The following is a 139,771-nucleotide window of genomic DNA, read 5'->3' on the forward strand; positions in this document are numbered from 1 at the left end:
CAATTATTTTTCAATATAAAATTTTTAATTTTTTTTCAAAGAATTTGTATGCAATTTCATTGGACAAAAATATCACGTGACCTAATTAAACCCAAAATAAAAATTACCTCAAACTTTTGTTTTACTGAAAATTTTCGCGAAATGTTTTATCTTGAATGTTAGTTAGGCCAATGCGCGTGTACTAAAATACAACATTTTAGGTTTTGAGATTTCATTAGTTTTTAATAAAAGTTTCATAACTTTTATGAATATTAATATTTTCGAAAAATATTTTGTAAACACGGTAATTGGACCTGTGCGGTTCTAACACAACAATTATTTTTCGATTTAAAATTTTTAATTTTTTTTCAAAAAATTTGTATGCAATATTATTGGCCAAAAATATCACGTGACCTAATTAAACTCAAAATAAAAATTACTTCAAACTTTTGTTTTACTGAAAATTTTCGCGAAATGTTTTATCTTGAATGCTAGTTAGGCCAATGTGCGTCTAATAAAATACAAAATTTTAGGTTTTGAGATTTCATAAATTTTTAATAAAAGTTTCATAACTTTTATGAATATTAATATTTTCGAAAAATATTTTGTAAACACGGTAATTGGACCTGTGCGGTTCTAACACAACAATTATTTTTCAATTTAAAATTTTTAATTTTTTTTCAAAAAATTTGTATGCAATATCATTGGACAAAAATATCACGTGACCTAATTAAACCCAAAATAAAAATTACCTCAAACTTTTGTTTTACTGAAAATTTTCGCGAAATATTTTATCTTGAATGTTAGTTAGGCCAATGCGCGTCTAATAAAATACAAAATTTTAGGTTAGAGGTTCATAAATTTTTAATAAAAGTTTCATAACTTTTATGAATATTAATATTTTCGAAAAATATTCTGTAAACACGGTAATTGGACCTGTGCAGTTCTAACACAACAATTATTTTTTGATTTAAAATTTTTTATTTTTTTTAAAAAAATTTGTATGCAATATCATTGACCAAAAATATCACGTGACCTAATTAAACCCAAAATAAAAATAACCTCAAACTTTTGTTTTACTAAAAATTTTTGCGAAATGTTTTATCTTGAATGTTAGTTAGGCCAATGCGCGTCTAATAAAATACAAAATTTTAGGTTTTGAGATTTCATAAATTTTTAATAAAAGTGTCATAACTTTTATGAATATTAATATTTTTAAAAAATATTATGTAAACACGGTAATTGGACCTGTGCGGTTCTAACACAACAATTATTTTTCGATTTAAAATTTTTTTTAAAAAAATTTGTATGCAATATCATTGGCCAAAAATATCACGTGACCTAATTAAACCCAAAATAAAAATTACCTCAAACTTTTGTTTTACTGAAAATTTTCGCGAAATATTTTATCTTGAATGTTAGTTAGGCCAATGCGCGTCTAATAAAATACAAAATTTTAGGTTAGAGGTTCATAAATTTTTAATAAAAGTTTCATAACTTTATGAATATTAATATTTTCGAAAAATATTCTGTAAACACGGTAATTGGACCTGTGCGGTTCTAACACAACAATTATTTTTCGATTTAAAATATTTTATTTTTTTTTAAAAAATTTGTATGCAATATCATTGACCAAAAATATCACGTGACCTAATTAAACCCAAAATAAAAATTACCTCAAACTTTTGTTTTACTAAAAATTTTTGCGAAATGTTTTATCTTGAATGTTAGTTAGGCCAATGCGCGTCTAATAAAATACAAAATTTTAGGTTTTGAGATTTCATAAATTTTTAATAAAAGTTTCATAACTTTTATGAATATTAATATTTTCGAAAAATAATTTGTAAACACGGTAATTGGACCTGTGCGGTTTAAACAAAACAATTATTTTTCGATTTAAAATTTTTAATTTTTTTTCAAAAACATTGTATGCAATATCATTGGCCAAAAATATCACGTGACCTAATTAAAACCAAAATAAAAATTACCTCAAACTTTTGTTTTACTGAAAATTTTCGCGAAATGCTTTATCTTGAATGTTAGTTAGGCCAATGCGCGTCTAATAAAATACAACATTTTAGGTTTTGAGATTTCATAAGTTTTTAATAAAAGTTTCATAACTTTTATGAATATTAATATTTTCGAAAAATATTTTGTAAACACGGTAATTGGACCTGTGCGGTTCTAACACAACAATTATTTTTCGATTTAAAATTTTTAATTTTTTTTCAAAAAATTTGTATGCAATATTATTGGCCAAAAATATCACGTGACCTAATTAAACTCAAAATAAAAATTACCTCAAACTTTTGTTTTACTGAAAATTTTCGCGAAATGTTTTATCTTGAATGTTAGTTAGGCCAATGTGCGTCTAATAAAATACAAAATTTTAGGTTTTGAGATTTCATAAATTTTTAATAAAAGTTTCATAACTTTTATGAATATTAATATTTTTGAAAAATATTTTGTAAACACGGTAATTGGACCTGTGCGGTTCTAACACAAAAATTATTTTTCGATTTAAAATTTTTAATTTTTTTTCAAAAAATTTGTATGCAATATTATTGGCCAAAAATATCATGTGACCTAATTAAACCCAAAATAAAAATTACCTCAAACTTTTGTTTTACTCAAAATATTCGCGAAATGTTTTATCTTGAATATTAGTTAGGCCAATGTGCGTCTAATAAAATACAAAATTTTAGGTTTTGAGATTCCATAAATTTTTAATAAAAGTTTCATAACTTTTATGAATATTAATATTTTTGAAAAATATTTTGTAAACACGGTAATTGGACCTGTGCCGTGCTAACACAACAATCATTTTGAGATTTAAAATTTTTTATTTTTTTTCAAAAAATTCGTATGCAAAATAGCATTGGCCAAAAATATCACGTGACCTAATGAAAACCAAAATAAAAATTACCTCAAACTTTTGTTTTACTGAAAATTTTCGCGAAATGTTTTATCTTGAATGTTAGTTAGGCCAATGCGCGTCTAATAAAATACAAAATTTTAGGTTAGAGGTTCATAAATTTTTAATAAAAGTTTCATAACTTTTATGAATATTAATATTTTCGAAAAATATTTTGTAAACACGGTAATTGGACCTGTGCGGTTCTAACACAACAATTATTTTTCGATTTAAAATTTTTTATTTTTTTAAAAAAAATTTGTATGCAATATCATTGACCAAAAATATCACGTGACCTAATTAAACCCAAAATAAAAATTACCTCAAACTTTTGTTTTACTAAAAATTTTTGCAAAATGTTTTATCTTGAATGTTAGTTAGGCCAATGCGCGTCTAATAAAATACAAAATTTTAGGTTTTGAGATTTCATAAATTTTTAATAAAAGTGTCATAACTTTTATGAATATTAATATTTTTGAAAAATATTATGTAAACACGGTAATTGGACCTGTGCGGTTCAAACACAACAATTATTTTTCGATTTAAAATTTTTAATTTTTTTTCAAAAACATTTTATGCAATATCATGGGCCAAAAATATCACGTGACCTAATTAAAACCAAAATAAAAATTACCTCAAACTTTTGTTTTACTGAAAATTTTCGCGAAATGCTTTCTCTTGAATGTTAGTTAGGCCAATGCGCGTCTAATAAAATACAAAATTTTAGGTTTTGAGATTTCATAAATTTTTAATAAAAGTTTCATAACTTTTATGAATATTAATATTTTCGAAAAATATTTTGTAAAAACGGTAATTGGACCTGTGCGGTTTTAACACAACAATTATTTTTCGATTTAAAATTTATTATTTTTTAAAAAAAAAACTTGTATGCAATATCATCGGCCAAAAATATCACGTGACCTAATTAAACCCAAAATTAAAATTACCTCAAACTTTTGTTTTCCTCAAAATTTTCGCGAAATGTTTTATCTTGATCGTTAGTTACTCCAATGCGCGTCTAATAAAATACAAAATTTTAGGTTTTGAGATTTCATAAATTTTTAATAAAAGTTTCATAACTTTTATGAATACTAATATTTTCGAAAAATATTTTGTAAACACGGTAATTGGACCTGTGCGGTTCTAACACAACAATTATTTTTCAATATAAAATTTTTAATTTTTTTTCAAAGAATTTGTATGCAATTTTATTGGACAAAAATATCACGTGACCTAATTAAACCCAAAATAAAAATTACCTCAAACTTTTGTTTTACTCAAAATTTTCGCGAAATGTTTTATCTTGAATGCTAGTTAGGCCAATGTGCGTCTAATAAAATACAAAATTTTAGGTTTTGAGATTTCATAAATTTTTAATAAAAGTGTCATAACTTTTATGAATATTAATATTTTTGAAAAATATTATGTAAACACGGTAATTGGACCTGTGCGGTTCAAACACAACAATTATTTTTCGATTTAAAATTTTTAATTTTTTTTCAAAAACATTTTATGCAATATCATTGGCCAAAAATATCACGTGACCTAATTAAAACCAAAATAAAAATTACCTCAAACTTTTGTTTTACTGAAAATTTTCGCGAAATGCTTTCTCTTGAATGTTAGTTAGGCCAATGCGCGTCTAATAAAATACAAAATTTTAGGTTTTGAGATTTCATAAATTTTTAATAAAAGTTTCATAACTTTTATGAATATTAATATTTTCGAAAAATATTTTGTAAAAACGGTAATTGGACCTGTGCGGTTTTAACACAACAATTATTTTTCGATTTAAAATTTATTATTTTTTAAAAAAAAAACTTGTATGCAATATCATCGGCCAAAAATATCACGTGACCTAATTAAACCCAAAATTAAAATTACCTCAAACTTTTGTTTTCCTCAAAATTTTCGCGAAATGTTTTATCTTGATCGTTAGTTACTCCAATGCGCGTCTAATAAAATACAAAATTTTAGGTTTTGAGATTTCATAAATTTTTAATAAAAGTTTCATAACTTTTATGAATACTAATATTTTCGAAAAATATTTTGTAAACACGGTAATTGGACCTGTGCGGTTCTAACACAACAATTATTTTTCAATATAAAATTTTTAATTTTTTTTCAAAGAATTTGTATGCAATTTTATTGGACAAAAATATCACGTGACCTAATTAAACCCAAAATAAAAATTACCTCAAACTTTTGTTTTACTGAAAATTTTCGCGAAATGTTTTATCTTGAATGTTAGTTAGGCCAATGCGCGTGTACTAAAATACAACATTTTAGGTTTTGAGATTTCATTAGTTTTTAATAAAAGTTTCATAACTTTTATGAATATTAATATTTTCGAAAAATATTTTGTAAACACGGTAATTGGACCTGTGCGGTTCTAACACAACAATTATTTTTCGATTTAAAATTTTTAATTTTTTTTCAAAAAATTTGTATGCAATATCATTGGACAAAAATATCACGTGACCTAATTAAACCCAAAATAAAAATTACCTCAAACTTTTGTTTTACTGAAAATTTTCGCGAAATATTTTATCTTGAATGTTAGTTAGGCCAATGCGCGTCTAATAAAATACAAAATTTTAGGTTAGAGGTTCATAAATTTTTAATAAAAGTTTCATAACTTTTATGAATATTAATATTTTCGAAAAATATTCTGTAAACACGGTAATTGGACCTGTGCGGTTCTAACACAACAATTATTTTTTGATTTAAAATTTTTTATTTTTTTTAAAAAAATTTGTATGCAATATCATTGACCAAAAATATCACGTGACCTAATTAAACCCAAAATAAAAATAACCTCAAACTTTTGTTTTACTGAAAATTTTTGCGAAATGTTTTATCTTGAATGTTAGTTAGGCCAATGCGCGTCTAATAAAATACAAAATTTTAGGTTTTGAGATTTCATAAATTTTTAATAAAAGTGTCATAACTTTTATGAATATTAATATTTTTAAAAAATATTATGTAAACACGGTAATTGGACCTGTGCGGTTCTAACACAACAATTATTTTTCGATTTAAAATTTTTTTTAAAAAAATTTGTATGCAATATCATTGGCCAAAAATATCACGTGACCTAATTAAACCCAAAATAAAAATTACCTCAAACTTTTGTTTTACTGAAAATTTTCGCGAAATATTTTATCTTGAATGTTAGTTAGGCCAATGCGCGTCTAATAAAATACAAAATTTTAGGTTAGAGGTTCATAAATTTTTAATAAAAGTTTCATAACTTTATGAATATTAATATTTTCGAAAAATATTCTGTAAACACGGTAATTGGACCTGTGCGGTTCTAACACAACAATTATTTATCTATTTAAAATTTTTTATTTTTTTTTAAAAAATTTGTATGCAATATCATTGACCAAAAATATCACGTGACCTAATTAAACCCAAAATAAAAATTACCTCAAACTTTTGTTTTACTAAAAATTTTTGCGAAATGTTTTATCTTGAATGTTAGTTAGGCCAATGCGCGTCTAATAAAATACAAAATTTTAGGTTTTGAAATTTCATAAATTTTTAATAAAAGTTTCATAACTTTTATGAATATTAATATTTTCGAAAAATAATTTGTAAACACGGTAATTGGACCTGTGCGGTTCAAACAAAACAATTATTTTTCGATTTAAAATTTTTAATTTTTTTTCAAAAACATTGTATGCAATATCATTGGCCAAAAATATCACGTGACCTAATTAAAACCAAAATAAAAATTACCTCAAACTTTTGTTTTACTGAAAATTTTCGCGAAATGCTTTATCTTGAATGTTAGTTAGGCCAATGCGCGTCTAATAAAATACAAAATTTTAGGTTTTGAGATTTCATAAATTTTTAATAAAAGTTTCATAACTTTTATGAATATTAATATTTTCAAAAAATATTTTGTAAACACGGTAATTGGACCTGTGCGGTTCTAACACAACAATTATTTTTCAATTTAAAATTTTTAATTTTTTTTCAAAGAATTTGTATGCAATATCATTGGACAAAAATATCACGTGACCTAATTAAACCCAAAATAATAATTACCTCAAACTTTTGTTTTACTGAAAATTTTCGCGAAATGTTTTATCTTGAATGTTAGTTAGGCCAATGCGCGTCTAATAAAATACAAAATTTTAGGTTTTGAAATTTCATAAAATTTTAATAAAAGTTTCATAACTTTTATGAATATTAATATTTTCGAAAAATAATTTGTAAACACGGTAATTGGACCTGTGCGGTTCAAACAAAACAATTATTTTTCGATTTAAAATTTTTAATTTTTTTTCAAAAACATTGTATGCAATATCATTGGCCAAAAATATCACGTGACCTAATTAAAACCAAAATAAAAATTACCTCAAACTTTTGTTTTACTGAAAATTTTCGCGAAATGCTTTATCTTGAATGTTAGTTAGGCCAATGCGCGTCTAATAAAATACAAAATTTTAGGTTTTGAGATTTCATAAATTTTTAATAAAAGTTTCATAACTTTTATGAATATTAATATTTTCAAAAAATATTTTGTAAACACGGTAATTGGACCTGTGCGGTTCTAACACAACAATTATTTTTCAATTTAAAATTTTTAATTTTTTTTCAAAGAATTTGTATGCAATATCATTGGACAAAAATATCACGTGACCTAATTAAACCCAAAATAATAATTACCTCAAACTTTTGTTTTACTGAAAATTTTCGCGAAATGTTTTATCTTGAATGTTAGTTAGGCCAATGCGCGTGTAATAAAATACAACATTTTAGGTTTTGAGATTTCATAAATTTTTAATAAAAGTTTCATAACTTTTATGAATATTAATATTTTCGAAAAATATTCTGTAAACACGGTAATTGGACCTGTGCGGTTCTAACACAACAATTATTTTTCGATTTAAAATTTTTTATTTTTTTTTAAAAAATTTGTATGCAATATCATTGACCAAAAATATCACGTGACCTAATTAAACCCAAAATAAAAATTACCTCAAACTTTTGTTTTACTAAAAATTTTTGCGAAATGTTTTATCTTGAATGTTAGTTAGGCCAATGCGCGTCTAATAAAATACAAAATTTTAGGTTTTGAGATTTCATAAATTTTTAATAAAAGTTTCATAACTTTTATGAATATTAATATTTTCGAAAAATAATTTGTAAACACGGTAATTGGACCTGTGCGGTTCAAACAAAACAATTATTATTCGATTTAAAATTTTTAATTTTTTTTCAAAAACATTGTATGCAATATCATTGGCCAAAAATATCACGTGACCTAATTAAAACCAAAATAAAAATTACCTCAAACTTTTGTTTTACTGAAAATTTTCGCGAAATGCTTTATCTTGAATGTTAGTTAGGCCAATGCGCGTCTAATAAAATACAAAATTTTAGGTTTTGAGATTTCATAAATTTTTAATAAAAGTTTCATAACTTTTATGAATATTAATATTTTCAAAAAATATTTTGTAAACACGGTAATTGGACCTGTGCGGTTCTAACACAACAATTATTTTTCAATTTAAAATTTTTAATTTTTTTTCAAAGAATTTGTATGCAATATCATTGGACAAAAATATCACGTGACCTAATTAAACCCAAAATAATAATTACCTCAAACTTTTGTTTTACTGAAAATTTTCGCGAAATGTTTTATCTTGAATGTTAGTTAGGCCAATGCGCGTGTAATAAAATACAACATTTTAGGTTTTGAGATTTCATAAATTTTTAATAAAAGTTTCATAACTTTTATGAATATTAATATTTTCGAAAAATATTTTGTAAACACGGTAATTGGACCTGTGCGGTTCTAACACAACAATTATTTTTCAATTTGAAATTTTTAATTTTTTTTCAAAAAATTTGTATGCAATATCATTGGACAAAAATATCACGTGACCTAATTAAACCCAAAATAAAAATTACCTCAAACTTTTGTTTTACTGAAAATTTTTGCGAAATGTTTTATCTTGAATGATAGTTAGGCCAATGCGCGTGTAATAAAATACAACATTTTAGGTTTTGAGATTTCATAAGTTTTTAATAAAAGTTTCATAACTTTTATAAATATTAATATTTTCGAAAAATATTTTGTAAACACGGTAATTGGACCTGTGCGGTTCTAACACAACAATTATTTTTCGATTTAAAATTTTTAATTATTTTTCAAAAAATTTGTATGCAATATTATTGGCCAAAAATATCATGTGACCTAATTAAACTCAAAATAAAAATTACCTCAAACTTTTGTTTTACTGAAAATTTTCGCGAAATGTTTTATCTTGAATGTTAGTTAGGCCAATGTGCGTCTAATAAAATACAAAATTTTAGGTTTTGAGATTTCATAAATTTTTAATAAAAGTTTCATAACTTTTATGAATATTAATATTTTTAAAAAATATTTTGTAAACACGGTAATTGGACCTGTGCGGTTCTAACACAACAATTATTTTTCGATTTAAAATTTTTAATTTTTTTTCAAAAAATTCGTATGCAAAATATCATTGGCCAAAAATATCACGTGACCTAATGAAAACCAAAATAAAAATTACCTCAAACTTTTGTTTTACTGAAATTTTTCGCGAAATGTTTTATCTTGAATGTTAGTTAGGCCAATGCGCGTCTAATAAAATACAACATTTTAGGTTTTGAGATTTCATAAGTTTTTAATAAAAGTTTCATAACTTTATGAATATTAATATTTTTGAAAAATATTTTGTAAACACGGTAATTGAACCTGTGCGGTTCTAACACAACAATTATTTTTCGATTTAAAATTTTTAATTATTTTTCAAAAAATTTGTATGCAATATTATTGGCAAAAAATATCACGTGACCTAATTAAACTCAAAATAAAAATTACCTCAAACTTTTGTTTTACTGAAAATTTTCGCGAAATGTTTTATCTTGAATGTTAGTTAGGCCAATACACGTCTAATAAAATACAAAATTTTAGGTTTTGAGATTTCATAAATTTTTAATAAAAGTTTCATAACTTTTATGAATATTAATATTTTCGAAAAATATTTTGTAAACACGGTAATTGGACCTGTGCGGTTCTAACACAACAATTATTTTTCGATTTAAAATTTTTAATTTTTTTTCAAAAAATTCGTATGCAAAATATCATTGGCCAAAAATATCACGTGACCTAATGAAAACCAAAATAAAAATTACCTCAAACTTTTGTTTTACTGAAATTTTTCGCAAAATGTTTTATCTTGAATGTTAGTTAGGCCAATGCGCGCCTAATTAAATATAAAATTTCAGATTTTGAGATTTCATAAATTTTTAATAAAAGTTTCATAACTTTTATGAATATTAATATTTTCGAAAAATATTTTGTAAACACGGTAATTGGACCTGTGCGGTTCTAACACAACAATTATTTTTCGATTTAAAATTTATTATTTTTAAAAAAAAAAATTTGTATGCAATATCATCGGCCAAAAATATCATGTGACCTAATTAAACCCAAAATAAAAATTACCTCAAACTTTTGTTTTACTCAAAATTTTCGCGAAATGTTTTATCTTGATCGTTAGTTAGTCCAATGCGCGTCTAAAAAAATACAAAATTTTAAGTTTAGAGATTTCATAAATTTTTAATAAAAGTTTCATAACTTTTATAAATATTAATATTTTCGAAAAATATTTTGTAAACACGGTAATTGGACCTGTGCGGTTCTAACACAACAATTATTTTTCGATTTAAAATTTTTAATTATTTTTCAAAAAATTTGTATGCAATATTATTGGCCAAAAATATCACGTGACCTAATTAAACTCAAAATAAAAATTACCTCAAACTTTTGTTTTACTGAAAATTTTCGCGAAATGTTTTATCTTGAATGTTAGTTAGGCCAATGTGCGTCTAATAAAATACAAAATTTTAGGTTTTGAGATTTCATAAATTTTTAATAAAAGTTTCATAACTTTTATGAATATTAATATTTTTGAAAAATATTTTGTAAACACGGTAATTGAACCTGTGCGGTTCTAACACAACAATTATTTTTCGATTTAAAGTTTTTAATTTTTTTTCAAAAAATTTGTATGCAATATTATTGGCCAAAAATATCATGTGACCTAATTAAACCCAAAATAAAAATTACCTTAAACTTTTGTTTTACTCAAAATTTTCGCGAAATGTTTTATCTTGAATGTTAGTTAGGCCAATGTGCGTCTAATAAAATACAAAATTTTAGGTTTTGAGATTTCATAAATTTTTAATAAAAGTTTCATAACTTTTATGAATATTAATATTTTTGAAAAATATTTTGTAAACACGGTAATTGAACCTGTGCGGTTCTAACACAACAATTATTTTTCGATTTAAAGTTTTTAATTTTTTTTCAAAAAATTTGTATGCAATATTATTGGCCAAAAATATCATGTGACCTAATTAAACCCAAAATAAAAATTACCTTAAACTTTTGTTTTACTCAAAATTTTCGCGAAATGTTTTATCTTGATCGTTAGTTAGTCCAATGCGCGTCTAAAAAAATACAAAATTTTAAGTTTTGAGATTTCATAAATTTTTAATAAAAGTTTCATAACTTTTATGAATATTAATATTTTCGAAAAATATTTTGTAAACACGGTAATTGGACCTGTGCGGTTCTAACACAACAATTATTTTTCGATTTAAAATTTTTAATTATTTTTCAAAAAATTTGTATGCAATATTATTGGCAAAAAATATCACGTGACCTAATTAAACTCAAAATAAAAATTACCTCAAACTTTTGTTTTACTGAAAATTTTCGCGAAATGTTTTATCTTGAATGTTAGTTAGGCCAATACACGTCTAATAAAATACAAAATTTTAGGTTTTGAGATTTCATAAATTTTTAATAAAAGTTTCATAACTTTTATGAATATTAATATTTTCGAAAAATATTTTGTAAACACGGTAATTGGACCTGTGCGGTTCTAACACAACAATTATTTTTCGATTTAAAATTTATTATTTTTAAAAAAAAAAATTTGTATGCAATATCATCGGCCAAAAATATCATGTGACCTAATTAAACCCAAAATAAAAATTACCTCAAACTTTTGTTTTACTCAAAATTTTCGCGAAATGTTTTATCTTGATCGTTAGTTAGTCCAATGCGCGTCTAAAAAAATACAAAATTTTAAGTTTTGAGATTTCATAAATTTTTAATAAAAGTTTCATAACTTTTATAAATATTAATATTTTCGAAAAATATTTTGTAAACTCGGTAATTGGACCTGTGCGGTTCTAACACAAAATTATTTTTTGATTTAAAATTTTTTATTTTTTTTCAAAAAATTTGTATGCAATATCATTGGCCAAAAATATCACGTGACCTAATTAAACCCAAAATAAAAATTACCTCAAACTTTTGTTTTACTGAAAATTTTCGCAAAATGTTTTATCTTGAATGTTAGTTAGGCCAATGCGCGCCTAATTAAATATAAAATTTCAGATTTTGAGATTTCATAAATTTTTAATAAAAGTTTCATAACTTTTATGAATATTAATATTTTCGAAAAATATTTTGTAAACACGGTAATTGGACCTGTGCGGTTCTAACACAACAATTATTTTTCGATTTAAAATTTATTATTTTTAAAAAAAAAAATTTGTATGCAATATCATCGGCCAAAAATATCATGTGACCTAATTAAACCCAAAATAAAAATTACCTCAAACTTTTGTTTTACTCAAAATTTTTGCGAAATGTTTTATCTTGATCGTTAGTTAGTCCAATGCGCGTCTAAAAAAATACAAAATTTTAAGTTTTGAGATTTCATAAATTTTTAATAAAAGTTTCATAACTTTTATAAATATTAATATTTTCGAAAAATATTTTGTAAACACGGTAATTGGACCTGTGCGGTTCTAACACAACAATTATTTTTCGATTTAAAATTTTTAATTATTTTTCAAAAAATTTGTATGCAATATTATTGGCCAAAAATATCACGTGACCTAATTAAACTCAAAATAAAAATTACCTCAAACTTTTGTTTTACTGAAAATTTTCGCGAAATGTTTTATCTTGAATGTTAGTTAGGCCAATGTGCGTCTAATAAAATACAAAATTTTAGGTTTTGAGATTTCATAAATTTTTAATAAAAGTTTCATAACTTTTATGAATATTAATATTTTTGAAAAATATTTTGTAAACACGGTAATTGAACCTGTGCGGTTCTAACACAACAATTATTTTTCGATTTAAAGTTTTTAATTTTTTTTCAAAAAATTTGTATGCAATATTATTGGCCAAAAATATCATGTGACCTAATTAAACCCAAAATAAAAATTACCTTAAACTTTTGTTTTACTCAAAATTTTCGCGAAATGTTTTATCTTGATCGTTAGTTAGTCCAATGCGCGTCTAAAAAAATACAAAATTTTAAGTTTTGAGATTTCATAAATTTTTAATAAAAGTTTCATAACTTTTATGAATATTAATATTTTCGAAAAATATTTTGTAAACACGGTAATTGGACCTGTGCGGTTCTAACACAACAATTATTTTTCGATTTAAAATTTTTAATTATTTTTCAAAAAATTTGTATGCAATATTATTGGCCAAAAATATCACGTGACCTAATTAAACTCAAAATAAAAATTACCTCAAACTTTTGTTTTACTGAAAATTTTCGCGAAATGTTTTATCTTGAATGTTAGTTAGGCCAATGTGCGTCTAATAAAATACAAAATTTTAGGTTTTGAGATTTCATAAATTTTTAATAAAAGTTTCATAACTTTTATGAATATTAATATTTTTGAAAAATATTTTGTAAACACGGTAATTGAACCTGTGCGGTTCTAACACAACAATTATTTTTCGATTTAAAGTTTTTAATTTTTTTTCAAAAAATTTGTATGCAATATTATTGGCCAAAAATATCATGTGACCTAATTAAACTCAAAATAAAAATTACCTCAAACTTTTGTTTTACTGAAAATTTTCGCGAAATGTTTTATCTTGAATGTTAGTTAGGCCAATGTGCGTCTAATAAAATACAAAATTTTAGGTTTTGAGATTTCATAAATTTTTAATAAAAGTTTCATAACTTTTATGAATATTAATATTTTTAAAAAATATTTTGTAAACACGGTAATTGGACCTGTGCGGTTCTAACACAACAATTATTTTTCGATTTAAAATTTTTAATTTTTTTTCAAAAAATTTGTATGCAATATTATTGGCTAAAAATATCACGTGACCTAATTAAACCCAAAATAAAAATTACCTCAAACTTTTGTTTTACTCAAAATATTCGCGAAATGTTTTATCTTGAATATTAGTTAGGCCAATGTGCGTCTAATAAAATACAAAATTTTAGGTTTTGAGATTCCATAAATTTTTAATAAAAGTTTCATAACTTTTATGAATATTAATATTTTTGAAAAATATTTTGTAAACACGGTAATTGGACCTGTGCCGTTCTAACACAACAATTATTTTTCGATTTAAAATTTTTTATTTTTTTTCAAAAAATTCGTATGCAAAATATCATTGGCCAAAAATATCACGTGACCTAATGAAAACCAAAATAAAAATTACCTCAAACTTTTGTTTTACTGAAATTTTTCGCGAAATGTTTTATCTTGAATGTTAGTTAGGCCAATGCGCGTCTAATAAAATACAACATTTTAGGTTTTGAGATTTCATAAGTTTTTAATAAAAGTTTCATAACTTTTATGAATATTAATATTTTTGAAAAATATTTTGTAAACACGGTAATTGAACCTGTGCGGTTCTAACACAACAATTATTTTTCGATTTAAAATTTTTTATTTTTTTTTAAAAAATTTGTATGCAATATTATTGGACAAAAATATCACGTGACCTAATGAAAACCAAAATATAAATTACCTCAAACTTTTTTTTTACTGAAAATTTTCGCGAAATGCTTTATCTTGAATGTTAGTTAGGCCAATACACGTCTAATAAAATACAAAATTTTAGGTTTTGAGATTTCATAAATTTTTAATAAAAGTTTCATAACTTTTATGAATATTAATATTTTCGAAAAATATTTTGTAAACACGGTAATTGGACCTGTGCGGTTCTAACACAAAATTATTTTTCGATTTAAAATTTTTTATTTTTTTTCAAAAAATTTGTATGCAATATCATTGGCCAAAAATATTACGTGACCTAATTAAACCCAAAATAAAAATTACCTCAAACTTTTGTTTTACTGAAAATTTTCGCAAAATGTTTTATCTTGAATGTTAGTTAGGCCAATGCGCGCCTAATTAAATATAAAATTTCAGATTTTGAGATTTCATAAATTTTTAATAAAAGTTTCATAACTTTTATGAATATTAATATTTTCGAAAAATATTTTGTAAACACGGTAATTGGACCTGTGCGGTTCTAACACAACAATTATTTTTCGATTTAAAATTTATTATTTTTAAAAAAAAAAATTTGTATGCAATATCATCGGCCAAAAATATCATGTGACCTAATTAAACCCAAAATAAAAATTACCTCAAACTTTTGTTTTACTCAAAATTTTCGCGAAATGTTTTATCTTGATCGTTAGTTAGTCCAATGCGCGTCTAAAAAAATACAAAATTTTAAGTTTTGAGATTTTATAAATTTTTAATAAAAGTTTCATAACTTTTATGAATATTAATATTTTTGAAAAATATTTTGTAAACACGGTAATTGGACCTGTGCGGTTCTAACACAACAATTATTTTTCGATTTAAAATTTTTAATTTTTTTTCAAAAAATTTGTATGCAATATCCTTGGCCAAAAATATCACGTGACCTAATTAAACCCAGAATAAAAATTAGCTCTAACTTTTGTTTTACTGAAAATTTTTGCAAAAGCTTTTATATTGAATGTAAGTTACCCATGCACGTCTAATAAAATATAGAATTATAAGTTTTAAGATTTCATAAGTTTTTAGTAAAAGTACAGAATTATTTAGACTAGTGCAGTTCTAACAAAACAATTATTTTTTGATCTAGAATTTTTAATTTTTAAAAAATTTTTTTTAAGTTTTGCCAAAATTAATAAGTCCAGTGTGGTTTTAAAAACAAAATTTATTTTAAATTTTGAAAAAAAAAAAAATGAAAAAAAAAAAAATATTTTGCGAGAATTTTTGTATACCATTCATAATAGGGTGATAGGTCAATAGGTCAAGCGATAGGCGAGATATAAAAAAACTGTAACTTTTGTTTCAGTAAATTTTGAAAAAAATCTTGAATGTTAGTTACGACTGTTTTTCAGCTGTAGTTTATTTTAAATAAATTATATTTCGTTATAATTCACTTTAGATGCTGTTTACAAACACAGCTGCTGACCCTTGTAACATTGAGTTATAAACGTTAAAACTGTTTAAAAACAAAGCATAATGACGCGTGATATACTGATTAGTTATTGCCAAAAGCAACAACAGCGCAACCAGTTCAGTCTTTGAGCTTCGGGTTCGAGTATCACTAAAGGCAATTTTTTGTAAATTTATTTTTTATTCATTTTAAAAGATTTGTTTTTTAAAAAATTAATAACACTAACTACGTTACAATATTGTGAATTTAAAACTATATTCAATCGCATTTATTGTAATGTTATTGATAGACGTCATTTTAATATAATGGTATTTTTATAAAAAAAGGAAAACCTAAAGTGTATATATGTTTAAATCTTTTATCATATATATATACCCAAATTCAAAAAAGTTCAAAACTTGTCGAGTACATGTTACGTCATCCAAAAGGACACGTGACGTCATCAATTGTCATGTTGGTGCGACAATGCCACGTCAAAAAATTAAAAGTTTGTTAAAAATGACTACTAAAAAAATTCAGTTGTTGCGCTTATTTCTGTTTAACGCATAGAAATCAATACGATTACAAAAAGTATTGTTGATAATTGGTCTTATTTGCAACCAGTGTATTAGGTAAGGTTTTAAAAAGGATAATCCTGTATTTAGTTCCTACAAAGGCGTATGCGAATTTTTTTTGATCCCGCTTTCATTAGTTTTATGTTGTTATTCAAGGTCTGGTTTTTATCAAATGAAGCATAGTTAAGCACTGAAAGGTCTGTTAAAAATGCCGAAGATTCCAGTCATTTGGTATTTTAGATTTAAATATAAAGTTGAGGATTAAAAATAGAATCAAAATTAGAAAATTACTTAATTAATTTAGCTTAAGAACAATTTAAAAATAGCAGTATAAAATATAGTTTTAATAGATTTTACACTACATTTTATTTTTTACTATGTGTTTATTTTAAATTCTTAAAAAAGAGAAAAGCGGTATAAAATTAAATTTTTGAGTTTAATGGTTGTCAAGTTATTTAAAACACCAATTAAGATGGAGAAAATTGGTAAGTTTGACAATTGTTAGAGTGTTAATTAATACTATAATTAGCATGCATTAGCAAACAATTAAAACAATTACCCAAACTTATTAGTGTTACGTTTCTGTACGTTTTTGGGCGTTTAAGTACCTAAAAATATAAATTAAAAAAAAGGTTTAATGTACGTATTTGGGATTAAAATTGAATAAAACTGTTCATCTCAAGAGCAACGTTTTGTCCCTGTCCTTAGACCTCTTATATAGCTAAGATTACCTATAATTTTAAACCGCATGTTGGCGTTAGTGAGCTAAGACTGAAAAAAATGGATCGCTGCCATAGGTGGGAACAACTAACCAACAAAGTAACTTCATTACACAATACATTAATTTCGTTAACATTCTTTCGCATTAAATTGCAGTTTATTTAAACTTTTGAAATGAGAATAAATACTTTACAAAATAGTTTTCTAGCGCCAACTTGCAGTTCTAAAAATTTGACAATAAGAATGTGGCACACAGGAATTGTGGCCCCCCCCCCCCTGCCACCCAGCCTTACTCACTTTTTTGGCTAGCCCATCCTGTAACCCAACCCAGCCTACCTTTCCATTATAACCCAACCGACCTACCCCTCCCATTTTACCCCAATCCACCCAACCTTCCCTCTTACCCCACCCCGCCTACCTTTACCTCTTACCCCAACCAGTCTACCCTTTCCACCCCATAACCCTCCTTACCTTGACCCCAATTCCTCCATCCCGTAAGTGAAAAGAGACATCCAACCACAGAAGGAGCTCTTTCCACTTGTCCAGCAAAAACAGCTTTCATCTAGAAACACAAAAAAGGCATTCATACCGGTTCCATTTGTTAGATGGGGCTGTTAATGAAAACAGGAAAGTTAAAAGATACAAATGATTGGAACGAGCCCGCACATATGATCTCAAATTAAGGAAGTGCCATTAAATGTTATATGCATAAAAAAATAATCTTGTTTGTGGTGCTTAGTTCAAATTTATTCTACAAAATTATTACGCACCACAAATAGTAAGATATTTATTTATAAGATGTAAAAGCAAATGTGCAATTATCTGTGGGGTCCCCCCAACAACTAAGACCAATGTCTTATGACTTTGCTTTGAAATAGACGGTCATATTACATTTGATAATGTGGTAAGGTAATAATTTTTAAAATTTTCTTAAAAGTTAAATTTTTAAAATTATTTTCTTTAAAATTATTACGCACCACAAATAGTAAGATATTTATTTATAAGATGTAAGAGCAAATGTGCAATTATTTGTGGGGTCCCCCAAACAACTTATACTAATGTCTTATGACATTGCTTTGAAATAGACGGTCATAATTCATTTGATAATGTGATACGGAAAAAAGGCGGTTATTCTTTTTTACATTATATTTAAAATAGAGATAACGAACTCATACAAACGGGAACACAATTTAACGAAATTAACAGGTCCGATAATAATTTTTAAAGTTAAATTTTTACGTAAAAGTTTACTTCGTTAATCAACAATTAGCGAGTTTGCGATTTGGTGCCAACCTTTGGTCGCTGCTATACATCCTGAATTTTACATTTATGTTTATACTATATATTATCTTAGTAAGCCCTGTCTCACTACGTTGACCACTTTACAGGATGTTTGCACTTAACAAAAAAATGTATAAATACTTGGATTTAAAACTAAAAATAATAAATGTTTTATCCAAAAAAAAAATATATATATAGATTTATATAACAAAAGTTCTTTTTAAAATAATTTAAAAAAAAACTAACATTACAAAATTTTTTTTATTAAATAAACTAAAATGCGTAAATTCTAAATATAGTTAACTACTTATGGAGTTTTTTTTGTAATAAAGAAAAGCAAAGTCATAGTTTAAAATTAAACAAAATGGATGGGATTTACATACAGTACGGAGCAGCTGTTTAAAAATACAAAAAATGAATCATACCAAAATACACAAAATGTCTTTGCATCACTAAAACCTTTTTGGCGAAACCTTAGAATTTATAAATAATTCATAAATGTTAAATAATACTTAACGTAAATCAATACAAAACTTTTTAAGAAATGCCTGGAATTCGAAATGCCATTTTTAAATATTATTTTAGTAGATCTAGTTAATGTTTTTTTTACAGTTTTTGCTTATGATTTTAAATATATTATTTTTTATCTGCTTTTTACCTTTTTACGAATTGATAAATTTTTAAGACATATTTATTTTTAATTTTTTTAAAATTATAAATTTTGACCGTTTGTAGTTCTAATTTTCGTGATTTTTATTTCGTCCGCCGCGTCACAAACAACGCCACCAAGTGATACACAAACTACATCGAGTGGTGACGTCACAACATCAACGTATACAGGTGTTTTTTAAAAAACTTTTACTTTAAAAAAGAAAAAAAATTTAGAAAATTGTATGTTAAAAGCTTGGGTTAGTGACGTTATTTTTAAATCATGACGTCATTAATACGAATTTCTTTTAGATCAAGCCAGAAATTTTCAAGAAACAACAACAACAAAACTGGTAAGCCTTTGCTTGTTTATTTCTGTTAAAAAAATTGTTAACCTTTTTTTAAATTTAAGAAAAATGTCGTTTGTCGGAAAACTATTTTCCAAAATAGGACAAAAAAATAAGCTATGTTTTTTACATTAAAATTTCTGCTAAGCACTCTGGTCCATTATAAATATTTAAATAAATCAATAAGAATCGAATAAAATGCGATTTAATTAATATTGAGCCAAATACTAAGACATTTCATAATCTAATTATGTAGCCACTGCCGGTACATAACTATTATTGGAAAGAAAAATGTATAAAATTTAATTTTGGGGCATTTAAAATAATGCTAAACATTTTTTAATAAATAATTTGGGTTTAAAAATAAGTTTTTTACGAAACAAAATAAAATGTGAGAGAACGTGAGAAAAAGAAGGGCTGGTTTACAGTTTATAATATAAATACAATGTGAGAGATTTCATGTTAATGTAAATGAAGGCAGTTTGTAGATAGCATCGTTGCATTAAACAGTAATAACAATATTACATAATTTTTGGGTCAGATGATATAAAGATTATAAAGTTATTTATATCACAAAACGTTTATTGTATTTTGCTTTAAAGCAATTTTGCATTTAGTAAATTCAAAGTAACATACTATTTCGATACGACATTTTTTATATTAAAATATATCGTGTATTTACGGCTTTGTCACTGTTTTAATTAAAGTGTAAAAAGAATTCGGTTTTGCGATATTTCGAACGGAAATGACATCACGAAAATCGCATTTAATTTTGCCAGCGCAAAATTGACATACCACGCGTTCATAATTTCTGCAAATTTTGTTATCAGATTTATCACCATTGCCTATGACGTCATGTTTTAAATCTCGTGATCTGCATAATCACGTGACGCAATTCAGTTTATATTTTTTGTTGAGTCATTAAAAATTTATTTTATTGTTGCGTTTTTATTGAAAATTGTACAGCGTAAACAGAAGGAAATGAAACTAAAATATAAAGCCAAATAACAACGTCGTAAAATCAGCAACAAAAATATTTCTTTCAAGCGAATTTAAGGGGAAGGAAGAAGTCCGTAAATTGAAGAAAAAAATTATTTTAAAATTGGGGCCAAAATAGGTTTAAATTGGATTTTAACAAGTCCTCGTATTTACACAAAGTCGTTTGGCCTGTCCGGTCAGTGCCTTTAAATGGGCTTTCCAGCCGTAAAACTATTTGTTCTATTTATAAGCATTGCGTACGTTCCGAAAGCATTTTCGTTTGATGTCAATACTTCATTAAACAAAGAAATCTATTCGGTTGACAAGCTTTTAATATGACTGTTGTTTAGATAGATGACATTAAAACAGATAGCTGTGAAAAATACTTCACAACATACGTTAAACCCCTTAAATTTATTTAGATAGTTACATATGTTCTATACATTTTGAAATTGTAACATCTCAGATAGCGAAATTTTGTGGTACAGAAAATATCCCCCTCCTCACACCCCAATAGGCGAAAATTTTAAATTAATTTAAAAAGAATTTATTGTTTAAGCTATTTTTAAAATGTTTTATCAAGAACACCGTATGTCTTATACGGACCATCTGTACAGCGAACTAGTAAAATAAACAACGCGTTCCGTCTGTTCTTTACGTCATTACGCCAATCAATAATATTCATACGCCCAAATTAGTATCCTAAGGTTTTTTGTACCCTAAGGTAAACATAATATACATAAAAAGCTGGATTTTGTATGCCTTTTTAAGGGGGCAATACGGGGTTTTTATTTCTAAAAAAGGGTGGTTTTAAAAGGGAAGAAAAGGGGGATTTTTGAAAGGGGGTAAATTTTAAAGAGGTTTGTTATTTAAAGGGATCGTTTTGTTATATTCAGCTGATTTAGTGAATTTTATGCGAATTAAGCAATTTTAGTCTTGAGTAATTATGCTATATTAAGCTTTATTTAAAAACCAGTTTGTCACTAATTATCGAATACGAAACTAGCGTCAAAACCGCTTTTTCTATCGGCTATTCTTATTTCGACGCAGCTACTTTTTAGGTTTCATTTTTAATAAAAATAAAACAGCTTATTTGGCAGTAAATAAATCTAAATTTCATGTTATGACGTCAGTTTTACTTTAGGATACGCAAATATCGTATCAATGTAATATTTAACGCCTTTACTTTCAGTTCCTTGAGTCAAGGAAATCTTTTTAGAATGCTTTTTAGAATGATTTATCTTATGGGTTGGGTTTTTACTTCATTTATCTATAAGATTTTAGTAAATAATTTTAATCAAAATGGTATTTCTTTTAAATTATAAAATTGGTAACAACGCCCTTTAGTTTATGGCATTTCTTTTTTAACCATACCCCCATTTTATTTTAATAAGTAATATATAAATACAACAAATAATCTATAAATTTACCCTGTTACTTAATGTAAAAGTAAAGTCGGGACACCGAACCAGTTTCGCTATTCGTGTGTTGAGTGATATTTATATATGGGTTAAAACATATGAATTGGTGACAGTTGCGCTTTAAGCTGAAATCCGCGGGGATTTAAATTAATTAAACTTCATTTAAATATAAATTACTAAAAGTGTCGTAATCTTTCCTAGAAAAAAAAGTTCCTTTTGATGTTTGTTGAGCTAATATTAGAACCTGTTGATAGCGTATACTAAACATAAAACAGTAACGATTATCACTTTATATGGCGTTTTTTACGTTAATGTATTACAATATTATAGTGAAAGTTTGTTTAAATTATGATTAGATACGTAGTACTAGTTAGACATTAACTATTTGTTAAATTTAAGTTTCTAGATAACCAGAACTCCACTAATGATTACTAGGTACCCTATAATGACGATTAGTATCCTGACGTATTTTGTTATTTTAATTAATGATCCAAAAACAAAGTGAAAGAGAACATAATGTGTAGGTCTATATATAGGTGTATAGCTGGAGTGGTAAAATATATAGATATACCCAGTTGTGGCATAAGAGGTTTGTGATCAATATATTTTAACGGTAATACAGTATTTAGCAGGGCACGTCATAGGTCTGACTGACTTTTATACTTCCTATCATAAATGACTTCCTTGACGGATAAGTCAATCAATTTGGTTGGTTTAACGTAAGCTTTTTTATTATATTAATGCAGTATGCTGGCCTGTTAAACAGTAGCATTCTAGGTCTGTGTAGGTCATATCAAAATCTATTTTTAATTTGATAATGTAGGAAGGTCATTATATCTTTCGTTGGGTACATTGATTTTGGTTGGCTAGAACAAGAAGTTCTTTATGTAAAATTAACACAAGTCGACAAATGTTATGTCGATAACTAGGCGCTAAATATTACTAAATAAATAAAAAATATTTGTAATTTGAACAAGTTTTAGTGTACATTTGAATAAATCCTTCAGCATACTTCGTTTATTTTTCTACTTGAATTAACGTCAGAAATTTCAATTCAAAATTTAGCAAGTATTTTAGCCTGCTGTGATTTTATTTAAACTCCTCCGCGTGAATTTTAATAAGGTCTGAAATTTGGCAATTTAGGTTCTAGCTTGGCAGATTAAAGAAGGGTGTAACCGAGTATTTTGATTGTAGATAAGTCCGTGTGAAAGGAGGGGTTTTAGATTTTTGTACTACTAGCCGAAAGCCAGGTTTACATAGGCAGATAGGGTAGCAGGCCTATAGTTTAACTAAACCCGTGCCATACAAATTATTCGCATGTCATATATGATAAAACACATTTCCGCTAACACAGGCAACAAAATTTACATCAAGTTAATAAAATGTACGCGCCCGAAACCTGTCGACAACACTTATTATAAAATTTGTTTGCGTTTTCACAACGTTGCAACATAACATTCCTAAATTATTACGTCATTATATTTCGCCATCGTCTTTAAATAAGGGGGTAAATTCCATTTGCGCTTAATGAGCAATATACTGTAATCAGTCTCTTCCGTTTTTTGAGGTTTCTGTATTTTTTTGCTGCAAAAAGTAGTTTTGATTTATTTTTTTATCCTCAGTTGACACCGATAAAAATTCCGACATTAGGCCCTTGCTGTTTTAATAATGTGTAAGGTCCGCATTGGCGTTAACTAAAGTAATTAATCACTTTAATTTAGTTGCAAGAAAAGAAATGAATTTTTATTTTACAAACAGACATAAAAATACTTTGTTAAACAATGTTTCAAGGCTGCTAGCAGACTGACTGACTGACAGACCTAATTTGTGTACAGAAATTAAAGGGTGCTTTGTTTAGTACAATGCTTTAAAAAAAACTGTGCAATTTGCTAAAACGTTTAGTTTAGTGATAGGACAGAGAATTTAACGTTTTTAACTTTAAACAACTTGCCTATTTAATTAAAATAAACAAGAAATATGTTAAATGGTGTTCCGTTTAACGTGTACGGACAAGGCTTGAATTCAAATAACTTGACTTATTTGCACCTGCTGTGTATTAAGGGCTATCCACTGAAGTGTTGTGTAGTGCTTGATATCAACGCTATTAAATATTTGTTCGTCGAGATTATATCAAACCAGTTTAAAATTCAGGTTCTATTGTTTTTGTTCAGATGACATTCTTGTAAAAACTTGCCCACCAAAAGTAGGCTACACGACTGGCAACCTGGTTAACTATCAACTAAAAGCAGGGAGCCCTCATTATTTTTGTTATTTTAATACTGAGACTTAAAAGTTATGTAGCCTAGTAGACAAGAAGGACTATTAACATTTTAATAGGCTATTTTTAGAATGCCACTTATCAAGTTTTTGTGTATTTTTTCTGTTCTCAGCGAAGCGGCAGTTACAATATGTCATCAAGTTAGTAAACACACGTTTGAAAATATCAGGACAAAATGAATAGTTTCAGACAGCGGTCAGACAGTCCGATAAAAATTTCAGAGCTTGAACAGTTTTAAAGGCAGTTTAACATAAAAACAAAAGTAAAGGCATGTCAATTAAATATCTTTAATTAAACAAATCAATCTTGGTAGAAAGAAAACTTTGGAAAATGATTGTCAGTTTTTTAGCTGTGACTTAACGTTTTAGTCCAGCGCGCGATTTTTGGCACCATGACGATCCACTTCTGTCCGAGTGCTGCGCCACACGTCATCACTGGTGACGTCACGTAGCACCGCAGCGGATTGACATGGTGTCAGAGATCCACGTGGATATTATCATCAGTCACGTGATAAATGGAATATATAACAATTTAAAAATTCGATTTTAATTGAATAGGAATTTTTTTTGTATGTAAATTAAATTAAATAAAGCGACTTTTGGCTTTAACATGCACTTACCGCGGTTAAGCGTAACGATGCCCTATTGTTCGTGCATTTTTTGCAATAAAATCCCATACAAAACCGAACGGGAAATTTTTTGTTACGAAGCGAAACACAATGGCAAATTATTTTCATTGCACTCCCATTCCCATATTGCAATAATAGATTTGGTTTAAAGCTACTGTATGTTGCTGCGGCGTTTTCAATCGGTTTATAATACCTTATTGTCTGTTAATCTTATACGTTTGCCTATTACAATTTGCAGTGTTGTAATTTACATGTAATTAACCATAATGAAGGTATAAAATATACATAATTTACGGTATGGGAATTTTTAATCGTGGAATATTCTTATTTAGTTAAGTCGTATTCTTTGTAGCCTGCAGCGCACAAATTACGCCATTATGATATCATATCTCGATCCTAAGGCTAAAGTGCGATGTCATATTAATAAGGATCGAATATTCCAAGGTCCTTAAAAAACGTAAAATCAACAAAATTTGGACATGTTTATATTAACTTGAACAAGATGTTTCAAGTGCATATGGTGTAAGGCCTAACTAAATAAACATATTACATCATTAATGGATTTTCCCTGCTTTTATTTCAGGATACTGTGCCGTCAACAGCCACCGAAATATGTGAAAAGAATTTTAAATGTCAAGCCACAACTGATGTCCCAGTAAGTTATTGTGATTCTTTTGGTATTTTAAGCAACTACTGTTTGATGGTTGCAAAGCATGGCTTTATGACACTTGGCATATATAAATATATAGAACAATCGGAGGTTTTAAGTAAAAATTTTGACTTGACTTGTGCCTAAAATGCAACTTAAACTAACAATTTTAACAATAAAACTATTTTAAAATCAGTTATTTTTTATGAAATTTTCATAAAAGCCACGAACTCTGGAACAGTCGGTTTGTTTAGTTAAAAGGTTATGTCAATTAAAGTCATTCAATCGGAACAAGATGGGTTTTTAAAACCTAATGGCTTCACAATTCACAGATTGGCGAACAAATACTAGAAATGATAAAATTTAATATCTGGAAAAAATTAATATAGTCTGTAGGTGTTAAATGGCGTTAAAAATTTTTGCGACCAAGCTTATTTTAGTATTTTTTTATATTCATTTTTATCCCACTTCAAGGCTATTGATTCAAAATTATCTCCCATCATTTTAAATAAAAGCGAAGGAGATAATTTTATTATCTTTTTTGATATCGGTGGATATAATTTCGTTTTTACTATTTTCCCACACATTTCATTTTTAACCATGTCTATTTAAGCTCCCTTTTTATCAATGAACTTTATTGGTTCGCATATTTTTAAAAGTTTTTGCATAAACTAAAACATTATAGTGACAAAAAAAAAAGTAGTGACAAAAATCGGGACAAAAAATACATTTTACCTGAATTGCAAACATTAATTCACATACATACATCAAAAAAAATATATTTACTTTCTTTAGGTTGGGGATTGGAAGGCAAAATACCGGACAAACTTTACTGTTGATGTAAAAAACACCTTGGCACGGTATAATGTTACTTTTATACAGGATAATAACGAAAACGAAATTCAATTGGTTTTCTGTCTGCCAACCAGCGCGAGTAAGTGGCTATTTTTTAAATTAAGTTTAAAATGTTAATTATATCTGGAAAACAAAAAGTAAAAATAATGTAATAATAATATTTTGTAAATATTTAGTACCAAAAATTTTTTCCCAAAAAGTTATTATTTATAAATTATATAAATTGAATAAATAGGTTTTCCTTTACATAAATTAATTTATACCGTTTTGCTTTTTATTTTCTTACGCAATTTCCTAATGGAATTCTTTAATGCAATTTATTTTTCTAATCTAATTAACATTTGCAAACGATCAATAAAATATAAGGCTTTTTGAAAATGCAATTCTTTCTAAATAGATAAACAGCTAATGCCTTAGTGTAATTTAAATGTAAAAAAACTTTAAAAATAAAAAAGGATTCCTGAATTGGCCAAAATCCTGTTTTTGTATTCTAAAATAACGCTGTAAAAATGGGGGAAAACAGAATTTCAGTTTCAAAATTTGTTTTTTTAAGTATATAATATTTTTACGTTAAGGTTTTGGACAAGACACTTGCATAGAAATAAAAGAGAACATTACAAGCAGCTTTAAAAATCTGTCACCAGTACATGTAAGAACACGTGTTTTATTACTTAAAAGATCATATTACTTTAAATCCTTTACTTATTATGTAAGACATATAGAATATCATTCAAATATTAATAAGGCAATATTTTTATCAATAGATTACTTAAAAGATATAGTTTTGCTGCGAATTTTAAATTTTTTTTTTATATTTTAACAGGGACTTAACTTTACAAAATGTGACGTCACAGATTCTAGTTGTGACGTAAGAAAAACCAGGAAAGTGACGTCAGGCTGGGCAGCTTTAATTGCAATTTTAATAGCCACGATACTCGGGTTTTTTTTCTTTTTGTTTCGAGCGTTATCCGCGAAGTGTTGGGACAGCAAAAAGGTTTTCGTTTTCATGAAATATTTATGAGATTTCATTCGTGGGTCTCATTTTTAATTCTGGCGTATAAAGTTTAATAAATAAACAAAGTCATTTCTTAATGATCCCTTAAAGTGGCTAAAGCTATTGAAAAACGCAATACCTAAAAATCCAGAATATTCTAAGCAATTGGATTTATTTAGTAGACAAAAAATTTGCTGTTTTAAATATTGAAGTACTTTAGATGTGTTTACAATTGTCTTAACGTCTTGTTATTTAATTTTTAATTTATTCACAGGCTTCAAATCCGGAATTAACCGGCACCGACAACCCCGCCTTGGAGTACAGTGAGTCGACAAAAGTTAGTTCGTTTGCGCCCACTAGCGAACACAATGAAATTGCGTTGGAAGACGACGAAAAATTTAACAACGGAATTGAGCCTTATATTAACGAAGAGACGGAAGATACAAACTTGTAGAATACTGAATGAACTTTATTGCCATTAGTTGGCACATGTTTGCCTATAATATAACAAAGGAGAACTTTTATGCGCATGATAATCTAACAAAATCATGTTTTTTTATTAAAAAGACAAAAAAATTAATTAACGACTATACTTAGTTAATACATGGTATCCGAAGCTCAACTTTTATTTGATTATACAGTTTTTAAATACTGATTATACAATTTTAAACTCTATTAATTTTCAATACAAATGCATTATATCATACAACAATATTTATTGTACATATGCATGATAAAAGTTGATATACATCTTACAATCATAGTCCTATATGTGCCAACAACAATAAAAACTCACTTTTTAGGTATTTTGTTTATAATCAAAAGTTTTAATCATAAGAGTAAAAGTAAGAACTTAGATGGCCTAAAATTTGTTACGACTTTTTTGTGATTCGATAACTTTATTCAAAATTTAGCCTGTTGAACAAAAATTTGACACTAATTTTAAAACCCAGATAGATATGGACAAACCAAACAAAATGTCAAACAAATAGTTTTTAATGAAATTAATAAGATATTGCCCAGCTGACGACAATCACATTACAAAAAATGTAGCACCAATTTTGCTTAAAGACAAAACCAAACAACGTTACAAAATTCCCAGTTTAAAATTACTTTCACAAATCCGTCAACTAACCCAACATAATTATATACCCTGGGTAACATTCTATGTTGATTTTTTAAAGTCTAATAAACTTTAAGTACCCTATTCCTTCAAGTCTTTACCGGTATGTAGGAGCAAGACACTTTCCTTTCAGTTGAATTAACTGACCGGCAACAAATCAATTCAACAACTTCTGTGATACTAAAATAACTTATTTAAAAATAAAACAAATTCCCTTTTTCTTTTCGTTTTCTATTTATTCATTTTTTTAATCATCAACACATTTATTTGAAAAGAAAAAAATGTAAAAAATAAAACGGAGTGTTAGAAACAGTTACGCGATAATAAACTTACAAGCGATATCAAGTTAGCGATAAAAAAGGAAAAAGGTTAATTTCATTTTACAAAAACGAGAGAAGACTTCAGATAACAAATCTATATGAATAAAACCACTTGATAAAGGCTTCTTTTAAAAAATTGGCACAAAAACGAAATTACAAGCTGTGGTTGTTACATTTAGGGAAGACAATTATATTTCAAAGTAGAAAAATTAGTTCATTATTATAACTTGACAAGGCAGTTGAAAGAAACTTACTTTATATGAGTTGTTAACAATTGCAAAGATTTACATACACATGTACGTTATTTACTGTTGAATAAAGCAAAAAAAATTAATAAGAAAAAGAATATAATTCGTAACACCTTCTAAGTTTGTGTTTTTTTTTAAGGATCTAATTCAAATTTGATTTAAAGTACCACAACAATATATTTTAACTTAACTAAATGAAATAATGAAATAAAATTTAAAAAAACAGGCAATTTTTATCGAAATTTTTCTCTATTAAATTAGAATAATTTTGGAAATGTAAATTCACAAAAAAAAACATTTTTCAATCGAAAAAAAAAATTGATTTAAATATGTAGTTTATCCGAGTTATTTATAGAGGCCGACACCTCTTCCAGTTTGTCAAGTAATCGCTGTCTTCTAGCTTCCTTATCGGAGTCCAAAACAAGCAAAATATCGTCGCTGTAGGTTTCAACATATTTGTAAAGTTGCGACAAAGCCTCGTGGGTGTTAAAGTCGTTAGTGTGCACCTGAAATTACATTTAAAAATAAAAAAAATTACATTTAAAAATAAAAAATGTTTTATTGTCAAATTTTAGTTAAAGGTATATATTAATTAATTTAAAAACACATCAAATAATATCACATTTTTTTTAAATTAATTTTTAAAAAATTAAAAATTGAAGTCAAAATAAAGTTTTTGTTTTTTGATTTTCAATACATTTTAGTACGCCTAAAACATACAGAAATAAAAGAATAAGCTTTAGAAACTTACATAAGACTCCTCCATTAAAAACTGAGACATATCTCTTGGATTAAGTTTTGGCATGTTCGAAACATCAGCATAATATCTACAAAAATAATTAATACAGTTAAAAACTAAGAATGGGCCAATCGAGAGTATTAGGAATATTTTAAATCTCGTGCTGGTCGAGCATTTTTTAGTACTCGGACGCCGAGTAATAATTTGTTATTTAAGATCGTATACGATTTACTAAACATAAAAAAACACGAGGTTTGCCTTTTTCTAATAATATATAATCTACTCTCAATTATATCACGTTATTTAAGCAACGATTGCGCAACAAATACACTTTTTACTTCGTAAAATTTTTCGCACAATAAATTTCAGATTTTTACATTTTTGTTTGGACTTAAAATGATATTGCTATCAGCGGTAAGTAGTTTTGCCAACGTTAAACACTTTATAATCCATAAATACGTGTTTTTTGGCAAATTTTGCAGTTTTAAAATTATACGGAAAAGATTCTCGTAACCAGTTATATACGTTTAAATGACGTCATGCAGTTATATAGGTTTAAATGACGTCATTTCAGCCAATCCCTATTAAAAACCTTCAATATCATAGTGTATCAAAATATTAGAATGAAGTAATTAAAATACTGGGGTGTGGCACAAAAGGTACGGGGTTCGATCCCGACTGCTATCATGTTATATTAATTAAAAAATTTAAATTTAAAAAAATATTTCGAAATACTTACATTTTCACCCATTTTCTGTAAGTGGGTATATCTTTCGCATACAAGAGTTTATTAGAGGGAGACTCATGACTTAATTTGTACTCGGCCGTCGAACAGGAGTCCATAAACGCTTGAGCGATCACAGAAAGATAGCAATCAAGAATCCGGGAACCGGGAATATCAAAAACGAAATTGGGATTTTTGATTAGGTTGACCCAAAATCGAAGAGGCAAACTGAAAAATTCCAAAATAATTTGTAAAATTAGTTTTATATCCATTTTTTACCATAACTTTGTATTTTATAAATTTTGTTTTGGTATTTGGTAGAATAGTTTTGTTATTTGGTAGAATATGGTTTGTATTTAAAAAAATAAACTAGGATAATATAATAATAATCCTACAAATAAAAAAGAGGACCCAAAAACATAAAAAGTTAAAAAAAATACCAGTTATTTTTCCATGTATGTACTATCTCAGGGTCAGTAATTCCATGGATATCAGCCTGGTGGTCCAAGAAGTCAAAAATATGTTTTACAGCCATAGGTAAAGCGTGTCCACGTTGCATTGTACTAAATATTGTCTCAAATAAATCGTCCACATATTTTTGGATAGTGCCCTGAAAAAATTACAAAAATACTTTAAATAAAATGCATTTTTGTTTTAAAAATTTGGGGGCCCAAAAATTTTCATAAAGAATTTATATTAAACAAATAAAATTATAAATTCTATTTAAAATTTGAATTTTTACTTTGGTTGTGAGAAGTCTGGTAAGATAAATTTCAGAAACCATTTTGCTCTCTGACCCCTCCTTGTGTTCCTGGTCACTTTGTTTCACCTGAAAAATAGTAAAATAATTTTATAATACATAAGCCTATACCCAATTCAATTTTATGAAAACCGATTATAACAAAGAAAAATTTTACCATAATCACTATAAACCATTAAAATTAACTTAACTCAATATTTCACCAATATAAAGTAAACTAGAACTGTATTTACCAGTAAAGTCTTTGCCAGACCATAAATTAACCTTAAGAACCATACTTAATCCATTGTAAACCATTTAAATTTTACAATTACCAAAAATAAGCGATATAATCTATTTATACGAATATTAATAATACACTATTAAATTTTTTTCAAAACCATTTTTTTCCACTAAGCGGAAAATAAACCATTAAAATCTTACCAAATGCCATGGAAGAGAACCATCCTGTGGTAGGGTTGGGGTACCCGATCTACTTTGTTGTTTGTACCGGGGTAAACTTGTGTTACTACCCTCTGTTAGGGGCAACAATCTAAAAAAAAAAAAAATAAATAAAAAATAAAAAACACATTTTTTTAAACTTAATTAAAAAATTTGTTTTTTATAGCAAAAAATAAATTTAAATTGTGATTTAATAAAGTTTGGATTTAGGATTTTTTTTAGTTCAAGATAATGAAAAGAAAAATTAAAGGGAATCTGACAACTAAAATAAAGAAAACTGAATTCTAATCAAATTTTAAACTATTTCAAACAAATTTCTACACATGTTAACTTAAAAGTTATAATAAACTAATTTGATTCAAGAATAAATCTCAACCTACCTTGCCCCACTCCCATTCTGTCGGTGTCCGCTTGCCTTCGAATGACCCGACATGGTTGAATGATTAAGGGTGTTGTCGGATCGGGGGATTATAGAAAACATTGCTCCATCAGGCACCTGTACATTTTAATACAAAATTTAAAAAAATTCAAATTTTGTTATTTTTGGCATTTTAAAAGATAAAATACAATTTGTGTTTTTAATATTTGTTAATATTTAAGTTTAAACAATTGGATAAACCTAGGGTTGTAGTTATATAAAAAAATAGTAACCAATTTTTATAAAGAAAACATTTTAAAACGAACACCGTAAAAAATATTCTTGAAAAAAAAACTTAAGGTGCTTTAAATTCTGTTCCTTAAATAAAAAAAAATACACCTTGCTATACCACACATCAGGTCGTGGGTTCAATCCCCACTGTTCTCATGCTGTAGCGCCCTTGAGTAAGGTGCTATAAACGGTATGAACTCATGCTGAGCCAGCACTTGATCAGCAGTATAATTATCGGGCAATTATAATCTATAATATCCCAAACTGCCACAGGCAACTCGAGACTGGGTCGGAGTAACTTATATTACTCTATGTTTAAGTCGCGCATTCGACTTTCCCACATCGAGGATAAAGATATATACAAAAAAAACAATGTGTGATTAACAAGAAAATGTATTAATCACACAATATTCTAAAGTGAATAAATTATTTAAATGCAACAACAGATACTTACAGAATAATGAGAAAGTGTGTTCACTTGTCTCCATTCTCCATCCACCTTCGATGTATTATCCTCATCTTTTAACACAAAATTTTCCAGTCTACCTTGCCTCCATTCTATATAACAAAACAGTGAATTTTATTTTAAAATTTTTACAAAATTTTGGAATATTCAAATCTTATAAATAAAATTTATAAACGAAAATTTAGAAATTTTAAAACAAAAATTATAAGTAATGTTTTTAATGTCATCAGGGAACGAAATAACGGGTTGCTATTCACTAAAAGTGAATCGTTTTTTAAAATTAGCGAATCGTTTTTTACAAATATATTAGAAATAGCGAATCAACCAAAAATGGGTTAGACGATAATAAAACACCACACATGAGGTCGTGGGTTCAATCCCCACTGATCTCATGCTATAGCACCCTTGAGCGCTTTAATAAATGTCCTAAACGCTTTAATAAATGTCCTATTAATAAATGTCCTATTAATAAAGCGCTTTAATAAAGCGTTATAAACAGTATGAACTCCTGCTGAGCCAGCACTTAATCAGCAGCACAATTACCGGGCAGTTATAATTTCTCAAACTCCCACAGGCAACTCGAGACTGGGTCGGAAACACAACAAGTAATCAAAAAGGTCTCGTTTTTCGTGCGAAATATTCTTAATAATTGTTTAACAATACGTTACATTTAAAAAAAAGTGTTATAAAAAAACGAAGATTATGACTTGAGTCTAATTATTGCTTTAAAAATGCGACCTCATTTTTAGCGAATCGTTTTTTAAACGTTAATTCGTACCCTGCCAATAAAATTTAAAAATAACATATCGTTTTTTTATGTCACTTTTTTTTCCATATCACCTTAAGGTTTTTATATATTTTTTTTATCGGGATAGGGTGTGCTGTTATGACGTGTCTTAAGCTATCTGTAAACGTCGAGATCAAGGGTGAATAGTGTGGCATCGGTGCTTCGCTGCCATGACCGCTAAACCCACCTTACTGACCTTTATTTTACCTTTATTAACAAAAATTTCGTTATTACCTAAATCTATTGCTTCTGGTGGTGGTCTCTGGGAATATGGAACGTTCATGTAAGCAATATCCAGAATTTTTCTTTTTACTTGAGATATTGAATCACAACTCAACACTTTAACTGAAAAATCTGATTGATCATGCTCTCCAAGATAATTACATACTTGCAAGGTCTAAAAAAAACAAAGTTTGTTAATATTAAATTTTTGCAAAAATAAAAAAATAATTTTGCTTTTATTGATATTTTTTTCATAAATTAACATTAAAAAAATATAGATAATAATATGTTTTTATTTGTGTAACACTTTTTTTAATAAAGCTGTTTTAGGACATTTATTAAAGCGTTTAAACTATATATATATTTTTTGTATATATCTTTATCCTCGATGTGGAAAGGTTGAATGCGCGACCTAAACATAGAGTAACAACTGTTACCTAGACCCACTCTCAAGTTGCTGGCGACAGTTTGGGATGAAATACATTATAATTGCCCGATAAATAAGCTGCTAATTAGGTGCTGGCTCAGCAGAAGTTTATAGCATTTATAGTGTCTTACCCAAGAGCGCTACAGCATAAGATCACTGGGGATCAAACCCAGGACCCTATGTTGTGTAAGAAGTGTTCTAACCACTACACCACCTTGACGAAAATTAAATGAATAAAAATGAAAATTAAATGAATAAAAAAATATAACAATAATGCAAAAAGAGCATATACGACACTTTTTATGTCAAAAAAATGGCAGATTTATTTACTTAAAAACTAAAAAACTTACCAAATGTTCGTGATCAACCGTTTGTCTTAACAGTTTATCCTCGCTGAGTGAATATCGAGCTTCGTTCGTGAACATATCTATCGGGCCTTTATTAACTTGTTGTTTAATGGCACGATATAACATAAATAACGGTTCACCAGCACATTCCTAATTGATTTTAAAATTAAAAATAATTTTTGATATACTAATTTGAAATTTTGTTTAATTTCTAAGTTTCTGGAAAGTTACTTAAATTATGATCAAAATTCTAAAAAAAGAAAACTTTTAAAAAATTTCTTTTGAAACAAAGGGTTAAGAAAATTAAAAAGCGATTTAAAACAGATTTAAATAATTTTTACACTATTTTTTTTTTAATTTTGAACAGTTTTGCATGATTTAAACATAGTATACCTTATTTTAATTTACAAAACAACAAAATATTTTTAATTTAAAATAAATTTAAGCCATTGAAAACAATAAAATTTGAACCGAGATCTTACATTTACAAATCGGTAAAGAAGAATACTCAGCCAATGAGTCAGCATTTTTTCTGCAACCGATTCAGTTCTTCTGAGTAATAATTTCGGATGATTTTTTCCTTCCATATTTTTGCGAATTAAATCCGCTAAAAGTTGCTCCAAAATTCTACAAAAATATATTAATATTTATTATAGTTGTTTGATAAATAAAAAATTTAAGGAACAAAAAAATAAAATTTTTTTTTGACTTACTCAGTAGCATATGGAAGACGATTTTGAAATATAACCAGAAGTAAACCTGCCACCATTGATCTAAAAAACACAAATAAATAATAAATATTATGGCAGAAAATAAAACAAAAAGTGGTTTTAAAAGAAACTGTCCTTTGAAGATATAAAAAAAGTTATTTATTTGTTATCCGAAAAATTTGATTTCAAAATTTATTTTTTTTTTTACTTTTTTTTTTTTTACATTTTTTTATCATTAAAACACTAACTTGTCTTTCATTGTAAATGAATTTTTCGACTCGATAGTTCGAATAAAACACATCAAAAAACATTTGTTCTCCAACAATTGATCAAACTTGTGCATTCCAACCGATCTGCCACCATGGGGCGGTAGCGGGCGATTACTGTTTGTCCTCGAATCTAAAAAATAGTTTATTTTTCAAAATCCAAATTTTTTAAATCTCGGAAAACGTTAAAACTCAAAATATCTTATTTTAATTATCACAAACTGACCATTTTTGCCATTGTAGTAAAAATTTTGCCCAGACAGCAATAAGTTGTGTTGTTTCTTAGCTGAGTTAGGGTCAGGGAACAAAACCCTCATGAGATAAATTCTGTAATCAAGATAGGGGATTCCAGCATCACTAGCTGCATCGAAATCGGTCATATCTGTTTGTAGCTCAGCAAAAGCTAAGAAATACAAAATATTTAATACTGGAAAAATTGTTCAAATTATGCCCCAAAAATTTAAAAAAAATTTATAATTTTATATTATTATTATTATGATAAAAAAAAAAGTGGTTACTACTAGAAAAGCACCAAACAGATTAAAAATTAGATTTTTAAAATTTGTTTTAGCACTAACAAAACGGCCACAAAAAAACAAAAAAAATAGTTTTTTAAACAAAATAGATAGCAGAAAAAACATAACATATTAAAAAACTGAAAAAAAAAGTAATTTCAAAAATATACATGCCTTCTTTACAGACTTTTGCCACTTTCGACTCCATGACATTCATTTTGATTTGCATATTTTTAACCTTTTCGTCGTTTTGTTTCGAATGTTTTCTATATTTCCAAACACATACGATCGCCACAATCAGTGCGAAGATAACAATAATGATTATGACTACTATGACTGAAATTGGGAATGTGCCTTCTTCTTTTGGATATTCAAGATACCCAACTTGTTGTGAGTAGCCCCCTATGTTAACCTGTATTAAAGTAAAATATACCAATAATAAAATCTTATAGGTTATTTTATTTAAAGTCCAAAATTTCGACAAAAAAGGTAGCCAACATTAAAAAAACAAATCCTAATTAGTTTAAAATACACCAAGGCCTTATTTGATATATATTTTTATTCTCAAAGTAGAAAGGTTGAGTTCACGACCTAAACATAGAGTAACATCAGTTACCCCGACTCAGTCTCGAGTTGCCTTTGGCAGTTTAAGATTTTATAGAATATAATTGCTGCTGATTAAGTGTTGGCTTAGCAAGAGTTTATACGGTTTATAGCGTCTTACTCAAGGGCAATACAACATGAGAGCAGTGAGGACCAAACCCAGACTCTCATGAAGCGTCTAATCAAAGTTAGGTAAATTAAAAACACTAAAACTTTAAAACAAACCCTTATACCTAAGATATACTAGAGTTAAAATCGGCAGCGTGGTGTAGTGGTAAGAACACTTGCTACACCACACATGAGGTCGTTGGTTCAATCCCCACTGATCTCATGCTGTAGCGCCCTTGAGTAAGGCGCTATAAACGATATAAACTCCTGCTGAGTCAGCACTTAATCAGCAGTATAATTACCGGGCAATTATAATCTATATAATATTCCCAAAACTGCTACAGGCAACTCGAGACTGGGTCGGAGTAACTGATGGTACTCTATGTTTAAGTCGCGCATTCGACTTTCCCACATAGAGAATAAATTTATACACAAAAAAATAATAAAAAAAATAAAATAGAAAAAAACACTAAAACGCTATCTTACCACAACTGGGTATTTCCCGACTAGTTTAAGTGGGGGCTGACATGCAACTTGATCGTAATCGAGTCTAGTCACATTACATTGTGTTTTATCACCCAACATTATTCTCACTGTATTAGTGTTACAGTGAAGCCTATCGGCGCATAGACCAGTGCCCTAAAAAAAGATTTACTTAAAAATAGTGATTGTTTTTATATTTTAACGATAATGATAAAATAAATTAAGCATTAACCTTGTTAGAAAGAAGAACAGTTTATACCAAACCTGGGAATCAAACTCAAGACTAAATTTACAAAATATAAATGATTATTGAAAGTGGTGGTAATTAAAGTTGTCAATTTTTAGTGTGTTTAATTGTAACAGAACAATAGTACTCCGGTTAGAAAAAAAATGTTATCTTAAAAAATTTGCAAAATTTGTAATTTTATAACCGTGAAGCTACTTGCATTAATAATTAATAAAAGCTGTTTTCTTTAATCAAAAATCAATACCAAAAAATTACTAAGCACTTTAAAAGTAAAGTGCTTTTTTTAAGTAACAATATAGTTGTTTTTAAAATAAAAAAAAAGTTTACAGTCCACCAAAAATACACCGATATCACAAAAAAATCAAAAATAACAAAAACGCAGACATTTTTTTTTAAATTTAAATAAAATCAATTTTTTTCCCCACCTCAATGTATAACTGATCCTTTCTGTACGTTTTTGTCCGATCTTCACCTTCGAAAGCGTTCAATTTGGGATTTAATTTGTACTGTAGAATCCCTGCTTTAAGTTGTGATGTGGGTAATCCCTCAAGTTGAGAAGCGATCACCACACGAGCATCAACAGCTGTGAAAATAAAATTGCTTTTTTATATATTTTTTTTCCATATGGAAAAATAATAATGGAAAATTTTTTGATATTTTTATAGGGTAAGTTGTGCGGTTTGGAATATGTTTGAGCTATCCGTGAACACCGGGCTCAAGGGCGAAAAGTGGCGTTGGAGTGGCTCGAACTCGAAACCTTTCGGCTCGTAGTCCAATGCCATGACCGGTTTACCACACTACCGGACTAAAATTGAAAATAAAAAAGCTTTTTTAGTTCTGGTATGTAAATACACATATTTAATTCATGGGCTAATCAAAAAATAAATAAAACTGCCATTTGTGGTGCACGAGTAAATTGTCACTGACAAACATTAGTCGAAAGTTGTAACCATACTACAACATTGAAAATACTAACCAAGAGCAAGCTATAGACTAGAATATATAATTTGAATTTAAATTAAAACCTCTATATTTTTATTGTTTTTTCTAACTAAGCGAGTGAGTAAAAGGACTTGTTAATTGCATCAACACAATAAAAAAAATTAATTGAAAAGCAACAAAAATGTGACCGCATAAAAATAAAAAATAAAAACAATTTTAAGGCAGTAACTTTTTAACTAGTGCTTGTAAAAAAAAATAAAAATATTAAAAAGTGTCTACCTTTGTAAATTTTTTTGGAAATATCAGGAGACAGACATCTGATTGCATTTTTATCTCCAATATTGTCACAAATCTGCAATAAAAATCAAACAAAATCAATTTTTATTATTCAATTCCTTCGAAAATATTTTACAAAAAATAATTTTTTTTTTGCTGAGACATATTTATTTTGTTGTAATTTTTAATCATTTCACAAAAAAAATATAAAAATAAAATTTATAACAAAATTTTAATCCAAAACTCACGCTACTGAAAATTTCCTTCCCCTTGACTACTTTAATCAGAGGTTTTTGAATATATCCCAAATTTATTCCTCGAAATACGATCGGCAAACCACCACTCAGCAGAGTAGTATTAGGAGACATTGAAGTAAACATGACATCGTCGTACATTCGAATTGGTGAGAGAGCTGCTTTTATGAAACCATTGAATGAAAGCTAAATATAAGAAGAATATTAATATCAAAACGTTGTTTAATTTAATTTAATGTTTATTTTTATTTAATCAAATAAAATTTTAAATGACTGTATTACGAAATTTGCCTTTTTTCAGTGTTTAGCGAGTTAGCTGTAAAACTAGACTTTTAAAATTGGTTCTTTGTTTGAGTTTTAATATATATAAACCAAGATTTTAATATATATAAACCATACAACAACCCATATAACAAACCCAATTATCAATAATTACCAACTATAAAAATCAGTAACGAATTTATTTTTTCTATTTATAAACACAAATAACTTAAGGCATTTTAGATTTTAAACTAGTTACTATAAAAAATGTATAAAATTAATAATAGTTGTAAACTCACTTGTATATGCTGGTCGTTGTACGCTGTAACATCCCTTCTTGCTCGAAACATTCGATGTAAAATGTTGGAGGATCGGGGATGTCTTCTTGAATGTCTTCTTCTTCTTCTTGAATTTTCGCTCCATTGAACATCACACTCCAGCGAGTTTGACTTCAACGTCGATCTTCAAAAAGTTAATCGATTATTAAAATTTAAAAAAAAATTTTATTTTTTAAAAAATTAAAAAAATTTTTTTAAATTATTTAGTGGATCTTTAAAATATATTTAAATACAAATAATATAAAACCACATTTTTGTGGACAAAATAAATCCTAGTGAACATACCTGTCAACTTTACAATTAGTGGTTCCAATCGTTACTTCAACTGAATTCCCAGCGTTCAAATGTTCTCCGTAAATCGTAATTCTTGTGCCCCAACCATGTAAAGCTGTCGTCGGTGAAAACGTGGTGGTCTTGGGTTCAACAAACAACAATTTCTACAAAAAATTAAAGAGTAAAATAAGTTTTAAAAATTTAAAAATTTTTGTAAAATTAAAAAATTTAAATGAAAATGGTAAATTGTAAGTCCGGGTTTAATTCCAATTTTTTGCTTGCTTTATCGTTTATTTTTTTACCTGATCACTCTCAGTGTTGTAAGAAGGTCCTGGCAAACAGGAGTTACCGTTTGTGATACAAAACTTAATTGTTCCTTCATTAATCATATTTGGTCGAACCGAACATCTTATTGTGCAACTAAAAAAAATTAACATTTTTTTTTCTTAAATTGAGTAAAAATTAACAACTTTAAATAATGAAAAGTTTTAAAGAATGTAAAAAAAGGTAAATTACTGGCCTAGTATACCATATATTACTACACATTTTCTCCTTACCATACTACCTATCTTTAATATGTAAATCAACTAATATTTACCATGTCAATAATAAAGATAACATCATATATTATGTAATTATTATTTAAAGTACACTTAGGTAAGTTAAATATGCATATGAAACAAGTATGGCTTGTAAACTAAAATAAAATCTAAAAAATTTAATTTAAATGTTTACCATCCATCAGCGTCCACCGGTTCAATGTTGGTACAACTCCAATTGGCAATAGTAATCTTCATATTATTTCTAACATTAAAGTTGATACCTTGTACTGTGATATCAGTGGTTGTATGAATAGGGGCTGATGTAGGAAAAAACTAAAATAAAAAAAAAAGTTAAAAAAAAAAAAAATTAATAAGGCGTTTACTGTCATATTATCTAAAATCTTAGACCCCCCCAAAAAAGATTTCAAAGACAATAAGATGTTATCTATTAACCCCTTTTTACCACATAGCTGTATATATATCTCCAATTTATAAAACAACAAAATAAATTTTTAAGAATTGCCATTTTTGGAGACAGTAAAATTTTCATGAACAAATATAAGTTGCTAGTTGTAACCATATTACAGGAATAAAAATACAGATTATAAGGTGGGCAATCAACTAGTGCCATAAAAAGAATTTTTTTTTTTTACAGCATTAAAAATATTACAGCATTAAAAATACAGAACAGACTATAGGGTGGGCAATTGACTAGTGCCATAAAAAGGAATTTTTTTTTTTAAATTTGACAATAAAAATAAAATATTACAATTTAACTACACCTACACAAAAGAACTCAAAAAATTCCTAACAGGTGTAAACCAGGAATTTAAAAGGAGAAAATCAAATATCGTTCATGAAAAAATAGTTGTGGTAGATAACAGGTAAAATACCAAAAGAACTAATCTTAATATTTTAAATTTTTTAATGAAAATTTTTTTATTAAAATTAAAGTAGCACATTATATGTCACAAATGGACAAACTCTTTTAAAAGTTTTAATATTAAAAACAAATTAGATTTTTTTAAGGAATTTAAAAAAGCTATAAGTTTCTGTTCAATAATTTTTTAAATTAAAATCCATTTTCTAACACAGAAATCCTAAAAATATTAAACTCAAAAGCAATTCTTAAAAAAAATAAATAAAACATAACTTCACAAACTCTATTACTTTATTTTTAAAAAAATTTACCTTCGTAATTTTAGGATGAGTGCAAACTCTTCCCGGAGTAGCTGGAATCCAATTAGTTCCTTGTGAACAGTTATCATAAAGTGAACAGTTCTTCGATTTTTCGCACCAACCACATTTCCAGTGTTGCGACGACGCTCTACAAGTCCCACAATTGTCCTCATCCCCAGTTAGTGGACATCGATACACTTCAACTGACATTTAAATAATAAAATATTATAATGTAATAGAAATGTTAACAACTGCCTGCCTCACAAACTGCATTTATTTGTCATAAAATTCATGTCGCAACTTGTACCTAATATATGCCTATAATAATTTACCCACACTCTGCACAGGCAGTTTTTTTATTTTAAAGACCTTTAAATTTAACATACATTTTTAAAAATATGTATATTGTCCACTAAGCTTTATTATGTAAAGAATAAAATTTAAATCTATTTTACTAAATTTACCTAAGCTTATTTTCTTTTTGTAATATAGAAGTTTTAAGTTGAAATCTTACTTTGTAAAGAGTTGGGGTTGTCCAGAGGTTGTCTTTGGTTGTTATTTAAATTAATCCAAATAACTTTTAATCCAACGACTGAACTTCTTTGCTTGGCATCCAAATTTATCTACAAAAATTGTGTTAAAAAAGATAAATTTTGCATTAAGTATAAAGATACTATTTAAACTTAAATAAAAAATAAAGTTTATTAATTTGTAAAAAAAAATTAAAGTTACACCTTTTATGAGACGTTTACTTAGAAATTACAAACTTACAGTGAATGGTTGACACACGATGTCCTGCCCCTGCTGGTTTCCGGGGACAATCAAGGGAATTCCCGCCCCATCGGGTCTTTCTATCTCGCACTCGTATCGAGACACAGTAGACTGGGGAAGAGCCTGGGTTCGAATTTTAATCTCACGTCGGCTGTCCACTGACAAATAGGTGGTGTTACTTATCGGTCCTTTGTCCTCTTTAAATCCTTGCTGGCTTGGACAGTTCTATATAAAATAGAAGAATAGAATGTTTTAGTCATTTACATTTTTTGCTAAGTTAATTAGAAATAATAAGGTAGTTGCCTGTCCAGGCAGCATTTTAATTATGGTAATATACTTATATATGCCTGTGCAACACAAACAACTGTTTATTTTAACTTAAAGGCCTCTAAATTGTACATACATATACATACACATAAATACATAATGTTTATTAATTTCCATGAAATATATATAAATTCAACACAAAATCAGAGGATTCGAATTTTAAGTAGGCAGAATCGGTAAGAATTTTTTTTTATGAAAGTAATAATTCAATAGCTTAATTAAGCATAATTTTACTATAAAACATAAAATTGTACTGGTAATGTTGTAGACTTTACAGGAAAATAATTTTTTTTAAATTAAAAGAAAAAAAAATAGTAGAAATTTATTATACAAGCTCTGGACTACAACTTATATGACAATTAAAATTATAAAAAAAACATACAGGCTTGTTTTTTTACATTTTTATGGAACTTGTATTTTGATTTGGTTTGATAGGTTTTACACAAAGATGAGAATGGGAAATAATAATAACTAGAGCATAAAAAGTAACTACAGCCTAGACTTTGAAGTCGAACCCAAACACGTGGCGATGACGCTAACGTATCAAAATTACCAAACAAAAAAATGATGTTGTTAAACTCAATTTTTTTAAAGATTTACCGTAAGTTTTAAATATGACAGAAAGCAGCGCCATCAAATACTTTATTAAATTCGGTGGACACTTAAAAAATTGACGTTGTAAAAAACTTGGCTTAGATTTCGGATAAAATGTCAATGTTTCCGGCTCGTGGCGTAAAATGATAGGCAAAGTAAGTGTCTCAAATACTTTAGGCCAGTAATTACTGGTAACAAGAAAGTGCTGTGTACTTAGCTTGACCGCGCCGAAATCAAAGAACGTGTAAACACACAATGGACGAATCGACCGAAAGTAAGCAATGCACACGCAACGTGAAGTACGAAATAACCGCAATAACCAAAGTAGTAATAACTCTTAAAGGACGAAATGACCAACGAACTTGTTAATACATAAAAGAAGATGCAATGATTAATAAAATATGTTTGATTATTGACATAATGTTTTATTAATTTGTTTAACTTGAAACGGCATTTGTTTACATTGGGTTGAATGTAATAAATACTTGTACTGAATTACATTATTTTGTGGTTTAACGGAATTTTGTACAAGTAATACTAGAAATTAAGGCCAAACATTCGTTATAATGTTATTTTCACAATTATATTATTAGAAACGCACCGTGACAAATAATGTAGTTTCTTGGTAGTTCTTGAAATTTAAGTTCCCTATTAAACAACTAAAAGGTTATGTTAGCTTAATTGATAATGTACGAAAACGAAAGGCTATAAAAAGGTTGTTATCAGCAAACGGAATGGGATAACAATAAATGTTGCAATAAAAATTTTCCAAGTTAAAAAAATCGGGTAATACCCAATGAAAAAACTACCAGTCTATTACTGTTGTTATTTAAATTAAATTAGATTAGATTAGATTTCAACAACATTATTTTAACAAAAAAATGTCATAAGTTAAAAAAACTGAATGTAAAAGATTGCAAAGTAACAAACAAATTACAATGCTAGTTTCAACAATACAACATTATCTTTATTTTTCACGAGTATTATATCTAGTATCCCTTAAATGTTCAATGTTTTTAGGCTAGTTTGCATTCGTAAAGGTTCCGTAAGCATTTTAAAGTAATCTTGAAGAGATTATGACGAAACACGATGATTTCATCACAATAATTGCTGACGTCAGCTAAAAAAACAACCGCGCAAAGCGAAAACAAAACGACGATGTCTGTTTGCGTAAATTTACGACATACTAATTTAACAATAAATCAGCGATTTTTTGTATAGTAAACAAAATGAAAATATTTAAACAACAAATAATTACTAGTTAGCTATATTTCTACGAATTTTCAGTATAGTTCTAATTTTAAATATTCTTGTATTCAAAAAACACAAAAATGGATAAAATTCTAAAATACTAGAAACAGAATTAACTTCTGGTTATTCAAAAATGAATGAAAACAGTCATTTTTTAGTATCTTAACAGCCCACACAAACATTAATTGCATCATAGTTATTCTACCGTTAAGGTATGCGAGTTTTCAAATAAGGCATGCTCGGACAGGATCCAACTAATTTGTGCATAATTTTCTCATACCTTCTAAAACCTTTTTGCACAGCCAGTGCTGTTACAAATCGATGTAAGAATATTTAACTACATTTTTACACAAAATATTATGCTTTATTTTAGTTGGTAATAATATAAATAACGTCCCCATATTACGCTATTGTAAAAGAACGCTAAAAATAAATATTTTAACATAGTGAAGCCTATACATTTTACTTATAAAATAAAGCCTTTAAAGGTATGTAATCAGGAACACGTTGTCCATGCTAATTTGAAGCTCGGCGTTAAAATTGTTTTAAGAATTTTAAAATGTCACGCGGTTGCTTTTTGTAAGGTTTTCAGTCTTAAGTTTAAATAAACAGAGAAGTCTAAGCTTAAGGCATGTGTAGTACGTAATGCACATATAGGCGCCGAGTCCAGGAAACAATGCTAAATACATCAGGTATGCTATTTTTTTCTACAGACATAAGCCACAATTCTACCATTCAACATGTGACCATTTTTTTATACTAATATACCTATAATATAGGCAAATAATAACTCCATCTTAAAATTGGACAAAAGCACTGGCGTGATAGCACGCTAATACGTTGCGCAAATATTGGGTTATACAGAATACACAACAATGGCTTAGAATAGGTCATTTCTCTTTATATGTGCTGTGTTAATATCAAGTGGATATTTCTAAACAATGAGGTATTATCCGAATTCCTAGGGGTGATGGTGCGTGTTTAATCGACCGTACTTAGGTATTAAGTCTATAAGACGATATGATAGGCTGGTTTACCGTAAGGTAAAATAGGTCCAACTTAAAATAACACATGCATACAAAGGTGGACAAAAAATTTAACAAATTCGTTTTTTTGAAATTTACATAAAAAAAAAATTCAAGTATATATAATTAAAAATGTAAATTATAAAAAAAATTAAAAACAACCCAATATTAAAAAAATATATATATAAATTATGTCTTAAAATATTATTTCAAAAATCTCAAAGACATGACGTCATAAATCTCGTAGAAAATTTGAGATCAAATCGTGGTAATAACGGCAATAAAAAAGGGTCGTGTCAAGTTTAAGAGTAAAATAAAGATGTTAAGTAGCAATTAAGATTGCAATCTAAGCCTGTTAGCTGCCGCAAAACTTTCAAAAACACAATCTCTTGAAACTTTTTAAACAAAGAATGTGTTTAACTAAAAAAGGGCACCAACTTTTTAAATTTAAAAACAATGTTTATGTTTTTTTGTATTAATTGTTTAGACAAAATAAAAAGGGCCAAACAGGAATATCAGAACAAAATCACAATTTATTAATTTTGTAGTATTTTTACAAACTACCATTAATAAATTACACACACACACTATATTAATTACTTCAAAATATTTAAAAAAATATGAAAGTTCAGTTTTATGTTAGTTTTCACTTAAAATTAAAGAGAGGGACTTGTGAAAGGCAAAGTGCACGTGAGTGGCCGACACAAGAATGCAAACATGCCTGGAAGCGTTCTCCACAAGAATGCTGTAACTTTTTGTATAGGCGCCAAGTGAAACAATAAAACATTCGATAAGAGAAAATAACGTACTGCCAAATATATCAAACAAAATCGACTAAAAAACGAAAAATTCAAGGTATTCAGGCCGTTACCGATATAACAGTATGAAAAAATGACTTAAAAAACATTATATTTTTTATTGGGTATCATAGCTCAATAAGTCGCTACAATTCGCCGCTGTTTTAGAAAATAAATTTCGATGACGTCATCAAAATCAAGCACCGTGTCGACATGGTAGTATTGTGCGTGTTAACGGAGGTCGAAAACACTGTAATTATCGGCATGGACACACGGGAGTTTTATAACAAAAATTTCCTCTAAAACTACACCGCACTTGTGTGTGCCTTCACACAAAAAAGACAAACAAAATAATATTTTTTTTGTAAAATAATATTTTTTTTGTAAAAAAAAAATCTAACAAAAATTCTCATTAAAAAAAAAACTTTGAATGGGTTTTTGTTGTTAATGAATTATTTAACTATTGTTAATATGAACTGCCAATAATATAACTAATAGTAATTTGCATTTAAAAATTGCATTCTAGGTATTAAAACTTTGTAAATTCAAAAATCTTGCTTAAATTTTATGAACAACAAAAAATTTTAAATAACTTGAGAAAATTTAACCTCACAAAGTAAATTTAAGGGGACATAAATTTAACAAAAGTAACATTTTATAGAGCTGGTACAATAGGCCTTACTTTTTAATAAGTACTACAAAAATTCCAAAAAATTATCTAAAGAAAAAGACACACGTCTTAATTTAATAAACGGAAATATAAATTTCAAATGTTTTAATTTGGAATCCCTGAAGTGCACAATATCATATATTACTTCAAATAAAAAATGGAAAAATAAGTTTAATTTTGTGGCTTAGTCATCTGACTAAAACATTGCGAAAAAATTTAAAACAAAATTAAAAAAAAATATTAGGCAAAAATAAAAAAAAAATTTTTTTTGCTAAAATGCAGTTGTCTAAAAGTTGTAGAAAAAAATACATGAGAAATAATTTTTGTAAATTATTAACAAAAAAGGGAACTAAAAATCCTTTTAGTTTACCCATTTATTACATCATTGTCTACTCATCTTAATGCCCACTAGCTAAAAAGAGCTTACTTTGACAGTTTGAAAAGATTAAGCAATTTCAAATCGAAATCTAACATTTAAAAATAGAAAAACGTGTATTCTAAAAAATGTATGCTACAATGCTTTTCGAGTTCACCCAATAAATAAAAAAAATTTTTTATTATACCTTTAACGTTTATAAACATTACAAAAAAATACTTAAAAAAACCTAAACACTAAATCATAGAGTTTACAAAATTGTTAATTGAAAATTGAACGCATGATATTTCCTTAAATAGAGAAATTATGTAATAGCCATATTCCATTATTTAAGTAAACAATTCAACCAGGTAATATGCGCGAAAAACAAATAACGTCTACGAGACTTACTATGCATACAAACCACTCAAAATATTAAAGATAAGATCACAATACGTTGATTAAGGTTTAAATACAAATTCATACACAATAGCTTAATTGTATTAAATTCTATATGTAAAATTAATAATAGGAGAAAACACCGGAAAAATATTTTTTAAATACTATAGGCCTATACAGTTTAGGTTTTTGATTATATTAGATAAGATATATTATAGAACTATTTATTTTTTTTATGTATACCAAAAATGTTTAGCGCTTTTAGCCAAAAATTTTGATTAAGCCATAGAGCATTATTCAATCATAAAAATTCACTGTTAACAAGTCAAGCAATAAACATTCCAAAAATTTACTAAATAATTTTACATGTTATAGTAAAATTTTATACATTCTTGTTAAAAGAACTTAAATTACACAGAACTATATGGAAATTTAAAACAATAGGATAGTATTTTAACATATTTATAACAAAGAACATACTTTATTAAGTGTATATAGCAATGTGTAAACTTAGAATATATAATATATATTGTCCTTCAATTTAAAAAAAAAACTTTTTTAGATAAAGTAAAATCCATTAACTTATCTTGTTACTTAACTTACAAAACAAATGAAGCTAACAAGGCAATATAAAAGACTTGTTTAAAGCTTGCACATAAAAGTAAGTATCGATTTACATTAAATTAAATGTTACATAGAAAATCGAATTACTAAATTAATTCACACTCAAAATCATTAAATTTGGGTCTTATTTAATTTAACACACTAAAAAAATATTAGACATATCCTTACCCTAGAAATTAAACATTTACATACAAAAAATTTTAAAAAACTACCAATTTTTTTTTCTATTTTAGACATAATTATATACTATTTTATTGTAATATTTTAACTAAGAATATTTAAAAAAAAATAGCTTTTAAAATTTACAAAAATTCGACAAAACCAATTAAATTAAGCTTAATTCAATATAAAAGACAATCAATCATAGTTTTAAAAGTTAATTTACATCAATCTGTAAACAATTCACACAACAAACCTTTTCAAAAATAAAAATTACCCCAAGTTAGGCCCCATTAAAACTAACCCCTAATCAAGAAAACTTAACTTACCCCATTTTCGTTAATCACTTTGATTCGATTTCCGCATTGAGAAAGGTCTGAATCGGAGCAGATTTTTTGATACATGCACCATTGACACTTGAACCCACTTGAAATGCATGTCAAGCACCTAAACAATAATCCAATTTTAACTATAACTATTGTAAGTCATAAGTTTGTATCTACAAGCGTATTTTTAAACAATTTTGTTGTTAAGCCTATATAAATATATTTTAAACATTTTTTTAAATGTGGCAAAATAAAAATACACTGTTTTGTATTCAATATTGATTTATAATGTATAATTTTAACACATAAGCTAAACAAATGTATGGCAATAAAAATGTTTAATCTTATTACTGTTTACATAAAAACCTAAATTTTTAATACCATTACTCAATTTGTTAAAACTTTATTTAACCAGAATTTTGCACTGCATATTTTAAATAAATTTAAACAACACAAATTGTAAATACCTCCACTACACTATTTTTTTTATTAAATCTGTTGTTAAAGATTAAGTTAAGTTGCAAAGTTTATTATTTTTTAACTTACGAAGTGAAAGCTTCACAGTCATAAAAAGTATAGTCAGTGCTCACAACAACATTAGATGTACTTCCACTTCTATATCTCAGTGATAATGGAGTGCTTAAGCTTGCTGTAAAATAGTTTTTTATTTAAACAGAAGTATATACAAAATGTTGACAAAAAAATTGTACAAAATTAAATTAATGTGAAAATAGCAATTTTTTAACCAACTATAGAACAATATTTTATTCAAAATTAAATAAAAGTTTTTAAAAAAATATTAAACAGTAATAAAATGAAACAACACCTTTTTAATACAAATTGTTATTTAGATTTCTTTATTGTTGGTGTAAAAGTAGAATAAAATATTTAATGATATCAACACTTACTTTGTCCTGGTGGTATGCTTATAAACTGGCTAGGTGGAGTACAACAACGCAATGATAAATATCCTGGCTTATCCACGAATGTTATATCACATCGTGGAGGGTCCACATCGTCGCCGAATGTACAAAAATAATCAAGTTTTCGGTTTGAGTTGTCAGTTTGAGGAATATTATCAGATTTCAGATAAATCTAAAAAAAAAATAAAAAATTTTTTAAAAGAAAAATTTTATTTGTTTTCATTGTAAAAATTTTTTGTTAACATCCTAAAGGGTGAAACAATAGGACTAATACACTAAAATATGAATCACACGAAATTCAGTAACAGTTAGGCCCAAAACCGAAAAAAGAAAACCGTTTTATAGTTATGTATTACTTAGAAAAACCTGGTGTAACCAAACAAAGAGCTTAGAACTATATTTGGAGGTAGTTTTACAAACCTTTATGTTGCAACAACATAATTTCCCGAAACAATGATATTTAAAATCTTAATACCAACTTAAAGATTACAAATTTAGAAAAACGTAATCCCAAATACTTATAATTTATAAATGTCAAAATAAAATAGATGACCAAATATTTAAATAAGACTGTCTTACATAAACATTGTATCCAAAATTTTTGTTTAATATATTGTGGTGCATTAAAAGTGGAATACATAATTTTTTTAGTTTTATAACAAATATATATTTAACAAAAATTACATTTTATAGTTTTTTGAATAGAAGTATATGGCTTAAAATTCCTTTTACATAACTTATACATTCTATTGGCCTGTTTCATATTTTTAATACATAAAATCAAAGTAAATAATTTCTCATTATAAATTCTGTTCATTTAGCTTTGTTATTTATATAAAAGTATTCTGCTTTAAACAGTTGAATATTTATTACCTGCTTTTGGCTGGTTTCAATAGAAGAATTAGCCGAGCCATCAACAGTTAATTTAGGGCATTGTCCATCAGTTAGAATAAATCGATAATCGTTAATAGTCGATATCATTTTACTGCATCTAAAACAAAAAATACCAGAAATATTTACTTGAGTTTAAAATAGCCTGAGGGTGTAAATAGAAAATAAAAAGTGGTTAATTAGTGACTTGTAGTTTTCGAAGGCGTGGAACACTTAATATTTATTGGTTTCTGAACTCGGATAATTATTATGTTTTATTTTCAAATGGTTCAAACTAGAGGTATATATATGATATTAGTTTGTATACATTTATAGTCTGTTGCTTTTATTCCAAATAGACTGATTACATATTTTTATTCATTTTTACTTTAACAACTACATACCAATTTTTTCTAAATCATATTAAGTAAAATACTTTAAATCAATACCTAGTCAAAACATGTACTTGATTGTGAACAACTTTTTAATTTTTATGCAGTTTAACATTTTTTACTAATAATAACTTATACTTACTTGCTTTCCAAAGTTAACCACCCACAAAAAGGGTCATTTGCCTTTAAACAAGATGTACAATCCTTATACATAGAACAATTATACAGCGGGAGACCCACCACTACATTAGGGGTGACGATATAAATCCTTGATGCTTTTGTATGTCCAATTTTAATCGATTTTACACTGACTGATAAGTCAGGAGCCTCGTTTGGAAGAAGGAATGCTTCTTCTGATGTGGCAACCACTACTGTGTCGTATAAACGATTTAGATGCTTATTGGTTGAAACAATTTGAACCTGAAATAATATTTAAATCAAAATTTAGCATCAATTGGTTCTGTTAGATACTATATACTATGTAAGGTCATTTAAAACATTTTTAATAATATTAATCAGTCTATACTTCACTTCACTATGTATGATATTAATATGTATACTATTAAATAGGCTATATATACTTTAAATGGTAAAAACAACAAAGAAATCTGAAACATAAATACAATAACTAAGAATGTTATTGTAAGTAATTAAGGAAGTTATTAATACTAATAACACTTCCTAAGCAGCACTATATTTAACTAATAATTTCCTTAAATTGTTTAGATATTTCTACTTACTTTTAACATTTTTCCGCTTTGAGTGCCTAAAAATGCGACGGTATCTTTTTTGGACTGCGTAACGGTAGATTCTATAGCAGTAATAATCTCTTTTGATGTATATACAGCCTGGCTTTTGTATAATGCTTTCTCTTGCAAATATTGAGCAACGTCCCATAACCCTTCTTTGTTGCAAACTGGGCTTTGTATGTCTTGAAAATTCTGCAAAAATTAATTCAAAATTTTTTTTCTTGACATTTTTTTTGCATTAACATTATAAGCCAAAAATTTAAATGTTAGGGAATGGATGGCCCTATAGCCAAGAAAATTAATAATTTGTTATAGTTACAAAAATAATCTTACCCCAACTCCACACTCTAAATTAGTTTTCTCAATCCAGGAAATGTGTTCAGCCAATGGGGTACTACCTTTCATGCATTGTTTGACTAAAGACAAAAAATTTTCCTCGATGGTTCGCAGTGGAAAAACACATACTGCGCTACCTTGATCAAGCTGATTCGGATTTATGAATGAAATAAATACAACTTGGTCAACAAAAGTCATTGGTAGACCCAAACTCTGTGCTAACGTTGATCCCACTTTTACAGTGCGAGAGGCAATTGCCTGAGTATAAAATAAACCATTTGCATTGCAAGTTATGGGGAGTTCAAGATAAGATCGCAAACCATAAGACTCTTTCAGACACATTTGAGAGATGTACGTCTCTTCAACTCTTTCATTTGAGGGTGAAGGATGTGTGGAAACGAAGTACCCAGTCTTTCCGATGGCAAAACCGTCAATAAAAGTCAATCTAAAACCTTGGTTTGCCTTTTCTCTTTTCATCATAATACCGACATCGTCCCAAATAAAATCATCAAAATAGGACAAGGAAAACATTTCGTTGTTGTTGTTTCTTGGTAACAGTTTTCTCTTTGAAACCGAATAAAATGGAGGATCAGAATTAATATTGGAATCCTTCATTGTTTTAGAGGAACCAACATACATTGAAAATGTCAAATTGTCGGTGGGGGACGAGGCAATAAAAGCAACCGTGCTTAAATTTCCACTCGCAGCGACATATTGTTTAGTAGACAAAGTCCCAAAATCCGGACTGTACAAAGTTTTGTTTATATTTTTTAAAGAGCGAAGTTCGCAGGTGCCCTGCTTTACACTTCCACATACAACCAGTCTTCTTCCCATCCCGTCAATCAAAAGAATTTTATTAATATTGTCCTTACGATTGTCTGGTCCAGTTTTGACTGTAACCAGCTCTCGTAAATCGTCAGTTAATTGAAATAAATAATTTGTTGCACCGATATATATCAGACCATTTTTATTTTGATCTATTGCAATATGGTCAAAATCAGTTTTTAAATCAGGTTGAAACTCAACTCGTTTGCTCGTATCATGAGGTTGGCAATGTAACAATGATAGATTGCATAAAAGTAAGAAAAACACAATGAAAAAAGAAGGGAGCATATTTAGCCTTGTTTTAGAGAAAAATTTTAAATGTTTTTTATCCATTTTTTTAATTTTGGTTGTTTTTTGTTGTCAACTATTTCCACCAATCCATTGTTGACAAAAATATTTTAATAATTGAGTCAAGCTATATTACCAAAATCTAAAAATAAAAATGTATTTTCGTTAACACACAATTTACAATTTTACAATTTACCTTAAAAATATTCAAATAACAACTAAAAATGTTATTAAGTCTGTTAAGTTAAATTAGCGTTTAATTCTTAACATAAAAGAAGTACTTTGTTTGGCCAAATTCTTATTGAAATATTAAAATTATTAACTTGTTTGCCAAAACTAGCTAACGTACAGAACGTATTATTTGACAACAACTATTTATAATCTAGCTGTCCAAACCAGCTTTGTATAAATTTCATTATTCAAAAAAAAACTATCATGAAAAACAAGAACTCTTTCTAAATCGACACTTTCATGATATCGAAACTAACACTGCTTAACATTCCTTTCTCTGATCAATGCACACGCCTTTCTTAAATTTGCTTTGGTATCGAAAGTAGGAAATGTAACTGATATTCAAAATAGAAAAAAGGCAAAATTTAATGTTTTTTTTGTCAATAACTTTATCCTCGATGTGGAAAAGTCGAATGCGCCACCTAAACATAGAGTAACATAAGTTACTTCGACCCAGTCTAGAGTTGCCTGTGGCAGTTTGGTATATTGTATATAGACTATAATTGCCCATAACTATGTTGCTGATTAAATGCTGGCTTAGCGGGAATTCATACCGTTTATTACTCAAAGGGCGCTACAGCATGAGAGCAATGGAGATTGAACCTACGACCTCAAGTGTGTTCTTGCCACTACATCACGCCGCCGATGTTAATATACGATATAGTATAATTTACGATAAAGAGTTTTGTTAATTTGAAATATGTTTTTTCAATTTATTTAAATTTAAAAGTGTAATATTCTAAACGTTTTTACACGAACTTTTGCTTACAAACACAGAAAAGCCTGACCAAATTTTCGTATTTTTAAATATTTTTTTGATGAAACTTTTTGTTTTGTGTTATTTCTTCTACCTAAAACTATATGAAAACAGCATTCGTAGTTTGGTCTACTTATATTTAAACAAGCTAAATGAAAACTATAAGTGTAATAGTCACACAAATTGATAAATATGGCCCAATTGACAATAACCGAATATTTTAACAAACTAAAACCCACTACAACAACCGACTGCAATGTTTTTTATAAAAATATACCAACGTTACTACAGTCATTAAAAATTAAAACGAAAATAAATTAAAAACATGTCATCTTTAATTAATAAACAAAAATTCTAGATTATTTATACAAAAGTAAACTTAAATGTCGTGGAACAAAATAAATGTCTTCTTTTTTAAATAGTCCAGTAACTATACGTTACTCATGTATTTTTCTTTTACAAGAACAATTTTCATTTCCTCCAAGTTCTCCATGATTTCAGAACGACTTTTTTCGATCATGTTACTACAGCGAGATAAACCGTCGTCTAATTCCTTCCAAGTACGAGCCAATAATGTTGTCTGCATTGTTTCCATTTGTTGTTCTAACTCTGATTTAACCTAAACACAAAGCATGCAGTGTTACATAATTTTATAAAGCAAAATTCATATGTTGTAATTTAGTCCTTTTAGCAAAAGGCATTTTTGTTAAGACTACGAATTTTTTTTATATAGACCTAATGTAGGCTTCGCGATTACCAGTATACTTTGAATGCTAGTATAATTTTAACTAAAGAATTAGCCTTTTCTTTAGGAGTTAATATACTGAATTGTATTTTTAATTCAAAATAACTATAATTATGTTAACTTACGTTTGCAATTTGTGATTTAGCCCGGTCAAGTTCGTCCTGCAGGGAAGCCACAACCGTTTGTGTGTGATCAACCCTATCCCTAGTTGTCGTGGATTCTAGCTGTGTTGTTTGGGTAAGACCGGTGTGAGTTTGATCAATTCGTTTTGCAATATTGAGGTTAGTAGTCTGAAGATCATCTTTAAGGTCCTAGAATTCAGTGCACGAAGAAAATGTTTTTATTTAAACAATTTAGGCCTACTGCAAAGATCTTAAACTGTAGTCGACCAAAAAAAAAAAATGTTATCAGAATATTAAACGAATCGTTAAACAAGAAATACCCTTTGTTTAAATTATCATATTATACAAAATTCATAGAATTACTACTTACATCAGCATAAAACTTTGTGTCCTTTTTCACATCGCGAACTATCGACCTAACAGTCCTTACACCTTGTTTAATTTCGGTTTGATCCACTATCAAGTCTGCTATCTTGTTTCTTAGTAGAGACAAACCATTTAGGACTCTGTCGGACATGGAACGCGATTCTTCGTTTTCAGTCTACACAAGATTTATGAAAATTATACAGGCCTTTAGTCAAAGAAATGCATATATTTTAAAATAAATAACCTGAAAGCATAACTGTTAGTTTTTAAAAGGTGGTGAAATGTTATACATTTTACATAGAAATATATTTTATTTTTAAAAAGAATAATGCTTACAGCTTCTTGATCCAGAGCTTTGCTAATGTGCTCATAATTCATTTCAGAATCTTCCAACAGAAATCGTTTTAAAAAGTTTGATTTTCGATATTTGTTGATTTCAAGAATTTGTTTTCGTAAGCAAACCCGCTTGCGAATAAAAGCAGGCAGTGTGAATTCAACTTCCAATGCTAAGTCAACCTAAACAAAAACAAAATTATTTTTTAAAACCAACTGTTAAAATTATAAGAAGGTTTTGTAAATAACTGAGGTCAATAAGTATAATAAAAGAAGGCTTAACTGTAGCAACGCATACGTTGACTACACAGTTACATTAATGTATGACCATGATCAACTTTAAAATAACATGATGGATATAGAAAATATTAGGTATTAAAGTGAAAACAAAATTATTACCGTCATTCCAAGTCTTTCCAAAGTTGCATGCTCTTGCACATCACGAATATCTCCGACAGCCAAACCAACCTATTTTAAATAGTAAATTAGCATGTTATTTGATTGTAATGTAAAGTCAAACCTATTAAAAGTTATTTTGTTTTACATTTTCTCTGCTTTTTACGAGAAAAACCTTTAAATTTATTTGAACAGTTAAGTTATATTGTGATACTTACCAGTAAATTCATGATGATGATCGTCATGACAATAAGAAAAATTACAAACAAAACAAAGCTGACCTGTTTTGTGTACAGCTATATAAAAGTAAAAATATTTACCAATCAAGTCATAAACAACAAAACAATATACTATCCAGCAAATTACATTTACTTACAATTAAAAAATATGAAACTAGCATAATTTCAGTCTTAAAATTTTTTGTAATTGTTTTTTCTAAAATGGATTCTCAAGTTTTTATTTTAAGTAATTAATAAATTTAAAAAATGAACAACTGATTTGAATTACCTCGTTTCTGTAGTCCAACCCATTTGAATCGCCTGAAAAGAACTTTGAAGTATAATCCATCTCTCCAATCATCATTACTGTTGTAGATACTAACGATTCGTACCAGTTTTCAAATACAAGCTAAATAGACAAAAACAGCTCTTTATTTTTCTAGCTTTAACAATGCTACCAAATTGCAATTTATTCAGGTGGCCAAAATGTATAAATTTTGGTTCTACCTTTTGACAAATCATGTAACAGGCAAAACTAAATCGCGATATAATAAACTAACATTAAAAATATTAGAATAAAAATATCAATAGTAGAACAATTTTAACTAAAGTAACTACAAATGCATTAGATTAAAAAAAACTTGTGGTTTTACCTGATTTCCAATCAAAATAGTAAAAGCAAATGCAAATCCAAGAATAAAGAATATAAATATCATAAAGAACTGGCCGAAAGTTTTAAGAATGTCAGTGAACATGACAACGAAGATCCCAAGCCTTGGAATTTTCTGTATGAACAAAAGTAGTCCCATCCAAGATAGAAACACTGCAAACGCACCGACCTCTTGTTGCCATTCCTAAATTAATAAACAAAACATTTAAGTATCACCAAAAGATTTTAAACAATAGTTTTAGATTTTACTTTAGTTCAAAATCCCAAATTAAAAAACACAAAGTAGCAAAAGTTGCCACAATAACTAAATAACTAATATACATTATTTATAAATCTTTGGCAAAAGTTACTAATTTAAATTTGACAAATTAATCTAAATGTTATAACTTTACCTGACGTAATCCTGTGTCAGCCTGGAGTCCATTCAAGTAAGTGAAATTAGAACTTGTGACCGTTCCACCACTTATCTTTACAATATCGTCCAGTGGATAATTCCAAAAGTCGATGCAAAGCACCAAGCTTAAAATGTAAAGAGCAACTTCGACAATATTCGTCAAATTGATGTAAGCAAGGCGTTGGTTGATAAGTTGAAATAACTTGAACAAAATAAAAATATGTTTAGTAAACTTGTTTTAATTATGTAAAAGTAGTTTATTTCGAGTTAAATATAAGTAATATTTTTTTTGATTAAAATTTTTTTTGTTAGTTTAACTTACCTCTCGCAGTAAATTAAATATTGAGAATGCAAAGATAACCCATCTTAAGTTGTTTAGGGGGGTTGTTAAGAATTGACAACCTGTCAGCCATGGCCACGTGTCCAAGACATCAGATCGATAGAAAAAACATTCCCTCCTTAAATGAAAAATAAAGTTTAAAAAATTATTTTAGAAAAATCTTTGTATATAAAAACCATAAAATTAAATTTATTTTACAATTTTTACCCGGAAGAGTTAAATAACGTTTCTGCTGAGGTAGATAGGTTGAGATCTAAATTAAATTAACAAAATTAAATAAAGGGCATTAAACAAAAATTTTTCATATAAATTAAATTAGCATATTTTACAGCATATTAGTTGTTGCTTGTTTTTATTTAAACATTTGCGTTTTACTCATACAACAAACCTTACTAAGTAACGTTTAATACAATACTAGCAAAAGTTGGAAAAAAAAATTCACTTACTGGTCGTGTTTCTATTAAAAAACAAGTATTCGCGAAACTGAATCATTTTCTGCCAATCTATGCGGTAAAAAGGAGGCATAAGCATCATGTAAGTGTTTAGAACAATCAGATAAGCTGCAAAAAATATCAGATTGCTATAGTAAACGTAGCGACCATATCTTCGCCATTTGTGATTGAGTAAACCGGTCACCACGGGATGGAGCAAGAGGTTTTCGCATTTCGATTCGACCTAGTCAAATAAGAAAAAACGTAATATCACATTTCAACAAATAAAAAATATACTTTTTACATTGATACTGTATAAAACATAGAATATTATTTTAACTTATAAAGTTTATCCTTTTTTTAAAAAAAAATTATTTAATATTAAATTAAAGTATAAAAATATTGCAGTCGTTGTTGACCAACTTAAACAAAAATGTTAAAAAATCTATTGTTACAAAAAAGCAAATGTCATGTTACCATTATATTCAGAGGATGGTTCTGCTGTAAAATATCAGAGTTATCGTCGTAGGTATGCGCGTCTTCAGTCAATTGATCATGTTCATCGTACACCTGAACAAACAATGTTTGTTTAATCACAACACAAAGAAACGAGTAATAAAAAATAAAGCAAGAAACTCCGAGGCCTTCGAATTCTTTTCGCAGTAAATACTCTTGCAAGTCACTGCTGTGTTGCAAGTTTCCTTGGTCAAAGTTTAACTAGTTTTACGACCCGTTATAAGGTAATAAAAATGCCTGAAACAGATTTAAGATTTTGGATAATGAAAACACCACAGAATAAATTACAGATTTGTGGCCTGTTCTATAGCTAAATTAAATATTGAACAATAAAAGTAAAAACTGCATTCCACATCAAGTTATGTTAACATTTAAGTTCCTAGTCTACTAAAACAGTTATATTTTATTGAATTAAGATTAATTTTATTTACAAAGTTAAAAAAATACATTTTCTTTTAAAAATTTTTTTTTTTTATTCAAAAAAGTTTTACCGCGTATATGTTGTCCTCCGAGGTAAGAGCAATCGTGTCCTCCTTTCCTCCGGAGCTTGGTCTTCCAGCTCCCTCCACCCTCTCCATCCACTCCGTGCATGCGTATACGTCATCAAAGAATTCGTAGGATAACGTCACCTAATTTATGACGTCAGTTTATAGAATGTGTGATGCCAAAAATAGTTTAAAAAATGGTTGTTTTTAATTAAATCGTAACGGTCTCTTTAATATTTAAAGTTTATTTGATTTTAAGGCGTTTTACACCGTTAAAATATTTAAGGAATTCATATTGTTTTCTCCACAATGTTGTACACATAAATTTCGCATAAAAATATGCACAATTTTTAAAGATAAAAATGTCTTCATTTTTAACTAGCAAAGCGCTTTTCAAAAATAACTTTGGTAAAAAAAAATATGCACAATTTTTAGTTTGTTGTTTTTAATGTTAGCTTTAACTGTTTGTCTACCTTATAGTCGTCATCTTCAGGTTTTTTGTTATTATCGTGCACACATTGGTTACAAACTATTTCTGCCATATCTTCCATTTTCCTGATCAACTTTCGCATTGGTGTGTTCAGTCGACCTAGAAGTCAAGAAGTAATGCACATTGTTATAGTATGTTATCCTAGTTATTACTTATTAAGGCTAAATACAAAAAAAAACACTTTTTTAGTGTGTTTGTGTGTGTTTTTATTTGGGGTGTAGCGTTAAAGTGCTTGGTTTATCCGTAAACGCCGGATTTAAGACTACAGAGATGAGCATTAGTGCGACTTGAACTTGAAACCTTTTAGTTCGTAGCACGATATCACTACTCATACCACACTTACACAAAAATTAAAAAAGTTAGGTATAACAATTTAAAGCGAGATAGCAAACCTACCGGTCACGGGGTGAATGACAGCGTTTTTTAACGAAGATTTCCAGGTATCGTGTTTTATCAAAGCCAGTACGCACTCCTTTTGCGAAAAATCAATGGCGTAATCCAAGGCGTTGCGACCGTCAGCAGAGCGAAACGTGACGTCAGCTTTCCATTGAAGAAGCAATCGAATGATGTCCACGTGGCCGCGCTGACAAGCAAGATGAAGAGCGCACACCTGATTTAATAACACACCATGTCATTTTTTGTTACGTCACAATTAATAAGTTTACATTATATTTATTAAAATTTATAAATTCCAGCAAATCGATATATAAGTGTATTCACTAAATTACTTATCTAAAATTATGTATTAAAAAACGGCCATTAACTAGGTTTAGATTTAAAAAATTTGGTCAAACTCCAATAATTTTTTCTTTATTTAACTTACATTGCAATTATGATAATATTTTAATATTACTTAGTTTATAGCAGACTTAAAAAAAAGTTTTAACAAAAAAATAATTCTACATGCAACTTTGCCAAACCCACACCAAACAAAAAACACTTTTCATGCAATTTGCCATTACAAGATTCAGAAGCATTCTTTTGAATCATTTTTTTTAAAGCACCGCGCTGAAAATGCATTTTTGTACCTTACCCGCGTGATCTGATGTAACAACACATGCATTATGACGTCATATACAAATAAAAAATCAAGTTAATAGCTTATAATTGCATTTTTGCGTCTGCAGGGTATAAAAAGCTGCAGTATGTTAGTAAGTCACCATAAAAAATAACATTTACTTAAAATACAGGCGCATACGATTTAATCATAACAGGCAAACTTTTAAACAGTTGTTTAACATAATAGAATCAAAGTTTTTTTTTAAAGATATTAACAGACAATTTTGTAACTGCCAATATCACTGAAAACCATTTTGGAGAAGGGGTACAAACAGGTTGAAAGAAAATATTACCAGTAATAACGTTTTTGGACATGTGGTTTTTGAAAAAAAATAGTTTTCAGTAATAGGTCAGTGATCCAAAATATTTTTCAATCCAACTTCCAGGAATTGTTTGGCGTTAATAATTATTTTATTAAAAAAGAAGTATTTGAAAATTGTTTTACAGAATTATCAAACACCAAAAAAACACTCGATTTGTTATTGTTTCAAGAAATGCTTTAAAAATTCAGAAATTGATTATTTTAAGTAAAAAAATGAGGATAAATTTAGAAGAAACACACTCGCAAACATTTACCCGGCCACTGACGGCGTAGTCCTGTTTTCCAAGAAATAAAAAAAATTAAAAGCCTGAATTTAAGTTAAATACACAACAAAAAAGTTAAAAAAAGGAACCGGTATGATATATGGAAAACAATAAACTTATTCCATAATGTAGTTGACAACGCGTTTGTTCAATTTAATTTAACTTTAAATTAAATAACATGAACCCGAAATAAAATAAAATAAATGTGGTAAAAAATAACAATAATGACGTTTAAAAAGTGACATTTATTTACCGAACAATGTACGTGGTGTTCCTGTTAAAAAAAACTTAATAACTTAATAAACTGCAAACGTAAATTTACATTTTAAAAAAGCCTAATGACAATGCATGTATGTATCTTATGAGAATTTAGAAGCTAAAAATGCAAATTTATTGAACCTAGGTCACATGGTTTGATTCCCACGACAATATGCTATAGTGGCCCTCCTTGATTTTAATAAATTATTTATTACAGAACAGGTTTAAAAGCATAAAAAGTCAGCCAACAACAGATCATTTAGCAAATCAATACGTTAAGCTGTAATACAAAAACGCAGGGACTACATTTAAACACAATATTTGTTTGGTAAATTTTTTACTCCAGAATATAGAAAAGTTTAATTACATAAACTTTAACAATTTTTTCTTTACATACACATGAATATTTTATTTAATACGCATATACAACACCGTAAGCATATTTGCTCTTTTAGACTGCAAAGCGACTTTTGTTATTAACCAAAAAAAGCTTTAAAAATTACCTTAATCTTTCCCCTAGGTTGTACACTGGCACCAGCCTCCAGTATTGCTCGTGCTGGTTTAACCCAACCCGACGCTGCTGCACAATCCAGCGGAGTCCATTGTTTTGCATTTCTCATTTCGATATTGGCCCCTAGGCTTATCAAACTAGAACGACAATAAACACATTATAGAAAAAATAGATAACAAAGTTGTAGGATGTGTTGTGATTACAAATTAATGCAGAAAATATGTAAAGCATTCTAAAGTTGTCTATAGCTAGTTTAAAATAGTACTTCAAATTTATATTTGTTTAAAAAAATAACGGATTAATAGCTTTTAAAATTTAATGCTCTTAAACACACAGATTTTTCGTATATATCTTTATTCTGGATGTGGGAAGGTCTAATGCGCGACCTTAACATAGGGTAACATTAGTTACTTCGACCCAGTCTCGAATTGCATTTATCAGTTTGGGATATCATATAAATTATAATTTCCCGGTAATTATGCTATTGATTAAGTGCTGACTCAGCAGAAGTTTACACTGTTTAAACAAATCCTACTTAAATAAATAGTTAAACAATACAATTAAGCTAGTTAACTAAAAAGGCATCTAAACATTATTTTTAAAATACAAGTCTTACACTGAAACACATTTTAAATTTCCTCCAATCGCAGCTAAATGAAGCGCAGTATTCGATTCCTCATCACCGGAGTTGATAATCGAGCGATCGCGGTATACCAAATCAGGTATAATAGAATCATGACCATGAAGTGCAGCCATGTGTAACGTGGTTCTGTCGTCATCGTTCTTTATGTCAGCTGAGGCCCGGTATTCAAGAAGTAACTGAAAATAAATTATTGTCATAATTTTGAAAATATTTATTTTATATCAAGGGTGTTTTAAGGCTAAGTCCTTTATGGGCAATTTAACATTATAGAAAATCTATAAAAAACAGTTTATTATAAAACGTATATGATTGCGTAGTGTTTGACCACAAGGTTATGCTTTTTTAGGTGTTAATGGCTCTAGAAAAAACAATTTGATACTTAGAACTTATTTATTTATTATCATTATTTTAACAAAACAAAATTTTCTCCCTCATTTAGTATGTAAATATAATTTTTTTGTACCTAGAACTTTAATTCTAACTTCAAACGACTATTAAAGTACATAAGAAAGGGCTTAATGCATTTGTTTGTTAATGAGCTAATAGACAAAATGATTACGAAACAACAGGACAAAAATTTTCCTACTTTAACAGTCGAGGCATGCCCTTTCATGGAAGCAAGATGTAAAGCTGTGTTGTTGAATTTATCTCTTTCTTCTATCATCAATCTCATTTTGTTCTTTTCCAGTAAAAGCTAAAAGAAAAATAGATTTTTAAAGGTTATTAAAAACATAAAAATATATTAAAGCTAAGTTATGGAAACGATCAAAGGTTAAAGCCAATATTAATAAAAAAGTAAATATATGGGAAACTATACAATAAAATTTGTTCTTGCATAATGAATTTAGACTTTTATTAGACCTTTATAAAACTAAAAACATGTAAATTCTCCTTTAAAGTTTACTACTTAACATAACGCTAAATTTTCGTAAAAAATTCGCTTTTAATTAAAATGAAATACATAGATTCGTTAAATAATAACTAAATTATTAGAAAATAACAAATAATTTAATATTGCGGATCTATATTTCTTAAATTTAAATACTGAAAACGTTAAAAAATAGTTTATCCTCACCTTGCAGGCTTCCGTTCGATCCTCGTCAGCAGCCCACATTAAACAAGTTCTATCATCCTTGTCAGTCTCCGTGATGTCGGCTCTGTACTGCAGCAACCATGTGATCGTCTCAAGATGGCCGTATCTAGACGCTACCAACAACGGGGTCATGAAATCGGAGTCTTTAAGTTCAATGTTTGCTCCACTAAACAGGACAAAAAAGGGTAAAATATGGATAAAGATTTTTTCAATGCTTTTACATATTTATTGTTGGCCTAAGACAAATATTAAAGGTTACATGGCAAAAATAACAAAAAAGTAGTCACGTGACCAAGTTTTGAGACAAATGAAGTTGCCAAAAATGTTAAATATCAATTATACAATGTTTTACTTTTCTAGGAGAAATTTCACAATTCCGTGGGCGTTATGCTGACTAGCAAGTAGCAAGGGGGTGACAAGCGACGAATTTCGGGCGTTCACGTCGGCGCCTTCCTCCCTTAACATTTTCACTATTTCGAGGGTGTTCGATTGCACCGCTAGATGGAGTGAAGAGTCGTCACGTGATCTTACATGGTCAACCATACTGCCGAGCCCTAATGTAAGAAAATGGTCAATAATAACATGGACTTGTAAAAACATCAATACAACATTCAAAAATGTAGCGAACTATAACAATTTTTAAACGTGAGGCTTAACATAGCTTAAACGAGATTAACATCAAGGTAAAATAGTTTCACAACACCGTACATTTATTCAAATTGTAAGGCGGTTTAATCGTAAATTGGATCAGCAAATACTTGTAATAAAACACGATAAAAGGTTACAAGTTCGCAATTACACTGGACACCCTTTGTAAAAATAAAACACATGGCAGAAATTTAAGCTGTAAAATAGTTGGCAGGGTAAAGATAAATTAGGTTTGTGTTACTAATAAATGGGCTGTCCATATAACAAATGAATAACATCCTTTTCCATAATATCCGTTTTCAGTTCTGACTACTGACACAATTATAACTTGTTAAGCAACGTTTATGTTTATGTTTAAAACAAAAAATGGAATTGTAATTGTTATAATCTATATTTTTCGTACTAACTCATTAATAGCACCTAAAACGGAACCTTATTGTATATGTTTACAGTTTTATGTCTAAAATTAACAAAAAAATAACAAGTTCCCCTTATCGCAATTTATATATAAGTAACAATGTCAATATTAAAATGTGCTTATTATATTATAAAATGAAAGTAAAATAATAAAAACCCCAAAAGTATATTTACCAAACACAAATATACTTCAAATTTCTCACCAAATTGCTTTGCCTTTTCAATGCAAAACTTAGCCAAATTTAGATGCCCGTTTTCGATGGAAAGGTGTAATGGCAAATTCTTTTCGCCATCTGTGTCTTGCAACAATTCAGCGGCACCACCTATTAAAGGCAAATCAATATTTTGATTTAAAGTAACAATTTCAACACTTGTAGCGTGTGATTAGTAGCCAAATACGTAAAAGTATAAGCTCTGTTATTAAATAAAATACGAATTCAATGATTTTGAATGATCGAAAGCGACTTAATTCGTATAATTAACCCTTGAGGTAAGCGCGATTTGCGAGTTCCCACTGAACACCAAATAAAAGAAATTCCCAAAATATTATTAACAACAGCACAAAAAAATATTTTTAAATCACTTTGGGGTTAAAAAAAATCTATTAAGTTTATTTTACATATAAGAACCTTGTCACGCTATAAGTAATACTCCTGTTTAAAAAGATTAATTATTTATACCTTATTTATATTTTTAGCCATTTTTGTATTGGTTCAAAAGATGATTTTGTTAATAACGTTTTACAATAAAGAACTACAACATTTAAAATTAACTTTGTCATCTAACAGAATTTATAATCGTTGCATTTAAATAGTAATGATTTATTTGATACATCTTTAATTTTAAACGTATTTCCTATTCATTAAAGCTGAGAAGTATTGTATAGTTGCTATGCATGTTTAATCTTTTAATGTAGTAATTGCAAGACTTGATCAATTTAAAACAGTCAGCTCAACAATGCAATTAATTTTCAAAAACGATTAAAAAATATGTGACGTAGGAAAAAATTAAAATTACGTCACAGCCTATTAAAATTACTGTCTTAAATAAGCCTTATTTTTTCCCGTAAAAATTAAAAAAATTTCAGAATTACCAACATACCTGTGTCAGAGTTAACTTTGTTTCCACCATTGTTTTGATTATTGCCAATATAACTCGAATGTTTTCCGTCGTTGTTATTCGATTTGCCGTGGTTGTCAACATTATTATAAACTGCTTGAGCGCTTCGATTTGCAGCCTCCAACAACAACTCAGCAATCTAAAAACAGCATAAAATATTAAAAAAGCACTTTTGTTAAGCATATATTGAAACAAGAATAAACTATATAGTTTTGTAAATACTTGAGAGGTTTTAGTATTGGGTCTAGCATCTCAAAAGATCTTTTTCAAAAAAATCCGACAAAAAATTACCCTTTAAAACGGGCATACTTGTGTTTAAAAAGTATGATTATTAAACAAAAACCGTAAAGATATAACCCTTTAAAGCAAAGGGCAAGCGTACGGTTTACAATGTATGTAAAAAGGTAGACCAAAAGATTTTAAAGCAAATATAGCATTTGTAAAAAAACACCAATTGTTACCTGTTGGCCGCCTTCTGCGCATGCCAAATGTAATGGGGTCGTCATATCCTTGTCTCTGCACCGTAGGTTAGCACCTGCGTCAATAAGTGCCTTCACGATGGTTCTGCGTCCATACAAACAAGCCAAATGCAACGCGGTCATTCCCTGGTGATCCATCATCTGAAATATGCAAAAAATTACAGTTAAAATCAATTGACGTTTCCGTCGTTTGTGGCTATTTGTAAGACATCAAATCGATTAAAATAATATTAATTCAGTTTTAAAAATAAATAGGGTATTTTTAAAGAATATTTATAGAGTTGATATTTGCAAAATGACTTTAGAATCCTTTTTTTTAATTAAAAATCTCTCTTTTCAAAATTTTTAATATAAATTTATCATCAATTAACATACCTCCAATCTCAGCATGTTGCAGGCCAAAAGCTCCCGCACAACGCTGGTATTACCGCGAGTACATGCTTGGTGTAATGGAGTCAAACCCAGTGCATCTCTGGTGTTAACCTCGGCACCATGCTCCACTAAAAGAGCCAGACAACTGAAAGACTCTTCAGGTGGAAGCTCCTCATCTGAACTAGACTCCTGTAAAGAAAAATAAAAAAAACTTAGGTTGTAGCGTTATTGTTAAACTATTAAATTTTTTAATTTGATAAAGTGTTTATATTAATAAGTTAATTAATTTTTTTATTTACATCGTCGTCGTTTCCAGCATCGATAGCCTTCTTCTTTTTATATTTCGCGATAAAATGTAGAGGGGTCGCATCGTCTTCACCTTTTGTAGTCACACCTAATAAATTAAAACAACTTTACTTATAATATTTGCAAACATCAAAAAAATGATTTTTTAAATGAATTTTCTTTCTTTTAAATTGAATTAATTCTCAGTAATAATTTAAGAAAACGTGTATTACAAAATAAAAACAACAAACAATTCGTAGTAACATGGTTACTTTAAATATAGATTACCACTGATTAATATACCAACCCACAAAAACACATGAAGAATTAAATAACTAACCTTAAGAAGGATTTTATTGAATGATATATTAAGCTTTCTAGTATGCAAAAAACATTAAACGTGATAAAGCAATGGAGCCGAATAATTAACCCGACCTTTCAGGGCAAAACAACTTACTTGCACCATTCTTAATCAAGAATTTGATCATATGGTAGTGGTTGTACCGCGCAGCGTAATGCATGGGAGTTAGTTTGGAGTCGTCCTTCGCGTTGAGACGCTTCTTTTTCTGCTGGTTAGTGTGGGGAAGCCTTTCCAGCAGTTTTTCCATCAACATCACGTCGCCTTCTCTAGCAACCTGAATAACAGTAACAAAAAATTATGACATATATGTTTATGTGTTGTGTTTTTACGGTTAATATTATCAGTAAACAACATATTTAAAAAAGTCTTTGGAATATAATTTTGATAGTTTACGTTTTTGGTGTTTTTTGTAAACTATTGTGTTATCCTTTTTGTCTTTTTAAATACTAAAAAACAATAATTCAAGAGTGAAGTTTAAAAGTAACGGAAATTATACACAGTTCGTCACTTAAAAAAACATAAATGTTTCGTGGTGCTTTTAATCAATTAAATTACAAAGTTTTATATTGAACATTTCTTTTTTTTACCACCAAAAAATTGACATAATATTGTCTTTGACCTAATACCCGTTTTTGTATAGTTAACTTAACAGAAGTGGTTATTTATATTTATCGGAATTAGACAAGTGAGAGATTTAAATCTGAGTCATTTAATTTGTTTTTTTGTTTATTATTATAACCAGCCGCCCGAGGCGAATGCTATTTTTATTTATTAACCTTATGTTAGTTTTTTTTTTCTATGTCCTAAAATGTATTTGTTTTGGTTTTATTAATTAAACCTTTAATAAGCATTAAACCCTATACATTTAAAGCAAATATAGATTGGTTTAATATGGAAAATTCGCATATAAACTAAACTTGATAAACGCGTTTTTATTACCAGTTAGTTGTGTGTTTATCAAAATTTCCATGCAATCACATTCCAAATATAAATTTGGCGTTTTTTTATAGGTTAATTAATATAGAACAGTAAACTTAGCAATGCACTCTTTTCCGAAAACGATTAAAAAAGGATATGTGACGTCACAATGAATTAAAACCAACGTCACAGAGTATTAAAAACAACTTCGTGACTGGGCCATTTCGATATGCTTTTAATTTATATTCTTTATTTTTACGTGCTATAAAAAACAAACGCAAATACAAAAAAAAATCAAAAAAGTAGATTTAAATTCTGAAGTGTGAGATAGGTAAATATTATGGACGAAAAAATTTAAATACGGGTTGCCTATATATAAATTTTGAACGCCTATATTCACAACACACTATTACTTTTGGTAATAAAATATTGCTTTTATCAAAAATATTTTTTCTATTTTTACTATAGGTGCGTTGAAGTACGTCCCATTGCCTTTGAAAAGACAGATTGGTTATTATGTAGACACTAAAACAGATTAAAATTTAAAGAATTGCCTAAATTTGTATAATAAACAATATTAGCCCGAAAAATAGATTTATAATGAACTAGCCTAGACAATTAACTTCATTTTTTCCCACTTAACAAATGTGAGGTTATAATATGTGTATATTCTAAAACAAAAACAATGTTTCGCAGAAAATTAATTGTCTGTTTTTTGACAGAATATTATGTAATATAACATGGCCAATAACAGGATCTTATAAACGTTATCATAAAAAATCGTGTGTCGATTGAAATTTACTTGACCCGAACAATTTATGTGTCACGCAAAAACTTTTGACCCCGAGTTCATAACGTAGACAAAGTTGTCTTACTCACGATTACACAACAGTTAAAAAAATTAAAATATCGCCACGTGGGTGGGTAAACTTGATATTATATTTACACAAAGCCTATTCCATTACTGATACGGATCCGCACGCTTATTAAATAAACTTACGCCAAGCCGAATCCTTGTTTGTGATAACATGTCATGAAGCAACGTCAAAGTCGTGTATAGATTAGGATAATACACAGGGTTACATAAGCGCCTTAACAATGTATCCTATACTAAATCAAGGTTGTTGATATTGTGAGAATGTTATCTTTTGTAAGTTTGAAAACTCAACTTTGAAGCAGTGTTAATCCTATCGGGTATGCATAAACTGTACTATTTTGTTTTAAGCAGCCTTAAAATAATTAATATTAAACAAAAATTTTAAAATAGGCTACGGGTGGAATTAAACCAAGAACCTCAAGCTCTAAAACTATATAAAATCCACTTACCTGGTGCAATGTAAGGTTCGCAAGATCGGAGTGGGAAAAAACGCGCACATGTTCTCCCGTCTGTTGTGGGGTAGTCTGCTCTTGTGGGGTTTGAGACTGAGAAAAGGCTGGGTTTATGTTGGCCACGAGGGCCTGTCCCAAAGCCTTGGTGCCCTGAAATACGCTGTTCGACTTTCTATCCTTCAGCTCCATGGTGGCTGATGTTTAACTTGTCATTTACTTGTAAAATTTCTAACTTTTTTAATTTTTTGGTTAAATGTAAATTTTTCACTAGTTTTGGGTTCCTGTTGAAAATAATAAATCGTGTACAAATATCGGTAATATTTTCAAGTGTGGTAAAATAAATAGACCAAACGACCTCATTATACTAAACGCTCTCTTAAGAAATTGCCAAGCCCATTAAGTTTTCGTTTTTTTAATAATAATAATAATAAATCTTTATTCAAGTCAATGTCACGAAATGTATAGTTGCCACGCATTTTCGTTAAAATTAGAATCAAAAATGTCATTTTTGCCGTTCTTACTGACTATGGGCCTAAATTAATAGTCATTTAGTTTTTGATGAAAATGATTTATAGTCTCTTTGTCTTAACTACTAGCACCAAACTTAATACTGTTGACCTAATATTGTCTGTGTAAATTGAATCCTAGGCTTATTATGCTATGGTTAACCAGCTTGAAAACTTGATTGAAAAGTTTATGTTAAGGCTGCCTGCTGTTTATCGCGGATATAAATTGGTTGAAAACCATGTTTAGTTACTAGACGTTAAGTGTAGCCTTCGGCTCAGATACTTCAATAATGCGACTGCGATTTTTACCTTAATAATTTGCCTATTGTTATTATTGGCATGTGATATGTGAAATTATCAATTGCCGTATCTTAAATTGTAAAATCTTTACTTCTGGGATACTACTTAGGCCTTAAAATCTAAGTTTTTTTAATGCAATAAGAAATAGGCTATACACTGTGCTGACTACTTTATTTTTTTTCTTGTTACATAATTTTATGAACATAAGTAAATACGCCACAAAAATTAATTCACTATTTAAGTAAAATTTTGGCGTCGTCTGACATTAATATTTAACGGGCAACTTTACGCCTTTATGCTATGTAAATAAAAAAAATCCGCATTTCCGAATAAAAAACACGTAACATATCACTTACGCAATCGAATCATGAATTTATCTACGTCAATACATTTTGATGTGATTTCAGAAAAAAATTGCCTCATTTATGCTGATTACTCTAATCGTATAGGCGCACTCTGCAACTTTATGTCTGTCTGAAAAGCGTAATAGTAAACAACGGCCTGCGCGAGATTTTAAGACGACTTTTTTGCTATGTACTTTACCATCGCTTATGGCGAACGCTAAGGTGTTTAAAAACGACGTCTGTTGTTTCTAAGGGCGGCTCCGATGCCCTATCAAACAAAGTCTTATTTGCAGGCTCGAAATTCCTCTGTGTACTGAGCAATTTTTGCGATTCTTGAAAATTGAAAACTACTGGGCAAACATCGGCTAAGTTTTTGGACAAAGAAAAAACACTCGCTACCCGATTTCACATAATCAGATGTCCGCCTTGCTTTATATCAACACCAATCTGTTTTATGCCAACTTAACGATCTTCGCTTTAATTTTTAATTAGCATTAATTATACATAATTATCATGAGCCCAATTGTCGAAACATTCTCGTTAAAAATATGTCAAGGTATTTGTATACACCATGCATTATCAATGGGCTAATTACAGCTGAACTTCTGATTTCTAGCTTTAATATTTAATGCTCCTGTTAAGTAAGACTTCTGCCCGTTTAAAGTGGGTTAAAACGTGACCAAATACGTTAAATAACTGATTTCCCTATTCTATGCCTATATACTTCCGTTAAGTATATGTCATGGAGTCGTATGATTTATTGTTATGCGAACATTTGTGGAAATACGAAAAATAATAAGAAACACAAAAAATTAATTTCTGATAACTTTTGCCCTAAACTGAGTAATATGATATGTTACATTATAATACATTTAAGTGATTAAAACTCCTTTTTAAATCTGATATTGCCTATTAACCAAGCAATATTATTTTATAGGAACAGTAAAACACCATATAAAACACATTATCAGCAAATATTCGATTGATATTATATAAGACCTTTTTGCTGTATATTAAATTTGCTATTTTTGATATGTATTAACTTACAAGCTATAGTGTAATGTAACTGGCTTTATTAAACGGCGTCTTCAAACAACTACACTTTACGCTAAAAATTAGCCTCAAGTTAAACCAGCGGTTCTTAAAAATAAATCTGAGCACGTTTTTCACAGCTGTTTACCATAACCTAATGTTAAATATATTCTTAAATTGTGTGTATTTTTCTACGGTTTGCATTTTTTCTGTTTTTGTTAACTTATACATAGGTCGAGCGACGGTTTTTTATTATGCTCAAAAATACTGTTATTATTATTACGTGCACCTTATTATGTAGGCAGCAATTCGGGCTACTGATGACATTTTCAATGTATTGACAATATGGATTTAGCACGTGGTGTAAATTTTGCCATTCACGTAACGTTACACACCATTTCACTGTTAAGCCATGCGGTTGAATGGTATATGAAATCGGGTTATGCCTATCAAATAATAGCAATTTCTCTTTCATTTTTTTCTAGCCTACAAGTAACATACAGAAAAACAAATTTTTTTAGCCTGACTTGGTAATTAAACTAGGCCACTTTTGTATTAAAAGAAAACACTAACTGAATGTTATTATAAATTTAAATGTATTCATTCTAAATAGTAAATGTAATGACAAAAATTTTGCTTTAAATTACGACGGCTTTATTAGCACAAAACTTACTGTTCCTTTAACCTTTTACTTACTTAAATCCTTTCTCGCAATTCGTACAAATGTTAATTATATAAGTTAACCCTAACTTATTTATCAACACTTTCCGTTTATGTTGCTTACAAGTCACGTACTTAAAAAGGAATGATATGCTTTTGCCATTTTTAATGAGAAATCGGAGCATATTTCAATTAAGAAAAAAAATATGCCAAAATACCAAAGGTTTAAATGTTAGATTTTTATTATCAGTTTAATGTTGTAACAAATATATTAACACCTTTGTAGAAAAAAATTTTTGGTTATTATTAATTCATTATTAGAACATCGTCTGAACGAAACATGTAAAAGTGACCTTTTCGATATATTATTATTCGACAATAGGCATTTCTGTTTTTTTTTTGAAAGCAATATTATAAAACTACTTTTAGATATAGCAAGCAAACACGTTAAAAATATACTTAAAAAGGTTTAACATTCTATTGTATTAAAATAATTTAATATGCTTGTATGCAAGGAAAACCAAATAACAGTTTCTATAGTCTAACCTCATTTCCCTGTGTGGTTTTCCAAAAAAAACGACTAAAACCACTTTCTGTAATTCTCATGCCAAAAAGAATTAATAAAAGAATTAATATTTTTAGCAAATTTTGTTTAACTATTAATTAACCTTCTGTCGAACAATTAAAAATTAAATTTCTATTGTTTACAAAACCAAAACGGAAACACTTTTTTGTTAACAATCGGTTTCGTTTGTTTTTTATTAGAGGACTGGTAACCGCAAGGTCGAAAATGCTTAATTTTACTCGGTGCGCAAAAAAGAGGCTCTTTAATTAATAAAATATTTGTTTACTTGACCTAAGCGAACAGTGACAAACGACTGGGTATGTTTTTGAAACTTATATTAGCCTATACCTTAATAAAAAACACCTGTCTATGAAATTGACACGTTGTAAAAGTATTCACTCAAAATTGAACAAAAATTTTAATAAAGGAAGTAATTGATTATACTGTATTTGTTATTTGGTCTTTTACAACATTTTAACCTTACTCTGGACAAGGCAGCTTTTTTGTCAACTTCCGACTTGTAACGAATTTCCCTAATTGTTTGTTAGGTTAAACTGCTGGTTGTTTTTTTGACCGGTTTCTAGCTTAGCTGGAAACGATGTCAAAAGCGCAGTTATTGCCCTTTTCGTGATACCTGAAAAAAATGTCAATAGTCGCAGTTCGTAAAACACACAGACATTACGTTTAAGAAATTTTTAATGACAAGTTTTCTATACTGGCCAAACACACACGCACATATTCTTACGAAACATTTAAATTTCAAAGTTCAATATTTGCAGAAACGATTTTATTAAAAAGTTTTACTCAAAACTTACAACTATATTGAAAAACAAGTTTTATATTCCATATTTAAAGTTTTACTACAATAAAAATTCGTATGTATATTATAAGCGTATGATATTAATATTTTATTAGTCGTAGACAATTTCAGCAGCTCCGTTAAATTTCTAATTTTTGATAAGATTTAGTCGGACTATCATATTAGGGCCCATGTTACAAAGTAAACACTACGACACTGAGCGGGGCATCGAACTTGCCCTTATGACCTCCAGTCGCCCTTCTGCGTCGAGACTACAACGCTATAAAAAATTAAATGTTTAGAACCAATTTATTAATAACAAACCTGTTGTTAGGCATCTCTGTTTTTAAACTTTTTACCCAAAAATCCCCACAAAATAACTTGGTTTGGCTTGATCACTGATAATATCATTTATTAATAAGAATAATAATGAATACGTAATGTAATACAGATACAAACTGTAACGCAAAAGGAAAAGTACAAATGCGGCATAAAGGAATAATAGTAAGGCAGTCAACTAGAATCAAATTAAAATACTACAAATTATTTTGGTACTTTTTAACCGAAATTGAAAAACTTTTAAATGCTTTTAAAAGTCAAATCCATAGCGTGACGTCATCACCCTTGCAATGACGTCACGCGAACCCTGTACATTGTTAGATTCGACGAAAAAAAAACGATTTAAACCGCACGACAAGAAAAGCGTTAAAAATGATTTCTCACAAAACAAGACAACTTTAGTGAAAGTGAATAACAAGAAATGGTAAGGGGTATTGCTTACATACAAGATAGATACACAAATAAGCCAAAGCGGGCCGAATCACAATATCGAAAAAACGAATTATCGAATGACAATCACTCATTGCAAAAAGCTAGACACAGAAATAAGCGCGGCAAAAATCCACAAGAAAATAGGTTTGAAAAATATACACGTTCTTCAATGCCTTAAATTGTGATTTACACCTATTGTATTATGTAGTGAGAAAAAATTTAAACGTATAAGGTCGTCGTCATTTTGGTTAGAAATCGAATCGACAAAAAAAGGAATTCGGGAAAAATCTAAAAAATTATCTCATTTAAGGGGACAATTTTTTTGATTTTACAAAATGAGTTAAAAGTTAACCTTTTTTACTACAAATAAAAAATAGCGGGGAGTTTTAAGGCTTAACACAAGCGCAAAGAAGGTTTCAAAAACAAATCTAAACATCAAAAATTCCTGATCAGTTAAAAAAGCTATAATTTCAGTATTTTTTTTAAGCAAACAAAAACGCGATGTACTTACAAAACAACCAATATCAACTACAGCAACTCTATGTTGCTTTTATGATCATAAAAATGTTTTTTTTTTAAATTTAGGCCATTTTTTAATTTGGGACAAAAATTAAAAAAAAAAAAAAATTGAAAATATCAAAAAATGGCATACGCAGCAAAATGGATTCGAATTAGATGTGGGTTTATGGTGGAAAAGGCACTTGAAATCTATATGCTGTGAAGTCAAAAATATATTAACTCTGTTGGCCATAGGAGACCAATCAGAACAAAAAGTTAACTTTCAAATGTAAAAATGATTCCGTTAAGTGGCCAAGGACACTTTAACATAAAAAAATGAGTTAAAAATTTTTCTGACAGTTAATATAAGGACAGACAATGGAACAACGCAGAAAAAAAACAGTTTATAAATAAAATCCCCCTTTTTTAGATGTTCAAGGCCACAAGTATGCTTATACATTAGGTTGGTAACACAATATAGCTGATGCCTATTAGGAAAATACAAAAAGAAAATAAACAATGTTCGGTATTACAAAAAAAATGAAACTTTATCTGCAAAAAAAAAGAAAAATAAATTCTTTTTTCGGGCGCGCTTATTTGAAATACCAAAAAAAGCAGCAGCAGAATATTAATAATCTATAAACCCAAAATGCTGTTTTCAAGCGAATTTCGGCGAGGCCCGAAATCGCCGTTAGTCAGTATTGAGGATAAACGAGACAACATCGCCACCAAGTGGACGAATATCGACTGAGGAGATTGTTTTTTTTTCGACCTCAGCCACGCAGAAAACTTTCCACATAAACAGCATTTTCTCCGATTACTCGAGCGGGCAAAGGGCAAGAAGCGACGCGTTAACTGAAAATAGAAAAAAAAGTTGCACGTCGCCATTTTTGCGAAAATACACTTTTTTAAAACTCGGCCTAAATCGGAATAAGTATTGGAACATAGTTTACAACGCTTTGCAACAGGGGTACGTGCTATGGTGGGAGAAATAACATGATTTTTACACTTTTTTACAGTTTAAAAAAGCGGTAATGGCACGGTGGTGTTTTCAGGAAGGCAGTATAGCAAATTAAAGGAATTTATTTAAGTATTTAAATAATCTTTGATTTTAATGTTGCTTTACTACCGATGACGTAATGTGAAGTCACGTGGTCGCAAAAACTTTTATCAAAAAACTTGAAAAAAAAATTAAGCTAAAACAACCAACAAGCACGTGCGTTTTTTAAATATTCACAAGAAAAAAAATTAATCCTCATCAGCCTCGCTCTTTCCACTCTGCGGGACTGCTCTTCCGCTCTCGGTCCTCCGGAGTAACTTATTGAGACTCCTCCGTCCAGTGGAGATTGAGGAGCTAGGAGCAGGAGCTGAACTTCCGTTGTTAAAGGGACTAAAAGATTTTCGTTGTTTTTTCTGTTTTTCTTTATGTTTTGCAGCAAAAAGTGGAGAATTTGGTTTAAGACTCTTGGAGCGCAACTTCACATGATCCGGAGGATAAAAATGTTCGGAGGAGCTTCTCCGGAGGCTGGAGTAGGTGCGAGGGCCAAGGTGACCCGGAGAGCTCGGAGGAAGATAATCCAGGTGCTCAAGGGATGCTGCTGGAGAGGGTCCTCCGATTGTTCTTGGATTTAAGGAGTTGTTGTCTCCTCCTCCCTGAAGTTTAACATGGTACGGAGGATTTAACTCTTCCTGACTCTCGCTCATCCTGGCAAATTTTGAAAATTTTTGGCTAATTTACACAAAGAGTTTGCAAGGTATGCAGTTGAAGTGAAAAGCGAAAATAAAACAAAAAGAAAAATACTGCGTGAATAAAAACATAAAAATGACAAAAATAAAATAAGTGATAAACACAAGGTTAAAATAATAAACATAAGAAACATGCCTAAAAATCAAAAAGAAATCAAATAAAATCATAAATCCAACAAAAAACAAATTGAGACAAAATTTTTGGCGACTCAAAATTCTGTGAGTTTTTATGAAGGGCACACGTGACTTCACAATGCCAAACATGCCAACTCATTGTGACAGGATAAATAAAAAATGACCTTTTCCCAACACACAGCACACACCGCCGGTGATTGCAAAAATTAAAAGTTTTATTAAAAAAATAATCTTTTAAATCAGGATGACTAAATTTAATAATTCAATTTAGGCTTATTAAGTTAAATTTAAAAGATTTTATTGCAAAAATATTATTACTAAAAAAAGTTAAATATTTATATTACGATTAAAAAACCTCATACCTCTTGTCCGAGTTTTGCTTCATATTTCGGTCGGCCGGTCCCTTACTGCTCGATTTTCTTGCTGCCTGGTTGTTGTAACGAACCGATTGTACTCTAGGAGAATTTCTAGTTTCAACAAAAGGTCACAAAAAACTAATGTCAGACGCTCGTCAAATTTTAAATGTCAAATTAACCAAAAACTTGTCACTAAAAAGGGCTAACATTGTGTTTTTTGGGCCAATATGTTAATTATTCTGATTTGGTATTAATATGGTACCCCACTTTAACTTGTACCGATACAATATAACATGGTATTTTAGTATAACTTGTGTTGGTAAATTATAGTATAGCACCTTAAATTAAAAGATCATACAATTTATATAAAATACACTTAAAAAGTACAAATATCTATTTTAAAACTGAAACGAAACAAACCTTCCAGGTCCGAAAGCATCCACTTGAGGAGGAGTTTTTGGGATCTTCTTGGAGAGTTGTCTTACCCACTTCTTCTGATCTTCGGAGGAGGATGCCTTGATGAGCAACTCTTTCGCTGTCGTCTCATCAAAGTTCACTAAAATGTTTCAAATAAAAAAAATTAACAAAATAATATTTTTAAAGAAAAATTATAAAAAAAATTTTTATTTCGTCTAAAATAAAAAATTTAAACCTTAGTTTAAAAGAAGATATTTATGACTTTTAATATCAGATTATAACATAATGTTTCTTACCTTTACATGGAACAATAACTCCAGAATCAATATGATCTTTATGATATTTTGCCCGACAACCTGATTCAAAATTTTATTAAAATATTGTTATATCTCATTAAAAAAACATGTCATGTTTAAAAAAAAAATAAAAATTTTTTTTTTTATATATCAAAAGTCAATTACGAAACTAAAAAAAATGAAAATTTTGCAATTAAAAAAAGAAAAAAATTTTTTTTTTAAAAAAGAAAAAAAATTTCACGATAAGGTAACAACATCGCTTACGCTGGCATTCTATAGCAGGTGGTGGTTTGAACATGTGCCATAATGGTTTCGAGCAAGTCTCACAACTGGTTGGCAGATGGTACATTATTGGTATAAACGTATGACCTTTGTGGTTGATCCTACCAGATTGTTTACTATGGTCGTCCATTATTGCTGGTTGTGCTTTATCTCTGCTACTCTCACCTTCGTTTGCGTACAATAACTGACAAAAAATAATAATTATTTTATTATTGAAAAGATAAAATGGATATTTCTGTTTTTACAATATTAGAATATTATTAAAAAAATCAAAAAAAAAAAAAAATTTTTTTAAAAATTAAAAAAAAAAATGTAAATCTTTTAAAATGTTCTTCACTAACTGTTTATTTTTTTAATTCAAAATCTGCTTAATGCATTAAAGCAGTTCAATTTTTTTATTCTATTTTTAAAGTTTTCAGCTACCAAAAGTTTAAAGATAATTTATTTAACTTACTTGAAATATTGTTGGAATTTCTTCTTGCTTGGCTCTAATAGCTTCAGCTTGGGTTACTGGTCTTACATGAAATAATTTCCTTAAAAAAACAAATAATTAAACTAAGGTAAACATTTGCTATCAAGTTTTAACAGTATAAAAACAATTTATTACACAATATGCAAAACAAAATTTCAAGTTTCAATTTTGAAAAAGAAAAACTTTGTAATTTAAAAAAAAATATTTAAAAAATATATCTTACTCCAAGTCGATGACCATGCTTGGAATCGATCCTTCCTTATCCTCCTCTGAGTCATAAAACAAGATCTTTCTCTTACTCACGACTACAAATTGTCTCTTCCAATATTCCTGCCTCTTTATTTTCTTGTTGTTGGGTATGGAGAGCCATCCTTTCAATGTTAAATCAACTAAAAATATTTGTCAGTTAAGTTAAATTTGAAACAAGTCTATATTCAAGGTTCGATCCCCACTGCTCTTACGCTGCAGCCCCCTTAATTAAAGCACTATAACTAGTATGAACCCATGCTGGGCCAATACTTAATCAGCAGCTTAACATTTAGGCATTTTAAATCTATATTATCTGAAACTGCCAAAACAACTCGAGATTGGGTCGGGGTAACTGATGATGCTTAAATTGTAAAGTCGATCATTCCACATCAAGGATAAATAAACACGAAAAATTAATTAGTATAATAAAACAGCAAAACAAAGTTTAAAAAACTTAAAGGGTTAGACTGTATAAAAATATTTTTCAGATGAAACGAATCTTCAAGTTAGTCTTAAAATATCTCACCATGCAGGGTGTCATCTACTCCTTCCGCACTGTGGATGCTGACAACATCTATGGAGGGAGGAGATGATTGGAATTGGTTCCTCAACATGTCGATGTCAGCATCTTTGCTGTCAACCATCATTTGAAGTTCTATGCACCTGCTACTCTCCTCTGCCAAGGCCTGGAAAAATAATCAATTTCTAATATGTTGAAAATAGTAAAAAAGTAGAGATTTAAAAATGCATAAAAATTGTTTTTAAAGTTTGAAGTTATGCTTGCAAAAAAAATATAAACTTTTAATATTTTTTTCGCTGGGTCAACCAAGAAGAATTTAACAAAAAAAACAAAATAAATTGTTTGTAAACAAGTTGTCGTAGTCCAAAAACACAAAAATGTAAAATCTTAAAAAATAAAAACACCTACATTAAGACTTAAAAAAAGTAAAGCAAAATAAATTGAAGTTTACAAAATAAATATGAATTGAAGTTTACAAATGAAAGAAGTTTACAAAAAAAAAATGTTATGAAGAAAAGTCATCTTACAGATTGAGAGGCATCTAGGTCTTGTTGGAAATCCAATCTCATTTTCCCAAGTTTTTCTTTCTCTTGAGCAAGCTCTTGTTGCAGCTTTCTACATTCTTTTTCCTTCTTTCTCAATACATCAGCAGACACCTTTGAAAAATAACAAGAATTAGATATTGAAGTTTTGACTGTTTCAGGTCAGTATTGAGATAAATTTTACAACATGAGTTTTTTAGAATAAAAATTACAAAAAACTGTATCAAATATTTATTGCTATTTTATTTAAATATCTACTTTAAATCAAAAACAATTAAAAAAACATTTAATTTTAGGTTCGATAATGATTTAAAAAAATAAAACATTGCCTACCTTCTTTCTGTTGTCCTTGTTCATATCTTTTCTGTTCATAACCTCAGCAAGTTTATTGACGGCTTGCATTTTAAGCATTTTTTCTTGTTGCATTTGCTTTTTAAAGTTGGCTTTGATAACCTCAACTTCATCTTGAGATTTGTGAAAGTTTTCAAGTTCTAAAACAAAAACAATTTTAAAAACTTAACCGTAGTTACGTTTTAGTTAAGTTTAATATAAATTAATTAAACATTATTGTAGTTTAAATTTTTGATATTAAGAAATTACCTTCAATAGAAAGCAATAACTTTTCGTCCATCTGTTGTTTTTCTTTATTTAAGTTACTAACTTGCTCAACTGAAGCAGCAAGTTTTTCTTCAAGCTATAACAATTCATATAAAACAAATTTAATATTTTTTTTAAATATTTGAAATTTAGATTAAAACTTTTTAATAATTTATAAAACAATAATCTAAAATTAAATTAAATGATAAACTACTTATATAAATTAAAATTATATAAATTATGGTAATAATACACAGTTAAAAGTTATTGTTATCAGTAAAGTGTTGTATAAAGTGTTAATTTGTTAAAAAATTGTTATTTATGTAAAGTGAATATCTTTGTAGCTGCTGTTTTGTTATAAATAATTGTGGCTAAAAAGAAAAAATAAACATGCCAAACCAGCAAGCGAAATGACTGAACAAATTCTGCAAACATGCAAATGGCTACTGAAGGAAAACAGAACACATTTAACAACTTTTGAACATGCAAAAAAAAGCATCTAACCAGGTTTCAATGACATGCATAATATTATACGATACACACAAAGCAAATAGAATACACACCAATTGACACAATGCATCTACCAACAAAAAACCATGCAATGTACTTAGTTCACAACACAAAAACATTAAAAAAAATAACAAAACTCTACATGCAAACATGCAATACAATACGAAAGCATTTTTTTAAATTTGTTGAAGTTATTTACATTCTAAATCTATTTTATTTAATATGTAAAATTTGGTGTCGGAAAAAGTTTTAAATATTTTAATTATTCTTATGTAGGAAACTTCGCAACCTTAACATAAAGTAATATCAGTTACTTTGACCCAGTTTCTAATTGACCTTAGCAGTTTAGAATATATATATAATCTTAAAGCCCAATTTATATAGCAATTAGTCTTTGGTTTAAAAGTAAGTACTGTTTATAGAACGTTACTCAAGGATGTTGTGACATTGGTTTAAAAAGAATCAAACTCAGGGTCGTGTGTCTTAAAACCAGGTTTTTTAAACTTAGCATTATTTTAAGTAACTTTGAATCATGTAATGAGGAAAAACCAAATGTGGTGTTTAGTTTTTTGAATTAGTTAAAAAAAAACATTTCGAAAACCTTAAAGTTTTTAAACAGTTAATGAGTTCAGCATCTGTACTTACTTTAACTTGTAATAATAAGACTTGTTAGCAAAAGAGATTTGAACAGTATTAGTAACCCATGCACTAGTAATAATTAACATACACATATACACTACTGAACACCTAGAAATTACTACACAACAACATGGGGATTAATATAACGCAGCAGGCACAGTGATAAGTCTACAGCAAGCTTACGAGACCATTGAGCAAAAATAGCGCAAACACGCAGACAATCGGACACTCACAGCCGTCTGTTCGTCTGCTTTTTCAGAAAGTTTCTGGCGCTGCGTACCCTCGAGTTCAACCTTGGCAAGTTGCAAGTGAACGATTTCGCGTTCGTAGTGGGAGCGCCACTGCTCGAGGATGGTGTTTGTGTCCTGCACCATCTGTAGTTGTGTGACCACTGTGTCCCTGTGTGTGATATGTGTGTCACGCCAGTTAAATTTGACCGACATAACTCTTTTGCATTATTTTACTCTCATAACAGTGATTAACATACATATACAGACCACGCCTTTCAGAAATCTGTCGTGGGACATGCATTTGTTGTGCGACAAAAAACACAACAGTGCAATTCAACAACAACAAAAAAACAGCCAGTTTTCACCAACCAAAACAACAAAAAAACTAAAAATAAATCTTCATAAAATAAAAATGACTCTGGTAGGCAAGCATTTTGATCTCAAAACCAAAACTTTTTGATAACAACACCGGTGATGGAATGACGATAATTGACTGTACATGTTTGTCATTATTTTTTATATTTTGTGCGTGTTTTGCTTGTTATGTGTGTGTATGCATGTCTGTATGAAAATGTGTGTGTCACATATGTATACACTCACTGCGAGTATTTCGCTATCGAGCGAGGTTAGTTTGTTGTTTGAATCTGTCAAGTCACGGACTTGTAACTGGAATTGTAACTTCTGTTTCTCGGAAAGAGCTAAGTCGCCATCAGCCACCCTCCTGGCCACCTGCTCTTGGTCGGCCTTGTTTAGTGCGGCTGTTAACTCAGCCTTAAGTGCATCTCTGTGGGGCATTAACCAAACCATGATAAAAACACAAACCAAAATATATCTCACAACAAATATTTTTTTAAGCAAGATTTTGGACTTACAAAAATTAACCAAATTTTTACCTTTCTATAACTTACAAATTGCCTTAGTTGAGAATATTAAATAAAGATACTAATAGCGAAAAAGTACAACTATGTACAAATTAAAATTTCAATTTTAAGATTATAAACGATAAACATAGTTATAATGCCTTATTTTAGCAGAAACAAGAGAAATTTAACATACAGCTTGTAGAATTAAATCTAACAATTAAATTAAATTTTTAAATACAACTAAACATTTTAAACTGCTATAGATAGTAATCTTATACAATTTTTGAATTACAAATTTTAAATACCGTTCATCTTGTAAAACAGCGGTGTTGTATTTCCAATCTTTCTCCTTCTTTTCCAGTTCCTCTTTCTCTTCCTTTAACTCTTTCACTTGAGTTTTATATAAAGTCTGCAAAGATAGAAAATATATTAAATCAAAATTTATGTAAATAAAATAATATACCAATAATTAAAAATTTCATTGATATTCATCTATAATTTTCCTCAAATTTTTTTAAGTACTCTTAATCACAAAAAAAATTTTTTTTGTTATAATGATATTATATAAATTATGTAAAACGAATAAGTTTAAAAAAATTTAAAATTTTTTTTAATTACAGAGAAATATTGTTCAGCTTCAAGTTGGTCCTGTAGCTCCCTCATCTGGCCATCCATGTTCTGTTTTTCACGTTTCGTTTTCTGCAATTTTTTCTCCAAATCTTGTTTTTCTTCCCGATATTGTGAATGTTCCTAAAAAAAATTCAAAAAAATTTTGTCGAGTTTTAGTTAAAAAAGGGGATTCCAGTTACTTTATTGTTTTTATGCTTACAGTTAAACTTTTTTTTATGAAAAAAATATACCAACTAAAGCATATATGGTTTAAACTGAAAAAAAACAAAATATTTTATGACAATTTCTAAAATTTGTTTAAGTTTTACCTTAGTATATTGAACTTCTGTTGTTTTAAGTGCATGAATTTCACTTCTTAATAACATGAGTTCCGATTGAAACTGAAGTTTTTGTTTTTGCTCTTGGTTCTTGGCATTTTCTAATTCTTCAATCTAAGTTATTCAAAATATAAAATAAATAAAACTAAGGGTATACTAAAAAATAAAAATTTGCATAATTACAGCATTTGCATAATTACAAAAAATTTTAGGCAATTCTAAATTCAAAAAACGAAAATTTTTTTTAAGTTAAAAAAGAAAATATCAAAACCACATTTTTTGAAAAAAAAATTTCATAATTTAATAAAAAAAAATTTTTGATGTATTTGAAAGAACAAATAAAATTTTCAAATTATATTCACCTCTTTCATGGCTTTTTCTTTTTGCACAGACATTTCCTTTCTTGTTGTTCTCGATTCAGCAAGATCATATTCAAGTAAGTTAAGTTTCTTTTTTAATTCGTTGTTGTCCTTATCCAAGTTAACACGAGCTTGTTTCTCGCTTTGTATTTGTCTTTCTAAAGCTGTAAAAACAATAAATTGTTAAAAAGTTAAGATATAAATGCCAAGATATAAAAATCAGCAGTGTGGTGTAATGGTAAGAACATTTGCTACACCACACACAAGGTCGTGGGTTTAATCCCCACTGGTCTTATCCTGTAGCGCCTTTGAGTAAGATGCTATATACAGTAAGAACTCTTGCTGAGCCAGCACTTAATCAGCGGTATAATTATCGAGCAACCATATTCTATAATATTCTAAACTGCTGCAGGCAACTCGAGACTGGGTCGGAGTAACTGATGTTACTCTATGTTAAGTCGCAGATTCGACTTTCCCACATCAAGGATAAAAATATATACAAAAAAAGGAATTTTTTATTTTTTTACTGATCGAATCAAATAAAGTAAAATGGCGCAAAGTGAGTATAAATACACTACATCTAATAGGCTTTTAAAAATAATAATAAACAAGCTAACGTTTGTGATACTTGGGCAAATTTTTGTAGAATCCTATTAAAAGAGTCAAATTTTTGCCTTAAGTTAGAAAATAAATTAGTATATATCAGTGTTTCTCAACCCTGAGTCCGCAGATTTATTTGAGTCCGTGAAAGGACCTGGATGAGGGCGCGAGCAAAGTTGCTAAGGGAATTAATATTTAGCCGTTATAATTAGTCAGTACATACTATATTAGAATTCTTTTAATATATATATTAGAAATTTTTAATAGCTTAAAATCAACATCTTTAAAAAATAAACAAAAATTCTGAAATTTACCTTTCATAGCTTCTGATTTAGCTCCTTCAATCGAAGCATATTTTCGATTTCTGGCGTCCAAGAGATTAGTTGTTGATCTGTGTTCTGTGGTTTCTTTGGCAAGATTTTGCTGCAGAGTTGTCATTTCAAACTGCAATGCTGTTTTAGCCTAGAACAGAAACAACAAAAATTTTTTATTTTTTGAATTTTTTTATTTTTTTTTTAGATTTTTTTTCAGAATTTTATTTTAAAAGTTTTAGTTTTGTGATTGGTATTATTAGACATTGCTATAAACAATTTCATCTTCTAATTATAAGAATACATTTAATTTTTTTAGTATTTTATATACAGAAATCCTGTAAATATAAACTTCAGTCTTTCAAAAAAAATCTAAAATTCGGGTACAAATTTTATTGCATTAAGTATTAACTAAGTATTACAAAAAAAGAAATAAACACTTACTCTTTCTAAAGTTGAAAGTCTGTCGTGAGCTTGTTTTCTTTCTGCTTCAACTTTTACAAGTTGTTCTTTCGATCTTTCCGACTCTGATTGCAAGCTCTTAACATGATCTAAAATAACATTTTTGTTATTTCCACTTAACGGGTTTCTACTTTTAGCATATATAATTTCTTTTTTTTTTGTAAATAAAAATTAATCTAAATGAAATAATAAATTTGTTGTTATTTAAAAAAAAATTATAAACATATTTTAATCCTTAATTCCAATGTGCAAACGCTTAGTAAAATTATGTAGTATATTATCTTGATTAAGTCACAAAAAAAATAAATAAATGTACCTATAAAAATTATTATTTAGAACAAAAAAATGTTAATTTTTTAGAAAATGTTACCTTGCAGATCAGCAATTCTATTTTCACCCTGAGATTTTTCTTGTTCAAGTAAACTATTCACCCTCATTTTAGCTCGCTCTAAAGTTTTCACTTTCTCGTTTATGTTTGTGAGTTGTTCCCTCAAGTCGTTGTTCGAGTTTTCAATATCTGAGTTAGCCTAACACAAAGAAATTTCATTTAAATTTTAGTAGCGAACTAAAAAAAAAAAACTTTTAGCATTTCTGTTATTATACATAGGGGCACTTAAAATAAAATATTTTTTTTTAATTATTTTTTTTTACTTTTTTGAGTTCTTGAAGTTGCTTTTTTTGTTTGCTGACAGTGTCTGTCTCGTTTTTCAACTTCCGCGTTAAATCGTCGCTCTTTTGTTGATCGGATCGTGCAGTAGCTTCAGCCTTCTTCCTCTCCACATTTTGAGATCTCATCTCTTCCAGTTGACGACCGAGAGATTGGTAATCATTCTCAATCTAAAAAAAATTTACAAATATTTTTTCGAGATCAATATTTCAAAAAAATTTTTTTTAACAAATATTTTTTTTTTCAAGATTAATATTTAAAAAAAAATAAATGATCCAAATTTTAAAATAAAAAAATTTTTTACCCTTTTTCTCTTCTCAGCTTCCATTTCTGCTTTTCGTTGACTTTCCTGATGTTTGTGTTGAAGAAGAGTGTTGTCGCGTTCTAGTTGTCGCAGCTCATTTTCTTTTGCTCGACGACTTTCACGATCTGATTCCATATCCCTTGATGCAGTCTCCAGTTTAGTGGCTGAAGTGCTGTGAGAATAGAAAAAAAAAAATTTTGTTTAAGAATGAAAAATGATTAAAACAAAATTGTTTAAAATTTTAAGGATCGAAACAAAATGATTAGTACATACATAAAAAAATTGTTTTTTAACAATATGGTCAAATTTTAGCTTTATTGTTTTAGCAAATATGCTGAACTTTAATTTTTACACATTTTAAAAACCAAGGCAACTTTAGATTTATTATAAAAAATGTAAAAAATCGAAACTTTAAATATCTTATTTAAGCCGACTAAGAAAAAATTAAATTTACAATGCACAAGTACTTTAAAAGATTAAAAAAATGATAATAAACTAAGTTTTTTTTTTTTAAATAGAATTTTTTATAAAGACTATCAAAAAACAACTTTAAAACAAATAACAATTATTTAAAAAGTATACTTTAATCAAATTTGTATTTTATTTGTTGGAATACAAACAAAAAATTTAATTATTAAACTTTAAAAATCAAAGTGCAAAATTTGTTTTATTTTTAATTAACAAATTTACCAAGTGTTATATATTTATGTGCTTGTTCTAAAATATGCTACTTAGTTATTAGCAATAACATGCCAATTTCTTAAAATAGAACATGCATATTGTAAACCAAAACTACTACAATTAGGTTCAAGAGCTATGACCTTATCATTATCAAAATTACAACCAATTTTCAATTATCAAGAAATGATTCAACTTAATTTGCATTTGTGTAAATGAAAAAAATTCGTAAGACAAGTATAACGCACTCATCAAGATTTAATAAGCATTTTGTGACAATTATTGGTAAAGCAAAAATACCAATAGGAAAGAAATCAAAGTTATTTTATTATTAAATTCAGTTAATATTATTTAAATCCTTAAATTATAAATATCACACAAAAATGTTAATGTATTCGAGTGAATATTTTTTTACGAGTATTAATTTATTAACTGGTACGACTGTCCTTTTTATTTTTACCGAAAATGGAAGTTTCAAATTACCAATCAATTCAAAAATTTTTAGACAGTATTTGCAATTAACCAGTAATAGGCAAACAACGTCACTATTTACTGTGTAATTATATATTAAAAGGTTGCTTCTTGCCTATCCGAAATGACTCAGTTGCGAAACATAAATAAAAAGGTTGTAGCTGACGTAGATTACAAACTTATTAACAACATTTGGTTGTAATTAAATATCTAAGTTGTCGACACTTGACATAATTTTTAATATAGATTACAATACATTACATTATTAAGTATAAAGGGCTACAATAAAAGAAAACTTGTAACTTGAATATTTACATTTAAAACTTAAGGTATTTTTTTATACAACAAATGGACAACAAATTATTAACTAATTTAAGGTTTTAAAACCATGAATATTTCTATAACCTTATCATTTAACAAAGAACTACTAAAAAAAACATTAAACCAACTTAAATAAATGTATAGCCTATTTGCATGTGGGTATGGGTTATATCAATCAAAATTTTACATTTTTAGGAAATTTGGCATGCAATAAATGTAATCCTGGTTTTTGTTTTGCAAAATTAATTTATTTCAAAATTGTTTTGCTATAGAACTACAAAATGTGCGATATGTACAAAAAAAATAAAATTTTACGTACTTGTATTTGCTTTGCAAGTCTCCATTTATTTTCATCTGTTGTTTAAGCTGGTTTTCCAGATTAAGAAGCTTTTTTGAAAGTTCTTTCGAATCCTTTAAAATAATTTTTTTTTGTTTAGTATTCTGGGAATGCAAAAATCAACTTTATGCAATAGCATATGCTAAGTTATATTTAAATATTAAACCTAATACATTTTGTTATATTTTTAGTTATTTAAAAAACCTAAAACTGTTATTTTTAAATGTAAGATATTTACCTCATTTGAATTTACTGAATTTGACTTCTCCTAAAAAAAACAAATAAGAAATAATAAAACAACTTTACAAAGCTTTACACATCGGCATTAAAAAAACCTTAACTATATAATTATCCATATTGCATTACTATTTTATAAACTCCAAATTAAAAAGTTGTACTAGGAACTAACTAATAACATCAATATTAATTTTTTATTGTAAAACAAAATTAAAAAAAAAACAATAGAAAGAGACTTACAATGCTTGGTAAAGTTCCATTATTGTATCTAGAAAGAACATAAAGTAAATTAGTTTCGATATAAAAACAATACATAATGTATCGATTTATAACACAATTAAATCGCAATCAACCAAAAAAAAATTTAAAAGTATCTATAAAAATGCACCTATAATTATTCTTTAAAATACAAAGCCGTCAAAATATTTAACTATCTTTGGGTTATGGTTTAAAAAAGGGGGGCATATTAATTAGAAAAGGGTAAGGTGTAAGGATTATAAACATTTTTTTTTTACTTTCTAAAAAGTTTTTTTTTAACTTACACCGAGTCTGATGAAAACGTGAACCCAATAAATGGCAGGTGATTCCCCGCAAATGCTTTTGGGGTTGGAAATTCCTCGGTGTCCCCCTTTTCTTCTTCGATGTCGTCAAAATTGCGAGTGTCAGTGTCACCAGTCAGTTCTGGCACAACTGGTGCAACCGCTGAAAAAAAATTAAGACAATTTTAAAACTAGAATATAATTTCAAATTTAAAAATTTTGTATATAATATAACTTAAAAATTTTTATTTAAATTTTACAAATTAACACAACTAAGAAAAAATGTTTTTGAATATTGTCCTTAACCTATAAGCTTATCCATTATTTTATAACATTTAACTTGTTTACTTAGAATTTAAAACCATAAGGTGGACCATAAATTTTACTTTATTACATCTGAAGTACCATAAACAACACTTATGTAGATACCATATTGCATTAAAATGTACCAACAATGGTTTTAAATTTATATATGTTTAACTGTAATGTTTATAGCAAGATAGTTAAAAAATAAAGCCTTTACTGTGGCAAATTTTTTTTATCAATAACCAACAATTAAAAATTTTAAATTGAAAAAGGAATATTAACAAAATTAAATCATATTTTTTAAAATTCTTTTTAAGAAGATAAGAATAAGACTAAAAATCCGAAAAAAAATTTAAAACTTACTTTCGCGCAAGGTTTCAAAATTCCATTGCTCATTCTTAAAAAATCTATGATTTTTAATTTCCCCAACTCCATTATTACCCAATCTTTCTTTGCTGTAACAAAAATATTTTAAAATTAAACAATATTGCATATATAGGACAAAAAACAACATAAACCTAGTTAAAAAAAAAAATTACAACATATTTTACGATGTTGATATTTCTATGTAAAGTTTGTAACATCTCCGCTTTCGGCACCATACTATTTTTAACACTGTTTTAGTGTCGTTATAAAGTATTTATAGGGATGGATACATATTTTTAGAATCCAAAAACACAACTATGTTATGTTGTTTGTATAGTGCAGAAGAGAAACATAATTCATGCGGTTTATGAGTTTGATTACGCACTTAAGGTCAATGTTCTGTTTGCTTTTAATTAAATTTGACAGATTTGTTTGTTGCAAATAACAGCATACTTGTATGTTAAAGCACAGCCTAACTAAATTAGGAAGTTATGTAAATAGATATTATGCAATAAATTTTGGTAATTTGAATTAAGTGTTTAAGCGCAATTAATTAGATCTAACATAAATTCAGTTTTATCAGTTAAAAATTTTTTCTAATTAATAAAAATTTAATTCTAAAAATCAATTTACTATGACCACTTATAATAACCTAATTAACTAAAAAACACATTTAATTAAACTTTAATAATTAGTAAATTAATTGCTAATTAAAACACAAAAACACAAATTATAACTAACCGGTCAGTCAAAAATCCACAAATCAAATGTTTTGCATCTTTTGACATTTCGACATCGTCGGGAAATTGTAACGAGTTTTTGTGATCCATGATTTTGCCGTAGGTCCCCACAAGTGAGTCCGCATAAAATGGGGTATCCCCGACTAACATTTCGAACACAAACACACCCACCTAAACATCAATAACTTAATTTATCCTGCATCCCCATTTAAAAGTAATGAAAATATAAAAACAATTAGTCCTTAGTATTAGTTTACATAGAATTGAAATACTAACTAAATCAATGTCCTCCTAAAGTGTAAAAAAATAGAGAAATAATCACAGGTAAAGTTCAAAAATTACTTACAGACCACCAATCGCATTCCCTCCCATAATATCCATTACCGCCCTGAGATTTTAAAACTTCGGGAGAAATGTAATCAGGGGTTCCGACAGCTGTGTCAGATCTTACCATCTCATTCTAAATTCAAAAAATGCTTTCTATTAGAAATTGATTATGAATATGTGGCTGCGAGTATTTACTTGTTGATTTAAAATATGTTTTTAAAAATTTACCAAAATAGGCCTAGTTATTTTAATTTATTTAAAGGTTTAAAACATTTAATTTTCCAGGTTTTATAGAGTTTATACTTCTTATTTTTTACAAAATTGTCCATTGATATTTAATGAAGCTGATTTGTTTTACCAAATCACAAAAATTACACTTACTTCATCCATTTTCATACAGGTTCCAAAATCAGCAAGTTTCAAGTGTCCATTTTTGTCCAATAACATGTTGTCAGGTTTAACATCCCTTAACACAAATAAAAAAAATTTAAGTTATATACAATTTTAGATTTTATATTTTAAATTAAACAACTTCATTTTTTTTGCGAAACAATAATGCCTGCACACCATCAACTAACTAAAATTCATTTATAGTAAATAAGTCTTTGTTTAATAATAAAACATGCATAAGAAAAGCCAGGAACCATTACATAAAATCAGCAAAGTGAAAACTAAAACTTTAATACTTAATTTTAACAATATTAATACAAGCCGAAGGTTATTGAATATTTTGTATAGGCCTATATGTAATATTTAATAAACTTTGGCTTGTATTAATAATATTAGTGCTATAATTAAGTATATATTAAAGTGTCGCAAATGATTTCTTAGAAATTTTTTTAATCATGAATTTAATTTTATTAAACAAGTATTGTGGTTTTATGTTAATAAATAAATTAAAACATCTAATCAGTGTCTACATATGGAGAAATTAAAACCATACACAGAATTGAAACTATATGAAACTATACATAGGAGTAATGCTTTTATATTTAAAATTAAACATGTAATTAGTTGAACAAATTGCGCATAAAAAAGGGCGTTTTCTTTATAAAATACACACATAAAATATTACCTGTGAACGTAGCCCATGGAGTGGATGGCTTCTAGAGCTAGGACAACTTCCGCTGTGTAGAACTTTGCCCAACGCTCAGGTACATCATAGTTCGACATTAAATTAACAAGATCCCCACCCGGCATAAATTCCATGGCCATATAAAGATATTTGTCGTCTTGAAACGAATGCTCAAGCTACAGAACAAAAAATTTAAAAAATTAATCTCAAAAATAATAAATTTCAAAAATGATGATCATAATATTAAAAAATAAATACAAACCACAATAAAAAACCTCTTGGTTAAAGTACATTTACTAAGAGCAAGAATGACAATGCAATATAAACAGTCATAAAATATTGAACAACCAAGTAAAAGAGAATTTTAAACATAAACGTCAAAAAATCAAAAACTTTACCCTGACTATCCATTCAGAGTTGGCAAGTGCCATAATATCTCTTTCCTCCCAGAAAAACGCAGACTCTGATCTTTTAATCTAAAAGAAAGTCATAAACGAATAAGACAAACTAAAAAGTAAGGAATACAGTTTTAATTTAATTTTATAAACAGCAGGTAAAAATGTAATCTAACATTTTAAATAAGTAAACTATGCTGCAGTTCATTTTATAAATTTGGATTAAAAAAACAACTCTTTAAATAAAGAATTACATATAAAAATAGAATGCAAAGTTTTAATCGTTATAAAATAAATACAAAATGTTAGCAGACTTCTTTTACAACTCACCATTTCAAATTTACTTAATAACTTCATCGCATACACTCGCTTAGAAGGTTTGTGCCTTACCAACTGGACCTCACCAAAAGCACCCCTACCGATAACCTTGACTACGTCAAAGTCGACAGCAGTCATCCGCTTTTGCCTGAGCTTTTTCGTAACCGATGAATCTGTGTAAAATAGTTTTGTTTTAAACTTTGTTTCAGTTAGAAACCTATATGACCACAAACTGAAAGTAAATGATAAGTACACAATTAAATATTCGATTTAAGTGCCTTAAAAATATAAACAAGTGTTATACCTAGTGCCAGAGATAACAGTATAAACCGTAATAAACAAAATCACATTTCTTATTTACAAATTGAAAAGCATTAACAAGCTTTGGATTTACAAATTAACAACTAAAACACCTGTGGTTTTAATTAAAGCAAAACTTTCATTAAAAATATAACTATAAATTTTAAGATTTAATTACATCGATTAAGAAAGCTTTCAACATTTTTGTTTCTTCTCAAAGCAGGAGTGTCCAAATCTGTAACAAGAGCACTCACCCCATCCTGAAATAATTTAAAAAACTCATTAGAAATAGAATAAATAAAAAAGCCCAATAATTATCATTATATTTTTATAGTGTTAGTTTTAAACTCATGTACAAAACAAAAATAATTATTTTAATTAGTTTTATTTATTTGATTTGATTTTGCATATATTATGGGTATATATCCCTTAAAGCCAAAAAACCTTAAGTTAGCCCAAATATCAATCTAAGTTTTTTTACAATTACTTTACTGTAACACAAGAGAATATGCAGTAAAATTGCACGCAAAAGTTATGTTAAAAAACACGTACCAGTAAAGCATCGATGCTGAGTCGTGAATTACTATCCAGCACCATTCCTGCGACTTCTCTTTTACGACTTTCATACTTCTTTTTTTCTTCATTCATTTTGTTACTCTTTGTTGGCAAAGAGCAACTATTTTATTTTAAACAGTTTTTAATCCAATGAAAATGTATATCCGTGTAGTGAAAACTTAAAAGCATTGATTATATGTACTTGACCTGTCGATGTTAATCAAGCTTATGAATAAACCAGCTTTTCAGTTCCACATTTTTTCAGAAATGTTAGTTGTTAACAAGCCTTTATTAAACAACAGAAAATTGAGTAAATAATCAGTTTGTCAATTAGGATAAACTTAAGGGTATCCCTAATACAGTTAAGGTAGTCGACTAGTCGGTAACAGACAAAAAAAGATAAATCTATTTATATGCTGATGTATAAAAATTTACAACAGAAAAAATAATAGGCTTATATCTTTCATTTGCTAGATTTTTACCAACTCTATATATTACTTGCTTTATACTCATTATACTAAAAAAAGTTTGTTTCATGCTGCAATATGGCCTAATCTTACATGAATTTTAATAAACTTGTTAGTGGTACTCAATTCCAAGCTTAAATGTCGTGCATTTATGCAGTGGAACCTTCATTTACAATCTGACATTACTGCATACCACTTAACTGCTTAAACAACTAATCAGGCAAACAACTGAACAACATACTAAATTGCAATGCAATATATACATAAACTGTATACCAAAACGTTCTTTATTATAAACTCTATGACCTCGAACAATTGACAAACTTAAAAACTGTAATTGTTATATTTTTGCAAATCACGCCCTAAAGTAAAACGCCCAACAAATTAACCATCTTGACTTACCGTCAAAGATATACTTGGGTATACAATATAAAAGAAGATTATGATAATCTGCTTCGCTGTAAATGCAATGACAATTAACTAAATTAACGTTAGTTTTTCTCTTTTATTTTAGCAATAAAATAATTAACCTAACATAAAAAAATTAACTAGGCCTCAATGAAGTTTTGGTTAGGAAGTAAGGAGCGTAATTTAATGTGCCGTTGCCAAAAATTAAATAAATTTAATTATAATATTTTTAAATTTAATAAATTTAAGGCTTTTTGCTTTATTAATTGCAAAAAAAATTTCAAATTAATAAAAAAAATACAAATTAGACGGTGTTTACTAATTGGGTCTACTAAAAATCATTTGTGTTCGGCCATTTGGATAGAACGTCCATATTTGTTAAAGCTATCAAATAAAACCAACAAATACAGAATTCATTTCAGTATAATTTTGAAAGTAACAGTTTTGTACTATTTTTAAAAAGTAATACTTTTAGACCGGTGACAGTGCATACCAAAATGACGTCACTGATTTTGCGATGACGTAACCAAAGGATTGTTTACAAAAACCTTTTGCGATAAAAAGATTGTGTTGCAAAAGAGATAAATTGTGGTAAGATCGAACGCTACAGGCAAAAACAGGCTGCGGATATAGCAAGAAAAAGCTTTTCACAAACTTCTTAGTTTATAATTAGGTTAAAATGTTTTAAATTAAACGCAGTAAAAAAAGGTTAAGTTGTTCTGTCGTTACAAATTTTTTTTGCTAAACCGCTTTTTTATTTTTTTTTTAAATCGCCTTTTAATATTTTTTTAAAACAGTAGCCATAGTAAAATACTAAAAAATAGATAAAAAAGATAGTCAAAAATAGCAAAAAAATTTAAGTTGTTTTTTAATATTATAAATAAGCAACCAAACAAGGATTATAAATCATTCAAATATGTATTTGGGGTACGAATATATTTTAATTTTTATGGTTAATAATTTTTTTTAAACTAATTTACTTAATTACAAAACCATGATGTGATATTTATCTAAGGTGGGCTATATTTTTTTACCTAAAAATGACAAAATCAAACATTAAAGAAAATAGTTTGTGTGTTAAATATTTTGAAACTATTGTGCTGTCTTTAGCCTTTCTATCACTTGGATTATGTATTTCAGTCGCAGGACCAACTTTGCCCACTCTAGCATACAACCTTGGTGTAGATATTGATTCAATTTCTGTTATTTTTCCATCAAGAGGGGGTGGTTATTTAGTGGGCTCTATTCTTAGTGGGATACTATACGAAAAACTTAACCAATATGGCATCACCTTTGCAACATTATTAGTAACATCCATTGGAATTTTCTTTGTGCCTCTCATGCCCTATATAGGCTTGTTAGCAGTAGCAATGGCAACAGCTGGTTTTTCAATGGGAGTTCTGGATACTGGTGGAAATGTAATGTGTTTACAAACATGGGGGGATAAGTCAGAGCCTTACATGCAGATTCTCCACTTCTCTTTTGCTTTCGGTGCCACCCTTGCCCCTCTCTTTGCTCAACCTTTTATACGAGCAGAAACTGATTTACCAATAGAAGATCACACCACAGCCAGTACCCTAAATCAGACCACCACAATTTCTGTATTAGAGGAGAGTAACTCAACCTGGTATCCTAATGTTCTGTGGGTATTTGTTATTGTTTCAGTTTCTGCCCTGTTTTGTGCGCTAATGTTTTTGTGTTTATATTGTTGTGTTAAAAAGTCTGAAATTGTGAGTCAGGAGAATACGATTAAATCCGAAGGATCAAAGTTCCGAATTCAGCTGTTGGCGTTGTTATTTATATTTTTTATGTTCTATGTTGGAATGGAGGTAGCATTTGGCGCATATATTTACACTTTTGCCATAAATTGTTCTAATCACTATTCTAAGGATACTTCTACTTTTCTCAACACTTTATTTTGGGGTTCATTTACTGCAGGCCGTTTTTTAAGCATTTTTCTGACCAAGTTACTCTCTTCCACCGGTTTATTGCGACTGGACTTAATTGGCACATTCATGTCTGTCATTTTGCTCTGCTTGTTTCCCATGTATGCTGATAATGCTGATTTTTTGTTGTGGGTTGCTATATCAATGTATGGTCTTTCTATTGCCAGCATCTTTCCTACTGGAATTTCTTGGGCTGAGCAATACATTACTGTTAACGGAAGAGCTGCCACTACTTTAGTTGTCGGGGCAGCGCTAGGAGAAATGATCTTGCCCTTTGTCTTGGGGCATTTTATTAATGCAAACCCCATGAACTTGATGTACTTCACAGTTGCAACCATGGTCATTTGTGTTGTGACATACTTGGCTATGCAGTGCTTAGCTAGCAACAGAGGCAAGCGCTTAAAAACGACTGAGAATAATAAACCCAAGGAAATAGACGACAAAGAAAATGTGGAAGAAGCATTTCCTCTTATGAAAGTTTCTACTTAAGTTCCAATTTATTAAAAGTTCTGTGATTGCTATGTTTAAAAGTTCTATGTGATTGTTTGTTTATTATTTTCACCCTACCTAATTTAATATTGATTTAAAGTAATATTTTTAATTTTATTGATACTCGTTAGAATTTTTTTTATAAGATTTCACATATTTTTTAACTTTATAAATGCAATACTATATAAATTTTTTATAATTTTTTAATTGTTTAAAATTGCAATTATAAAAGTGGTACCACTCTTAAATAAGGCGAGAAAATATTTTAAATTTTGGAATCTTGTTGATACAGAAAATTGTAATTGCTTTGGGCTATTAAAAGTTTTGTAAAAACGCTGCTTTGGTGTTTAAATTTAAAGTTTTACTAATTATGTTTGTTTTGGTTTTGTACCAAAGAACCAAAATTAATTTAAGGATATTGCACTTTGTTAAAATTAAAAAAAATGAAATTTAAATTACACTGATTTATACTATATTGCTGCTAATAAAAGAAAATTAAGCCTTATTTAAATAAAATCTGCATAGCAAAAGCATGAATAATTTAGTAAGCTAAATTAAATATATACTAAAAATAATTTGAAGGGTAAAACAATAAATTAAAAATGTTAACCAACGAAAAAGTTAACCCAAGACTAGGAAATATTTTAATAAAAAAATACTTCATTCAGCAATGTCCTTCGCTAAAAAGTTAGAATAAAGATGAGATAATATTGTTAATAAAAATGAACAGAAGACAATATTTATCATTAGTATCGTAATAAAGAAATCAAATTTTAGTCCCGATAATTAAACATTTACTTAAACAAAAACCCTATTGTTTTATTAAAATTAAACATATTGTTTTATTAAAACTATTAAAATTAAACATATTGTTTTATTAAAATTAAAATCACAAACTTGGAGAATTAAGTTGAGTGACGACAGCTTTAACTTGCGTGTATTCTCTCAATGCATATTCTGAAAGATCTCTGCCAAAACCGGATTGTTTGTATCCACCGAATGGAATAGCTGGCGACATCTTGAAAAAGCAATTAATCCTGTAATGAAAAAAAACATAATAATTTTTTTTGCATATATCTTTATCCTCGATATGGGAAGGTCAAATGCGTAACCTAAACAAAGAGACCCAGTCTAGAGTTGCCTTTAGCAGTTTGCAGTATAATATAGATTATGATTGCCCGGTAATTATGCTGCTGATTAAGTGCTGGCTCAGCAGGAGTTTATACCGTTCATAGCGCCTTACTTAAGGGCGCTACGGCATAAGAGCAGTGGTGATTGAACCCACAACCTAATGGTGGTGTAGCAAATGTTCTTACCACTACACCATGCTGCCGGTTATATTTAACATGTTAAGTTTAGTGACTTAAATAGTACTGTGGGATTTGGTTTAAGTAAGAAATAAATGTTAAGTTATCAAATAGCTATTTTTTAATATTTTCTTTACACTAATTTAAGGCGCCATTTAAACGAATACATATTTCTTAATGATATAACTTAAGGATTAAATAATACCAAACAGTTCCTGCTTCAATGTTTTTAGCCAACATCATTGCTTTGTTAATGTCATTTGTGAATACTGCAGCAGCAAGACCATAAGCAACATTATTTGCTCTCTCTGTCACCTCCTCAACTGTTTTAAACTTATATATTTGCTGCACTGGCCCAAATACCTATTATTATTAAAAAAGTTATATAAAATCTTTAGTAAATGCAATACAAAATTTAAAGAGTAAAACTTATATTAATATAGGCTTTAGTTTAAGCCAATTTTAATTCTAAAGTAATATAGGAAGTAAAAAATGAGTAAATCTATTTTAACGGAGCCTACTATTAAAGAAGAGTAGAGTTTGTCAAATTTATTTAAAAAAGTTAGTTTATTTAACACTGGCAGCATGGTGAACAGGTCAGAACATTTGGCTTCACTACATAAGTTTCTGGGTTTTATTTCCACTGCTTTTAGGCTGTTGTCCCCTTGAGTAAGGTGCTATAAATAGTTTAAACTCCTGCTAAGCCAACACTGGAACAGCTTATAATTATTGGGCAATTATGATCTGAAATATCCCAAACTGCCCAAGACAGCTCGAGGCTGAGATAGTGTAGCTGATGTTAGTCTATGTTTAGGTCATGAAGTCACCTTTCCAAATCTGGATAAATAAAAATAAAAAATTCAATTTTTAAAATACTACAAACCTCTTCCTTTGAAATTTTCATTTCATCATGAAGGTTAGTTATTACAGTAGGTTGAATAAAATGGCCTGCCTCTCCTTCAACTGAGTTTCCACCACACATAATAGTGCAACCTTCCTCTTTTCCTTCTTGAATCATCTTTAAGATCTTATCCTTTTGCAATTTGCTAATCTTTATTTAAAATAAAAAAGAATATACAATAAATCAAAATATACAAAAGTTTTAAATAAAATATAATTAATGTACAGTACCAGAGTGTTTAATGATTAACTTATTTTGAAAGATCTTTGTTAATATACCTTTTGTAAATTAGAATATTAAATTGGTATTTACTTATTGTTTTGTTATTTTTGTGTAAAGGTTCACTTATACTATGACATTTTATTGGTAGGGATAATAACACTTGCTACACCACATGAGGTCGTGGTTTAATCCCTACTGCTTTCATGCTGTAGTGCCATTAAGTAAGGCGCTATAAATAATATGAACCTCTGCTGAGCCAGCAGCACTTAATCAGCAGCATAGTAACCATGCTATTATAATCTATAAAACATCCCAAACTGCTAAAGGCAACTCGAGACTGGGTCGGAGAACCTGATGTACTCTAAGTTTATGTCGCGCATTCGACCTTTTTACATCAAGAATAAAGATATTATACATACAAAAAAATTTCTAGTAACAAATGTAAATAAAAATAGTGTTCATTAAACTAACTTGAGGTCCATGTTTGACACTAAACTCAGAGGGATGTCCAATTTTTCCAGTTTGTGCCCGCTTTACGCTTCTTTTAACGAACTCGTCATAAATATCTTCATGAACAAAGACTCGAGATCCTGCGCAACATACTTGCCCATTGTTCGAGAACTGAGCAGTATGAGCCATCTCAACAGCGTAATTCACTGTAAAAAGGACAACTTATTTATCTTTTAGTACAACTTTAACCAGAATACCGAGTTTTATTTAGTTTAACTTAACAATGAACTACTACAATAATAAACAGTTTTAAACCACATAAATATGTTACTAATGTAAAGGTTAAAATAAATTAGTTGTTTTTACACTCTTATTTGTTTATTTATGGGGTCTACATTAAAAGTTTTTGCGGATTATTATTAAGATTCAAAGCGAACTCATTAAAAAAAATGATACAACTTACAGTTCACATCAGGGAAAATAATGTTGGGACTTTTTCCTCCCAGTTCCAGTGAAACTTTCTTTAAGTTGGACTCAGCTGATGCAATCATTATTTTTCTTCCGGTCACAGCTGATCCCGTAAACGCGATTTTACCAATGTCCATGTGTCTTGCAAGTGCATCGCCAGCATCATGACCATATCCTTCAATTAACAAGTTTATATTTAGGTTTTTTACTCACTCATAAAATATTTATTTAACTGCCACAATAACTATATCAATGACAGATTATAGTTATTACACACAGTGTTATAATATATCATGACTTGCTTTTTAAACTATAGTTCAAACAAAGGTTAGGTTACACAATTTTGTGTGTACTTTAAAGCTGTAATTTACCTTCAATAAATCTGCTCACCTTTTAAAGCCTGTATAAAAATGGCATTAAAAAACAGTTAGAACTTTTAATTCTTGTACCTGTTACTATGTTAATTACGCCAGGTGGAAATCCAGCTTCTTTACAAAGTGATCCCAAATACAGCGCAACCAAAGGAGTCAATTCAGCTGGTTTAATTACTATCACATTACCCATGGCAATACAAGGTGCTAGCTTCCAAACAAAGATAGTAAGAGGAACATTCCACTATCAAAAATAACGTTAAAATAAAAGTGATTTTGTTGATATGAATAAATTTTTAAGGTAATGTTTAACAAAGTCTGGGTATTGGAAATTTTAGGTCAATATTAGCAAAACTATAACATTAAAACAGGTGGTGGTTAAGACAATAGCCTATCTAGTAAGGCAAAAATTTTAACTTCTAATTCTGCAAAGTAAATGCTATATTAAAGTATTTCAGAGTATAAAAAACTTAATCTTTGTCATACCAAAAATGAATAAACTGTTGCTATAATTAAACAATGAGGCCAATTTTTTTGGATTTATAATAAGTAAAAAATATTAACTTACCGGAATAATTGCTCCACAAATACCAACTGGTTCAATTTCAGTAAAAACTAAAGACTCATGATCTGTAAAATGATTTAAAAAATGATGTAAAATCAAGTTATTTAAATTTAAAGCTCACAAAAAAACTGGAATCACATTAGTTGTTCGGTTCTAGATAAAACACAATTACCATACTGCTCTCCTAAATTCTCTCATCTGGATTACGGTGCGAGAAAATTATCACCTACGGATTACGATTAGAGCTAAACAAAACATAATTACCCTATAACTCTCTCTTGTCTGTTTTACAGTGTGAGAGAATTTACACCTACGGATTTTGGTTTCTCTCCTATGATAGCATGTTCTTTTGTCTAGAGCCGGACAACATACAAGACCCAAAAACTGTTTGTTAAATTTAATTTTTACCCATTGGAATTGTATTTCCATGAAACTTATCAACCCAACCAGCAAAGTAACGAAGAGTGTTCCCAATTTCAATTACTTCTCCCATCAATCCATGCAAGTAATTCTTTCCAGCATCGAGCGAATCCAAAGACTATAATTAGGAACAAAAACAGAATAGAAATCTTGGCATAAAATGCCCCACTAATGCATTAAGTGTGTCATTTTATATTTAAGTAAAAAATCTTTAAAATTGCAAAAAAATTTATATTTTAAACTTTTTTTTATTTAAATCTTTTTAAAATTTTCTAATTCAATTTTTATTATGTTATGATTTTTAATAATGCCAAATGTTAAACTTACTGCAATGTAATGGGAATCTCTGTCTATTAGGTCAGCAAGCTTGTTAAGAAGTGCTGCCCTTCCTGATGGTTTCATTGTTCTCCATGCTGAACCTCTCTTGTAAGCTGCTTTTGCTGCAGCGACTGCTGCGTCTATATCAGCCTAGAAAAACCAATTTTTTTAAAACATTCCAAAATAAAGTAGTCGTTATTATTGGATATATTTGTGTATAAAAACAAAAATATTACGAAAACGTTGTTTATTTTAATGTTAAAAACATAGTTTTTTAATTTATAATTTTTTACATTTTTTAATTATTTAAATGTTATGAAAATTTAAATAAAAATTTTTATCTTAAAAATATTTAAATAAAAAATTTAAAGCACAAGTAGGTAAATGTTACAAAATTTGGTTACCTTTTTCCCTCGTGCCACTTGACATATTTCTTTCCCTGTCGCAGGATCTTCTGTTCCAAATGTTGTTCCATCTTTGGCATCAACAAATTCGTTGTTGATAAAAAGCTGAAATCAACAAAATAAATTTTAACACAACAATAAAATTATTAAAAATATCAAAAAGTTTTTTAATTAAGAATAGGAATGCATAACTTTAAATAACTAGTATATATTTTAGCCTACTATTTTTAGTACACAATCCCATATTCATAGGATTTTTATATAGCTCAAAATTTTAAGTATTTTTGCAATAAAAAAGTTTTTATTATAGTTCCTATACTATGGCCAACAACATTTTTGCATTAGCAATGTCAAGAAGTTAAACTATATGCACCTTAGTGAATTTAATCTCAGGATTTTTTATTGCTTGGGGAATTTTATCCATATTTTTATTAAACTTAGACTTTCAAAACTAATCTTAACTAATTTATTTCTAAAGTTAAAATAAAAACGTTGTATATATATAAGTAGGCTATATATTTAAAAAAAAACTTAATCTAACACACTTGAAACCGAGCATAGTTATCATTTAAATAGCTTTGTAATAGTTTGCCCAGATTATTCAGCAAATTTTTTGTTTGGTTAAGGCGGGATAAATGATTAACCATTTATATATTTAACAATAAAACAAGCATAATCTTGCAAAATATTGTTCGAGTTGTACATTAATGAGAACTGGGAGCAAAAAATAAAAATAATCATGACATGTTATTTTTTTGTAATCTTTAAAAAAAAAGTTAACTAAGTATTGAGCTTGATTAGCTGCATTGTGTAATAACTAAAAGACTTTGTTTTATTACATGGGGTCCTAGGTTTTTGTTCCTTAGTGCTTTGGTGCTATAATCTTCTTAAATAACGTGCTATAAAGATATGGACTTCTGCTAAGTCAAAAACTAATCAACATTTATTTTAACTAAATAAAAATGGATTTGATAAAAAAAAAAAAAATAATATACCAAATATAAACATTTCATTGTGCTAAACACATGGTAGTACTTACAAACTATTTTTGTACGTCTTTTTTTATGAAAATTTGATGTTGTCATTCAACCTCTTTGTGATCTTATTTTTTGAGAGGACTGGTTTTTATTTAAACTGTCAAATGTTTATTCCGTTTACCCAGATTCCTATTAAAAAAAAACATTAAAGTTGAAGCAATAAATAACGATCCATAGCATTGGTATAGAAAAATGTACTTACTTTGTTGTATTTTATTTATGTACACGTGCATCTTCACAGACTTCAAAGATTTAAAAAGATTTTATAGAAAAAAAACAATAAAAAGGGGAAACCCCCTACTGTCTATGACTTAATGCTGTCTAAAGTACAGTTTAAACAACAAATAAAAAATACATTTAAAAATTAATTTAAAATATTTTATTAATTGTTTGACGTGCTGTATGATAAAGTTTGCAATCAATCTTTTTTGTAAAATATAAAAAAAAATTGACAACACTGAGTGTTCCGAACAACGAAAGACGCTGTTTACTTTTGTGAAATATTTTAAAAATCGTTTGTATTTATTTTATAAAAGTTGGTATTATCTTTGCCTTGTAATCGAATATGCGCCTAAAAAGGTTTTTGCTACGTTACTATCCACCAGGTAAACGAAAATCTAAAATGATTTACAGTAATTAGCTACTAGTAATTGTAAATGATAAACAAATGCAATATTAACGCATTCTTTCTGTCTTTTAAACTACTTGAATTAAAAAACATATATACACAGGTATTATTCTAGAATATGAACAAACTGGGCAAACTAAAACAAAATCCATCGATCTTTTGGATCTTAATGGAAGTTCAAACCCTGAAAATATTGCGGCTGAGTTAGCTGTAAACGAACCTTTAATTACAAAAACAAGAGTTCCGCAAATAGAAAAATTAATAACAAGTAAAAATTTAGGGAAATGATTCGACTTAATTATTTTTTTTATAACACCTTAACCATATAGCTCATTTATTTTTTTTACATTTTAAAATATATATTAGAAATACTAAAAAAACGAATCTCTATTAGTTTCGAACGCCCTACATAAAACCCTAACCCTCACATATTCAGTTTACCCATTAACACATCTGACTCGTAAAGTGGACTAAGTTATACTCATTGAAACATATTTCAACTAATTTTTAATGTCTGGTTGAACAATTGCCATACTTAGGTTATAACACCTTGTTAAATTCGGGCGTGCGAAAGTAATAGAGATCCCAAAAAACATTATTAGTAAAATGTAGCTTAAATTTTTGACTGTGAAACCTTTACTTATTAATTTATTAAATTTTTAACTTTTATTCTCAGAACTGCAACATAAGATTTCCAATGTGGCTGATCACCAATTCTACCTATTTAAAGTTTTGCGGGCTCATATTTTACCCCTAACAAACATTGCATTTAATAAAGATGGTTCTAGGTAGACTCTCGATTTTATTTCCCTAATAAAATAAAAAACACCTTTAAAACGTGTTTCAATTGAATTAAAAAAAAATTTCAAGAGAAGATATGTAATATATAGGGCAACTAAAAAGCTTTTTTTCTGTAAATTTAAATTTAATAATTTTTTTATTTTTTTTAGTTTTATTACTGGGAGTTATGATCGAACTTGTAAAGTTTGGGACACAGCAACAGGAGAGGAATTACAAACACTAGAGGGACATCGAAATGTTGTTTACGCCATAGCTTTTAATAACCCATATGGGTAAAAAAACATATATTTTTACCAGTTTTCAAAAAAAAATCAAATATATTATCATATCATATTAAACGTATTTTTTTACATTTAGTGACAAGGTGGCTACTGGTAGTTTCGATAAAACATGCAAACTATGGAATGCTCATACGGGTCAGTGTTACTTTACATTCCGTGGCCACACTTCTGAAATTGTCTCTCTTTCATTTAACCCACAAAGCACAGTGATTGCCACGGCATCTATGGACACCACAGCTAAACTGTGGGACGTTCAGACTGGCTATGAACTTGCAACATTATCAGTAAGTCGTTTTTGTAACTGGGTGTTATTTGTAATGTTTTTTTAAAAGTAAGTTAAAGTGTGCGCCATTTTTTAGTTGTTTGATATAAATTAGGTAAAGCCATATTTTGGTGTGTGTTGTTGGGCATAAAATAAATTAAACAAGCATTCTACTAATTAGACATAATAATTTGGTTGTACACAGGCATTATGCTTTAAATGCTTAATTAATATCCAAAACTTTTCTGTTTTGTTTAGGGTCATAGCGGTGAAATTATCTCAATCGCGTTTAACAGCACAGGTGACCAACTTCTAACAGGAAGTTTTGATCACACAGTGTGCTTGTGGGACGTAAACACAGGACAACAAACAAACACCCTGATTGGCCATCGTGGGGAAATTTCCACAGCCCAATTTAACTTTAACTGTTCGCTTATTGCAACAGCCTCCATGGATAAATCATGCAAAGTAATATTTGTTTTTAATTTAGTTTCATTTTTAAACGAGAAGTAAACAATAAAAAAAAATTCGAAAGCCACTTTTTTGTGGCCTATTTATTACAAACAATCAAAAATAAACTTTTGTCAGAATATTAAATATATACTTTAGTGAATTTTAGGCATAATTTACCAACAAAATAAATTTTTTAATAAGTTTTATATATTACTAAGATTACAATCTAACCTTATATTTAATAGTTATGGGATGTGAGAACTGGACAATGTATTGGAACGTTAAGGGGGCACGAAGATGAAGTTTTTGATATTGGGTTTAATTGTACAGGGAAAGAGCTGGTCAGTTGTTCTGCTGATGGTAAGAATCAAAATTATAAATTAGAATTAAAATTGGTGAAATATAAACAGCTTTTGTAAATGTTATATATACAATTTCTTCAATACATACTTTGTCAAAATTTTGACAGTTTGGGATGTTATAAAATCATTCGCATTGTGCTATTGCTGTAGTGGCTTTTTAAATGACAATACCTTTTATTTTAAGCTACCATTCGTGTCTATGATGCCGTGATGCAGAAAACCAGATTGGTTTTAGAAGGCCACGAAGGGGAAGTATCAAAAGTTTCTTTTAATCCACAAGGCACTCGGATATTATCGGGAGGTGCTGATAAAATTGCAAGATTATGGGATTCGCAAAGTGGTAAACTTCATTTTTGACTGTTTTAAATTAACTTTATTAAGGCACTACGAGATTTGAAATTTAAGTGAAAATGTAATAAATATTTTTACTTAGCTTTCTGTGTTGCATTTCTAACTTTTTGTAAGCATTTTTTTTAAATTTTCTTTAAGGTGAATGTTTACAAATGTTGGAGGGTCACACAGATGACATTTTTAGCTGTGTGTTCAATTATGAAGGTAACACGGTGCTCACTGGAAGCAAAGATAACACTTGCCGGATTTGGAGATAATGTTTTAATGCGTAATTGCTTAATCGGTAAAAATATTGCATAAAATGCTCTCCATAAATAATTCTTAGTATATTCAGTGACCATTTTGTAGCTTTTGTTCGGCCTTTTTCTGCTATATGTACCAATTATTTATGCAACCATGCTTTGTTGGTTTCTGTATAAAAGCCTTAGTGTTAAATTTTTAGATGTTTTTTTCATGACCCCAAAAGTTAAATAAAATATCAACTGTGAAAAAATGTACAACACAAAATATTTGCTTTCCCTTTAAAAATACTATATTTCAAATTTCGTTAATATTAACATACTGGCTTAAGCTCTGTTTGGCAATTTTTTGTGCTTCCCTTTAATTTTTGTGTTATATTTTGTTAATACACTTAAATAAACAACCACCTTGGCGAATTTTAGGTAAATTTTAAAAGTAAGATTTCATAAAAATGCATTTAAATTTCACAGTATCACAATATTGATCTAACACTTACGTAACTATAAAAATTTATAAAAAAATGTTAAAATAATTGTTGATAACTAGAGATTTGTTCAAATTAAATAAAGGTAAAATACTTTTAAAAGACCTTAAGGTAAAGATTGACTATTTACTCAAAATCGAATACAATTTAAAACTAGGTAGTATTAAGCAAATTAACAACAAAAATTAGTTAAACCTACAAAATAAAACCTAGAAACTATATGAAGTGAAACTGAATCTTCTTTTTAAAAGGCAAATCCCTATTAGGCAGGGATTCTTAACAGGGGTTAAATTTACCCCTTGGTGGTAAATTGGTTAAGAACCCTTAAGAGATTAAAAAACAAGAATTTCTGCAAATATTTATTTTTTAACCCTTGGTTTCTGGTACTGGCACTAGCAAAGGAGAGGCAGGCCTCCACTTATTTAAAGATTTTACAGTCTCAATTTCTTCAAGGAGTCTTCTTTCTGCCTCCTTTTTTGTGTATGGTTTACTAAAAGATAAATTCTTGTTTGCTTTGTACTTGTAATTCTTGTTTGCTTTGTAGGTTTATAGAAAATAATAGTACTTACATTTTAATAGGATTGCTATGAAGCAATGGTACACGAGATGCCTTATTTTTTAGATGCATTGCTCTACAATGAAACAATATATTAGTATAGGCTAAAAAAGTTGGTTTGCATTTTCAATATAAACACAAACACAACATCCTAAACAGATAAAATCTTACCCAAAATTAACCACAGGCCGAGTTGATCCAAACTTATGAAAATTAATCGAATATTCTGCAGCTTGATATGGTTTGTCACCTGAAGAAGCCTCAGCAATGTAATTACGTGAATTATCCACATGAGCATGCTCGCCAAATCGTAGCTTGTCGGTGATTTCATTGTTTGATACTTGAGATGCACAGTGTACGTTATTGAAAATTGTTACTTTTCCCTTCCCGTTGACAAGTGGAATTCCTTGAGGTGGATAGAACTTGTATTCTTTTTTCGAGGACTTATTATGCTGAGTAGGAAAGTGTCGTATTGACTTCAAGGTGGGATAAAATGCTGTCTCTGTAGGTTTCCCTTCGCCGGCTTTAGGAGAAGGAAGCCATCTGATGCGGGAACTCCAGTCGGGGCCACATCTTTATAATAAAAAATTTAATTTTGATTTTTAATAAATCCAACCCTCAGTTAAATTTTACAAGTTTAGCGTTTTTTAATTTAAAAATTGTAACTGGCTTTGCTCAAAAATTATTGACTTTTTTATTTACACAAACTCCATTTTTTTCATATTTTTTTTTATTAACTTGGTGTTGTTAAGATAACTAACTGTCAACTACTAAGTTCAATTTTTAAGGTTTAAAAACACCAAAAGGCTATAATGTATGCTCTAAATGCTAACAGAAAAGTATACCCTTGCTAACATTAAAAAATAAAAAAAGCCCTTTTAAAGAATACACAAAAATCATACTCAGTATAATTAACATCTATGTGTCCCGTGTGTGGTTTAAACACTTCCTCCTTTCCTCTTCCATGTGGAATGTACATTCTGCCTCTTCCCTTGTGGATTTTTTTCACGGCTTCATCTTTAAATTTAAAATTAAATTCAGTGATTCCGTTTGCAAAAATTTACTAACACACAAAGCTATATTAGAAGTTGTAATATGTAAGAAGTTAAGTTAAGTACAGCGCATCACTTCTTGTTAAATGAAATGGTTTAAGAAAATTTAGTTACGACCTAATATTTTTTTATTATTTTACTGTTTACAGTTAGGAATATTACCTTGGTCTTGTTGATCAGTAGATTTATTTGTTTCCTCAAGCATTTTATTGACAGTTACAACACTAACACTAATTTATTAAACTTATTCTTTATCTAAATATTGCATAAACAGACTGACTGACAGATAAAGGTAAATACAAAGTTAGAAATTCGTTCGCATATAGCAGTTTAGTATCGTTTAAATTGTAGAATATTTGGCTATAAATAATAAATACCAACATACGAATATTTGCATTCTATTTTAGCTTACCGTAATGGTTATTTAAGCTAACTGTAAGACATGAGCTAAAGGCGCGTAATAAGACGACGCTTTTTTTGATTTGCCCGTGTTTCCATAGTAACGATTTTTAGTAACTTTTGTTTTTTTACCGCTAGAGATTGCATGGATTGCATATTCCAAATAATTTTAGCTATTGCATCAATTTTTAGCTTAATTATAAATGGTTTTTAAAAGTTTAAAATATTGAACCCAAAACAGTGTTAACAGTATTGCCTAATCGAGCTCAAGCCCTGGCTAATGCAATTTCAAGACGGAAAGCCAAATCTGTAAACTTTAAATGACTTTTAAGTTATCAATACAACATTTGATTAGGTTTATTTGATAATTTATCCTTTATCAATAAATATTTATGCATATCTTTGTTTATTTATAAAAAATATATATTTAAACTAAGCAAATAATTTCTAGCTGTATTTTACTTAATAAATAAACCTAGCTTGCATTTCATTTTACATTTTGTTTATTTAAATATTTACATAAAAATATACATGGTTTTCATAAAGAACGTAGTAGCGGTAAATATTACTACAAACAAAACTAGATTTATTTGATAAATAAAATATGGTTCGAAATCATTTGATCATTTTTAAAATTAATCTCTATTAGTAAATAAAGTTATGCACAAACATTACCTTATTAAGATTATTAACTAAATAAATAAATCAAATATTACGTATATAATTGTTGTTAGACTAAAAACGTATTAAATTATTAAACTAAGAAAATTTTAGAACAAAATTATTTTAAAAACTTTAACATATCAATCTTTAACTTTTCAATCAACAAACAAGTAATTAAATATTTTTAACAAACAAAAATTAATTTTTTTTACCCAGTTTTAAGTTGTTGATATCTAAATATACATTAGACCAATTTTGAATGCCTAGAATTGATTTTTGATTTTTAATAAATAAACAAGCATTTAAATAAAATAAACAAACAAAAATTATTTTTTAAACATGTATTTTAATTACTGAAATTATGAAGTACATTATATTGAATTTTAAATGCTTAATATCAAACTTTAATTTTTAATAAACAAACAAGAATTTAAATATAATAAACAAACAAAAATTAAATTTTTAATCCATTTTCGAGTTATTAATATTATGATATATAACTGACCAAAATTTGAAAACTTAATAACGATCTCTAAATTTTATTAAACAAACACCTATTAATTACTAATTAATAATATTTAAATTATCAAAATAGGAGGATTGAAACACAATATGATAATAAACAACATACTAAAATTTTAAAATTAATATACACAAAATCAAAAGTTATTCGATTTCAAAATTCGGATTAGTAAGAATAAAAATAAATATACGGACAATAACAATATGTTTCGAAATCTTAGATCTTAAATTAACTAGATTTATTTGATAAATAAAATATGGTTCGAAATTATTTGATTATGTTTAGCATAAATTTTTATAAATAAAAAAATATGCATACACCTTAACTAAGAATATTACATATCTTTAATTTTTAATAAACAAACAAGCATTTATATATATTATACAAATAAAATTAATTTTTTAACCCAGTTCTATGTTGTTAATATCACGATATACATTTTACTAAATTTTAAATTCCTAAAATTGATTATTGATTTTTAATAAATAAACAAGCATTTAAATAAAATAAACAAACAAAAATTATTTTTTTAACATGTATTTTAATTACTAATATCATAAAATACAATATATTAAATTTTAAATGATTAATATCAAATTTTAATTTTTAATAAACAAACAAGAATTTAAATATAATAAACAAACAATAATTAAATTTTTAATCCATTTTCGAGTTATTTATATTATGATATATAACTGACCAAAATTTGAAAACTTAATAACGATCTCTAAATTTTAATAAACAAACACCTATTAATTACTAATTAATAATATTTAAATTATCAAAATAGGATGATTGGAATACAATATGATATTAAACAACATACTAAAATTTTAAAAATTTATTTACACAAAATCAAAAGTTATTCGATTTCAAAATTCGGATTAGTAAGAATAAAAATAAATATACGGACAATAACAATATGTTTCGAAATCTAAGATTTCGAACCATAATAATGACAATAACAATATGTTTCGAAATTTAAGATTTCGAACCATAACTAAATCAGTTAACTGTTTTAGATGATTACAAAGCGTCATTATCCTCAGATTTGGCTGAATATTTAATTAGCTTTCCTTGCATTTGGTCTTGTATTTGTTCTTCTGTTTTGTCATCTGTTATCGGAATATATACATAGAAATATATTGTCATCAAAATGGTACATACAAACCAGGGCACAAGGGAATATGTTTTCAGTGCATCCTAATAAACAACAACGTTGTTAGTTATTTGTAACACGTTTGGTAAAATTGTTTAAAAGTACCTAAAATTAAAAATATCAAATAGTTATGTCATTAAAAGTATAAAGAACTACCAATAAATATGGAACCACAAAGCCAGTCAACCACGAACTAAACAAAAACACCATCGAACCTAAACCCAAAGCACTTGGCCGAGTAGATGCAGTTGTAATAAGTCCAAGTAAACCGAAGCCAGCCACTCCGACACCTCCAGCCCAACTTCAATAAAACAATAAAATTTTAATTTTAATAAATTTTTAATATATTTTTAGTTCTACTACTTTTTATTTTTCGCATTAAATTATTTTACTTACAAAATCAGGAAGAGTGCAACAGAAGCAACTTTTAAATACGACATTTCTGTTGGTGCCAAATAAGCCAAACCTCGGCTTATAGTGTACAATACCATGACAAAAAGAATTGCAATATTCGACAAAAGAAGAAATCTTTTAAACCCAACACGGCCAACCACAAAAAGCTGCAAAAAAACTTCATGTTTAAACAAATGCATTTATAATTACAGATAATTTAAACACATATGTCATTTAAATACAAATTACTAACCCCTACGATTGAAAAGGTAAAACTCAACACAAAAACTCCAATGGATATGTAGGTGACATTTTGTGGAGGAATTCCAGCTAGGGTAAAAATAATATCAAAGTATAGCCCGATGTTGTTCACACCACAAAGCATAAAGTTGGCATAAAGAGCAATTACCAACAACAGCATACGCCTGCGTTAAGATAATCGTTTTTATCTTAGTTGATTTTAAATATTAATATATTTTTTTTGTACCATAATTGCAATAAAAAGATGTTAAATTTAAAATAAAATTGTCTACCTGTATTTGCTGCTGCAAATTATTTCACGTACAGAGACCAAGTTCTCAGACTTTACTTTGTTTATTATCTCACTAAGTTCTTCTTTATTAACACTCTAAAATATAAGGTTTAATTTGTAATTTTATTTTTTATGATTGCCATTTGTTAGTTTACTTCATTTTTAATTTTTTTTTGTACAATGTTATTTAATGTTTAACATATTAGGCTTCACTTAACTTTTAGGTATTTTTGTTAAAGTGCAACGTTCAAAAACTTTCCATAAATATGAATATTAATAAAAAATATAACAGAAAATATTATTAAAAAAACATTTTACCCCTAGTTACATCTTAAAAAAGCATATACTTACGACTGGTCCTTTTCGTAAAACAGTTAAAGCTTTAAAAGCATCATCTCTTTTTCCAATACGAACAAGGTAGATTGGTGTATTTGGAATAAAAATACTTGAAATCAGATAAATTATAGAAGGTACCACGGATGCGCTTGCTGCTACTGGCCACAATTCTGTAGTTCCAAACAACTAGGACAAAAGGTTTTAAATATTTAAATAGCTATAACTCCTTTATAGGCATATTTATAAAAGTTGATTGGGATAAGTATATACCTTCGGATGACCAAGTGTTACACCACATATGATCCCGAAATTTAAAGCACAAGTCGGAATGCTTTGCCAAAATTTTTGCTTGTTAAGTGCGCTCATTTCAGCAACCATAACCGATGCAATGTCTATAACCAAATAAATATTTAATTTTTTTATAGTTTATGATATTTGAGTTGGTAGTATATCGTAAAAAAATGTTATTACAACTCGGTGTACGGCCCTTGAATTTAATCACAAGCAAGGCCAACTTACTGAACACAACTCCACTTGGAAGTCCGATGATGAATCTTCCAACTATAACAGCCTCGTAAGAGTCAGTAAGGCCGCCTATTAAAGCCGCAATCACCAGCCCAATAATGTGCGTGACATGGCAAAGTTGCATCAAACGTTTGCGGCTCATACTGCCCACCAACGGTTTTGAAATAACTGTTCCGACAAAGGCGCCGATAATGACTACGGTTGTTGTTACGGTTAACAGCGCCAGCCACGTCTGATCGCTCATTGGAACTCCAAATCGCTCCTGTAAAAGAGGATTTAAAAGTTATTAAGTATTATAACGCTATGCTCTACTTGATATAAAGAATTTTAGTGAAATTACAGTGATATTAAAGTGCAATACCCTGCCAATATTTTAAAAAGTTAATTTTTTTCAACAAACTCATATATTTTAATTTTAAGATACGCGCGTTTGCTAAAGAATTTAGCTTTAGTAATCATTAATTTTTTTTTAACATTTCTTATCTACATTCCCCAAACTTTATCTTTAACTTGGAAACGCTTTGGATAATCAGTTGAAAAAAGGGTAATAAAACAAGGGTTTATACCGTATACGTTTTGTTAAAAACAACTCGAATGGCGGGCAGGGCTGGGTTGAGATAGGTGAATTGATAACCCACGATCGACATCATCATCCAGACTGTAACGAAGGTTGCATACTCTCCAAATCGTGAATTTTCCTAAAAAATTACCAAGTATAGTATATGTTAATAATTGTGCGCATAAAATATAAAACAATCTTGTTGTATATCGTTGTTAGTCAACCTAAAAAGGCATGCAAAATTTACAAACGATTTGCTTAAAAAATTTTTGTGCGCAAATGAATGAATGAAACAATCTTTGGTATACTATTTCATGCAACGCGTGATTGGGTTGCCAATTTTTGACCTCGCAGGTTCATTGGTTATGCTGTGGTATGCCAAGCTTTTAGCTGTTCAAGATTAACGACGTGTTTAAGCGCAAATACAAAGTTAACAACCGTTAATACTATAGTAAATTTTACTTTTTAGGCGAACGAACAAATCAATCTGCGATTTGCACAGGTAATACCATGACAAAACTACATTTAAAATCAATTTTATCTAAAAACTTTGGTAAAAGACAAGTTTTAAACATCTTATTAACTTTAAAATATTATTGACCTGCCCATTTTATTTTCATTATTGACCTGCTTATTTTATTAAATTATGATCTATAATCTAAAACAGTATATTTTGCGTCTCAAGTGAGAACGATAATAGAAATCAGCAGGGTTCGAACTGTAAACCCTAAGTGCCTTATAATAACTACCAATAATAGCACACCAAAATATTTTTTTAGTATGAGTAGTTTAAATAATATAATATTAAAAGTTAAAGCAAATACTTACAGGTTCTCCCATTTTTGTTGATTTTGTTTTTTTAAACAAAACTCAAACTAAAACAATAGCTTTTAAAATTTATGAAAATGTATTGTAAATTATATCTAAGCAATTCAAACATAACAATGTTAACTTTTTTATTTAAACAAGTAACTAATTGTTAAAGTCAAATATACAAGCTAGTTACAACAAAATAATATCTATATTATTTACTGATTTAACTAACGTCTCGTAACAAACGAATTGTATTTTATGCTTAAGCTGCTTAAAGAATGATTTTTATAGACTTGTTAAATAAAGGCTTAAGAGAAAAAATGCTACCGCATTACTGTGTGCATCAACAAATTCGAAGTTAATATGGTTGCAGTTTTACGACCACCTATAAGAAAAACAATCCATATATGTCAAAGTCGTTTTAAAACTTAGTATGCAAGTAAACATTTAAAATTAATAGGAATTTTAATTTCATATTGTTTACTTCTTAAATTTGTTTTTGTTATTTTAATGAATATTTACTGGGTGTTGTTGAAAAAGTAGCCTTTTTTAAGTTAGTAATTATAGGCATTGCGAAGTTTTTTTTTAAATAATTGTTTTATTTGTACTGTTTACTTGATATGTTAGTATAAAGTCAATACTGAAATTGTAATAACTCACAAAATAGCTAGCAACTATTTTTTATTCTGTCAACTTCATTGAAAATAACACTTTTTATATAAAATTTTTAAAAGTTATTAAAAAAAACGATTAATAAGTAAAAACTACAGTTTAAAAACATTGTGCAAAATATACAAAAGCAATGTCCTAAAATAATTTTTTTTCACTTGGTAAGAACATTTATGTCTATATACAAATTTTTTCTTTATTTAAGGTTTTACAACATATCATTAGGAATATCATCCGCTTTGTTGGCACACACGAAGTGCTTTCCTTGCATTTGAGCTTGTATTTCATCTTCTGTTTTCCCACTTATTACAGGAAGACGAATTTGAAAATATATCGTCATCAGAACAGTAATTACTAACCACGGCATTAAAGCATACGAACCAAGACCCTCCTACAACACAGCACCATGGTAAAATAAAAAAGGCAAAAAAAATTGAATAGAAAAAGTTTTTATTCAATTTTTTTGTGAAAATTAAAAAAAATTATAAATACAATCCCAGCTTACCAAACAATACGGAACAACAAATCCCGTTAACCAAGACGTGAAAAATAGCATAGTAGAACCCAGGCCCAATACACCAGGGCGTGTGGATTCTGTAGTGATGAGTCCAATTAAACCAAAGCCCCCTGGCCCAATACCTCCAGCCCAACTAGAAATAACAAAAACCAGGTTGAATTTTATCAGCAGTTTGTCAATTTATACATTGTAATGCCTTTGTTACTTACAAAATCATAAACAAGGCAACAGATACAACTGTTAAGTAAGACATTGCTGTCGGTGCCAAATAAGACAGGGCACGACTTAAGGTAAAGAGTCCAATTACAGCAGACGCCAAAATGTTGGAAATAACAAGAAGTCTTTTAAACCCGACGAGTTTGACCACGAACAGCTGCAAACAAAACGCGGTAATGTTAATTTTACTTAGGTCATATGTGAAACTTTAAAATTAAAAGTCTTTTGATCTATAACTTACCCCGCCGATTGAGCAGAGGAAGCTTAAAGCAAAAATTCCAATGGATATGTAAGTGACGTTTTGAGCTGGTAAACCTGACATAATAAATATTATATCAGAGTAGAATCCGATGGCGTTTATTCCACACAACATCAGATTAGCGTAAATAGCAAGAACCAGAAGCAGCATTCGCCTGCGTTAAACCGTTTACAAATTAACAAAAAAAATACAAGTATGAGGTTGATAATCATGTTATTGTTCTTGATATTTTACCTGTATTTTTTGTTAACAATAATATCTCGTAGGCTGACAACATTTTCCGACTTAAGCTGATTTGTTATTTCTTCCAATTCTTCCTGGATGTTTTTCTAAAAAGTAATTTTTTAAATGCGAAATTGTGTCTTAATTTACACACTTTGGAAAAAAATTATGATTTCAACAGTAGAAAAAAAAATAAGATAAATGTATATTCTCTTACGGTCGGTCCTTGACGTAAAACGGCAAGGGCTTTTAAGGCTTCTTCTTCCTTTCCAATACGAACCAAGTAAGTTGGTGTGTTTGGTATAAAGAGACTGGAAATCAGATAAATCATCGATGGTACCACACTTGCGCTTGCTACAACTGGCCACAATTCTGGAGTACCAAACACCTGAAAAGGCCAACAAGCAGAATTAAACATTTTTAGACAATTATTTAATTAGCCAGCGCAGCCAAACGCTACTTTAATATAATGTCAAAGGCGATAAAAAGTTGTGGATATTTTAGCACAACCACTGTTAATTTTAAACGGTTGGGTTTATTAGGTGAGTTTGCAGCAAATATAGGGTAATAGAGCCTAAACATCTCACGAAATGTAATTGCCCAGAACCATACCGAGATAATCGCAGCTGTTACTTTATCTAAGCTTTAAAAAGAGTAATTTTAAGGCTTGGCAGAAGTCATTACCGTGATGTTCTTACATATTACAACTTTGTTTGAATTTTAAAGCTAAGATTAACTTAGGTTTATCAACCAATTGCTCTACAGCTCTCTGTTATTTACTTTTTCATTTTAAACACGTTTTTTGTAAGTTTCGCTGTGAACTTAATAGATTGTAGTTTAAATTATGTTTTACCTTTGGATGTCCAAATGTAACACCAACCACAATTCCAAAGTTCATTGCACAAGTTGGAATACTTTGCCAAAAGCCTTGTCTATTAAGTGCACTCAGTTCAGCAACCATTACTGTTGCAATATCTGCAATGCGCAAGTAATTTGAAATAATGAACTTTTAGGTAAAAAATTTGAAAAGCGTTGTTGACACATTAGATTGATCGTTTAAAATGAGTTTTAGATTGTTATGCTTAAATTTTACAATGTAAATGGCTTAGTTTTTGTAACTGTTAACTTACTAAACACAACTCCACAAGGAAGACCAACAATCAGTCTTCCAACAATAAACGCCTCGTACGATTTCGTAAGGCCACCTACTAAAGCAACAACAACAAGTCCTACAATATGCGTGACATGGCAAAGTTGCATAAGACGTTTACGGCTCATGTTGTCTACCAGCGGTTTCGATATAAGGGTTCCAATGAAAGCACCTATTATAACTGCTGTTGTTGATACAGTTAACAAGGACAACCAGGTATCATCGTCCATTGGAACTCCATTGCGTTCCTGTGCAAGTTAAATAAATCAAATTTACCAACATTGGCCAACTAACTGGGTGTAACTATAAATGCAAACTACTTTTCGGTATGATTAACTGCTTATACAAATGCAAGTTTATAAGTAGTATATAGAAGTTACTTTATTATAAACTTACTTTTAAACAACATACTGTTTGTACGCACTACAGAAAACAATACTAAACCTCTATATATCGTAGGTAAGCAACAGTGTGAATTTAATACTGTAACACATATGGCTTGCCAACAATTAAAAACAGTAAGCAATCCTGTTTTTGACTATGAGCGTAAGCCAAAATTAAACGTTTTCAAAGCGGCGTAGACGTTTTAAGGCACTAAACGACCTCAAGGCCGCGCAGATTACAATTAAGCGTTTTGCTAATTAATTGACTGGACATGGATATTTGTAAACTTTAGTTAAGGTTATTAAAGTTAATAAAATTGAAGCAAAATTTACGCACGGTGTAGGTTTGGTTGAAGACCACTCTAAGAGCTGGCAGCGCTGGGTTAAGGTAAGTAAACTGATAACCGACGATTGAAAGCATCATCCAAGCTGTAACGAACGTCGCATATTCACCGAACTTTGAATTTTCCTAAAAAAAAAACACACATTATCATAATTAGACATTTGTATAGTAACTCACTTACGTCAAAAAAATAAAAAAATAATAGCCTTGTTTTTCAATTAAAAAAATTATTAGTGCACTTATTCGATAAAACTATTAAAAATATTTTTAAATAACAAAAGTCAATAAACAACCTGTTTTCTGTTTGTTAAATTTTTGTGTGTTATGAAAAAGGACAAAAATTTGTAAATTTTGCAAAGTGTTTTTTTTTTGACAAAAAATAAAGTAAATTTGATATGTTGTGATTGTAATATTTTGTTAATGCTGCATTTTTGGGTATGTTAAAAATTATATAATAAAATGCAAATTTTGCAAAAACGGCTTTTTAAGACTGTTTGGTATTTGCAGTTTAAACTCGTTGCTACACCACATCCACAGAGTTTAAAAGAGTTCATGTTTATATAATTTAATCAAAGGCCTTGTGCATACTATTACACTTTAGTGGTTGTTACGCACAGTTGCAAATGATAATGTTAACATTTTGCTTTTCAAATCACACTCGCCTATGTGTTATGGCATATTAATTTCGGGCAAATTTTCTTTTGAACTTTTGATCTTTCGACATTAGTAAGTAAGACAAAACGGGCTATGAGCCTAATGAGGTAGAACATTTTGATTGAGTTAGCTGTAGGAGTGCATGGCTTATTTTTCAATTAAATTATATATTTTATTTAAGTTACATAGACAAAATTTTCATTGTAAAAAAACTCAAAACATAAGTTATTAGTAGCTTAATTATAAAGTTTATTTACTTGCATTATTGCTTGTTTAAAGCAAAAACATTTAACAAACTTTTTATTTAAAAATTAGGCCAATAAAAAAGCACAAGCATACAATTAACTTAACAATAGCAGTTGTCTAGTCTGTTTAAATAATTGTTTCATTTAAATAGTATTTTTTTAATGACATCATAATTTCCTCAAGTGACGTCAACCCGGATTTGGGAATTTTTAGTGGGGAATTTCAAATTAAGTATACAAATAAACTAAACGTTTTTCAATAATAAAATTAACAGTTTGTTTTATGTTGAAATAAAACAGATTGTTAAAATTCAGGTTGTTTTAGCATGGGCTCCTTAATTTTAAAAATTATGAAAACAGCACTGGTCTAGGGTTAATTTTCCGTTAAAAATTGCTATACCACTTTATAATATTATTTACTGTGTTTTGGTTTTATATAATGCCATCTCATGTTAACTTATTGCACAAAAATAATATTTATTGCTTTTATATTATGTCATCTAATGTTACCTTATTGCACAAAATAATATTTATTACAAAATAATAATAAAAAAATTTTTACTCACGGCTGTCATTTTTTTCCTTTTGATTGGTAATATAAATATTAAAAAATAACGAATTTCTTTTTAAATGTTAATTTATTTTAAAATTTAAAAGTGATTTATTCTTTAGAAATATAATATCACAAAAAACTTTTTAATAATAACTAAGTACAATTTTTTTAAATAAATTAACTGCTATGCTATACTTGTAAAAATTTAACTTTGTAGCGCAACTTGGTAAATTTATTTTTGCACTGAGGTAAAATATGTTCTGGTTTTTATAGCAGAAGTTAGTGGGTGTATGTGTGCTAATTTGGAGGTAAAAAAGATGGTTTGTGCACAAAATAACCGCAAAATGATTTTGCATTTTGTAATTTGACTTTTTGACCCACTTAAACAGAATTTAGAGAAAATGTTCAAAATTTGTTAAAACAACAGTTTCCGTGAACTTGCAATATTTAAAAAATTTTGAAAAAAAAAGTAGCAAATAAAGCATTTTTTTGGTTTTGTTCAAACTGAATGAAATGGTTAAACTGTATGAAATTTGCTAAAAGAACAGTAACCAATGTTCATGTTTAAACTCTGAATAAAGTTTGCTAAAACAACAGTAACCGTGAACTTGCAATATTTAAATATTTTGTCAAGTCACGTCAAGCAAATAAAGCATTTTTGGCTTTTTCTGCTTTACTCGCACTTTTTCTAAAGTGTAATATATCGCTTTATTTGCGTAATAAGACGTCATAATATAAAGTAAAAAACACTATTTGCATTTGTTGCCGATGTAACAAACAAAAAAATATGTTAAAATTTTGTTATGTGTTTTTTAAACTCTTCCTGCACAAAAATTAAGTCAAATACAATTAATATTTATCAAGGTAGAAGGTTAAATTTACTTGGCTTAAGTAATGTACTCATAAGGCAATGTTCTCCTAAAGAATTATTTTTATAATAAATAGTTGCAAATTGGGTAAAGTCATAAACAAAATTTATTAAAGCATCACAAACCTTGTGCTAATTCGTATTTTTTATGAATGCACACCAATGTACAACCGTTAAAATAAAGCCGTTATGATCAATGATATTAAATAAATGACCGAAACTCTTGTTATACTAAACAAATAAGCATGGGTAAAGTTATCAAAAACTAAGCGTCTGTACGAAGCAATAAAGCATGCTAGGAAGCTATTAATAATAAAATATATTTGTTGGCGGTCGTGGTTTTGTTTATTAAATAAAAAGCCTAGTTGATCTACGTAGCGCTAAACGCCATATTTATAAATTGAGTGAATAAATAATATCATTGTTAGGCAAAGGTTGTGAAGATTTTAGTCAAAGATTTAATACTTTTTAAAGTTAAAGATTTAATACTTTTAAATAATCTGTTGGTGATTTATGCATTTACCTTCTATGTCGAATATAAAAAACACATTTTCCAGGTTTAGTGGTTAGTTTAATATTATGTCAACATTCGGCTCCAGTTATAGTTCTGGCTCGGGCTCGGGCTCAGGCTCGGGCTCAGGCTCTGGTTACGATTCTGGATCCGGTTCGGGTTCTGGTTACAGTTCTGGCTTGGGATCTGGTTTCGGTTCAGGGTATGTAGCGGCCCCCAGTTACAAGACGAATACTTTTTCATTACAAACTCAAAATGAGTGTGCGTACAGTAAAAACATATGCACTCAAATTGCTTTGTTTAAATCGCACGAACAGCACGAGGAATTGTGTTTCTTCGGGTTTGTTTGCGACAATGATGTGCTTAATCAATGCAATTCAAGTCTGACAATTGTCCAGTGCAATCAATGCAGGTCGTTATATGTTTTTTTTCTTGGTAAAACACAGTGTTCAATAGCAAATAATAAGCTGTTTGAAAAATATATATATAAGAAAACGTAAATTGATTTTTGTTAAATTAATCTTGAAATAAAAACAGATCCACTTCGATTATAATATTGGGCGTGTTTTTCGGTCTTGTTGGTGTTATAGGATTTCTTTTAAATGCTTTGGTCATTGCCTCAGTGCTCTTAGTCAAACCAAATTTGCGAACTACATTTGATTATGTAAAAATGTCATTGGCTGTAGCTGACTGGTTATGGTGTAAGTTATAACGTTATCGACATTTTCAGATTTGTATGTATAGTTATTAACTTGTAGTTCGACAGGTTTGCTTATTTTTGCGATCCTATTGAAATACATTGCCATGACACTCTTATCTACACCGTCCTACTTGATTGCCTTTCACTTACAATCTGTCGATTCTATTGAGGGTAAAATAGCGATGGTTCTAACTGGATTATCACAAATGGTTTCCTTGTATCACATTGCCTATTTTGCCACACAACGTTTTGTTGCGATATATTTTCAACATTGGTTTATGAAATGGGGAAAGACGTTTACTTTGGTTGGCTTGATCTTGGTATGGTCGGTCTGCCTTCTTATGGTTGTAATTCCAGGTAAAAGAGAACGTTTAAATCATAAAGGCCATTAAATTTTTAACATAAAAACAAATGTTTTAAGGTAAACAAAATTTATTTATTGTTTAACTGAAAAATTAATATAAATAATACGTTTTGTTTTATTCATTACCAACTGTTCAGTTTTACCAAATTTACCTGCCATTCATTACATTGGATCAATCTACTACGAACCTTGGGCTTTTTCTTATGTTTCTCACGCTAATACAAGAAACACTATTCTATCTGTTTTGCTGTACTACGTGATCCCATTTTTTATAATGGTAAAACATATTTTAAACAAAATAAAAACGATATCTTTTATAATAAATGTTGAAAAACCAAAAACAAAAAGGATCAAATTAAATTGCTTTTTAGTCTGTCTTAAAATACAACTATTTATTTTTTAGACTGTAATGACAATTGCTACTGGAATAACTATTAAAAAGAAAATGGGAAATGTGTCTAGCAGCAGTAAGGAACGTGTTCGTAGACAGAGATCCATTTTTATTACCATGGCTCTTATGGAAGTGGGACTAGTTTTAGCTATTGGTGAATATAACATGACAATAAGAAATCTCAACTTTAACTATTTCTATAAATTTTATTGTTTTAAACATTTACGTGAAGTGAACCAATCATTAAAAGATAAAAACTAAAAGTATTTTGTTGTTTTTTAAATTATACTGTTTATCATAAAATATAATTTGCTTAATGTAACTTAACTCAAACTTATCTTTTTGCAGCGCCCTTATTTATACTTACGTTTGTTCTGGCGAAACTTAACAATTGCTACATGAGAACATTTACGACAGTATGTTGTATATTATTTGCTAGTTCGAACAGGTAAAAAAAACATTTTTAAGTTTTGTGGAAATGATATAACTTCTTAATATTCCTTTATATTTTAGCATTTTGGATCCAACAATTTATAGCTTAAGGGACGAAAATTTTAAAAAGAATTGCCGAAAGTTGTTTAGAAGAGTGTTTGGCTAAAGTTTTACGTAGTCTACAAAACAAGTTTCTACACATGTTGTGCTATATATAGGATAATGTGACTTACAATAAAGGTTAATCATTTTTTAGGTTGTAGTTTTTAAGAGACTTTGTCTTTTGTTGTAATCAGAATGTGTTGATTTTTATTTTATTTGCTTATATGATTTCATACTATATTACACGTATGGCTTTGTTTGTATTTTTCTACTATTTGTTATTTAAATAAACAACGATTATAAGCTGTCAAGGGCACTGTTATAATTTTAAATTACAGAAAGACAAAGCACGGGACATTTTAGAAATAAAATATATTAACAAATAAAAAACAATATTATATCTTTGCTGGTTAAAATGTAAAACTGATAAATTTGCAAAAAGGAAGTTTACTTGATACATGACATTTAAATCGGTTCTGACGTTTATCGATAGCGGAAATACCATCGTTATTTCGAGTTGATAAAATAGTTTTTAAATGTTTATACCATTTAAAAACATTTTATTAATTTTTTTTATGAAACAGTACTTACCACAGTTTGTTACTTGCAAATAGCATAGTTTAAGGCAGTAATAACTCAAATGGCTGGGAATTTTAGTAACTGCTCTTACGGTTCGGTCATTTGCGACCAAATAACTAAGGCGAAATCTTTTACTCTTGAGGTATGTTTTTTTGGATATGTTTGCGAAGACAACGTATTGGAAACTTGTAATACAACTATTATAAGTAAATGTAGCCAATGCAGGTAGGCAATCTAAAATGTTTTAAGTAAACGATAATTAATTTTCTTAATGCTTTTAAAACTAACATTTATATATTATTAAGAGCTTGGTTAGTAGAAATATATCTTGTTCTTCTGATTGTTATTGGAGTTATTGGAATATTTATGAATGCTTTGGTGCTTGCTACTGTTTTTATGGTAGAACGTAACTTGAGAAGGCCATTTGACTATGTTAAAGTATCTTTGGCTATAGCAGATCTGTTTTGGGGTCAGTATTACAATGTGTCTTTATAGCACTTTATTTAACAAAACATTAAGACATTTAACAAAATATTAAAACACTTTAATCTAAAATACAGTTTAAATATTCAGGTTTTTGTATTATTTAGACATCAATATTAACTTACATACTTTAGGTGTTTTTATATTTGGATTTATGTTACCAAACGGTATACTGCTTCTCAAATCCACTCCAGCTGAAGTATTTGCCTATTACACTGCATCTAAAAACTCTCTTACAGTAACTCTGGGCTATATTACAGTTATGATCTGCCAAATAGCATCTTCACATCATATTGCATTTTTTGCCGTACAGAGATACACTGCTATTCAATTCATGTATTGGTACAGGGCCAACGGAAAGTTATTTACTATAGTTGGAATAATTGGGGTGTGGGTCTTATGCCTAGTGTACATTTTTCTTTTAGGTAATAGTAAAAATTTATGATTTCTTTCGAAGCGAAGGTAATGTCGTTAACTGCTTTAAAGCATATTAGAAAATGCGCTTCACCTTTTGGAGTATTTTAATAACGCTTAAAACTAATGGTCGAGTTACAAAATAACTGCAACAATTAGTATGTTAAAAAAAGTTACCTTTATTAAAATAAGTTATTTATTTTACTTTTTATTTTAAGTTGTAAAAATTGACACATTTATTTTTAACAGCATTTTGGACACCCGTCGGAGTAAAAAGAGAAGTAACATACGTAACTTGGTCTTTTGCATACATTGTTGTAACAGATGCTTTTACAGTATATTTATTTCTGACACTTTTCTACCCTGTTCCGTTTGCAGTGATGGTAATCCATCAACAATTATTTGAATATCTCTAATTAACGGCAACTAATATATATTGCACTTGTGTATATGTACGTGCTTTTATGTTTTTAGACTGTGATGACAATACTAACCGGTATAAGAATAAGAAAAAAAATGAAAGCTTTTAAAGGAAGTAACCAGGAAGAACGATTGCAAAATCAAAAATCCACTTTTATTACTTTGGCTTTTCTTGAATTTGCAATTTTAATAGCAATGGGTATTTTTTTCAAATTGAAATTTATTGTAACTTGTACAATAACTAATTTTTGTAATAAATAATGTTTTTTTGGACAGTTCCAATTCTTGCTATGAATGTTATGTTGATTCTTGACAAAGCTTGTTATAGCTCTTCAATTGCAATAACTTCAGTTTTTGTTTTTGGAGCATGCAACTGGTAACTATCAACTTAACAATTGGTCTAAAAAGTATTCGAGTAAAACAATATATTGTTCATCTTGCTTAAATTCTTAGCTGTTTTTTTTTACACAATTTAAGTACTTGCCAATACAATGTTTTGGGGTAAGATTTAAAAAAAAATTTTATGTAAAATTTTGTTTTTATAACCCTTATATTACACTTCGTTTAGTTTTTTTGACCCAATCATCTATAGTTGTAGAGACGAAGATTTTAGAAAAAATTCTCGAAAATTGTACGAAAAGTATTTGAAAAAACACAATACATTTTAAAATTATTTAGGTAAATTTTGTTTAATTTTTTAAATATTTATCATATAAACAAAAACATATGTGTGTTTATATTGCAATTTACTCGATATAATAAATCAAATTTAATATTATAAATTTTAAATATTTTATATGCTAATTAAAGCACAGAATGTTACTTTATTCAAACGTACATTAGTTTTTATAAAAACATCTTATTTATACTAAATTTATTTTATGTTAACTCTGGTTGTTTGCATAGCATGGCCAGAAGATATTAATTTTTTAATTAAAAAAGGGTAATATTTTTCTTTTCTTTTTTTATTTAAAATTGTTAGAGTAGTTTTCATACGCCTATATTATAGTTGAAATTGTTAAGTAAGAAATGAAAAGACAAATATAGAGAGGAAATAGTCTAAGTTTGGGATTTCAAAAAATGCTAAGTCCTATGTAAAACTGATAAATTTGCAAAAAGGAAGTTGACTTGATACATGATATTTAAATCGGTTCTGACGTTTATCGATAGCGGAAATACCATCGTTATTTCGAGTTGATAAAATAGTTTTTAAATGTTTATTCCATTTAAAAACATTTTATTGATTTTTTTTTCGGAAACAGTACTTACCACAGTTTGTTACTTGCAAATAGCATAGTTTAAGGCAGTAATAACTCAAATGGCTGGGAATTTTAGTAACTGCTCTTACGGTTCGGTCATTTGCGACCAAATAACTAAGGCGAAATCTTTTACTCTTGAGGTATGTTTCTTTGGATATGTTTGCGAAGACAACGTATTGAAAACTTGTAACACAACTATTATAAGTGAATGTAGCCAATGCAGGTAAACAATCTAAAATGTTTTAAGTTAACGATAATTAATTTCTAATTCCTTATAAAACTAACATTTATATATAATTAAGAGCTTGGTTAGTAGAAATATATCTTGTTCTTTTGATTGTTACTGGAATATTTATGAATGCTTTGGTGCTTGCTACTGTTTTTATGGTAGAACGTAACTTGAGAAGGCCATTCGACTATGTTAAAGTATCTTTGGCTATAGCAGATCTGTTTTGGGGTAAGTATTACAATGTGTCTTTATAGCACTTTATTTAACAAAACATTAAGACATTTAACAAAACATTAAAACACTTTAATCTAAAATACAGTTTAAATATTTAGGTTTTTGTATTATTTAGACATCAATATTAACTTACATACTTTAGGTGTTTTTATATTTGGATTTATGTTACCAAACGGTATACTGCTTCTCAAATCCACTCCAGCTGAAGTTGTTGCCTATTACACTGCATCTAAAAACTCGCTTACAGTAACTCTGGGCTATATTATAGTTATGATCTGCGAAATAGCATCTTCACATCATATTGCTTTTTTTGCCGTACAGAGATACACTGCTATTCAATTCATGTATTGGTACAGGGCCAACGGAAAGTTATTTACTATAGTAGGACTAATTGGCGTGTGGGTCTTATGCCTAGTGTACATTTTTCTTTTAGGTAAAAATAAAAAAGTTATGATTTCTTTTAAAGCAAAGGTAATGTCTTTAACTGCTTTGAAGCATATTGGAAAATGTGCTTTGCCTTTTGGAGTATTTTAATAACGCTTGAAACTAATGATCGAGTAACAAAATAACTGCAACAATTAGTAGGTTTAAAAAAAGTTACCTTTATTAAAATAAGTTATTTATTTTACCTTTTATTTGAAGTTGTAAAAATTGACACATTTATTTTTAACAGCATTTTGGACACCCGTCGGAGTAAAAAGAGAAGTAACATACGTAACTTGGTCTTTTGTGTACATTGTTGCAACAGATGCTTTTACAATATATATATTTCTGACACTTTTCTACCCTGTTCCGTTTGCAGTGATGGTAATCCATCAACAATTATTTGAATATCTCTAATTAACGGCAACTAATATATATTGCACTTGTGTATATGTACGTGCTTTTATGTTTTTAGACCGTGATGACAATACTAACCGGTATAAGAATAAGAAAAAAAATGAAAGCTTTTAAAGGAAGTAACCAGGAAGAACGATTGCAAAAACAAAAATCCACTTTTATTACTTTGGCTTTTCTTGAATTTGCAATTTTAATAGCAATGGGTATTTTTTTAAATTGAAATTTATTGTAACTTGTACATTAACTAATTTTTGTAATAAATAATGTTTGGACAGTTCCAATTCTTGCTACGAGTGTTTTGTTGATTACTGACAAAGCTTGTTATAGCTCTTCAATTGCAATAAATTCAATTTTTGTTTTTGGATCATGCAACAGGTAACTATCAGCTTTACAATTGGTCTAAAAAGTATTCGAGTAAAACAATATATTGTTCATCTTGTTTAAATTCATAGCTGTTTTTTTACACAATTTAAGTACTTGCAAATACAATATTTTGGGGTGAGATTTAAAAAAAATTTTTGTTTTTATAACCCCTGTATTACACTTCGTTTAGTTTTATTGACCCAATCATCTATAGTTGTAGAGACGAAGATTTTAGAAAAAATTGTCGAAAATTGTACGAAAAGTATCTGAAAAAACACAATACATTTTAAAATTATTTAAGTAAATTTTTAAATATTTATCATATAAACAAAAACATATGTGTTTTTATATTGCAATTTACTTGATATATATAATATATCAAATTTAATATTATAAATTTTAAATATTTTATATGCTAATTAAAGCACAGAATGTTACTTTATTCAAACGTACATTAGTTTTTATAAAAACATCTTATTTATACTAAATTTATTTTATGTTAACTCTGGCTGTTTGCATGGCTTGACAAAAATTATTATAATGTGTAAACTCAAATGTTGAAAAAGGGCGGAAATTTGTAATTTGTTATTTTAATTAAACTTTTGCTGCAGCATAAACGAAAATCATTAATAACAACCTGAAACTGTTAACCAATTATTGCGATATGTATTTACTTAAATTAATTTTTTTTTTTATTTCTTGGTCAACTAAAAAACATTGTTTTTACATTGTAAACGATATTTAACTAACTAACTTTCTATCACAATTTTATAGTTTGCAATTTACATCAACCGTGGTTTTAAGCCAATTAATTTAGGCTATAGACCATAGAGATACTAATATACACACCTACTACTCTATATACACAATATACACACCTACTCTAGTGTATATATTAGTATATGTTACGTCGTCCTTGCAGTAAGTGCGGCTTTGATACACTCAGACGAGTAGCAGAAATATTCAATTACCAACACCAGACTTAGTTATAGTTATTAACTCGTTTAGACATCAATCACACCAGTTTAACTTTCTTTGAACTTATTATTGTTAGCCCTTCACATGACGCAACAATAGGATAACACAATTCTTATAACGAAAAACGGTGCACACAGACCGATGAAAAATACGGTTTCTAAAACAAAGAAACCTATATAAACTACTTATAGTGCAAAATACCCTATACAATTATCTTAAGATAACAGTAAACATTAAAAAACACTCAAATTAATAGTAATAAAAACATCATAAAACACGTGCTTACCAAACTATTTTAAGACAAAGCCCAGTTGAACAATATATCGGTATGGTAAAATCTCGTTGGCTTGGTAATTCAGTTTATCATTTATACTTAATTTATACAAAGTACATAAAAAGAAACATAAGATTAGACTAGATTAAAACAAATAAAACTAACACGCTAAATTTAGATTTTATCTCTGACAATACTTGGCTAAATAAAGAACATAAAAGCGGTCAAGCGTAAAAGTATACGACGATAAATTCACACTGGTTGAATATTTTACAGTATATCTATGCTATAGACACCATTGTAATCAAGAAAATTAATAAATTACACCGGTTAATGTCACTCTATGGTATTAAACTACAAAGCACTGCAGTCATTTAAACATTTTTAACATAAGCTTTATAAATCGTTAGAAAATAGACCAAACAAAGTTTAGAAAAACAAGTTTCAGAAATTGTTTAGAAAAGTGTTGCGCTGTGAGAAAGATACACTTAATGTTTTTTACCTTACTAGGTTAAAACTACAGTGTAAAATATGTCATCTTATGATTATTTTTTTAACTATGATGAGTGCCCTTATGATTTGGTAATATGCGAAAAGGCCAACTGGTGTATGGGTTCTATTATAGAGTGGGGGTGGTGCTACTTTGGTTTTATTTGTGAAAGCGATGTTTTTGACAAGTGTTCTAATTTAACCAAAGGTGGGCACCAAATCGTTAATGCGTTAAACGTTAAATAACGAAGTTAATTTTTTTGTTAAAATTTAACTTTTAAGTTATTTTTAAAAATCGTTATCGGACCTGTTAACTTTCGTTAAATTGTGCTTCCGTTAAATTAAGCCCGTTAACTCAATATTTTACAAGTAAATCCATGGTAATATAAGGAATATATATGTTTAAAATCGCCGTTTATTGGATTTAATCGTCGCAATTTTTAAACGATGTAAGTAATTACTATCCGGCCACTGTTATTTGGGCATTAGGCCTATGCCAGGTTTAAAAACTTCTTCTAAACCATTTTCGCCTAGTTAAAACATCGATTAAAAAAAAACTATTTTTTAAAAATCTTTTTTATAAAAAAGGTAATTTCTTTGTTTGTTTTAATTAAATTTTAACGTTAACGTTTAACGATAACTTCCGTTACACTTGGTTTAATTTACCGAAAAAACGTTAGCGAAGTTACTGTATTGTGTAACGAATAACCATTTAACGAAGTTGCTTTTTCGTTTAACTGTGCCCACCTATGAATTTAACTATATCTGAATGTAGTTCTTGCAGGTAAAATTTCATTACATATACTTTATACATATATAACGCATTGGTTAAATTAAACAATAAAATTGAAAACGGTGTAGTAAACTAAACCAAATAAATTTAAAAATCAAATATTCCGCAGTTTTAATTTTAGCATTCTTTTATGGTCTGGTTGGAATTGTTGTTTTTTTACTCAATGCTTTAGTTATTGCTTCGGTTTTAATTGTAGAAAGACGTCAAAGAACGACCTTCGATTATATGAAGATATCTCTTGCTATTGCTGACTGTTTTTGGAGTAATTTAATATTTTTTATACATGTTTTCTATAACTTTGTTTATTAACAATAATGCCTGTAATTTATATAAACAAATAAATGGGTAAGAACATAATTACATGATTATTTATAACGATTTAGCTTTATAAATTCTACTTACTTATCTTTCTTTTAAAGTAATAAATGTTTTTTTAGCTTTTGCAATTATCGAGTTCCTTGTAAATATGTCCATGACGCTAAACTCATCACCCAGAGACCTTGTTGCTTTTTCTATAATGTCAAATCTTACATTGAAAGCTAAATTTGGTTTTGCCATAGCACTCTCTTGTCAAATTGTATCCACGTACCACATTGTGTTCTTTTCCATTTAGAGATTTATAGCTGTTGTTTTTTCGAATTGGTTTGGAAAGTGGGGAAAATTGTTCACAATCTTAGGTTTAATATTTGTGTGGATGGTCAGCACAACCTTTGTTTTGCTAGAAGGTGATTCGAAATAATTTATAGTGTATAATATTTTAAGCTTTTTTCAAGCTAAAATATATTTTTGTTTAAAACAATTTAATTTGTGACTGGTTTTGTTTTTATTAAATGATTAAGTCAATTTTTTTTGTTTAACAGTTTTTTGGTGGCCTAAAGGAGTTATTCCCTCAATGATTTATTCCCCTCAAGCATTTACATTTACTTTCACAACATCTCTACTACATAGTCCCATTTACCACAATGGTAAAATTTACCTACACTTAACTTAAACAATAAAGAGAGTTGCCGTTCAAATTTTTGATTTATTTTTTAGACTTTAATGACCGTTTCGACTGGAATACATATTAAAAGAAAAATGGGTAACGTTTCGAGCAGAAGTCGGAAACGCATCCGTATGCAAAAAAACATTTTTATAACCTTGGCTCTTATGGAGGTTGCTTTATGTGTGGCCATTGGTAATTTATATTTATGCATAATCTGAATATTAGATAATTTTATCAAAAGGTAAATTAACATAACTTAACTATTTATGTTAAAGAGTTGTAATGTCAAAATATCATCTTATTATTAACATTGCAAAATTGTGTTTGAGGCTGAAGTTTTGTAAATTTATTGGCATATCTGTATACTTAAACTAAACGACTGCTTGAAGATGCGTTGTTGTTGAAGCGTTTACTTGAAATCCATGCATGAAAATAATTTTCTAATTTAGCTCCGCTGATGGGTTTAAATCTGGCGCTTTCTTTTTCAAGCAGTTCAAACTGCCATGACACCTTATTGGCATTTGTAGTCTGTATGACTATTGCTGCAACTAACAGGTAAGGTTGCAAATGAATGCATTTAAAAGTTATTATACACATCAAAGTAATATTTTATATTTACGTAAAATTGTATAGCATTATGGATCCACTTGTCTATACCATTAAAGACAACGAGTTTAAAAAAAATTGTAAGAAACTGTATAGAAAAGTGTTCGGTAAATCAAGACCTCATCTACATTCTTCATCGTTTGGAAAAACAGAAGTAACACAACTCTAAAATTGTTAAAAACAAAACATCCTTTTTAAATTGCCATAAAAATGGTGTTAGCTTATGTTTAAAACTACATATACAACTTGATGTCGTTTTATTTACATTTAAAGTATTGTGTCCAATTGTAAACATTTTAATGTGTTTAAAATGTGTTTATTTCTTAAAAAATAAAAAATAAAATGTATTAAACCTTGTTCAAACATTTACTATTTTGTTTAAACGGTGACATTGTTAAAATAAAATAACAATTTATATAACTGGTAATCACCGTTTTTATTAATTGTTTTCGTTAGCTACCGTCAACAGGAACTTTTTATTATTTAAATATTGTGAACAAAAGTCAAGCAGCTAATAAATCATTTTAAAAACAGGCCGCAACAATTTGTTAGGCCACTTAATTAATAACAATCAAAAAAAAAAAATTACAGATAAAAGAATATATTTTTTTTTTAATTTAAAATGTTGCAGGCTACGTTTTTATCCAGCTTTTTTTAATGTAAAATATGTCGTATGATTTTTATTATGATGTCGATAATTGCCCATATAGCGTGCCAACATGTGAATTAATAAACTGGGATATATACAAAATTAATGAAGGAATGTGTTTTTTTGGATTTATTTGTGAAACCGACGTTTTTGAAAAGTGTCATCCAAACGCAACGATAACCGAATGTAGTTCTTGCAGGTAAACATATACAACTCTTAAAATTTATAGTAATGTATACACGACTATGTCAATATAATAAAGTTAAAGCTGATATAAAGTTATGTAATTTAGTTATGTTTTCTAATATATATGTTTTAATTACATCTTATAGATCTACTGATATTATAGTTTTATCTATTTTTTATGGTTTGGTTGGAGTCGTTGGTTTTTTACTCAATGTTTTGGTTATTGCTTCAGTTTTAGTTGTGGAAAGAGACCAACGAACGACCTTTGATTATGTAAAAATCTCCCTTGCCATTGCTGATTGTTTTTGGGGTAATTTAATTTAGAAAGCTTAAAACTTTTTAGACAATAATAAATAGACAATAGTTAAAAATTTTACAACATAGTGTTTTGTGCTTACAAAAAACATTGCTTTGTTTTAAGTGCATTAAGTACAAAAACAATCTATAAATAGGTTGTGCTAATATATAAAATTGACTTTAAATTTTTTTTTGTTTAGGTATTTCAATATTTGCCTTTTACTTACCTAACATGGTCACGACGCTCCTCTATTCACCACGAGAACTTTTGGCCTACGCTATAATGATAAAAAACTCATTTAAAGCAAAACTAGGATTTCTTATAAACGTGTCATGCCAAATTGTTTCCACTTATCATGTCGTGTTCTTTTCCATTCAAAGATTCACGGCCATTGTTTTTTCAAACTGGTTTGCAAAATGGGGGAAGCGGTTTACAATTTTGGGCTTAACTTTGGTCTGGATAATAAGTTTGGCATACGCTGTTATTGAAGGTGATTTTGTATATTTTAAATTAAAACTTGGACATCCAAAGAGCTTACATCTAAGAATTCAAAAAACTTAATATGCTTACAACCCTAATCTAAGGCCTCAACTCAAACCCACCAAAATTTAAATAAGTCATGGCATGTTTATTTTTTTGTATATCACCATATGGCAGTTGTGATATGTTTTGGGTTATCCGTAGACGCCGCGCTAAAAGCGAATAGTGTGGTATTGGTGCGACTCGAACTCAAAACATTTCTGCTCGTAGTTCGGTGCAATAAAGTCTAAGCCACACTACCAGACTTAAGCCGAGGCATGTTGCTTTCTCTTTAGTTGATTAGAGTTTTTTTAAATTTGGACTGTCTGCTGCTTTAATTGACTGTTTACTTATTAGCTTAATGTAAGACAAACGAGTTTATATTGTAAATACACACATTTTAAATAGTTCTTTGGTCGCCGAGTGAAGTTTACAAAGGTGTTTTCTATTCGACATACTCATTTGCCTATTTTACCTATGGAACTCAGTCTGGCTTTTGGTTGTGGATTACACTTTACTACCTCGCTCCTTTTACAACGATGGTAAATAATATTAAAATGCACATAACTTCTGAAATACATTTATATGATAGTTAAAGTTTTGTAACAAAACCTTTCACAAACAAAACCTTTTTTAGACTATTATGACCGCTGCGACTGGAATAAATATAAAAAAAAGTATGGAAACTGTGAATAGCAGCAGTAAACAACGTATCCGTAAACAAAGATCAATTTTTATTACGCTGGCTTTCATGGAATTTGCCTTATTCGTCGCAATTGGTAACTTTTGCCAATATACAAAACCAAAAATTCTACGGCAAAAGCAGTTAAATAAAAATAAAAAAAATATTATATTGACTAATTTTTACTTGTATTCTATTCTAAGTAATAAACTCCTACTTACTAAACCTTAAAAAAATAATTAATTTATAAAAAAAATCAGTATAAAAATATTAACTGAAATATACAAAAAAAAAGTTTTTGTTTTAAGCACCCTTGCTCGCTCTGAACCTTGTAATGTTTTATATGACTAATTCTAACTGCTTTATGTCTACGCTGGCAATTGTAATTTGCAACAACTTTGCAGCTCTTAATAGGTAAACCTAGATAACCATTTGTACTTAAAAAAGATATACATTTTTTAATGTAAATCACTTTTTTTTAGCATAGTGGATCCGTTAATCTACACTATCAAGGATGAAAGTTTTAAAAAAAATTGTGTAAAGATCTGGAAGAAATTATTATGTAAACAAAATGTATATTTAAAGTATTTTCCTGGTAGAACTAGTGTTACCAATCTTTAATAAAGTTAAACAAAAAATGTATTTAATGTTATTTGTAATAAATGCCAGTGTTTGTGACATTGACTTTCTTGTAGGAATTGGTATAAACTTTGATAAAACTTAGAGTAATATAATCATAAAGACCTTGACAAAATAAATTTTTAATCCACCTGCAATACAAAAAATGCTATTGTCAAAAAATTAAAATGTGCATGTTCTGTTGGTAGTAAATATATAAATAATTGTAAACGAAACAATTTTTTAAAAAGAGGTTTTTAAAAAATAAATATTTGAAGAAAGATACAAAAATTCAACTTACCAATTGTTATTAAAAATATACGTTATATATTGATTTTTAATATAACTAATGTAATAGTTGTTTATCCATTACTATTAATCAAAATAATACTTATGTAACTGCTTATTAGATAGATTACAACAGATTAAATATAATACACTTTATTGTTGGTTAAGAGTATCGTTTTAAAAGTAAAACAATGGCATATAATTATAAGGAATATTATTACAATTTCTTCGACTGTCCCTTCAGTGATAAAGTATGCGAAATAATAACAGGACTTGATTATGAATCTCAAAATGAAGAAATGTGCTTATTTGGTTACATTTGCACTAACGATGTACTTTCCAGATGTGACTATAATGTAACAGTAACTGAATGTTCGCAGTGTCGGTAAGAAATAAACAGAAATAAAAAGATAAAAATAAAAAAAATTTAAAATGTGATAAAATTTAAATTTACTAAAAAAAAATTTAGGCAAATTTACAGTTAAAATGTATTGATCATGACATTTTAACAGATCTTCTAGCGTTATAGTAATAGGATTCTTTCTTGGTCTGGTTGGATTTTTTGGATTGTTTTTCAATGCTTTAGTTATGGCTACGGTTTTTAACGTTAAAAGTAATCGAAGAACAGCATTCGACTACGTGAGAATTTCCTTAGCTATTGCTGATTGTTTTTGGGGTAACTTTTTCAACATAAATTTAAAAAAAAACAGTGTCAGGCACCATAGTTATCTTATAAAATAATTTACTTATTTACATTCAAATTTAATTTAGTTTAAAAATGTGCACAAACTTACCGAATTAACGAATAAATACAGCTTGGCTGAACAGCAATTTTTGAAAGATCAGGACTTTGTTGAAATAGTATATTAACTAGAAAAAAGTATGTTATTTACCCAATTTAGGTATTTACATATTTGGATTTTTGATACCAATTGTTGCAATGACTTTGCACTCGTCTCCGAGAGATATATTGGCATATGTAATTATGTCCAGGAATTCCATTCCGGTAATACTGGGCTATGCGATAAGCAATATGTGCAAATTAGCTTCAGTGTATCATGTTTCATTCTTTGCCATCCAGAGGTTTTTGGCAATCGTTGCCCAGAATTGGTTTCTTAAGTGGGGAAAACTGTTTACAATTTTAGGATTAACTTTTGTTTGGATTTTAAACACAGTGATTGTTCTAGTTCAAGGTAACTGAATATTCTTTTAAATAATAGTTTTACGAGTTGATTTTTACAAATTAAGTTGTTAGGCTTGTTTGACAACAATAAATAATAAGTTATTTATTAATAATAAACGAGCTGCCTTGCTATTTTTTTGGTTTACTTTTTTAAAACTAAAATAAATTTGAACAGTTTTTTGGTTGCCTGCCGACGTACCCAAAGATTTTCGATATATTCCTTCGAGTTTTTCTTACAACGGCACCGTGAATAAATTCGCATTTTATCTTTGGGTTACATTGTACTACATTATTCCTTTTGCAACAACGGTAAAATTACTTTTAAATTTCTTTAATTACATAATTCACAACATAACGTGAGTTAAAATATTTTATTTAAGACTGTCGTGACTATTGCTACTGGAATAATAATAAAAAGAAAATTGGGAAATGTTTCAAGCAGCAGTAACGAACGAACACGCAGACAACGACAAATTTTTATAACCTTGGCCTTAATGGAAGTGGCTTTAGTTTTGGCCATAGGTAATTCTTTAAGACTAAAATAAGCTAAAAATTTTAATATAAACAAACAGATCATAAAAAATGTTTTTCCTTTTTAATTTACATATAAAAGTAAGTCAAAAAAAATTTAAAAAAAAAGTGTTAAAAAGATATTTTGTTTAACATCTTTTTGTTTTTAGCTCCTTTGATAACAGTTAGCATATTAATCAATAGAAAGGAAAGTTGTTATCTACAAACACTTTTGGTAGTAATATTTCTTATTTTAGCCGCTTGCAACAGGTAGGTTATGCTTTAACAAATACAATATGCTTTAACAAATACAATTTAATTTATAAATTTAGTTTCAAAAAGTTTAAATTGAAATTTAAAAATTGATATTTAGCATTATGGATCCACTTATTTATATGATTAAAGATGACAAATTTAAGAAAAATTGTGCACAAATATATAGAAAACTATTTCGAAAAACAAAACCTAGCTATTCTTCATCATCCACTTTAAGCAAAACTCAAGTTACTAACATTTAGGAAATATTTCTTTTTTCTACGTAAATTTAAAAGTCTTATTTTTAAATTATTTGTGTTGTACATATTATTTAGCAATTGGTTTAGATATTTTTGATTTATTAAATCTTTTTTTTAAACATGACTAAAACTAAAATTTAACTCGTTTTTGTGTAAATATATCAAGTATTAAAATTGTTTAGTATTGTCTTATAACTACCTAACAAATATCAGTCTAAACTAGAACCACCTAACCACTTTTCTTAATTTAACACTTAATATAACAATAAACAAATAAATTTTACAACTTTTAGGCAAAAAAAGCTTAAATATTATATAAGTGTTAAAAATAACATCAATTGTTGTAAATTTTAAAATAATTTCACAATTTGTTTTAGGTAGATTAATTTTAAAACACCATTCCTTACATGTAATTTGAAGTAATTTTAACCGCCAATGCTTTTAATACTAAGATTAGAGTATTTTTATTGACTTTATTATATGAAATGATAAAGTTTGAGCGTATTCATATTCATAATTTAAATGACTTTGACGATGTAACTATATGGCCCACTTACAAATGAAAAAATGACGGTGTTCAGTTTATGTAACTGCGCAGCTGCTATTAAAAAGTAATACTTGTGTAGACAATAATTTTTTAGAAAAAAAGGTTTTATAAAAAATAAATAATCAAACAAAAAATATAAAATCCAATCAACATTATATCAAGAATGTTCGTCAATATATATATATTTTTAAAATAACTAATAGTTATTTACCCCTTACCTAAATAGGAAATCAAAATAATATTAATGTAACAGAAAAACATTTATATTAATAACTCATTCATATTTAGCATAATAAAGTCAACTTTTTTATCTTATTACTTTAAATTCATGTATATTGTAAAAATATCTTTATCGTTATTTATATAAAAAAATATTATTCACGCTAAAAATTTACAAAGATTAATCTATAATAACATCGTCGAAGACGAAAGTTTTAAAAAAAAATTGTGTGTAAATATCTGGAAAAAATCATTGTGTTAAAAAAATGTATATTTAAAATATTTGCCTGGAAAGACTAGTGTTACGAATCTTTAACAAAGTAAAACAAAAAATGTATTTAATGTTATTAGTAATAAATGCCAATGTTTGTGATATTGACTTTTTTGTAAATATTGGTAAAAAGTACCGAACGTAGTAGTTAATCACCTTACTTAAACAGGAAAACTATATTAATCAAAAAAATTGTATAATGTAACTGTTTATCCGGTATTCGATTAAGTAATAAATTATTGCATTGTTTAGTTGTTAAATACCTTTAGATAGCTTTAGCTAAGTTTAAACAGGTTGAATGTGTAACTTTATTTCTTTCTGATCAAAAGTAGAGTTTTAGAAGCTTAAGATGTCAGATTATTTTAAAGATTTTGAATACAACTACTACGACTGTCCTTACAGCGATAAAGTATGCCAAACAATTATAAACCTTGATTATAGAACTCAATATGAAGAAATGTGCTTGTTTGGTTACATTTGCAGTAACGATGTACTTACCAGATGTGACTATAATGTAACTTTAACTGAATGTTCTCAGTGCCGGTAAGAAAGTAATAAAAATATAAAAATTTAAAAAAAAATTTAGGCAAATTTACAATTAAAATGTATTGATCATGACATTTTAAC

General features: G+C 28.3%; 11 protein-coding genes across 17 annotated transcripts in view; 4 read left to right on the top strand and 7 right to left on the bottom strand.

Annotated features, from left to right (window-relative positions):
- Positions 1-25,311: 25,311 nt before the first annotated feature.
- On the top strand, positions 25,312-28,327 carry LOC145749965 (uncharacterized). The gene is made up of 6 exons (XM_082565864.1): positions 25,312-25,317; positions 25,629-25,700; positions 26,490-26,628; positions 27,125-27,198; positions 27,373-27,543; positions 27,818-28,327. Exons 1-6 carry the CDS (start codon positions 25,312-25,314, stop codon positions 27,995-27,997), a joined length of 642 nt encoding a protein of 213 aa, XP_082421990.1. The 3' UTR covers positions 27,998-28,327.
- A 566-nt stretch (positions 28,328-28,893) lies between these two features.
- LOC145751614 (plexin-A2-like) lies at positions 28,894-53,611 on the bottom strand. The gene is made up of 33 exons (XM_082567799.1): positions 52,359-53,611; positions 52,017-52,217; positions 51,419-51,696; positions 50,888-51,005; positions 50,000-50,186; positions 49,638-49,740; positions 49,095-49,212; positions 42,565-42,789; positions 42,308-42,416; positions 41,806-41,996; positions 40,808-40,947; positions 40,375-40,492; positions 40,085-40,236; positions 39,761-39,923; positions 39,195-39,386; positions 38,950-39,022; positions 38,154-38,311; positions 37,485-37,637; positions 36,462-36,699; positions 35,999-36,175; positions 35,755-35,905; positions 35,510-35,569; positions 35,279-35,423; positions 34,800-34,946; positions 34,035-34,197; positions 33,002-33,105; positions 32,279-32,394; positions 31,881-31,989; positions 31,440-31,526; positions 31,138-31,307; positions 30,713-30,925; positions 29,986-30,061; positions 28,894-29,740 (listed from the first exon to the last, which is right to left on the bottom strand). The coding sequence occupies exons 1-33, from the start codon at positions 53,517-53,519 to the stop codon at positions 29,558-29,560; spliced, it is 5,979 nt and encodes a 1,992-aa protein (XP_082423925.1). The 5' UTR covers positions 53,520-53,611; the 3' UTR covers positions 28,894-29,557.
- A 967-nt stretch (positions 53,612-54,578) lies between these two features.
- LOC145749636 (transient receptor potential cation channel subfamily A member 1 homolog) lies at positions 54,579-70,321 on the bottom strand. 3 transcript variants are annotated; one of them, XM_082565459.1, is made up of 29 exons: positions 70,043-70,321; positions 67,895-68,072; positions 67,452-67,546; positions 67,156-67,341; positions 66,763-66,921; positions 66,284-66,440; positions 65,386-65,505; positions 64,470-64,671; positions 64,100-64,283; positions 63,611-63,718; positions 62,998-63,200; positions 62,374-62,518; positions 61,604-61,624; positions 60,365-60,578; positions 59,952-60,067; positions 59,485-59,622; positions 58,955-59,047; positions 58,493-58,721; positions 58,254-58,299; positions 58,029-58,164; positions 57,705-57,908; positions 57,296-57,496; positions 56,932-57,051; positions 56,643-56,720; positions 56,428-56,496; positions 56,032-56,211; positions 55,700-55,870; positions 55,333-55,518; positions 54,579-55,081 (listed from the first exon to the last, which is right to left on the bottom strand). In XM_082565459.1, exons 1-29 carry the CDS (start codon positions 70,232-70,234, stop codon positions 54,893-54,895), a joined length of 4,320 nt encoding a protein of 1,439 aa, XP_082421585.1. In that variant the 5' UTR covers positions 70,235-70,321; the 3' UTR covers positions 54,579-54,892. The 3 variants fall into 3 exon arrangements, with proteins under 3 accessions (XP_082421585.1, XP_082421586.1, XP_082421587.1); XM_082565460.1 differs by lacking the exon at positions 61,604-61,624 and adding an exon at positions 61,866-61,886; XM_082565461.1 differs by lacking the exon at positions 61,604-61,624.
- Positions 70,322-74,603: 4,282 nt separating this feature from the next.
- Positions 74,604-94,269, bottom strand: LOC145750146 (rho-associated protein kinase 2-like). 5 transcript variants are annotated; one of them, XM_082566105.1, is made up of 34 exons: positions 93,987-94,269; positions 93,613-93,694; positions 93,147-93,307; positions 92,820-92,897; positions 92,422-92,597; positions 91,728-91,812; positions 91,366-91,479; positions 91,021-91,190; positions 90,277-90,368; positions 89,611-89,770; positions 89,309-89,336; positions 89,070-89,099; positions 88,814-88,905; positions 87,025-87,196; positions 86,705-86,890; positions 86,424-86,580; positions 86,036-86,142; positions 85,595-85,742; positions 84,684-84,844; positions 84,313-84,435; positions 83,993-84,124; positions 83,680-83,783; positions 83,112-83,295; positions 81,136-81,229; positions 80,869-81,026; positions 80,521-80,649; positions 80,000-80,159; positions 79,448-79,613; positions 79,207-79,285; positions 78,735-78,936; positions 78,471-78,530; positions 78,178-78,313; positions 77,764-77,856; positions 74,604-76,375 (listed from the first exon to the last, which is right to left on the bottom strand). In XM_082566105.1, exons 1-34 carry the CDS (start codon positions 94,080-94,082, stop codon positions 76,372-76,374), a joined length of 4,119 nt encoding a protein of 1,372 aa, XP_082422231.1. In that variant the 5' UTR covers positions 94,083-94,269; the 3' UTR covers positions 74,604-76,371. The 5 variants fall into 5 exon arrangements, with proteins under 5 accessions (XP_082422231.1, XP_082422230.1, XP_082422229.1 ...); XM_082566104.1 differs by having other exon boundaries at positions 77,764-77,868; XM_082566103.1 differs by lacking the exons at positions 74,604-76,375; positions 83,112-83,295 and adding exons at positions 76,407-77,225; positions 82,515-82,680 and having other exon boundaries at positions 77,764-77,868.
- A 1,539-nt stretch (positions 94,270-95,808) lies between these two features.
- LOC145750148 (solute carrier family 60 member 1-like) lies at positions 95,809-97,798 on the top strand. Its single transcript, XM_082566107.1, has one exon. The coding sequence runs from the start codon at positions 95,905-95,907 to the stop codon at positions 97,297-97,299; it is 1,395 nt and encodes a 464-aa protein (XP_082422233.1). The 5' UTR covers positions 95,809-95,904; the 3' UTR covers positions 97,300-97,798.
- LOC145750147 (retinal dehydrogenase 2-like) lies at positions 97,685-103,149 on the bottom strand. The gene is made up of 12 exons (XM_082566106.1): positions 103,099-103,149; positions 102,726-102,830; positions 102,331-102,471; positions 101,992-102,121; positions 101,587-101,648; positions 101,097-101,262; positions 100,643-100,822; positions 100,201-100,385; positions 99,490-99,657; positions 98,812-98,969; positions 98,197-98,336; positions 97,685-97,979 (listed from the first exon to the last, which is right to left on the bottom strand). The coding sequence occupies exons 1-12, from the start codon at positions 103,147-103,149 to the stop codon at positions 97,960-97,962; spliced, it is 1,506 nt and encodes a 501-aa protein (XP_082422232.1). The 3' UTR covers positions 97,685-97,959.
- A 1,088-nt stretch (positions 103,150-104,237) lies between these two features.
- On the top strand, positions 104,238-107,550 carry LOC145749517 (uncharacterized). Its single transcript, XM_082565302.1, has 9 exons — positions 104,238-104,367; positions 104,494-104,658; positions 105,067-105,178; positions 105,341-105,463; positions 105,549-105,756; positions 105,993-106,202; positions 106,433-106,547; positions 106,734-106,889; positions 107,039-107,550. Exons 1-9 carry the CDS (start codon positions 104,328-104,330, stop codon positions 107,155-107,157), a joined length of 1,248 nt encoding a protein of 415 aa, XP_082421428.1. The 5' UTR covers positions 104,238-104,327; the 3' UTR covers positions 107,158-107,550.
- Positions 107,441-109,513, bottom strand: LOC145749518 (spermatogenesis-associated serine-rich protein 1-like). Its single transcript, XM_082565303.1, has 5 exons — positions 109,395-109,513; positions 109,083-109,197; positions 108,352-108,753; positions 108,194-108,256; positions 107,441-108,114 (listed from the first exon to the last, which is right to left on the bottom strand). The coding sequence occupies exons 1-5, from the start codon at positions 109,435-109,437 to the stop codon at positions 107,991-107,993; spliced, it is 747 nt and encodes a 248-aa protein (XP_082421429.1). The 5' UTR covers positions 109,438-109,513; the 3' UTR covers positions 107,441-107,990.
- A 2,190-nt stretch (positions 109,514-111,703) lies between these two features.
- LOC145751051 (solute carrier family 2, facilitated glucose transporter member 9-like) lies at positions 111,704-115,244 on the bottom strand. The gene is made up of 10 exons (XM_082567129.1): positions 115,150-115,244; positions 114,329-114,460; positions 113,757-114,024; positions 113,508-113,629; positions 113,253-113,423; positions 112,903-112,997; positions 112,623-112,794; positions 112,373-112,536; positions 112,133-112,277; positions 111,704-112,020 (listed from the first exon to the last, which is right to left on the bottom strand). Exons 1-10 carry the CDS (start codon positions 115,159-115,161, stop codon positions 111,844-111,846), a joined length of 1,458 nt encoding a protein of 485 aa, XP_082423255.1. The 5' UTR covers positions 115,162-115,244; the 3' UTR covers positions 111,704-111,843.
- Positions 115,245-115,798: 554 nt separating this feature from the next.
- Positions 115,799-120,567, bottom strand: LOC145750005 (solute carrier family 2, facilitated glucose transporter member 5-like). Its single transcript, XM_082565911.1, has 10 exons — positions 120,359-120,567; positions 118,888-119,019; positions 118,148-118,415; positions 117,871-117,992; positions 117,235-117,405; positions 117,030-117,124; positions 116,778-116,949; positions 116,530-116,693; positions 116,309-116,453; positions 115,799-116,194 (listed from the first exon to the last, which is right to left on the bottom strand). The coding sequence occupies exons 1-10, from the start codon at positions 120,365-120,367 to the stop codon at positions 116,012-116,014; spliced, it is 1,461 nt and encodes a 486-aa protein (XP_082422037.1). The 5' UTR covers positions 120,368-120,567; the 3' UTR covers positions 115,799-116,011.
- Positions 120,568-139,450: 18,883 nt separating this feature from the next.
- Positions 139,451-139,771, top strand: part of LOC145751201 (uncharacterized) — a 2,015-nt gene continuing 1,694 nt past the window's right edge. Inside the window, exon 1 of the mRNA XM_082567302.1 lies at positions 139,451-139,687. Coding sequence (XP_082423428.1) covers positions 139,494-139,687 — 194 coding nt within the window. The 5' untranslated portion in view covers positions 139,451-139,493. The remainder of the gene's footprint in view (positions 139,688-139,771) is intronic.

This window comes from Corella eumyota, chromosome 4, assembly GCF_963082875.1.
Source record: "Corella eumyota chromosome 4, kaCorEumy4.1, whole genome shotgun sequence".
NCBI classification, from domain to species: Eukaryota; Metazoa; Chordata; class Ascidiacea; order Phlebobranchia; family Corellidae; genus Corella; species Corella eumyota.

What these genes read in the sequence shown, in the direction of transcription:
- LOC145749965 (XM_082565864.1), top strand. An exon ending in AAGCCACAACTGATGTCCCA is followed by an intron (nt 25,701 to 26,489) that starts GTAAGTTATTGT and finishes TACTTTCTTTAG; the next exon opens with GTTGGGGATTGGAAGGCAAA. An exon ending in CTGTCTGCCAACCAGCGCGA is followed by an intron (nt 26,629 to 27,124) that starts GTAAGTGGCTAT and finishes TTTTACGTTAAG; the next exon opens with GTTTTGGACAAGACACTTGC.
- LOC145751614 (XM_082567799.1), bottom strand. Translation starts at nt 53,519, where the DNA reads ATGGATAAAAAACATTTAAAATTTTTCTCTAAAACAAGGCTAAATATG. An exon ending in TTGAAACCAGCCAAAAGCAG is followed by an intron (nt 50,187 to 50,887) that starts GTAATAAATATT and finishes TTTTTTTTTTAG; the next exon opens with ATTTATCTGAAATCTGATAA. An exon ending in TCGTGTGTCAACCATTCACT is followed by an intron (nt 42,417 to 42,564) that starts GTAAGTTTGTAA and finishes CAATTTTTGTAG; the next exon opens with ATAAATTTGGATGCCAAGCA.
- LOC145749636 (XM_082565459.1), bottom strand. Translation starts at nt 70,234, where the DNA reads ATGGAGCTGAAGGATAGAAAGTCGAACAGCGTATTTCAGGGCACCAAG. An exon ending in ACGTTATTTAACTCTTCCGG is followed by an intron (nt 58,165 to 58,253) that starts GTAAAAATTGTA and finishes TTTTCATTTAAG; the next exon opens with GAGGGAATGTTTTTTCTATC. An exon ending in GGTTGGACTACAGAAACGAG is followed by an intron (nt 56,721 to 56,931) that starts GTAATTCAAATC and finishes ACTTTTATATAG; the next exon opens with CTGTACACAAAACAGGTCAG.
- LOC145750146 (XM_082566101.1), bottom strand. Translation starts at nt 94,082, where the DNA reads ATGAATGAAGAAAAAAAGAAGTATGAAAGTCGTAAAAGAGAAGTCGCA. An exon ending in TCCATGGGCTACGTTCACAG is followed by an intron (nt 91,813 to 92,421) that starts GTAATATTTTAT and finishes ATTTGTGTTAAG; the next exon opens with GGATGTTAAACCTGACAACA. An exon ending in AACTTCAAGAACTCAAAAAA is followed by an intron (nt 86,581 to 86,704) that starts GTAAAAAAAAAT and finishes TCTTTGTGTTAG; the next exon opens with GCTAACTCAGATATTGAAAA.
- LOC145750148 (XM_082566107.1), top strand. Translation starts at nt 95,905, where the DNA reads ATGACAAAATCAAACATTAAAGAAAATAGTTTGTGTGTTAAATATTTT.
- LOC145750147 (XM_082566106.1), bottom strand. Translation starts at nt 103,149, where the DNA reads ATGGATAAAATTCCCCAAGCAATAAAAAATCCTGAGATTAAATTCACT. An exon ending in ATTGAAGCAGGAACTGTTTG is followed by an intron (nt 98,337 to 98,811) that starts GTATTATTTAAT and finishes TTTTCATTACAG; the next exon opens with GATTAATTGCTTTTTCAAGA. An exon ending in CACTCAACTTAATTCTCCAA is followed by an intron (nt 97,980 to 98,196) that starts GTTTGTGATTTT and finishes CTAACTTTTTAG; the next exon opens with CGAAGGACATTGCTGAATGA.
- LOC145749517 (XM_082565302.1), top strand. Translation starts at nt 104,328, where the DNA reads ATGCGCCTAAAAAGGTTTTTGCTACGTTACTATCCACCAG. An exon ending in GCTTTTAATAACCCATATGG is followed by an intron (nt 105,464 to 105,548) that starts GTAAAAAAACAT and finishes TTTTACATTTAG; the next exon opens with TGACAAGGTGGCTACTGGTA. An exon ending in ATGAACTTGCAACATTATCA is followed by an intron (nt 105,757 to 105,992) that starts GTAAGTCGTTTT and finishes TGTTTTGTTTAG; the next exon opens with GGTCATAGCGGTGAAATTAT.
- LOC145749518 (XM_082565303.1), bottom strand. Translation starts at nt 109,437, where the DNA reads ATGCTTGAGGAAACAAATAAATCTACTGATCAACAAGACCAAG. An exon ending in TACTGATCAACAAGACCAAG is followed by an intron (nt 109,198 to 109,394) that starts GTAATATTCCTA and finishes TTAAATTTAAAG; the next exon opens with ATGAAGCCGTGAAAAAAATC. An exon ending in ATAGATGTTAATTATACTGA is followed by an intron (nt 108,754 to 109,082) that starts GTATGATTTTTG and finishes TTTATTATAAAG; the next exon opens with ATGTGGCCCCGACTGGAGTT.
- LOC145751051 (XM_082567129.1), bottom strand. An exon ending in TTTTACGAAAAGGACCAGTC is followed by an intron (nt 112,998 to 113,252) that starts GTAAGTATATGC and finishes CTTATATTTTAG; the next exon opens with AGTGTTAATAAAGAAGAACT. An exon ending in ATTTGCAGCAGCAAATACAG is followed by an intron (nt 112,795 to 112,902) that starts GTAGACAATTTT and finishes ATCTTAACGCAG; the next exon opens with GCGTATGCTGTTGTTGGTAA.
- LOC145750005 (XM_082565911.1), bottom strand. An exon ending in TTACATTTGGACATCCAAAG is followed by an intron (nt 117,406 to 117,870) that starts GTAAAACATAAT and finishes TGGCCTTTTCAG; the next exon opens with GTGTTTGGTACTCCAGAATT. An exon ending in TTGTTGTTCCGTATTGTTTG is followed by an intron (nt 116,195 to 116,308) that starts GTAAGCTGGGAT and finishes GCTGTGTTGTAG; the next exon opens with GAGGGTCTTGGTTCGTATGC.